This window comes from Peromyscus californicus, unplaced genomic scaffold (genome assembly GCF_007827085.1).
Source record: "Peromyscus californicus insignis strain IS unplaced genomic scaffold, ASM782708v3 Scaffold_8__1_contigs__length_139910024, whole genome shotgun sequence".
Lineage (NCBI taxonomy): Eukaryota > Metazoa > Chordata > Mammalia > Rodentia > Cricetidae > Peromyscus > Peromyscus californicus.
The window spans coordinates 71,692,695-71,821,636 of NW_026294606.1; the positions used below are offsets into that span (position 1 = coordinate 71,692,695).

A 128,942-nucleotide genomic window follows, 5' to 3' on the forward strand; every position below is an offset into this window, starting at 1 on the left:
CTGTTAAACACTGAAAGTCAACAGTATAAATGAAAAAAAAAAAGATTCAGAGCTGTAATTTAACATCAGCGGTTTAAGAAAGCTATCTCACTGTCCTCTGACATGAATATTATTGGCTACTAGAGGAAAGTAAGTTTGCTACTAAATAAAAGTTAAGGGAAAATTCCCTTTGAAAAAAAATATTTATAATTTATGTGGATGTGTTAGTACGTGCACCTGAGTCCAGTTGCCCAAGGAAGCCAGAAGAGTGCATTGGATCTTCTGGACCTAGAGTTACAGATGGTGGTAAGATACCATGTGAGGCCCAGCAACTGAACTAGGGTCCTCTGCAAGGGCAGTACGTGCTCTCAATCACTGAGCTGCCTCTCCAGCCCCTAAGAAAAAGTTGAGAAAACCTCAATCATCTCTCACTACTACCTTAGCCATCGTGAGGATTCCAGAAGCTCCATGTAGGCAGGACCTTGACAGACTCACGTGCCGTGGGAATGGTGGATGGAGCTCTTTCTTCGGCTTCTGAATCTCCACCAAGTGAAGATCTGTGAAGGCAAACAACAGGAAGCAGAAGAGGACAGTCAGCATGCCTCCGTTTATCTAGCACTCCATGACACAACTGAGGACCAATGTGTTTCCCTCCAAAGTCCGGCAAGAGCTTCACATCACTTCCTAATTTTCCTTTTCCCCAATTCTCCTTTCCACACCATTTTATATAAATTAACCTGGTGATTAATTTTATGTAAGCCCACAGATCCCTGAATATCGGAACGAGGAGGGTTAGAGCTGGAAGCACACCTGCCCTCCCCTGACCTCAGGAAGCCACTTGAACTCCTCTGCCCTGTCACAGCTTTGCCATTTCTAGAACGTCACACAAACGGAATCATACAGTCTGGGTCTGGTTTCTTTTCCCTCACATAACAATGTAGAGATCTGCCATTGTCCATATGTCAACAATTCCCTCTCCTTTCTACTGACCCACATACAGGATATACCATTTTGAGTCTCATTCACCACGGACTTTTTGACAATTATGAATAAAGCCTGTATAAAGATGTGTGGGCTGATTTTATATGGAGATATGGTTTGATTTTGCCAGAATAGATTTGAAGATGTGGAATTGCTGACATAGAATGCAAATAAGGAAATGTCAAGCTGTTAGCCATAGTAGCCACAACCACAGTGCCCTTCCATCAGGATTGTTTGGGAGGACATTAGAGTCTGTTTCTTAAAAACAGGAAGCGTGTTGCACACATTACTCCATTTGTAATGAGATAGATATCCTTTCAATAATACATTTAAAAAATCCCCGTGAGAAGCCTTAGTTCAGAAGAAGGAATGATTCTGCCTTTTTTCAGGAGGTAGGGTATATTAGTTACTTTTCTCACCACTGTGATAAAATACTTAACAAAAGCTATTTAAGGAAGAGAGGGTTTGCTCTAGCTCACAGTTTGAGGGTGTAGTCTATCATGGTGGGGAAATCACCGCGGAAAGAGTGGGCGGTAGTGTTCCCCCAAAGAAGGAATCGGGTCATAGGAAGGAATGACCAGACCAGGGAGAGACTGAAACACATCAGGGAAAAAAAACAAATCTTGCATCTATATGTTGAGCATTTGGGAATGGTGATGGAATCATCTGGGCTCCAGGGGGCTTGGGTACCTCCATCCCTTCAGCCCCGCTGCCAGTAGCACATGCAGCAGCCTCTTTCTTGAACCAACTCCAATCCATGCACGTAGCTTTTCCTGGGGAATGGCGCTGGCATCTACAACATCAGGGAGTCTCAACTGCAGCTCAGGCTTCACCTCCACAACGTCGCATGGCCCTGCCACACACTGCCTGTCCTCAGTAGCTCTCCGGAACCGAAATGCAAGATTCCATGACTCCTTCAGTCTTGCATCTTTCATGTCTGCAAAACCAGTACCATGTGACATGTGGACAAGGCTGCCAGCTTGAGATGGCACTGGACTGCCTGAGGTCACAAGCACAAGAAACACTTCCTGAGGGCCTTGCTTTCCAGGAATATTTCCTTCAGCATCCCCAATTCACACTCTCTCCTTTCAAATTAATTTTCATTTTCACAGGTTGGAACCTTTGGTGTGTAGGGTATTGTCTTCCAGGTGCTTTCCTATTGCCCCAGTACAGAACAGAAGGTTTCTCTTTAATGATCAGAGAGCAGGGTTGTGGGTTTTTTTTCCCCACATTCTCCAGAAGAAACCTTAAACTTGTTCCAGCTCTGTTCCTTGACAAACTGCATATTTTCAGTATCTTTTTACTCCACTTGTTGCTCTTTTTCACTGTTAACCTGGGTAAGAGTAGTGAGTAATAACCATGCCATGAACTAAGTGCTGTCTTGCCTTTAAATTTCTTCTTTTAAACATATTTGTCCATTACTTTAAAAAAAAAAGATTTATTTTTATTTTAAAATTATGTGCGCATGTGCACATAGTTGAAGGTGCTTGTGAAGAACAGAAGAAGGCATCAGATTTCCCTGGAGCTGGAGTTATAGGCTATTGTGAGCCACCCAGTGCAGGAGCTGGGAACTGCACACAGTCCCTCTGCAAGAGCCCATCCATCCCTTCAGCCCCGCTGTCTTAATTGATGAGCCATCTCTTTAGCCCCAAGTCTATTGCTCTTAAATTCAACCTCATCCAAGTTATCAAGACATGGGAAGAATATAGCACGATTATTTGCCAAGACACAACTTGAATGGCCTCTAGCCCAGGTCCCAATAAAGTCCTTGTTCACATCTGAAACGTCATGAACTGGGCCTCCACAGTCTGTGCTTTGTAGTCAGAAGGTTTCTCCAGTCCTGCCCAGCCCTGCGGTCCTGCAGCCACTTATAAAATAATCACTCAGAGGCTTAATATTATTTTCAAACTGTATGGCCTATGGCAGGCTTCTTGCTAGCTAGCTCTTTCACCTTAAATTCACCCATTTTTATTAATCTATGTTTTGCCATGTGTTCTGTGGCTTACCGGTCTGCTGGCATGTTGTTCCTTGGGCAGTAGGCTGGCATCTCCCCAGACTCCGTCTTTCTCTTTCCTGTCACTCTTCTTTCCCACCTGCCTCTAAGCTGCCTTGCCATAGGCCAAAACAACTTATTTATTAACCAATGGGAACAACATATACTCACAGCACACAGACAGACATCCCCCCAGCAGCATTTCTCTTATCATGTCTTCCAAGCTCCCAAAAGTCCATCAAGCTCTGCAAACAATATTCAAGGGCTATTCTTACCCAAAGTTCCAAACTTTTCCATATTCCTCCCACAAACCAACTCTAGAGGCCTAAGAACCACTTGGTCATGTTTATTATAGCCACAGGCCCGCTTCTCAGTATACCAACCTTCTGTATTAATTTTTTCATTGCTGTGATAAATACCTGATAAAAATCAACGTAAGGGTTGAGAATGTAGTTCATTATGGTGGCAGGGGCTGGAGGTAGCTGGGTCACATGGCAACCACAGCCAGGGAGCAGAGCACGAGTGCTCATGCTCAGATCGCTTTTTCCTTTTCTCTCCACCCAGTGTTCCAGCCCCCAGGTAAGGTGGATCCTCCCATCTCAATAAACCTATTCCAGATAATCTCTCACAAACATGCTAGAGGTTTGTTGTCTGGGTGGTTAGTCTAGAGCTGTGAAGTTGACAGTATTAATCATTACAGAACCATTTCAGGAACTCTGGAAAAGATCATTCTAGTTCGGCCAGTGTCCCCAATATAAAGCAAGCACACTGTTCCCTCAAGTAACAAATGAATACTCTCTTAATCTCAGCTTCTTTTTTCTTTTTCTTTTTCTTTTTTTTTTTGGCACTATCAAATCATGAATGTTTTTTATTAAGTAAATTTAAAATTTTATTTAATTAATTTATTTTACATCCCAACTGTAGTTTCCTCTCCCCACTTCCCCTCCATGCCCCCCCCCATCTACTCCTCTTCTGTTTCTGTTCAGAAAGGTGTCAACAAAACATGGTGTATCAAGTTGCCTTAGGACTAAGCACCATCCCTTGTATTAAGACTGGGCAAGACCAATGTGAGGAATAGGCTCCCAAGAGCCAGTCAAAGTGTTAGGGACAGCCAGCCCCTGCTCCCACTTTTGGGAGTCCCACAAATAGATCAAGCTACTCAACTGTTACATGGATGTATAGTATTGGTTTAAATATTAAGACCACTCCACATAGTTAAAAGGGAGGTTTGCCACATAGTTAAAAGGGAGGTTTATTTTGTGGGGTAACTTACAAGTGAAGGGATAGGTAACAGGGTCTGGGAAAGATGAAGCACAGTCCAGCGGTGTTCTCTGGAGAACTCTGCTTGGTCTACGTCCAGCGTCCAGGATCTAGGAACCAAGGGAGCTCCCCGCTCCGGATCTCGGGTCTTCAGTCCATGCTTGTTCCCTGGTTGTCGGTTCAGACTCTGTGAACCCCTATGAGCCAGGTTAGTTTGATTCTTGTGGTTTTCTTGTGATGTCCTTGATCACTCTGGCTCCTACAATCCTGTCTTCAGCAGGTTAATCTCCGTTTCTTATTTGTAAAAAAGAAGTAAATCAGCCTGAAAGAATTGCTGTAAGGATGCATGCCTCAAACATCAAGCACATGGTACCCAGTAGATACAGCTCCTCATAGTCATCTCCTGAAGCAAGCTTATTTAAAGTGATATTCAAGGGCTAGACTGAGTATATACGGGTACTTTTTTCTTTGAGACTGGTTGGTCTAAAACTCAGTATGTAAACCCAGACTGGCCTTGAACTCATGGTAATTCCCTCCTTCAGTCTCCTAAGGACTGGGATTGTAATACCCTCTAATGTTATTCATCAGAGTAAGCCAATCTCCTTACTTTATAAAAATAAAACATTTAGAACCAAACACAATATGGTTAGTATTTATATTTATGACCCTACACTTGAAAATGGACATATGATTGAAGCAACATGAACAAGTATGTCCACTTTGACTATTCCTACTCAGCATTCACACTGAAGATCCTTGCCAGTGTATTGAGGTATGAGCAGTAGATAAAAGACTTAGAAGTTGGAAAGAAAGGCATAAAACTACCTCTTTATAAAAGACAGAATTATCTACACAGAAAAATCTTAGGATCTATAAAAACTACTGGAAGTAGTGAATGGGTTCTCATGAAGTTATAAGGTCATACAAAGCCAGACAGTGAGGTTCATAGCTATAATTACATGAATCAGGAGACTCGAGCATGCTGCAAGTTCAAAACCAGCCTGGTCTACATATTGAGCTCCAGTCTAGCCTAGGCTATGAGATTCTGTTTTAAAACAAACCTATATGTAAGACAGAAATCTCTGTAGGCTTTTGTTGTTGTTTATATATTAACAAGGCTACTCAAAAATTAGTGTGGAAAAAGCAAACAAAAGAAGTTATCAAAACAACTTAAAAAAACAGGTTTAAAAGATTCACACTCCCTATTTTAAGACTTAAATTTTTTTTTTTTTTTGCGCCTTTCCTGGATCTCGCGCTGTAGATCAGGCTGGCCTCGAACTCACAGAGATCCGCCTGCCTCTGCCTCCTGAGTGCTGGGATTAAAGGCGTGCGCCACCACCGCCCGGCAAGACTTAAATTTTTAATAACCAATACTGAATAATATTAGCAAAAGGGTAGGTATAAAAATCAACAAAATAGAAGATCCAAAAATAGGCCCAATAGTTCAACTGACTTTTGAAAAAAGTGTAATAATAATTTAGTGTAGATCAGTCTTAAAAGGTGACAAAATTGGGGCCAGAAAAAAAATGGCTCAGTGGCTGTCTTAGTCAGCATTTCATTGCTGTGAAGGGACACCATGACCATAGCAACTCTTATAAAAGAAAGTATTTAGCTGGGACTTGCTTACAGTTTCAGAGGCTTAGTCTATTATTGTAGCGGTAGGGAGCATGGCAGCATGTAGACAGACAAGGTGCTGGAGAAGGAGATAGAGCTCTACATCTGGATCTGCAGGCAGAGAAAAACACTGGGCCTGGATTCGGCCTCAAAGCCCATCTCCAGTGACACACTTCCTCCATCAAGGTTACCTCTCTTAGTAGTGTTATTCCCTGGGGACCAAGCATTCAAACCGATGAGGCTAAGGGGACCATTCCTAATCAAACCACCACATTTCGTTAGAAGAGCACTGGAGGCTTTTGCAGAGGATACAGGTTTAGCTCCCACATGACAGCCCACAACCATCTATAACTCTAGTTCCCAGGGACCTGGCATCTTCTACTGGCCTCAAGGGGCAACAGACATGAGCGTGGTGCACATACATGCAGGCAAAATACTCACACGTATAAAAAATATAAATAAATCTTTTTAAAAAGATGAATAACTGAATATCCATGTGGAACAAATAATAATAACAAAACACAACAGCTTAATTCATTTTCTGCCACATATAAAAGTTGACTTAAAATTAATCACAAACATGAATATAAAATAAAGAAAAGCTAGATAACTTCAAGAATAAAACAAAGGAGAAATTCTTCATGACTTGTTTAGAAGATAATCTTCAGATACAATTTCAAAAATGTAAGCCATCATGATAACTGCATTTACACAATTAAAATATCTTTTATTTGGAAGACACAATAAAAAATGTGAAAATGCAAGCCATGAGATGTCCACAATAATATTTGCAAAACCTCTAATGAAAGGTATGCATGCAGAATCTATAAAAAGCACCCAAAACTCAATGATACAAATAACCTGATGGGAAGGTCAAAGATTTGAATATACTTTCACTAATAAACACTGCATTACAAATAACACAGAAAAGGAGCTCACTATTAGTCACTGGGGAAATGAACATTAAAAGCCTAGTATTAGAACATGGCTATTAAAACAGACAACATAGCATGGTTCTGTCTAGAAAAGAAGGGAAGAGGCAAGAAGTCTTAAAATCACACGTGAGGGGCTGGAGAGATGGCTCAGAGGTTAAAAGCACTGACTGCTCTTCCAGAGGTCCTGAGTTCAATTCCCAGCACCCACATGGTGGCTCACAGCCATCTGTAATAAGATCTGGTACCCTCTTCTGTATACATAATAAATAAATAAATCTTAAAAAAAAATCACACATGGAAGGGCGCGTGAAGCAGCTGAACTTCCCATTTACTATACCACACCATAATGGGGGAAATGCAGTGTGGCCTGGCTACTATGGGAAATAGTCTGACAATTCTTTTTTTTTTTTTTTTTTTTTTTTTTTTTTTTTTTTTTGGTTTTTTCGAGACAGGGTTTCTCTGTGTAGCTTTGCGCCTTTCCTGGAACTCACTTGGTAGCCCAGGCTGGCCTCGAACTCACAGAGATCCGCCTGCCTCTGCCTCCCAAGTGCTGGGATTAAAGGCGTGCGCCACCACCGCCCGGCTCTGACAATTCTTTATAAAGTTAGGTGTGCCCATATTATATACACGAGCAATTCCACACCTCGGCATTTATTCCAACACAATAAAAATATGCTTCCCCACAAAACAAAAACATACCTCTCAACAAACTAAAAATATCAAATAACAACAAACTCAGCCCACACATCGTTATATAGGTTTTACTCATACTTTCCAAAAAACCGGAAGCAATCCATGTGTTCATCAGTGGCAAATGGAAACTCGAGGTGGTATATCCTGTGTATGGGACAGCAGGAAGGAGAAGGAGGGAACCGTCAATGCGCCAATAGTGGTAAATCCGCAAGTTGCTAGGTGAGGTAAAAGGAACCAGACGCAAAGCCTCCCCTGTCGCATGATGGTCCAGAAATGGCAAAGCTACAACGGGGTAGAGTAGTTCATTGGTTCTCTGGGTTCAGGAGAGGGTCAGTTCTGATGCCTGCGAAAGGGGGCTTGAAAACATGTTCGATGTGGTAATACTTGATCCCGAGTGTGGTGTGGTGACACCGCTGCTCTCATTGGCCAGTGCTCGGTGAACCGTTCACACTGTGGGGTCATAGGGCTTGAGCCCAGTGCTCGGTGAACTGTTCACACTGTGGAGTCATGGAGCTTGAGCCCAGTGGTCGGTGAACCATTCACACTGTGGGGTCATGCATGGAGCTTGAGCCCAGTGCTCGGTGAACTGTTCACACTGTGGAGTCATGGAGCTTGAGCCCAGTGCTCGGTGAACCGTTCACACTGTGGGGTCATAGGGCTTGAGCCCAGTGCTCGGTGAACTGTTCACACTGTGGAGTCATAGGGCTTGAGCCCCTACATTCCAAATGCTGTGTCCTTCAGTCCACAGTGAATGAGAGTTCTCACTGCTGTTAGACATGGCTTCTTTTCTCAATGCCTTATGGAACGTGTGGGTCTTCGTAGAAGATATTTCAAACAGATTAGAAGGGATCACAAATGACAGATCACTCAGTAAAAGGGTGACAACCACTCTCTGAAATAAGACAAGAGACCATCCTAAGGAGAATATGTATGCATCTTGATTTTGCTTCCCCAGACTTAAAAAAAAAAAAGCGCATTTATTTGTGTCTTGTGTGTGCACGTGCACTCGCTTGCACACTCACTTGCACATGTGCAGGTAAGTCAACTTGTTCTTCCTATCATGTCGGTCCCAGGAACTGAACTCAAGCTGCCAGCCTTGGCAACAAACACCTTTACCCACTGATTCATCTCACCTGCTCTCCCCGAGACTTTCCCAGGGAACACTAACCAAAGCAATTGTTTCAAGAAAACCTAGAGGGCTGGAGAGATGGTTCTGTGGTCAAAAGCACATACTGCTCTTGCAGAGGCCCCAAGTTCAATTCTCAGAATCTATCATGGGACAGCTCATAACTACCTGTAACTTCAGGGAGATCCAATGCCTCTGGCCTTCACACACACACACACACACACACACACACACACACACACACACACTTACTTTAAAAATAATACTAACAGAAACAGCTTTCCTGTAGTAAAAGCTAGTTAGCCCTCCTTTAGAGGCAGGGATTTAAGGATGACTATGACAGGCACTGTGGACTCTAAGATTCCTGAGAGTTGGGGGAGGATGATACCAAGAGATGGGAGGGTAAGAAAATTATTGTTATTGAAACCTTGGAGGATATAATATGATTAGTGTTATTATAATACTTCTTAGCCAGGCATGGTGGCGCACACTTTTAATCCCAGCACTCAGGAGGCAGAGGCAGGTGGATCTCTATGAGTTCGAGGCCAGTCTGGTCTACAGAGTGAGTTCTGGGACAGCCAGAGCTGTTACAGAGAGAAACCCTGTCTTGAAAAACCAAACGAAACCAAACCAGAACAAAACTCTAAAAGATTCACTTTTGAGTCCCTGAGTGCAGTACCAGGCAGCCCCTAAGATTTTTATTTTAGTTGGATGCAGAGATCCATGACTAGGCCCCGGGTGGAGCTCTGGGAGTCCAATTAGCAAGAATGAGGAGGGTTTATATGAGTGAGAATTGTTGAGACCAAGGTTGGATAAAGCACAGGGACAAATAGCCAAATGAATGGAAACACATGAACTATGAACCAATGGCTGAGGGGTCCCCACTGGATCAGGCCCTCTGAATGGATGAGACAGTTGATTGGCTTGATCTGTTTGGGAGGCATCCAGGCAGTGGGACCAGATCTTGTGCTCATTGCATGAGTTGGCTGTTTGAAACCTGGGGCCTATGCAGGATTGTTTGGCTCGGCCTGGGAGGAGTGGACTAGACCTACCTGGACTGAGTCTACCAGGTTGACCTCAGTCTGTGGGGAAGGCTTTGCCCTGGAGGAGATGGGAATGGGGGGGGGGTTGGGGGGAAGGTGAGGGGGACGGGAGGGGGGAGAACAAGGGAATCCGTGACTGATATGTAGAACTGAATTGTATTGCAAAATAAATTAATAAAAAAAAAAAAAAACAAAAACAAAAACAAAAAAAAAAAAAAAAAAAAGATTTTTATTTTAGTTTCTAAGTAGGAACTTGGGGTCCACAAATGGTTAATCACATGTGCAACAGCTATAAACTTAACTGAGAAGCAATCTGTGTCAGTAAAATCAAAATTCACAATTACAAAATTCTTGCATTTGGTTGAAACGGCATGTATAAAACACACACATTTTCTCTGAATGCTTTTCAATGGCCTCTGGAAACGATGTCTTTGTCATTGCCATGGTACACTTGAGAAAACAAGACTTAAAGAGAATATCTGTAGCCCAAGGTCATAAAAGAGGAAGCAGGTGGGAGGGGGGCTTGACCCCGATTTCCTCCATTCCTCGTTCTCTCCCACCTCCATTCATTTAGCAAATTCTTAATGGCTATCTATTATATTCCAGGCACTTCCCTAATAAAAGGGCTCTTTATAAGAACAGCAAAGTGAAAAGTATCCACCTATGCCTTTTTTTATAATCCATTTTATAAATTCCCTGAACTTCAGTGGATGCTGAGAAGGCACTATAGCTTATCTGTGTAACTTTTTGGTGATCTTCACTATTATTAAGATAAAAATTAACTTTTAAAGAAAAGTTAGGGAAATCTTCTGTTAAAAAATGTGATTTTACCTTTGGATGAATGCTGTCTAAAAAGGTTCTAAATATTCCTTTTCAATCAATCTTGCTATAACTGATTATGCTATTAGAAAAAAAACGATGTTCTACTTAGAACTGAAAATAAACTCTAATAACTGAAAACTGTCACTTTATAGTTCCCTTAATAATATATCATGCAATTATTTGAGCATCTTTAACAAAAATGAGATAACTTTTCATTCGGAGAATGGTGAGCTATTATAATGCATACAGTTGTATTGGCTACCGTGACGGCTATTCCTGGTGGTCAACTTGACTCTATTTGGCATGAACTACAGTTCAGAAATGGAGGGCACACCTGTGAGAGTTTCTGCTTGGTTTGAAGTGGGTGGATCCACTTCTAGTCTGGACCTTTGAGGTGGAATGACACAGATTTTCGATCTGGATCTGGGGGCAGATGACACACCTTTAATCTGGGCTACACTTTCTGCTCGAAGTCTGTATCAGGATGTGGAAGAAGGAGGATTTTCTCTTTGCCTGCTTGTTCTCACCTTGCTAGCAAGTCCATTCCTTTACTGACATAAGAGCCTACTTCTTCAGGATTCCAGCATGTACAGAAGACCAGATGAGACTGATATCCTGCCTTGTGGGACTGAGCAACTACTAGATTCTTGGACTTTCTGTTCACAGCCTGCCATTGTTGGATTAATTGGCCTGAAGCTTATAAGTCATTCCAATAAATTCTATATATAGAATATCTACATTCTATATATAGACTTTATATAGGATATATTCTATATAGAGAGCCTTTGTATAGGATATATAGTCCATATATAGACTATCTATCTATCTATCTATCTATCTATCTATCTATCTATCTATCTATATATAAAGAGAGAGAGGGAGAGGGAGAGGGAGAGAGAGATTCATCTAAGTTCTGTGATGCTAGAGAATCCTAACACAGCTATTCTCTTGTTACCATGTTTCATATAGGTAGAATGAAGATTTGAAGATTTTTGCATATCTCAATCCCCAGGACCCATACGGTAGAAGGAGAGAACCCACACCCGTGAGTTGCATCTCCACATGACATGCTGGGCCCACATTCAAATAAATAAAGAAGCAAATGTGATTTCATAATGACGGCAGACACGGAGGCTCAGCAGTACACCCTTACAGCCTGGCTTCCAGGACCAGAACCAGACCAAAGTGGAGTGAGAGAACCACCTTTACCAAGCTGCTCCCAGACCTCCACATGGGCACGGAGCACACCAATGCCCATGCAGAGATCATCTTCGCTCTTATGCACTAAAAATAAATAAATATCTAATTAAAAATTGTCATAAGCAAAACTGTATGAAATTCTGATGCCGATTCTACAGAACAGCTTTCTCTTTCTTTCTTTCTTTCTTTCTTTCTTTCTTTCTTTCTTTCTTTCTTTCTTTCTTTCTTTCTTTCTTTCTTTTCTCTCTCTCTCTCTCTCTCTCTCTCTCTCTCTCTCTCTCTCTGTCTCTCTCTTATGAATTTTCTTTCTTTTATTTTTTCCTTTCATTAGAAATATATATTTTTTTCCTCGCCTGATTACAGTTTCCCCTCCCTCTACTCTTCCCAGTTCCTCCCCACCTCCCCTCCCTTCTAGATCCACTCCTTTTCTGTCTCTCGTTAGAAAACAAAGAGGCTTCAAAGGGATAATCATAAAATAAAATACAGTCAGATAAAACAAAAACTAACACATTGGAATCGAACAAAACAAATAAACAGAAGGAAGAGAGGTCAAGAGAAGGCACAAGAAACCAGAGACCTGCATGTTCGCACTCGGGAATCTCATAAAAACACTGAACTGGAAGCCGTTAGTATACACGCAGAGACTCGGTGCAGACCGGGGCAGGCCCTGTGCGTGCATGCTGCCGCAGTCTGTGACTTCATGTGAGCTTTGATCGTGTTGATTTAGGAGGCTTGTCTTCTTGGTGTCCTCCATCCCTTCCGGTTCTTACACTCTTTCTGCCTCTTCTTCCGCAGGGTTCCCTGATTCCTGAGAGGAAGGATTTGATGGAGACATCCCTTTTAGGGCTGAGTTGGAACAGCTTTCTTAAATTAAAAAAAAAATTAATTAATAAATAAAATTGTTTTTTTGAGACAGGGTTTCTCTGCATAGCCCTGGCTGTCCTAGAACTCGATCTGTAGACCAGGCTGGCCTTGAACTCAGAGATCCACCTGTCTGAGTGCTGGGATTAAATGCTTGTACCACCACCCCCGACTTAAAATATTTATTTAGTTAGATGGATCTCATGTAGCCCAGGCTAACTTCAAATTCTCCATGTAGTTGAGAATGACCTTGAGCACCTGGCCCTCCGGCGTCCATCTCGGCATGCTGAGCTTACAGGAGTGGATCACGGTGTCTGCTTTGGGAGGTGCCGGAGATGAAACCTGGAGCTTTGCACACGCGGAGCAAACACTCAGTCAGCTGCGCTACATACTTGGCTTTCTTTGCCGGTGCGGAGACTCCGCTCAGGGGGTTGCTATGCAAAGCACACACTCCATTGAGCTGTACTCATAGCCCTGGTGGCTTCTTTCTTTCTTTCTTTTTAAAGATTTATTTATTTTTAATTTTTTTTTTTTTAATGTGTATGGGTGTCTTGTGCGCTCCATGTGCATGCACTGCCCACACAGGCCAGAAGAGGGTATGGGATCCCCTGCAACTGGGGTTCAGAAGGTTGTGAGGCACCATGTTGGGGCTGGGAACCAAACCGCTGGTCCTTTGAGAGAAGCCACGGGTGCTCTTAAAACTACTGAGCCCTCTTTCCCACCCACAGAGACGTTTTCTAAAAACCACCTTAGGAATCATATTGATACTGTATGTTAAATCTGACCAAGACTGAATACTATTTTCTAGAATTCTAATAAAGGGAACTAAGAAAAGGCTTAAGCAAATACAATTAACTTGTCTTTAAACCGTTTACGTCAATGGACAGACACTTGTTGGCTGAGGTAAATATTTGAGTCTGTTACTTATGAGACATGCTGCCTGCCTCCACGTGGCAGGGTGTTTGCTTTCAAAATGACTACTTTCCTATAGTTGCTCTTGATTTTAATTTAACAGACTATTATTATGACTCAGCTTAAACATTAAATGCCACTGTCTCTATAAACAAATATTGATCATAGCAACTTAGAAATAAAGAAATAAAAAATGAATTGTAAATTAATTTAGAAGTATCAGTTTGAAGATTCTCTTTAATCATTGGTTAAAATATCTCACAAAAGATGTATCCTTATATTTTTATTTACATCCATTTTGTTACCAAAACCATCTAAGGTAATTTTCAAAAACTATAACAATATATGTAGAATATATTTTCCTATCGTTATTACTAATAAATAAAAAAATCAATATTTCCCAATATTTCTAGTGCATATTGCTAAAAGAAAGACTTAATTAAATTTTTTCTTAGATTTATCTATTTTATGTTATATTTGAGTATTCTGCCTGTATGTGTGTATGTGCACCCCATGCATGCCTGATGCCTAAAGTAGTCAGAAGAGGGCATTGGATCTTCTGGAATCGGAGTTATGGGTGGTTGTGATCCACCGTGTGAGTGCTGGGAACTGAACAGGTATTAACTGCTAAGCCAACCCTCCAGCCCAAGAACGACAGGTTTGCAAAGGAGAATGTATATTGTCTAAAGTAATTTATGGAACAAAACCTGTCACTTTCATTGGTGCCTGTGGTCTTAGGAAACTGTTCTTCATTTTTATCCACAAATACATGTATGACACTATTATTGTTTTAGAAAAACTAACAATTTTCTTCTGCTATTTAAGAAATATATATATTTATATATTATACTTGGGCCTGTATATGTCATATATTATACATCATTGGTATATATTTACCTGTTATACTCGGGCTTCATTTAAAATTCTCTGTCTTGAGTTAAGAAAAGTTTATGAGGGCCAGGCATGGTGGCGCACGCCTTTAATCCCAGTACTTGAGAGGCAGAGGCAGGCAGATCTCTGAGTTTGAGGCTAGCCTGTCTACAGAGTGAATTCCAGCATAGCTCGGGCTACCCAGAGAAATTCTGTCTCATAAATAAAAATAAATAAAAATTAAAAATTAAGAACATTTCACTGTTTTTTTAAAAAAGCAAAGAAAAGCTTATTTCATTTTCTGGCTGTTGAGAAAACAAGTACCACAAAAGCAGATACATCTTTCCTACTGTTTATTCCCGTGCATTCAGTTTTTTCTCTTTGTTTCATTAGTTTATTAAAGTTTAAAATATAATGTTGCAATTTCTTCAAATGTCACATTCTAAATTAGAATTGTTTTCTTTGTGTTTCTGGGGATTTACCCAGGGCCGTGTGCTTGCTAAGTAAGCATAGTCCCAAGCCCAGGATAGAGGCCTCTGTGCAAGCATTTTCAGTGCAAGCATTTTCTGTGCAAGCATTTTCTGTGTAAGCATTTTCAGTGCAAGCATTTTCAGTGCAAGCATTTTCAGTGCAAGCATTTTCTGTGCAAGCATTTTCTGTGCAGTTCAGAGTATCTGGGATCTCTCCACCGCCGCCCCATACATTTCCATCCATCCGTATTATTATTATTCTCTGAAATTTTTATTTCTTGACCTGGATTTTATAGAGAACTATAAATAAGATTTAAATTATTATTTTATGATGATTTTAAGGTACTCCAAATGATAAAGACCTATTTCTATACACACACACACACACACACACACACACACAGACACACACACAAGCCTGTGGAGTTGAGTAATTACGTAAATACTGGTAATAGAGGTCCAGGTTTCTAATTTCATGGACTAAATTGACTATATAATACAATTCCCCGTTTCACCCTGTTAACAGTTAACAATATTTTCTTGGTATTTTATTACATTAAAAAGATTTTATGGGCCCGGGGATGTAGCCCAGTGGCAGAGTACTTACCTAGCCTGCGTGTTCCTCAGTTTGAACCCCAGCCCCAGGCAGGAGAAGAAAAAAGAAAAGGAAAAGATTTTGTAAAATTTGCCTCAACCCAATCCCTTTCCTTAAAACGTGGATGAAAATGCTTGCACAGAAAATGCTTGCACTGAAAATGCTTGCACAGAAAATGCTTGCACTGAAAATGCTTGCACAGAAAATGCTTGCACTGAAAATGCTTGCACTGAAAATGCTTACACTGAAAATGCTTGCACAGAAAATGCTTGCACAGAAAATACTTGCACAGAAAATGCTTGCACAGAAAATGCTTGCACAGAAAATGCTTGCACTGAAAATGCTTGCACTGAAAATGCTTGCACTGAAAATGCTTGCACAGAAAATGCTTGCACTGAAAATGCTTGCACAGAGGCCTCTATCCTGGGCTTGGGACTATGCTTACTTAGCAAGCACACGGCCCTGGATAAATCCCCAGAAACACAAAGAAAACAATTCTAATTTAGAATGTGACATTTGAAGAAATTACAACATTATATTTTAAACCTTAATAAACTAATGAACAAAGAGAAAAAACTGAATGCACGGGAATAAACAGTAGGAAAGTTGTATCTGTTTTTGTGGTACTTGCTTTCTCAACAATAAAAAAAATTTTTTTTTTTGAAGTTAGTATAATGATGCAAAGGTTGTTCAGAAAAATTCTATCTATGCAAGAAATTTGAGAAAGTGGAACTACTAAGATTTCCTACAAATTACTTTTTTGGCTGAACTGCTTACAAAATTGTTTCAAGTCTATGTTTTATTTTGGAAGGAGAAATAGAATATGGATTTTGTTGAAAATAACATATTCATTAATAATCATAATTAAAATATTAAGTTCTAAGCCAGTATTATTTTAAATTGTATATGTATTTCAAAACATTCTAAAACTTTTATTGACTGTTAACAGCCGTCTCGTTGGTAATGTATATAACCTGTTGCTTCTACAGGTTGCTCTAAAGCACCTTGGAAACCTTGGTGAGGGAGGTCATGAGGTCATCAAGTCCATCTTCATCAAGCTGCAGAGTATGGACTTGTGATGGACTTTGTAGAGCCAAGTTCAAGTTCCCTGGCCACCAGAAGATCCCCATCTTGAAGAAGTGGGGCTTCAGCAAGCTTACTGTAGATGAATTTGAAGATATGGTCGCCAAACTCATCTCTGATGTGGGGGTCAAACACATCCCGGTTGTGATTCCCTGGAAAGGCAAGCTCTGCATGCCTGAGGGCTTCCACCGATGAATTCCTCTACACCCCACCAAAGCAGGCTCATTAATAAATCTCACATCTATTCTGAAAAAAAAAAAAAAAAAAACCCCTTTTTTTTTCCCTAGACCTTTCTTTGCTAAGCTCTTTAAAAGTCATTTGCATGTTTGTGGGTTTGTTTTTAGCTGTGTTAGGGATTGAATCCAGGGCCTTGCATGCGCTAAGCAAGTGTTCTGTTGCTGAGCTACACCCCCAGTCTCTTTTAAAATTTAATTTTCTTTTAAATGCTTATTTTAAGTGAGTTCAAAGTACGTTTAACATAGTCTTTTTAGTGTTTATAATGCAGTTATTCAAAACATCCTTTCTACATGTAATTTTCCTGCCAGAATGTATCGTTTGATAAGTGAGAATAGTCAACTCTTGCAGTTTATAAACAAGGACAGTCTCGTCATCTGCGTTTTAATCCATAAAACATTCCTTTCCCTTTTCTCGTTTTGTTTTGATTTACCTTTGAAAGTTAAATTCTCTTGATTAAAATAAAAGAGGTATTTACACTTTAAATTTTAATATGTGAAAAGCATGCTCTCAAAATACAAACTTTAAAAATTATTGCTATAGGCAACCATATTACCTGGCATAGGCCTGTTTGTTTGTGGTTTTGCTGGAATTCATGGATCTGACTAAAATTCCAATTTCTGAGGCCTGAGAATATTTCTAGAAGCAAAGAGGGAAAATACTGTCTGACAGTCCCTGCTGTGGTTGAGATATGGAACACCTGGAAACCAAAGGGTTTCTGAACACCATAGGTGATGACCCACCCAGTTCACCTGGAATGTTACCACGATGCTCTGTGGGAACCAGTGAACTCTGATCTTTCTTCTTCCTGCTTCCACCCACTTCCTTACTTTTTATTTCTCTCTCTTCCTTTCTCTCTTCTTAAAAATCTCCTAACAATGTAATGAACAGACTGTACTCACAAGGAATTTGATATATTGGCATGAACTTGTCTCCACAAGTCTGTGCTTCATTTTTTATTCTCTTTTAGCTCAACCATGGGTCATTCACAAATGACCGAATCAAAATGACGTTGGAAACTGAAGCTGTGATCTTTATACTTTAAGGAGAGAGAGAGAGAGAGAGAAACCCTGCTATCGAGGGCCTATTTTTTTTTTTTTTTTTTGTCTAAGTGTTCTATTTCATCTATTTTATAGAAATTGCTAGATGACTTACCAACTCCTAATTGTCACAGCTGTTCCCTGGTGATGGAAATAAAAACAATGTTGTTTCTGGAGTACACTTGCTTTTAATCGTTTTTTTTTTTTTAAGGAAATAGCAGTCACTTAGGCCACTGGATGAGTTTAAAGACAAATTAGTGTTTCCTATTTGTGCAGAAATTCCAAGACTTAAAATTCTGCCCTTTCTTTTCTCCTTGAATGATGCATGAATATTCTTTTTCTCATTTCTTCCTAGTTTCTTCACCTTGTAATTAAAATTTGCCTTCATCTTTTGACAAGCGGCATTTGCTCGTCCACTTCCTTCTCAGGAAGCATTTCCTTCTTTCTCTTTCACAGCGTTGGCATCTGTGGCTCATGTCTTCCCATGTAACTGAACCGCTTTGCTTCAGAGTAAGGACTTGGGCACCATTATTGTTATGTTACCCTGTCCCTAAAGAGAAGAAATTATTTATTAATATGTAGAAAGTCTGTCTGAAAGATCTTTCTTATTTCCTACACTGATTAGTTACAAAGACCTGATATTAGAAATATGTAACTTGATGTTCATGTGTGCCCCTTTCATTTTACAGTCGTCTTATTCTTCCCTTAGTAGCTAACAAAACTGTGCATGGCACCAGTGGCAGCAGTCCCCACATGTCGCTTCAGACATGCAAAAGATTTCCTGTCACTATCTTGACTATAGAATTCTCTATTTCCAAAGTTTTAACAAAATTAGTGTCCTTCTTTCAGGAAAGGCCTTCAGATGTTGCCTTAAAAAAAAAAAAAATTCTTATCAACGTAATGCTTTGGCCTTTTTGAATCTTAGATTTAATCTATTTAATTTTCCTTATTGTCCAATTTTGAAGTTATTATACTTTACATGTATTCATTTAATAATAACAAAACAGTTCAAAATGGTGAAAAATCTTATCAAAATGGAAATTAAGCAATTTAGTATTTAATTTCAATATCTTAAATTAAAATTTCAAGGAGAAAACCCAAAATACTTGTGCAAAATCATAATCATGGCTTTTTCTGAGTGTTTTAAGAGAAAGTTTTATCATGGATTTCTACTTCTGTGGTTCCAATTTTTTTAAAGTTACCTCACATCTCACTTTTCCTCCCATTTTTGACTCTGACTCCATTGAAGTGAACTTGCATTTTGTTCTTAAATCTACATATACAGACTAAGCTAGACCACTTTGAGGAAAACTGTTATATGCTTCTAAATTAATTATTGTAGCAATGGCCATTTTAAAAATTATTTGACATTTCATTTTATATATTAACTCAAAAATAAAAGCTTTAGTATCTCCTCTTATTACTCAGGTTACTTGAACTCTATGATCCTGAATGTGCAAAAACCTGACCATTCAAATCTCTAGGCCCAATTTGTGCCTGACCAAGTTAAGATACTTAATAAAATAAATGTGTGTGGATAGTCTTATAAACTGTACTGAAATGCTTTTGACCTAAACTCTTCAAAGGTCGTGTATATCAGTTAAATGTTTCTTTCAACTGTCCAGTTGTGATAAGGTTAGCAGAAAAAAAAAAAACAATAAATTCCATTTTTATTAGTGAATTTTTCAAGAGTTTATTATAATTAACCATCAAAGACAACGTATTGGGAATAATAAGCAAAATGGTTTCTTTTGTATGGGTAGCCTTTACATGCTTGTTGCCATCTCTCTCCATAGAAAACGAGCAGGTTGTTTGATGGGCCGGAATCAAACAGACCTTCTTTCTCATAGTCTGGCAAACTTTTGGATATCTTGTAGGTCTTCCCGAATGTTAGTTTTGATTTCTTACCCGCAGATGTCTAATGGCCTCTTTAATCTACAAGAATACTTTCTCTCAGCTTGCTTTGCACAAAAGCAAAAGTACTTGCTCACCTAAAAAAAAAATTTTTTTTTAATTCATAAAACTAACAAACATACAGCAATAAGGCCTTTGGAGAAGGCTGAACACAGAGATCACATTAAAGCCCTGGTCACTTGCCATTATAATGGCAGTGCAGTGACCAACATTCAGCTGTTAAAACAACAGCCTGTTGAAAGGATACACTGTGCTCTGAAACTCTAAAACATTGTTTAAAATGATGTTCTTTAGTTCTTGAAATAACTTCTAGGTTCCTAAATAGCAAAACAAATTTATCAGTACCTGATACTTCAATATTTGTAACAAAAGAGCAAGCCACATTGTTGACATGAAGATATTTAAATACTGTTATTTTTCAGCTCCCTAAAAGCATTCTTTTAAAATGCCCTTTGAGGTCAGATACAGTCTTTGAGTGAGTCTGCAAAAATTTGTAAAGTTTAATGGAAGTTTCAAAGCTGTTTTCAGCCATGGAAGCAAAAATTTTAAGTTCTTACTTGCTCACTTTCAGAATGTTACTCAGTTTTTCTAACAATATAAAATGCATTGATTTTATGACTGTGGTCGAGGAAGTCTACAGCATGAATTTGATGATCGTGTTTCTATACATTGCCACAGTTTATCAAAGGCACACGTTTATTAAATGAAATATTTAATCCTGTGCCTTCACCAAAGAGAATAAAAAGAAATTGACCTATAGTAAGAAAATCCAAATTTTAGCATGAGAAAACATTATGGTTTAACTTTTTTGTGAGAACTGGAAATGTACCCATTTTGGGGGCCTAACATATGAATATATTTAGACAGAAGAGACACATATCCTCCAACTACTGACACATGGGCAAGAGAGTAATGTGAGGGCTAGAGGGAAAAACAACCATTTCTTAGCTTTTATGAAGATAAACTCACTACCACGTGCTTACTATTCTTTTTTAAAACTGCATTTCAAAAGCCCATGCTCACACACTAATCTTTCCATTTTTGATACTAAAGTTTGATCAGAGTTATCAACTCAAATTCTATTTGAGTGGTAACACTCAGTGGTCATAAAATATATAATAAATACAGTGTTTGGGTGTTGTTAAAATTAACATATAGATGGTTCTGTCCTGTAAAATAAGTATCTTGAAATTTTTCAACTGTCATTTTATGGGGGTTCAGAATTTTAAAAGAAATGGAGAAATGGAAAGAAAAAAAGAGCATAATTAATGGGTATTTGTTCCCTAAAGCCCTAAGGAGACCTCTAAGCCTTTCCTGCTGCTGTGTTCTCACCTAGAGAAGGACTGCACGTGCTTTCAAAGCTGGCTGAGCAGCGCTATTCAACTTGTTGGAGGCGAAAACATTCCATTTGCGTCCTGTTACTGTGAAGAGGGGTACCGTCCACACGTCGGTGTAACGTGGCATATTGACTTTATTCATTAATAACAACCTTCCCCCCACAAACAGGCACCTAAATTAGGGCAAACAAGAGTATTTCGTGTTGAATCTGGCGTTACATATTATCGCTCCGGAAGAGTAAAACACATTTCTTGTTCCATGGCCCTTTCCCTCAGCCTTCAAGAACTGGAATTTTCTTCTTCTTCTTCTTCTTCTTCTTCTTCTTCTTCTTCTTCTTCTTCTTCTTCTTCTTCTTCTTCTTCTTCTTCTTCTTCTTCTTCTTCTTCTTCCTCCTCCTCCTCCTCCTCCTCCTCCTCCTCCTCCTCCTCCTCCTCCTCCTCCTTCTTCTGTTTTCAAACTCTCTTGATTTTAAAAAATGTCTAATGTATCTTACTTCGCGGTTTTCTTTACAAAGAACTATTCTTGTTTTCCTAAACCACCTTCGGAGTGAAAAAAAAGGGGAAGTTAAACTTTACACAGGATTTGTCTTTGAAGTTGTGGGTATCTGAAAAAGTAATTCATTTCTACTAAAGATCCTGCCATTCCTAACCGAAGTTTCCTAAGATAACTATCTCATATATATTTATGAAGACTGTTGATTGAGTAATTAAAGCCACGGACGTAATGAGTTTGGGAGCACAGAATGCATATCACAGAGCGCTTTTGAAAGGTATTTATTTGCAGTAGCATATAAAAAATTTTAATAATCCTGTCAAATATGTTCATGAATAATTTATTAATCTCCCAATTGTTAAGTCCGGCGCGCGCACCCCCCCGCTCTTTATGCCTGTGTCTCCGTGCACACAACGCAGGGATCTATTGCCTTATTCCCGAGGTGACAAAGACAAGGGGAAATCGGTACATTTCGCCGTCTACAGCTTCACAAAAGGGCAGCGCTGCGGGTTAGGCTGGCACGCACGCAGCCTCCCGCCGTCCCGAAGCCCAGCGTCCCGCCGCACGGGCGGCGGAGGGATTCCCGCGCCTCTCGGCACCGGGCCCGGTGGGGACAGAGCGGGTGCGGTCCCAGGTGAGCGCCAAGCGCATCCAATGGGCGACTGCGGCCGCCGAGGCCGAGGCCGAGGCCAGCGGCACCAACAGAGTAGGAAAGGCCGGGGCGCTCGGCGCAAGGCCCGCAGGGCGGCCGAGGCCGAGAGGCCCAGCCGCCGCCCGAGCTTTGCCCGAACCCTCCCGAACCTCCCCGAGCCGCGGCCCGAACCTCCCCGAACCGTCCCGAGCCGTCGCCGAACCTCCCCGAGCCGCCCGGGCCGCGGGCGCGCGCGGCCGATCAGCTGGGCGCGCGTCGGGGAGTCACGTGGTGCGCATGTCGAAGGTCACGGCGCGCTCACAATGGAGCTCTCGGAGTATGTGCAGAGAGGCATCCAGACGCTGGCGGATCCCGGCTCCTTTGACTCCAACGCCTTCGCGCTTCTCCTCCGGGCGGCTTTCCAGAGCCTGCTGGACGCCCGGACGGACGAGGCCGCGCTAGGTAAGCGGCTCGCTCGCCGCCGTGGCCTGGGCGGAGGGGCGCCCGGCAGAGCCGCCAGCCCGGCGCCGTGGGCACAGCCCCGGCCCGGGCAAGTCCCCGGGCTTCGCCCAGCGCTCGGCCCGAGTGTGGGGACCCGAGCGGGCCCCGAGCGCCGTTCAGCCCCTGCAGGGCACCTGCAGGCGGCCAGCTCCACGCTCCTGGCCTGGTTTGCCTGCCAGTCTCTTTGTTCCTTTGTAAAGCCGCGTTCAAGTCTTGTTTGTGGCCTAAATGTGTGGGGTTTTCAGCCTTCTCGGAGGCTGCGGCTGTTTTGACACTTGGACTTCAACTGGGGAGGTCCTGTGATTCATGCTCTCTCGGCTGGGCTAGAGGGGGTTGAAAAGGGTCTGTTTCAGCTGGGTCAAATAGCATTGACATTTTCCACCCTAGAGAACACCTCGGGATCCTGTGATCACTCCAACACCGTAGTTCTGTGCGTTAAATCCAGGTTCTTCTCCCAGAACCTTCGAGTAGGGCGCATAATGTTTTGTTCTGCAGCGGTTACCAGGAAGAGAGACAGTTTTAAATGTCTGGTCGCAGAATGCAGTTGGCATTATGGATTAAGAGCGTACTTCAAGACAGATCACGTCTAGGTTATTTCCTCAAATGTATCAACACAATTCAGATCTCTTTGGTTGTGTGCGTCCCCCGCCCCCAACCCCTCACCCCCGGTTTCATACTAGACACTGGGACAAAAAGTATGAAAGTGGAAGCTGGTCTTCAAGCAAAAAATAGTAACCACCACCTGGGTTAATCTCAGAGCGGGGTGTGTGTGTGTGTGTGTGTGTGTGTGTGTGTGTGTGTGTGTGTGTAAACTAGTGCGATTTTGAAACTTCTGTTGTATATTCTAGTGTATGCCCTCCCGTCAAGCTTCCTTGTGTATTTATGTCCACGGAACCAATTACTCTAAAATGTCATTTTTTCAAAGTTGTTCATTTTGAAATTTACACTGTGTAAGCCACCTTCAGTTTCTCCCTTGCTTCCAGTCGGCCCAGCAACCACTGCCCCCTTTTCTCTGAGGCCTGGTATTTTTAAAAATATTAAGACAAAATAAAAGAAGGTAATTGAAGAGAGATTGACAGCAGATTATTGATGTATTATTCTCTTTATTGTTTTGCAGTTGACCTTGTTCATCTCATTCATTGACACTTGAATTTTTGTTATCTTTTTGGAAAGGAAGTTTTACCCAAACCGAAATATCCCTCTTCGGAACAGGGGGTCTAGAGAATCTGTAATCATTAGCAATTAATTTATTTTAGATCACCCAGGCCTGAAACATATCGACCCAGTGGTCTTAAAGCATTGTCATGCGGCAGCTGCAACTTGCATTCTGGAGGCAGGGAAGCACGGACTTGACAAAGCCACTCTAAGGTACAGGCTCTAACTAAACGCCCAGGGATTGTTAAGTGGTATCTTTGTGATTGTAATTTCAGTCCTTAAAGACGGAGACTAAACCTCGGTTTGTTTTCCCACCCCTCCAGCACTTACCTCGAAGACTGTAAATTTGACCAAGATCGAATAGAAATATTTTGTACGGAGTATCAGGTTACTTACTTTAAACTTTTAAATTAACAATTAGTCCCCTTTCCCCGTTCTGTTTGCAAAAATGTGTTTTCTTCTTTTTTTTTTTCCCCTCCTCCCCAGAATAATAAGAATTCTCTTGAAATCCTACTGGGAAGGTAGGTACTGTATTAGGTGTCAAGCTGGGGCACTTCTCACTTGTGGGTAATGAATGGAGTGTGCTGGTGTGAAACAAAACACGGCCCAAAATCCTGGGATCCTGACCCAAAATAAAGGGGCCAAAGGGCATGGGGAACAATTGAAGTTAAGCTAATGTTTTTAAAGGTGGAGCCTGACTTCATCTTAGATGCTTTTACTCTTTTGAAGATGAAGTTCAACAGTACCTTAAGTTCAGAGTGGGATGAAGTGGGTGGAGGAGAGGAGGACATCATTTAGCAGATACTGAAAGTTTTTTGGTAGATACTACAAAATTATCCTTGTCTTTCAGTATAGGCAGGTCTCTCCCTCATATAACTGATGTTTCTTGGCGCTTGGAATATCAGATAAAGGTAAAGTTTAACAAACTCTCTATAGAGGGGTTTAGGGAACTTTTTAAATTAGGTTAAAGACTGGTGTTTTGTGTTGTTTTAGACCAATCAACTTCATAAGATGTACCGACCTGGATATTTGGTGACCTTAAATGTAGAGGTAGGTATAGATCCTTGTCTAAAAATGAAATGTGTAACAAAAATTTTCATTTCCTTGATTTAAATAAACAGCATTTTTTTCTTCCATAGAACAGTGATTCCAGGTCCTCCCCAGAGATTAGTTTTAGCTGCAGCATGGAAGAGTTACAGGTACAGTATGAGGCTCTTTGAGTATGCTCCTTTCTGTTTAGAGCTGCCATCTATCTGCCTGTCATCAGATAATGAAGGATGCTTCAGGACTTACTGGCAAAGGAGAATGGCAGAAATTTAACATAGACTTCACTTTTCAAAGTAAGCTAGGAATATTTTGAGTAGCCTATATTTGCTGTTCTAATTAAAACATACTTCTAAAATGTTGTGTTCAGTATACTTTCCTTCAATTTGTCTGATTCAGTAAAACTGGGCAAAAGTAAGAGCAAAGATTTAAAAATGCCTTTCACAAATTAAACTTCCGAAGTTGTATTTTTAAGCAGCAGTTTTTAAATTACTCTATAAAGGGAAAGTCACATAAGTTCTTAAAACTGTTTATATTGTCAATGTAAAGTTGAGGAATTGAAATTTTCGTTGATTGATGGGTATGGCAACGAATTTATTTCTTACCAATTAAATAAAATGAAGATCATCCCTGGAAATTTGGATGAAATTGAATGTTCCAGAGACATCTGCAGTCATTTCAGTGTAAATAATAATGACACTTTAAAAAGTTAGAAAATGTGTGTAAATAATAACCTTCCTTAGAGAAGTTGTGGACATAATTTAGATATTCTCCGCCTGCAAAAATTCTGTGAGAAATTCTCTTTTAATTAGAACTTGAATAGTTGATTCAAAGACAAGATCCTGTAAGGGAAGCGCTTCTTTTGATAGTCATTTGCCAACGGTTAAAACCACCTTTAATTTTAGACTCGTTAGGTGTTCTTCCGACTTTTTTCTTGCAGCTGCCTCCAAGTTGGGTGCTTCTTTACTTGTATCCTAAATTGTGACATGAGCTGTACATCTTTTAGGATTTGGTGGGGAAACTTAAGGATGCTTCAAAAAGCCTGGAAAGAGCAACTCAGTTGTAACTTGGGACCCCAGGAGCCTAGAGGAAAACCAGACGCGCCTTGCCTCCTGCAGGACCATGCGAGCTGGATGTCATTTTCAGGAGAAAAAGAGCGTCCTTTTGAAGTTACGCCACCCATCTATTTTTGACACGTTTTTACCCATGTGAAATGGCTAAGAGGGAAACTCTTAAGCATTTGAATTTTCAGTATGAAGCATGCATCCCCTCTTTTTGAGCGTTCTCAAGCCCTATCGAAGTCTCGTACCCTGAATAAATAAGGTGGTGTTCCCACAAGAAGGGCGGTATTCTCTTTGGAGTTTGTGTGTGAATGACGACTGTGTGTGCAAAGCAGATCCCACTGGCGCTGCCTCGGGACGCCCGCGGTGCCCGGGGGGTGAAGCGCCGCGGGAAAGGTGTGCGGGGAGCCGCGCTGGCAGCCGGGGCGGCCCGTTACCTGCGCCCGCCCGCCGGCCCGCCCGCCCGCCCGCCCCTGTGCACGGAGCCAGCCCGGCGGCTGCTGCCCGCGCGCGCCTCTTCCCGGCCACCAGCGGGCGGGGCGGCCGCTGTTGTTTCCGCGGGCCTGACTCGGCGCAGGTTCCGCGGGGCCGAGCGGGGGCAGCGGCCGGGCGCCCCCGGCGGCGGGCCCCGCGGACGTGTGCGCCGCGAGCGGGAGACATGGTGGGGGGCGGGGCGGCGTGCGGGGCCGAGCGGGCCGCGCCGAGTGGGCGGCGTGTGGCGCTGTGGAGAAATGCCGCCGCCGCCACCGCCGCCGCGGTCGCGGCGCGCAGCGAGGGGAGGGGGCTGGGCGCGCGGCGCGCAGGGGAGGGGGCGGCCACGGGCCCGACTACACCGACACTAATTCCCAGGCCGCCCTTAAGGAATGAGGGGAGCACGTGACCCGGCGGGGGGCGGGGGGAGGGGGCGGGCGGACTCCGAGCCATTTTGGAGCCGGTGTCAGTTTCCACTCTGCCTTCAGCGGTGCATTTTTTTCCACCCTCCCCTCCCCCTCCTCAGCCTTCCTCCCCTCCCCCGCCTCCCCGCCCGCACGCACACTCGGCGCCCCCCGCCCGCCCGCCCGCCCGCCTCCCCCACGCGAGTCTGAAATAATAATCGTACTATTAAAGGCAGAGACCGGGCGAGACAATGGGGAGGTTGGCGAGGGAGCCCCGCGCCGGCTTAGCAACACCTCCCAGCCCCGCAGAATAATACGGCTCGGCCCCTCCGCGCGCCCTCCCCCGAGCGCGGCCGGGAGGCGGCGGCTGCGCCGAGGAGGAGGAGAGGCCCTGAGGAGGCGGCGGCGGAGGCCGCGCGGAGGCGGAGGAGGAGGCCGCGCGGGAGGAGGAGGCCGCAGCGCGCGAGCAGGAGGCCGGCGGGGGAGCGGCATGAGCCGAGCGCGGCGGCCGCGGCTGCTCTCGGCCGCGCTCGGTGCCCATTGACAGCGGCGGCGGCAGCCCGCTCCAAGATGGCCGCTTGGCTCGCATTCATTTTCTGCTGAACGACTTTTAACTTTCATTGTCTTTTCCGCCCGCTCCGATCGCCTCGCGCCGGCCGCTCTTTCCGGGTACGTAGGAGGCGAGGCGCCGGCGGGCCGCGGCCGGGGACTGGTGGGGGTCGGGGCGGTGTGGGTGGGGGGGGGCGGCGGAGCTGACAGCGTGGGCAACCGGCCCGCGCCCCGCGCCCGCGCCCGCGCGCCCGCCACCTCCCGCGGCGCCGGACGCCCCGCAGCCCGTACCAGCGCCGCCCGGCCGCGCTCCAGCCGCTCCGGCCGCCGCCCGCGCCCGCTCGCGCCGCGCCGCCCCACGTTTTAGTTCCCCGCTCCCCCGAGCGCCCCCCGGCACCCTCGCGCCGCACATGGTCCCCGAGAGCGGCACTTGTGTCTTCAGCCTGCGCGGCTCCCGCGGCCGCTGCGCCCTTTGTTGAGAGGTAGACTTTGCTGAAATGGGGACGGGATCCCGAGATCGGGCGCTGCCTGGGTCCAGTGGCTTCCCTCCTCTCCCGAAGAAAGGGCTCTGGAGGTCTTTGAACCTCCAGGGAACGCCCCCATTTTATAGGGACGGGTACTGTGGGGGGCAGCGATCCCGACGAGGTGGGTGTTAGGCTGGGGGGAGCCAGGACAAAAATGTTATTAACTTAAGTTGGAGGGACACTTGTGTGAAATTGGATGGTTGGTAAGATGGCGGTTCCCAGTTGTTTCCAAGGTCTTGTGCGTTTGTGTGGGAAAGGGTAAAGTTTTCAAGGTGGTATTTGTTGGGAGTCTTGGGTAGGGGTTCCATGCGTACTTGGGGCGAGCTCTCCAGGAGGTGGGCATTTCAAATTTAGAGCTTTGTTTTGTCGTGAAGACGGTGACTGGTCGTTAGCCTTCCTGAAGGCTCCCTTTCTCTGTCCACTTCTTTCCCCCCCTTTTTCTTCTTTTCCTTCGAAGACACTACAACTTTCCCCCATTCTGTGTGATGCGCAGAGACTCGTGACTTAGGTCCACTACGTTTTATAGATTTCGCTAAATGTCAGCATAGGTCATGTAGTAAGGGGATGCTTTGGGGAAGGAGTACTAACGCATTGATTACTTATGTTTACGTAGTCATTTGGACTTGACAGCGCTGGAGCATGATCTTTTCCCCAGAGCTTTACAGTTAATAATTGGAAATAAACAAGGAGAGAGACTTTGATCATTCCCAATTGCAATAAAAGGATTTGGTGGGCTTAGTGGTCACGGTTCAATATCTGAAAGAGAATTGAGTGTTAACCCCTTCCCTTAAAGTAGGCAAAAATTCCGGGCATATTTACCCAAATGCAGATGTATGATGTTAGCTCAACCTATTTTTATAGGAGCCCCCCCCCCAACGTTTGGAAACACGTTGTAAAGAGTAGTAAAGACTTGATCCTAAAGGATGTAAATTGTTGACGGTATGTGTGTAACCAAGTTGTGAGACTATGTAGTAACATTTGGGTTTTAAATAGAATAGTGACAGATTAAGGAGGATTTTTCAGAGGTTGATTCTTTTTCTTAAGTAAAATTACAATTTTTTTTACCCAGTTCATTTCCATATATCTCCTACAAAAGTGCAGTATTTGAAATAACCTACCAGGGCAAGTTATACTCTTGTAATAATATCTTTAAAGCTATGTAAAAGATTGTGTATGCATGGGTAGACACTCAAATACAGTCACTTACACACTTCTGTAAGGCAAGCAAGCATTTAGATGTATTTGATAAGTCCATTAATACTCTATCACTGAGCTTTTGGATGTATGTTAAGTGTCCAAATAGGCAAAGTTCTCCCCATGAGTCAAGTCACCCCCAACTTTACCCATACTCGCGTTTGAGCAGTGAGCCCCCAAAGGGATTATGGAGTTCATTTGCATTTCTTAGGTTGCAGTCATCAAGCTGATTGTTAACATAAGAGCTTGCTTCTGTTTTCCGTCATTTGGACCTTACTGGTGTTAGGCCTCCAACTAAAAACTGACAGCTTCAACTGAGTAAGCTATAAAGGCATGTTTTAACTATTAAGTATTTTCAGCGTTATATGCTTGTGTTTTTACTAGCTTACTACAGGCAGTTTCTGTGGTGCAAGAGATTGTTTAAGTTTTACTAAGCATTCCAGAAAGTCTTTATTAGGTTGCCAGTACTATCCAATAGGACAAAATGATGAAGAATCGATGTTTGTATTAATAACAAAGTGATAATTGATTAGCATTATAGGTTATAATGGTTATAGGAAATGGGGCCAAATTATTTTCAACTGAGGTAGGAGAGTTGCATGAATTCCAATTTAAGGTGAATTTGAGAGGTTTAGTCAAGTGCATGCAACTGAAGTGTTCAAAGATATCTAGTGATCACCTTCTATTGAGGCTTGACTGTTGTTTTGAGTTAGTATTTGAACTTATGTGATAGAATGTGCCTTCTGTAATACAGAGGGAGAAGGCAGGGCCCTTTGGTGAACTTTATGATGGGTGGTATGAGTAGGATATGGTTTCTTTCATAGGCAGAGTATCAACTTTACTGACCATCTTTCTAGGAAAGAGCTTGTGGTCTCACCAGGAGAGCTCCTTGAACCAGCAGGCAGGGTGGTCTTTAATCACTAAGTAGAGTTGAATTTGGATCTTGCTCTTTGGAGACATGATTCCATCCACACCTCCTCTACTACTCTACTTAGGTTGGTGCTATTTGTTGACAGTATTCTAAACAAGTCATCACAGATGCTCTGATTGAAGTCACTGGCTGCCACTGAGCCACATCCACAGAGCAGCTTGTTTTGTGTTTGGGCCATCTTTTCGTACTCATTGCTGTAATTTCCAGCCATTTGGGGTATGCTAGTTGTTATTTCCCTCATCTGTATGAAATTTTCCTTAAAATTAAAGCCCCCGGTGCATTTTACTACAAATTATGCAAGTTCCTAGACTTCCATTGCAGACAGCTTTGAGGCTGTATTTCAGTCAGGTGTAGAGGGTCAGCCGCCCAGTTAGAAGTCTGTAGTGATGAAAGGGTAGTAATTGAAGCTACGTCCCACAGCAGTACTAGGTAATTGACCTCCCCATTACTTTCTGGTACGCTACTGCTGACAGTTCTCAACTGTGAGTTTTCTAAAATGTATCTGTTTGGATTATCATTTCATCTTGTGAGTATTGTATGGAAGTTAGATGAGAAAATGACATTTGTTTCTCCGTGCCCAAGCTTTACTCTCCATTTAGCTTTGGGAATGGGCTGGTCACATGGCTTTTTTACATGTTGTCACGATCCTGCCCACTAAGGTAGTTTTTCTTGCTTCCAGGGTAGTCTTTTCAAATGGAAGTTTGCCCCTCCTTCTGCCCTTGTAAAACAGATTTCAGTATTTAGCCCTTCTAAAAACTTTGCACGGCTCATCTAATCTACTGGAGGACTTATTAGAGTAGGGAGCCTTAGAGGTTCAGTTCAATAAACGTCTCTGCAACTCGAGCCTTGCCGGGCTGGGGCTAAGTGCACAGTTGGCAATTCTCAAAAGATCTCTAAGTGAAATTTCTGACGAAGCGATTGCTAACAGGACAGACAGAAAAGGGGCAAGATAAGAAAGTAGCTCTTCCCTCCCAATGGATGTGGAAGAGACCCGGAGAGTGTTTGGAATGGCCGGTGCACGCTCTTTGGGGCTGGGACTGCTGTGGCGGTCACCCGAAGATCCGCACCCTACCACCCCGCCCCGCCCCTCCCCCGCGCCCGCCACCCCGCACGCCCGCAGAGGCTCGGCTTGGCCAGCTCCTCGCAGAGTTGCAGCGGTGGCCGGATGCCAAGTGTAAGTGTAAGTTGCTATGGAAACCCCAACAGAGGCGAGTTCCGAATCCGGAGCAAGACCTAGCCTGGGGCACCTCGGGATCCGCCCCTCACATCCCGCCCGTGTCCTCGGCGCCCAGGCCTCAGAGGAGGCCCACGAGGTGCTTCTGTCCTGTGCACCCAGTCCGGAAATGCCAGGGATGCAGGAGGCAGCACCGAGCGCTTTCTCTTTGTGGGGCCTGAGCCCTGCCAGGTTCTAGTTGCTTGAGCTGTCTAAAATATCCCGAAGTTTTTGACTGGAGGACCTGCAGGAAATTCCACAGTAAATTTGGAGACTTAGATCAAGCCCTAGTGTCTGGTAAATATCTGCGGGGACTGCATGGTGTCCGAAGAGTTGCATGGTGTCTGAGGAGTTGGAGGACAGATGGAAGAAAGAGACCTGAATCCACTCAGCTCCCAGCCCCCACCCCAGACCTTTTCATCTCGCTCCTGAAATGACCTGAAAGGCCAGGAGTAAATTTAGTTGGATCCTTTTACACCATTTCATTGGAGGTTATTCTGATCTCATTAGTAAATTCCTTCTGTGGAAACGTTTGGAGAGTCCAGCTGTACAGTGTTAAATGAGTTTTATGAACTACCCAGTGTTTCAGGGTATACGGTTACTTAAGAGTTGTGGAGATAATCTTGATTCTCTTTCTTTGAATTACAGCCAATATTTTTGTGTCTTGCAGGATCTTTTATCAGGCAGAAATGCATCGAACAACCAGAATCAAGATCACTGAGCTAAATCCTCACCTAATGTGTGTACTCTGTGGAGGGTACTTCATTGATGCCACTACCATAATAGAATGTCTACATTCCTGTAAGTGTACCGTAGTCTTCTTGTGTCTGTGTAGTTCACAGCTCATCCTTAGATGTCAGTACACAGTTGTGGGATTTACTTTCTTTTACATATAGTGATTTGTTACTGATTTTGTTACAATTAGACAGTATGTAGTGTTCAGGGTATTGACTGGTTTCACTTTTTACTTTGAGAAATACCCTTGTCATTTCCCATCCTTGAATTTTAAGTTCTGATACTGTTAATACTTGAACCTCTACTTTGTAAACTTACAAAACCTTTTTATGTTCCTCTTTCTAGTCTGTAAAACATGTATTGTGCGTTACTTGGAGACCAGCAAGTATTGTCCTATCTGTGATGTCCAAGTTCACAAAACTAGACCACTACTGAATATAAGGTAGGAAAAATGCTGACATTTCTTGGTGGTAGTTGTTATTGGAATTGCATAATTCACAAGTGGTGAAGGCATCCCTGTTTTTGCTTTGAATGATATTTATTCTTGAGTCTTAATCTGACATGTGTGATTTATATATAGGGGATAGAACTTTAATTTCTTGCCATCTTAATGATGACTGTGTTTAGACAAAGCTCAGCAGTATCATCCAGTGTTATAAGGTGTCTTTTCTGTCCTTTAAAACTGAATTAGCCCTTTTTTGTGCGTTGCTTTATTGACGTAATGCCATCAAGAATAATTTCTCAATGCTACTCTATTCTTTTCTGTATCTTATTAGTGAAGGTAGTTACATGAAAGGCCCAGTTCCCTTGACTCAATGAATGTGAAGAACTAATTATTTAATATAAAGGACCAGCTGATTTGAAGAACTACTACAGAGACCTCACTGTTTTTCTTATCAGTGTACTTTTACACTGTATCACAATAGTAAAATAACCAAAACACCAAAAATACCTAAAACTTAAGAACATTTCTAGTTTTGCCATATTAATTGATTCTTCCATTTTCAGGTCAGATAAAACTCTTCAAGATATTGTATACAAACTAGTTCCAGGGCTTTTCAAAAGTGAGTAACTTAATTAAATGAATTTTAAAAAATGGTTGGCATTACCTGTTGGACCAAATTTCTGTTTTCCCCTTCTCATACCTTTCAGATGAAATGAAGAGAAGGAGGGATTTTTATGCAGCTCATCCTTCAGCTGATGGTAAACTTTTGTGGGACAAAAGATATTTTATTTGGGGAAGAAAATCTATTTAGTAATTTATTGTGTCTACTCAAAATTATCCCTTCTATCTTTTTATATGCAAAATATTCAGTTTTTTTAAATCAAATTTCTAAATGTCTTTATAGCTGCCAATGGCTCTAATGAAGACAGAGGAGAAGTTGCAGATGAAGATAAGCGAATTATAACTGATGATGAGATAATAAGCTTATCTATTGAATTCTTTGATCAGAGCAGGTAAGTTCTCCAGGAAATGTGTTTGATGGTAAAGTGGTTATTAGATGCTTGGTCTCACCAGTCCCTGTCTGTCTCTTAGATCTGATCGGAAGGTCAACAAAGAGAAGTCTAAGGAGGAGGTATGCCCACATTACAGAACACAAGGCGACTTGGGGTTCTTCATTCTATGTTGTCCTTTCCAATACTTGGGGCTCATACAATGCTGTTAAATGGCCAAGTTGTGTTGGGAATTTGTTGATTTAGTATTTTCAATAGTAAATTCAAAAATATAACTAGTTGAGAGTTTTGTTGCATTTTGGTGTGGATATTAGTACTTTTTTTTTTTTTATCATATTTAGGCAGTTCAAACTTTCTTTTTACCTGAAGGTTAGGAATTAGAAGAAAATTATGTTTGTAACTGTGCTTCTAGGTGAATGATAAAAGATACTTACGCTGCCCAGCAGCAATGACCGTGATGCACTTGAGGAAGTTTCTCAGGAGTAAGATGGACATACCGAATACTTTCCAGGTACCTACCTCATGAATTTATGTACATGTTTCCAGTTCTGATCCTGGACCTTAAAAAGCAATACAAAGAAACCTTACATTTGGTGGCAAAGTTTAAGCTCTCTCTTAAAATAGCTGGTGAAGATGCTTTTAAAAACATTTTGGATTATGTTTAGATGACAAAAACATAAGAGTGTATCTTTGTCTTTTTATCACTGAATACCTGAACTATACTTCAATAGATTGATGTCATGTATGAAGAGGAACCTCTAAAGGATTACTATACACTGATGGACATTGCCTACATTTATACCTGGAGAAGAGTAAGTGACTCTCTACCCTTAACCTGTGTTGGCCAGATTCATGTAAAGAATTGAGAGTGATTATTTCTTTTTCCTTTAAACTTTGTAGAATGGCCCACTTCCTTTGAAATACAGAGTTCGGCCAACTTGTAAAAGAATGAAGATCGGTCACCAGAGAGATGGACTGCCAAACACTGGAGAACTGGAAAGTGACTCTGGGAGTGACAAGGCCAGCAGCCCAGCAGGAGGTATTCCCTCCACCTCTTCTTGTTTGCCCAGCCCCAGTACTCCAGTGCAGTCTCCTCACCCACAGTTCCCTCACATTTCCAGTACTATGAATGGAACCAGCAACAGCCCCAGTGGTAACCACCAATCTTCCTTTGCCAGTAGACCTCGAAAATCATCAATAAATGGGTCATCAGCAACTTCATCTGGTTGAATCCTGAGACTGTTAAGGAAAAGATTTTTCAGCCCTGATTTAGATACCTTCAAATCCATTACAGCTTTATAGATGCTAATACATGTGACTATCGTCCAGTTTGCTTTCTTTTGTAGTGACATTAAATTTGGCCATAAAAGATGGACTATATGTGAGGATACATCATATGGATGTTAATTGAAAAGAAAGAGTCTTTCTGTAAAGAATTGGATTCTGAGAAGGCAGGCAAGATTGTTTCTGTGTTAGGAAAGATGTGAAATGGCTTCTGTGACCATTGTTTGGATTTGGAAACGTTCTGCAGTGGGTAGAAACATTGGGCCATAGTTTGTTAATCTCAACTGACATTGTCGACATTACATTCTCTTTGATTGTTCTTGTTCTTATGCTGTTTTGTGGACCTGTAGAAAACAAGTGCTTTTTATCTTGAACTTCAACAAATGGAAAGAATAAGCATAGAATAATGCATTCTATGTAGCCATGTCACTGTGAATAACAATTTCTTGCATATTTAGCCATTTTAATTCCTGTTTGATTTTTACTTCTCTGTTGCTCTGCAAAATGATCAAAGGAAACTTCAGTTTTACAATCTGTATGCCTAAAACGCGGGTACTACCGTTTATTTTACTGACTTGTTTAAATGATTCGCTTTTGTAAGAATCAGATGGCATTATGCTTATTGTACAATGCCATATTGGTATATGACATAACAGGAAACAGTATTGTATGATATATTTATAAATACTATAAAAATATTGTGTTTCATGCATTCAAAAACAGTTGTTAAAATTCTCCAAACTGGTTCGACCTTTGCAGATACCCATAGTGCACCCCATGTTGAGGCTTACTTACCACCAGCACAGAATTTGTTTTAATGTTGATGACTAGTTTCAAATTCTTTACCATTTAGAACCAAATGGCAGATCATCATAGTTCTGGCTTTTCTCCAATAATACTTTTGAAATTAATGTTTCAGTAAAGAAAAATTTTAACCAAGGCAAATGGAAATATTGTTTTAATTTTCCATTGGTTAAAAGAGAATTAATGTGTTTTTAAATACTGTTTATCACTGGAATTCTAAAGTAGATTTTTTAAGTCAACCAGCTGATTGCTGAAGGAAAGCATTTTATTTACAATTATTTTAGAGTATGTGGCATAATAATTTCAAATTTAAAAGTTGTTTTCATAGTTAAAGGAATCTGTCTTTTCTGTAATGTCTGGAAATAGAAGCAATTTATGATGAGTTTCTACAGGTATTTTGAAATAGAGTAAACATGTTGAATTTAAAATATGAGTGACCCCACCATTCTGTTTTGCTTGGTCGAACTTAGTGTGTGCTCATCATCTATCGGTTGTTTGTGAGGATGTTCATTCTATATGAATATTGTTTCATGTTTGTATGGGAAATTGTAGCTAAGCATTTCATTGTCTTCAGTCTGCAAAAGAAGCACAATTCTATTGCTTTGTCTTGCTTATAGCCATTAAATCATTACTTTTACATATATTGCTATTACTTCCGCTTTCTTTAAAGATTCAGTAAATGATGTTTTATGAAGCCACAAATACATATATTTTTATTTTGACCTAAATTTGTACAGTCCTATTGTGTGTGTTGTTTCTAATTATAGATGTAAAATTAAATTTCATTTTTAATTGGAAAAATTCAATAAAAGGATATTCATTTAGAAAATAGCTATGATCTTTAATTAAAAATTTGCTATGAAAAGCACAATGTGCATAAGTTTTGGGAACCCTGTAGTGGATTACAAGAGCTAAAACCTAAGGAGAATACATTGTTGTCTTCAAATGATGTTGCTAAGTAAATGCTTTGTTGTATATTGCTTGAAAGCCCAATGAAAGATGTATCTGTTTATTTACAATCTTTGAAGCAAAAGTTACCACTGTTTGCCAATTTTTGGTGAATTTAACTCATTTTTCTAGGTTTTTCTCAAGGTTTTCATGATGTTATCTAGGACAGAAGACATCTCACCCTCTATGATGGACTTCTTCTGAAAGTGCTTGTTAAAATGTCAGAGGCACTTAAAGGCTTATTCGGCAGTGTGTCATCATACTTGAAAACATTTCCATTTATTGGATCTGGGAAGAGGCTTTTTACCCTTACTCAATTTGAAAATTGCTTAAGCTTAAAAGATATTTCAGTCAAAAAACTGTCTTTTAATAAAACAAGAGAAAGATGAATCATGGTTTGCTTCTTAAATGACTAGTCATTATTGCTCTTAACACTGAGATTTAAAATCTTTCCAAGTTCCCACTTGAAAACCTTCACCTTAAGAAAGTGAAATCTATCAAGTCTCCTAAATTTGTAATTTACCAAATTAGGGTACATGAAAAACTGACTTTAAAGTTTGACTTTTACTCCTAAATGTATTCTAGAGTTCTAGAATACAAAGCTAAGCCAAGTGGTCTACAGAAAATGCCTAAATTGATCCCACAGATACTTAGCTTAAAGGTAGAAAGAGAAATGGGGCCCCTGCTGCTGTTGTGTAAATAGTGATCTATCTTGCTTTACACATGCATAACGCTTTACAAGTACTTTTACCTCCTAAATTGCCGGCCGTTAATTGCACTGAGGAGAAAAGGGTTGCCCTTCAGTTGACTTAACTAGTTAAGCACATTGCTTCATTTCCATATGCGTATGTTCAGATGGTAGGTTCTCAGGAAGTAAAATACAACGTGAGCAAACTGGTGGGACCTTTCCTTCATCTTTTCCTGTTTCTCCAAGGGTTGAAATTAAACTAGTGATGTCTTTCATTTCACTGTAATGTTTGGGCCTATCAAAAAGTTTTTTGTCTTTTTTTCTGAAGCCTTTAACAGGAACTTAAATACCCACATGAAATACTACTTGTACCGATCAGCAAGAAATGAAGATGTATGATTTTATTTTATTTTACGAAGTTTATAGCTTCAGACGGAATAAGATTCAGAAGCACACTGCACCAGGAACTCAGCATCCTGGGGTGAAGGAAGTTGTTTTGCTTTTTCTCTTTTGTATTCTAAAGGTTTGATAGACACCTTTCCTCCCATTGTACCAGGAATGACAGAAGTTCTGATGGTGCTTTCACGAGAGATTGAAGCAAACAAAAAGCTCTTAATTGCATTTAAAATAACTTGGCTTTCCATCATTTAGATCTGTGCATCTTCTAACACCACACAAAACCCTTCTCAAAAATTGCATATCCCTTTAAGACACCTAATGAAATGGAACACGGACCGCCGGCTCTAATTAAAAGCTCTTGAGTTAGATACGCATGTACCTCTTAAGGAAGTCTCTTCCTATATAAAATGAACAGTACAACAGGTGGTTATTTCCAAAACTAGCTTTAAAAAAAAAAATCCGACTCGTGAACCAATAACAGCCCTCCTCCGAAAAATATCCCCTGAACTCAAATGGGACCACAGGATCAGGTTCTATGTAAGGAAGGGAAACAAGTTATCACACATTCCAGCCTCCAGTAAACATGACTTGAGAAACAGTCCCGCGAAGTCCTTGAACCAGAGAATCGCCCTGCAAATCTCAAGATCACCCAGCTTTGATTATGAAAGTCTCAGAAAAAATGTTTACACAGTCTAGTGTTTCCTGTTTCCGCAGTTAATTTTTAAAACGTTTTTTTTTCTTTTGGTTCCTGAAACGGATTTCCTTTATTTGCATCAGTTTCTTTTTCTTAGTGTGTAATTTCTGGAGGTCTTTGTCACACGAAGAACTTCACTATAACTGCCTTCACCAAGACGACGACATCAGAAGTCATTTATCATTCCAGGGATCTTATAGGTTTTCTGAAAACGTTCAAGTGGAAAACTCATCCTGAAATCTCATTTAGCCCTCTGAATAAATAGTAAAGCACTCAATAAAAACTTGAATTAAATTACCTTTTCTCTGACCCTCGCCATAAAAATACTACTTCCAGAGATTATCAGAAGAACTTAAAAAAAAAAAAAAAAGCTGGTGTTCTCTTGGTCCTGCACGTCAATAAAAATATCCCTGCTTGGCATTAATTTGGGGCTGTCGGAAAACCCTGACTTCAAAATGGACGTGATTTCAAGGTTCAGGCAGGTTGGAAGATCTCCAAGTCTGTCCCACATCAGCTCGAGCCCAGGCTGAGAGGAGCAATGTGACTTAGAAAGCTGTGGACCAGGATAAGAAAGAAACGCTGCGTCGAAAACCGGGGGGGCGAGCAACGTTCAAGAGTGCTGCAGATCCAGAGGTTGAGAGTCTTCCCGTCCAAACGCCCCGGAAACCAAGGAAGGTAGTCCAGCCTAGGCAAAGAGTTGCAGACAATAAAGCCGGGGACCAGGGTGATTGTCCGGAGTGTCGCACCTGTTCAAAAAAAACCAAAGCTTCCAGCCAGCGCGGGGTGGGCAGGAGCGGGACGCCCGAGGTAACGACCTCGCGTGGACGGCCGGCCGAGCCGCCTTCCCCGTCAGGAGCAGGCTGGAGAGAAAGCGTCCCCGCTCCGCCCCTGCCCTCGGTTCCGTCTTGGAGCCGCACCCCGGGCTCCCCCAGACAGGTCCCGGCCGCGCCGCCGCGCCTCTCCCCCGCGCCAGCACAGGCCGCGGGGGCAGCGGGAGGCCATCTTGCGCGTGCGCCGCTCGCCTCGCGCCGCCCTCAGCCCCGCGGACGCCGCTCCCGCCAAATTTGAAAGTGAGCTGGTCAGGCCCCACCGGGCGCCGGCGGCCGCTCGCCCCGGCGGGCCGGCGGGCTGGCCGAACCGGAGCCCCGGGGGCCGAGAGGCGGCCGCTGCGGGGGCTGCGGCCTCGGGGCAGGGCTCCTTCTCAGGCGCCGTCCACTCCCCGGGACCCGTGTGTGCGCGCGCGCGCGCGGCCGCCGAGGCGCGAGGCTGAGGCGCCGGCCGCCGGCGTCCCGCGTGGGCCGGGTCTTCCACCCGGGGTGGCGTGACAACCGCCTCTTCGTCCCCTTCCCCTCGGCTCGCTTCAGCCCTTTCTCCCTCACCGACGCCGCCGCCGAGGTGTCCTCGGAGCTCGGAGTCTGTGGGGTTTGTGAAGTCTGAGGCCGAGCTGCAAACAAACGCGAAGTCCCCCCGAGGTCCCCGCGGGTGACGGGGAGGGAGGCGGCCAGGCGGCTGCCTGTGAGCGCGCCACTCTCCCGGGTGGGCGCCGGGATGGGAGGGCAGCGCAGGCTCCGGGACAAAGGGTCCCCGAGGGGACCCCGCTGCCCGCAATGGGTCGTGGGGCCGGGGAGCCCGGGGGGGGTGGGGGACGGGACGGCGGCGCAAGCGCCTCTCGGAACCGCAGAGAAGTGAAAGCGGCTTGCCACGGGCGACGCGGGCGGGCCAATCCCCCGTCGGGGCGGCCGGCTGCAGGGACCGCCATTTGGTGACTTGGCGGCTTTCGGGGTTTCTGCAGCACGCCGCGTGGAGCGTCACGACTGGCCGGCGCACGTGGCTCTGGTCCGACCAACGCCAGGCACACCCCGCTCCAGTTCGGCGAATGCAGTTCCCCGCGCCCGGCTTTTCCTCCTCCGGGGCCAGTGCAGCGCCCTGCCTGGCCCGGGGGACCTTCCCTCGGCCCCTCTGTACCCAGGGGCTGGTGCGGCAGCCAGGGGAGCCCTGCTGTCCTCTGCCGGGTCCGGAAGATCTTACGTCCCCGTCCCTGCCACTTCCCCTCCCGGGTCTCCCGCCTCACACCTCCGAGGTGTGAGAAGGGGACGTGGGAACCCAGGCCTGCGGGGACAGAGGCCACCCGACGAGTGTCGGCCCGGGGGAGAGGGGGGGTGGTGACGCGATCGGGGCCCCAGCCCTGCGTGCAGCAGCCGATCCCCCCCACCCCACCCCCGTGGCGGCGTCTCGGGGTCGCCACGCGGACCCCCTACCCACCCTCCAGCGAGAGTCGGCCACCGAGTGGAGAACAAAGGGCGACTCGCGCGCCGCCACCCGGGGCCTGGCGGGGCGCGGGCGGCCACCCACTGAAGGCGCGGCCACCCCGGGGCGGGCGCTCGGCCGAGCCCGCGATCCGCTGCCCTTCAGAGGCCGCGGGGCTTCGAGGCCGGGCTGCCATGTTGCTTTCACGGAGGGCGCCAGGATTTCGACGCTCGCTCGCAGGCAGGGCAGCGCCGCGGCCGAGCGCGGAGGCCTCCGGCTGGTCGCCGAGCCCAGCTGCAGTCCGGGGGTGCGGAGGGCCTCGGGGGGGGGGCTGGCGGGGGGGGGCGACCGTCCCGTGGGCGGCCAGGGCCGAGCACCCGGCGCGCCATAGCCGCTTCCCTTCCTCCCGCGGCTGCGGGCTGCGCGCTCGGCGGAGGCTCGGTTGCCAGTAGCAACCACACGACGGCGATTCGCAGCCCGGACCGTCGCCGCAGCCGCGGGGACCGCCGCCTCCTCGGACGCCTCGGGGCGGAGCATTAGAATCTGGGGGTGGCCTTCGGTGACAGCTCTCTCCCCCACCCGCGACCTCATCCCGCAGGATCCTCGGCTGGGCTCCAAAGCCCCCGTGCGGGGCTTCGCCCTGCCCCCACGGCAGACAATAGGGACAGCTCTCGGCGACGCTGCTGCGCAGAGCGGAACCCACACCTTCGAGATGCGGGCGGTTTCCTTAGCACAACCGTGGGTGCCCTCTTCTCTGACTTAAGTCAAAATCCCTCTTCAAGGGCCAGTTGATTGGAACAAGGATGGTGTCAAAGAAAGCGACACCAAGATGGTCACTACCTTTCTAGCAACAGGGACACAAAGCCGTGCTCACTGTGTTTGCTCTTGGTGAGGGGTGGCTTTCCCACACGCATAAACACACCTCTGGTTTTCCTTCTTTGTGCACCACGAATATTTAATCACCTGCCACGTTGACTCCAACACTGCAGGCAGGGTCTTGGTTCCTGTTATTTGTTAAGTGCATAGAGCCCCTCACCTCCACCCGATTTCATTTGATGACCCACAGCAGCTTTAGTCAGTGTAGACTGAGGAGTTGCATAAAGTGACTGACAAGAAGTGTCGCCCCCCCCCCCCGTGTGTGTGTGTGCGGGGTGGGTGTGAGTGGGGGCTATGTTTTTAGGACGCTAAATTTAGAAAACAAAATCTTAAGTGTTTCACATAGGTATTACTGAGGGAAGGTCTTTAAAGTATCTTGCAAAGTGTTTTACTTAACTACTATTATATAATCTACATTGCCAAATTTCTTTGGATCTTAATACTTGCTCTGGCCTTAAGTATCTGTTACATTTAGCTGAGTGGTTTTTGTGGATTGAAATTTTACCTAAGTCGCAAATGAGCTGGCATTTCTAAGTTCAGAGTTCCTCCGGGACAAGCACCTGTCTTATTTACCTTTGTATGCTCCGGAATCCTTTTTACAACTCAACAGACATTTGTCGGATTTGCAGAGGAAATCCACTACCCTTAGTAGAAAACAAAAACTTAGTATTAGAGCACAATCTTAACTATGTTTAATGGACTCAATGAAAAGTTCAGCATCTTTCCCAGTTAGTGGCATTAACCAGACACCCTCATCTACACATATTTTAACTTAATTATATTTCAAATGTGGTGGGTTGTGTTTTAAAACATCTGACAGATATTTCTGGATTCTAAAATACCCTGTACATAAGAATTTGTAATATTGTTCCTTTCTCATCCAAAATGTCTGAAATTTTGCTTAAGTGGCCATGGATAGGATTTTAAAATTGCTTTTCATACTTTCAACTAACGTAGATAGGACACTCACCAAAATGTCTACAGTTTATGAGAATGCTCAAAGGACTAGGAGGGATATTGTAGATCTGCTAAGACAGAGCACTTTGAAATGCCTATGCAATAAATGTTAAATTACACTAATAAATGCTTACAATGTCTTTATCATCTACGATGGTAAAATATATTAAAATGACTCATGGAAATGTTATTAAAAGTAGTTCACATTCAAGCCTTACAAAATGTCAAGTTCATTAAGATAGTTTACTTCAAAAAAGAAACATAGCCTCCTTGGTTCCTAGAGGCAACCTAACCCTGTATTTTACCAACCACTCCCACCATCCCCTTAAAACCATGAAGGCAAGGCTGTAGTGAAAAGCTCTTTTCTACCTTCTTTCCAAAAAGGAAAGTTCCAACAACTTGCTTTGGGCCAACTTCAAGAGATTATCTCCCTTTTTCATTACAACTGGGACTTTCAGTGAACTGAAGGGGAAGACCAAAGAGCATTCATATTCCTGTAAATTCTTGCTTTTGACTTGAATAATGATAGATTTTATTGTTATTTATACTGAAACATGGAACACTGTTGCTCTGGAGGCTACACTCTTAAGGCTGTAGAACTTGTATGAGGACTCAAAGACCAAGCAATGACGTCTGACAAACCATGCCATTTCCATAATGCACGTACAAACGATTCTCAAAAAAAAACAAAAACTGGAGCAGTTACATTTCTATAGACTCTTGCCATTCAAATTTTGACTTCTTTCCAGCTTTTTAAAACAAAACTCCTGTGTTCAGCAAGTACACTTCCCAAATGTCCAGGGATGGATCACAAAGATAAGGTACAGAGGTACACTTTTAACTGTTCAGGAACCAGACAAATTAGTGTTATCAGTAATTAGCTCATGGGAGTGACTTTTGCTTTGAACATGATTCATTACAGTTTGTTCCCTAGTGAAACTGAAGAACTCATTTGGGGCAAGCTTGAGAAAATGTGTTTACCAGCTGTTTCTATATACGCCTCATGACAATTTTCTTAAAGTATTTTCACTTGGGTTTTCTTCAAACTCATTTTTTTCTGAGGAGAAAGAGGCTACCAGATTCAATGAAACCTGCTTAGTTTTACCAAATGATCATTCTGATCAAAGAGTTCATTTATTAACATGCCTCCATCCCTTTGGAGAACACATTTTTAGGAAACCCATTACAACAAAGTAACCTTACACTGGATAATTTGAGCAACCTTTAATTTAGGCTTAGGAAAATGCATTTTCATGAACTTTAACATAGTACATGTAGTCTTTTTTAACTTAAAGGTGGACACTAGAGCAACCCAATTTTACTGTTATCTTGGTCTGCAATGGGTTCTGGGGATACCCTTTCCCAGAAAGATACAGGGTGCCGGTTACTTGGCACTCTTCTGGAGCTTCTGCCTAAATGTGCAACATTTCACCGGAGGAGCGCCACATTTCAAAAACAAAAACAAAAACAAAACCCAATGCTTTCTATCCTGTTGTGTTACAAGAAGTCTCTCCACTTTGGGTTCACACATCTTGGTATTACCAAGATTTCATCAGCTGTTTCTCTTTGGGATATGTCCATTTAAATGCTGAAATTATTTGGAAACTTTCAAGAACTTTATCCTTGCTTTGTAAAAAAAAAAAGATAAGCAATTCCATATTGTTTTACCAGGAGAACAAGGCTCCCAGAACAGAAAGCATTCCTTTGCAGTTAAGACTACATTTTTCTCATCAATGGGAAAGGCAATCATATTTCCTTCATGTGAACTATCTTTTGTGTTATTTGTATAAGAACGTTGCTCATCGGTACAAAATGAAATATGGGTTAATAGCGAGAAGTAAATTTAAATAATTCAATTTAGAATATTCACAATACTTCCAAAACAACAATTAATAATAGCGCGAGCATGTCCTCTGTAGGAATGATATGTAGTGCTATGGAGTCCTTGAATTCACTCTACATTTCAGCGGGGATCACTGACCTCTCTGACCATTTCTCTTAGAGGAACGGACCTGCAGCGTTGATAAACAAGTGACGCTATTTTTTACTTCAAAGGTTTCAGAAACCTCGCAAACCTTTTCTGTTCTTTTGCAGTGACTTTCAGGAGTCAGCGCACACGGCCAACTAGTTTCTGAAATAATCTCGGTCCAAGACATTTTGGCTTGAGACTATTCAGAACCGCAAAAGTTAAAAATTTTTTTTTTTTTTTTTTTTTTTGGGGAACCTCGCACATGCGCAGTGAGGTGCAGCTGCTCAGCCACCCCTCTCCTCCGCCTTCCCCTTAAATAAGCTAGTGTGTCCTGTCCCCGCCTCTGGGTCCCGCTGTGCGCCTGGGGTCTGCAGGAGCTAGCTGCCGGGGACCGTGCAAGGTTCTCACACAGCCCTGGCCCTGGTTCCGGAGCCCTTCCCCACTTTCCCCGCAGCTCGGGAGCGTCCGGGGAGGAGACGGGCCGGGCCAGCCCAGCCTAGCCGCCGCGGGGCCGTTTCTTGGCTGCGGCCTGGCCGCTCGGTTCCGGGCCGGGTCGGCGGAGGCCTGGCCCGCGTCGTGGCCGCGCTCTCCGCAGGCGCGCCGCGGGGAGTTGGAGTGGTGACTCCTGCCGAGACCCTTCGCGGCCTGCGTGGGAGGCCGCGCCGCGGAAGCCCAGCCGAAGGCCAGCGAGGCCTGGCTTAGCTCAGCCCCTCCGGCTCCGAGGCCTGAGCGCGGCCGGAGGGCAGAGTGGGGGAGCCGGGAGCGGAGGCCGCAGGGCGAGGCCGGCTGCGCGGCCAGGCGCTTCCGCACTCGGCTGGCGCGCGCCCTCCCCTCCCGGGGCCCCCGCGCGCTCACCGCCCTGCTGCCCGCGCGTCCCGGTGGCCTCAGGCTTGTCTCCCTGGTCCCCACCCCGCTGCTCTCTCCTGGGCCTGAGGTCCTGAGGATGCTCCTGGGAGCTGGAGAACTAGGGGCGAGTGATAAAGTAAAAGGAGGCCGGGGCCTTGCCCTCGACCCAGCGTCGCACGCAGTGGCCTGTCGCGGGCAGGCCCCTCGCTCTGGGGACCCGGTGGCATAGGGTAATCCACCGGTGCCACCCCGCCCTCGGGTCTGTACCTTGGGGACCTGCATTTGAGCGATGCGTGTGCTCGGTCCTTGATGCCGGGGTCGTCTCCAGCGAAGCACCTTCCAGCATTGTCTCTTGTGTTTTGTACAGTAATAATAATAGGAATTTTTAAGCACGGGAGAGCAAAACCCCACATGATTTCTAAGAAAAGTAAAAATTAAACAACAATAAAATTTGTGAGATACAGGGTTTCTTGAGATGGCGGTGGATAATCTCAAACGCAGAGTGCTCACTTTTCTTTGTATTCATGCTGGCTTTGGAGCAACTTTTAATTAAGAAAGCTTGTGTAAGAAGATGCATACATGCGTACACGACGCAGCAATAATTTGATTTTGCTCTGCATGTTACAGCATGAGACATATTACACTGTTTGACTTCTACTTTTAAAACGTAGTTTTTTTTTTTTAAGTAATCATCACTGTGCTCCTTGGTGTTTTGGGGGTGTGGTGGGGGGAAATGAAATCATCACCCTGATCATAGCTTTCTTTGGGAGTGGACCAGATGCCTTGAAGCTCTGCATCCACTGAGACACTTCAGGGAAGCCATGTCTAGCTGTATCTAGGTCGGTCGGACTAGTTAGTCACTGTCGCCTTGACGTGGTACTGGCCTGAAAAGCACCAGACCCTTAAGACTTATGAGGCCGACTGTAAAAGATTTGAGAAACAAAGGCAAATTTGACACAATAAGACACAACCACAACACTTGCATAGAAATGTCAGTCTTCCGATTCATAGGGAAGTGTCCACATCTCTTTTTTGCTCTGCTGGCAAATTTGCTGACACAATTGACTGCTCAGTTCAGACCTAAACACAAGATCCTGATGCTTATCCTTCAATCAGGGTCGTACCGTAATTCAGATAGTCTATGTTTGCTTTCTTCATTATAGATAACATTTGAGTCCACCAATTTGGCTCTGGCGCACACAGTACTTCTATCTTTAATTGAAGCATGGAAATGTGAAGCTACTTCAGTGATTTTTACACTTGATGTTGGCAAAAAGGATTATTGATGTCTCACAAGTTGACAAATGCCATTTAATTACCAATTGAATGCCTTTGAAAAATGCTAACATGTTTGAATTAAAGAGATTTCATGTCTCTATAAAACAGACAATGGTCTGTTAACAATAAGAAGTTTTTCCTTATTTCCATGTTTCAGATAGTTTACCATTCCCTACTTTACCCAAACTCTCTCTGTCTTTGCTCTTAAGACACAGTATTTGGAGTGATTTTAGACCTGAAATTAGTGTTAGGCGTACACATGCTGAATTAATAGAGATTGTATCTTATGAAGAAGGAATTAATTTCTCTTACTAGACTTGATACTCTGGAAGACAGGCACATTCTCTCAAGAGCAGAGTGTCGGACACACAGTGATGCTGTTGTGTGCTAGGCTCAGTAGAGGAACAGCTGTACACTTCAGAGACCTCAACAGGTTTCTAAAAATGTGGACGTCAGGCTCTGGTTAGAATATAGAGAACATTACCTTTAAAATTCAGCTAGGAACTGGAAAGCAGACGCGTGCTGAAATTAGCAAAGCTTTTAGGCGTGAGTAGCATACAGCCCCACAGTATTGGGATTTTTCTGGATTCTCAGAGGAGATTTGTAAAGAGAAACGGAACAAGATTCAAAAACTGGTTTTATACTTTTGGGTTTTCAGGCTCATTTTCATAAATAAGTGGATAATGATTTTGAAATTGTATAATTAGCCTTTTCCAAAAGGAGGCAAAGACTTTCACACTTTATTGAAACAGTTTTTCAGTTAATATTTCATTCCAGTCAAATGCATAGTTTTATTTGGCAAGTACATGATATACCTGTACATGCAGCTGGTACTTTAAGAACAATAATCTTAGTTTGATAACATTTTGAGTAGTTCTTCACTTAACCAATAGTCTAGAGACCTATATGTGATCTTGGAACATTCATTTAACTATGTAATTAGAGAAGCATTTTGTTTTAAAGTTAATAAATTGAAAATGGGTCAGAAAATATAGAGTAGCTTTCTTTTTAATTACAGTTATCTCTTCACTATATTTTATATTTAAATTACCAACAATTCCACTTATGGGTATAATATGATCATTAGGTTACATTTCTTCATTAAACTTTAATGACTTGGAAAAAATACTAGAAAAAAGATATAACTTCTTTTTTAATACATATAACTTCAGATATGAAATAGGCATCCTATAATGTGTTTCATTAGGGCAATAAATTCTATTCATGGGCATTGTTCATGACATACACAGACTTTCTAGTTTAAAATACTCTGTCTACTTAACTTTTCAAACTGTGTAGCATCCCATAAGCAGATTATTGAGCTCTTAACAATTTTAAAGTAGGAAATACATAGTAAAGCACCTACCAAAAATGGAAGATGTAGCAATTTAAGAGTTTGACTTGTTTAAAGACTGAAACTAAGCAATGGGACCCTTAAGATTTAAGAGATTTTTGTTCCTCAAAATGCAACAGGGAACTGAAAAAATAAAATTAGGACACTTCATTAGCAGTTTGAATTATTCACTCAGGGTTTTCCTCTACATCTCTACATGGGAACAGACACTTCTACTTTAAAGGCCCTGTTGGGAAGAATGTAAAGGACCACTGTGAAACTTATATTTCAGTTAAGTCAGAGAATTGTGTGGCTGGCTTCTGAGCTGCAAGAAGCAAAAGGCTTGTACCTGCCCTGATGTGTGAAGCAGAGAACTCCACACATATCTCCCTTTCTTGGATAAGTAGTCCTTTTCCCAACTTTCTGGGGATTCCACAGACTACCAAGACTCCTTCAGACAAGATTTTTAAAGTGACTGCAGAAGATTCCAAATGTGAAAGCTAGTGATGGGTGTGTGCTTCCTCCTGGGGAGGAAGAGAGACATCAAGGATTTCCGGTCTGCCACTATTAGGCAGCAGCTGTGGCTAGCTGCCCACTTGACACCTGGTGAAATGGTAGTTTCAGAGAGAGAAATATCTAAAGTTGACACTTGTCACTGAAACATTTGGTGCAGAATTTTCAAAGAGTAGCTAGAACTGATGGTGAGCTACAGTGCTTAAATCTGGTAAAAAAGAAACGCTGAGGAGCCCAACTTATGTAAGATAGTCTTTCCAGGTAAAAGCTCTTCTTTTGGAAATGTCACTCAGCAACAAAATGACGCCCGAATTTAAAAGAAATTCTTTTTAAAAAAAATCATATTGAAATAAGGAGACAGCAAACTTGGTAGTAATTAGGAAAACCTGCAAGACTGGATATTTATCATATCCTTTTCCTTCTCTGCTTTCACATGGACTCTCTAAGTGTCCTTAATTGCTGTTAATATATTGTAATTTAGTGTGTGAACACAGTTGCTGTGACCCTCCAGGAATTCGGAAGTCAGAAATGTCAGGTAGGTCAGAGAGCCATTAACACAGAGTAACCTGAGGTTGTGCTGCCAGAGTTGTATTGATCTGATGATGACTCGTATCTATCGGAACTGACTTCGGGTCCCCCAGCGCCCTTTCCCCAGCGCCCAGCCCGCGGCCGTCGGGGGACCCTGCCGCTCTGGGTGTGTGGGTGCCGAGCGAGTTCTCCAGGTGGACGCCTGCGCCCCGTTACCGGGTCAGCAGGGAAGTGACACCAGACGGGGCGCGACGTGAGTCCCCGTTCCCTCGGCCGCTCCTTCTAGCATGGTTGTGACGTCACGCCCGGGACCTACCGTTGCCACGAGACGGCTGCGTTCCGGTTCCGGTCGGTTGCCCCGGAGCCTGGGTACACAGTTCAGTCCCGCCGGAGGCCGAGGGGTCCCGGAGAGCGGACTCCACGCGCGAAGCCATGAGCCAGCGGCAGGTGCTGCAAGGTAAGGAGCTGGGGGCGGGCGCCCCGACGGGATGGCGCCGCGGGCCGGCTGCCCCACCTTGCCTCTCTCCCCAGTGTTCGAGTTGTACCAGAATGCCCGGACCCGATTCGTACAGATGGTGGCGGAGCAGGCGACCAGACCTCAGAACATCGAGACACTGCAGAATGCGGGTGAGCCTGCGCCACGCATGGCGTCTTGGCCCCACACCTCATCCCGCATCCATCCTGGGTCCTCCTACCACCCAGCGCGGACCTCACCAGGTCCCCGGTCCCCCTTCTCGCCCCAGCTGTCAGCCTCCCCGCCCCCTTACCAGCTTAACTTTTGGGAGCTTTGGGAATGGGCTTAAGTGCTTCCCAGTTCCTCCGGACCCTCTCCTCTCCGCGGGAACTTGTGGGTGAAGCGAGAGAAGAAGGAGGAGGCCTGGCACCGTTTCCATCTTCGTTGCAATCGGCCAGCCATATGAACTGCCTGGAAGTCATTTTCCTGGATGGGAATCTACCCTAACCAGACCCATTTATCCCGATGCCCTTTCTTGTCACTCTTTGATCACGTTCGCTTCCTAGAAGCGGAGAAATTTCAGGCTATTTTCGCAGTTCTCCTCTTGACATTAATGGAAGAGGAGTGGTAGTATGCTTGGATCTTTTCCGAGAGATTCGAAGTAGGTAAGGACCTGGCTTTGTGAATTCCACCAGGCATCCCCTTTTCACCCCTTAGTCTGAAAGGGAGGATGGGAGAGAGGGGAGTTCACTTTTGGCGATATCAGTCCTTATTTTATCTACCTCTGGAGAGAGAGAGGAGAGAGAGAGGGGGAGAGAGAGGGGGAGAGAGAGAGAGAGAGAGAGAGAGAGAGAGAGAGAGAGAGAGAGAGAGAGAGAGAGAGAGAGAGAGAGAGAGAGAGAGAGAGAGAGAGAGGAGAGAGAGAGAGATTAGAGAGAGGAGAGAGAGAGAGAGAGTGTGTGTGTGTGTGTGTTGGGAGAGTGCCTACTGGTAACCACAGCTGCTGAGAGTTCAAGAGGGCACACCAGCCTTGCTCAGAAGACGGCTTTCCACAAGAGTCATTGACTGAACTGTAAGCTAGATACGACTTATTAGGTCTTAAGAAATCCTTAGTTTATAGGATGCGATCTTCAAGACTAGTTTAAAGAAACACATCATTAAAAATAAATGAAGAACAGATTGTCATGGCCACAGTATTTAGACAGTGTTTATTCTGGGTTTCTTTGTGGAAACACCCTTCTACTTATCAGATACTTTCTTTCCTCACTGGGTTTGTGAGCTGTTTGTGGTTGTGATAGGGAGCCATTTGCAATGAAGAAAGTATTTTTTAAAAGTCTTTAAATATCTGAGAGATAACTATAGGTGTATGTGTAGTTGCAGGGAATAATCCAGTTCTTTTTATTTAGCTTCCTCCTGAGACATCTTTCAAAAGTTTAGGTCACGGTTACAGTGAGGATGCTGACGCAGATATTTCTTGATCCTAATTCACATCTTTCTAGTTTTGTTTCTCTTGTTTCATTCTATAAACTTTTGTCTCAAGAACCTCTCTCATAGTCAAGATACTTTGATTATTGCAAAGATCTTTTGTGTTTTCCTTTTAAATTCTAGAGGACTTCGTGTGTTTGCACATGCCATGGTGCATTGGTAGAAGTCAGAGGATGGTTTAGGAAGTCAGCTCTCTCCTTCCCTCTCATGGGTCCTGGGTATTGAGCCAGGTTGTCAGGCTTATCACTAAGTACTTTCACCCACAGGGGCATCATGCCAGCTCTTGTATTGTCCTTTTACAATCATGATCACTCCCTGATGTCACTAACCCCTGGGCAACCTCTGAACTAGTATCTATTTCAAAAATGTTGTCATTGTAGGACTCATTTTGTTCTGTAATTGTGTCATGTAGATTTATTTTCTTTATTCTGTGTACAAACATTACATTTATTAGGGCATTTTACATTTTAAAAACAGTTGCTTTATTTTTTATCAGTCCTACTCAATGTACTCTGTGAATGGATGCTTGCTATGTACAAGGATTTATTGCTTGGAAAATATGTACACAGGCAAATGAATACTTTTTAAATGAGAAAATACTTAGAAAATTCTGAAATATTGAAATGTATATAACACTGAAGATATAGAGTGTCTTTGGGGATTTTAATGGCAGGTTCCCTCTTCTCATAAGATTATAAGGTAGAATACATTGTATTTTGTTTGTTTTGTTTTGTTTTTCTTTCTAAGACAAGGTTTCAACTTTGGCACAGAGGTTGGCCTTGAACTCCCTGTCTCAAATGATCCTCCTGCTTCCATCTACCAAGTAGCCAGGGTTATGCTCCAAATGTATGAGGAATTTAATTTAAATTAGCTGACTAAGTGATCACCAAGCTACAGAGGCACGTGACTCAGACTTGACACTCTACACTTATGTTTGGCTTGTGAAGAAGTGGATACAAAAGAGAAATAGTAGTCTTTTTAAATTATCTGCTTTTTAAAATTATCATCTTAATGGCATGTTATGTTTTTTTTCCCCCTGGGGGAACATTTTAAACATACTTATTACTAGATCTGATAATCCTTTTAGTAATTTGAAATCATGAATATCCCTGTATATATATTCCTTTAGTTAAAAATAACCTACAAATTTTATTATGAAACCTTTTTTTCCTTACTAGTCAATAAGATTAACCATTCTAATAGTTTATTCTTGAAAAAAATCACTATTGATTTAAACATGCTTTGGAGTGTGTGCATTTCATATTACAGGCAAGCTTTCGTCAGACAAGTGCCTTCCCTTTGATATTGTAAAGTATGGATGCATTTTACTCTTAACTTTGACACATGGCCTATGTATCTGGCAAGATTTTGTTTTGCTCTTCCAATCCCAACATACTCTTTAATTAGACATGCAGCATGGATCCAGGATAATAGGAAAAACATTTTCCATATAGGCATAATGAGAAAGACATTCTCTTGCTAAAAATTGTAAATCATTGTACGTGAAAATAATATTAAAGGTAAAAATTACTAATGAACTTTGATGTTAACTGTTTAAAGAAGTTCTCTGTTTATATATTTAGGTACTAGTGGTTATTAAATAATAGTGGAACTTGTCAGCCGATGAGATCTCCTTGGGAACCACTATGGGAATGGGAATGAGCCAGCCTTGACAAACTTTAACAGATAAATCCCTGGAGGTGTGAGGGAGTGGGGCTGATAGTAAAAATAAGCTGGTCTCTTAGGGAGCTTTAGGCTCTCTGTCGTAAACAGTCTTATCAAACCAGAAGCTCTTTAAAAGTATACAGAGAAAAGTCTAGGATCCCCTAGGCACTGAGAACCAAGATAGTAGTTCAAAGAATTGGACTGATAATCTGCCTGCATCCAGGCAGGTCCACCGAGCATTGTTTCAAGCTCTGGGCAGTTAAGTGATCTATGATTTACTGACTGTGAGAAGTAGAAGGGAACAAGAGGTGAATTTGCTATTTGTTGGTTGACTTTAAGTCTGTGATGAACACTTTATTCTTTGTTTTTGGCTTAGATCATACTTTGTATGAAGTTCTTTTCAGTGGAGCAAAAACTGGGATTTCTGCTGAAGAGTTACGTTGATCCTAGGAGAACCCATAGCTATATTCTGGAAAGAATGTTGGCCTTGCCCAAGAACTAATGGGATGGCCTGCAAGGACACAAGCTAGGGTACCCTACTTTTCAAAGAGGATGTTGGATTTGCCATTTGCCTATGCTTCTTGCCATGATGCTCATTCAATATGACTTTTTGAAGATTTATTTAATTTTGTGTGTATGAGTGTTTTGCCTGCACTTATGTATGTATGCACACCATGTTTAAGACTGGTACCCATGGAGATCAAAAGAGAATCCCCTGGAACTGGAGTCATGGGCGGTTGGATGGTTGTAAGCAACAAGACCTCTTAACTGCTAAGCCATCTCTCCAGTCCCTCAATGTTAAATCCCTGGCTTGTTTGAGTTCTTTCAAAAGTCCAGATGAAAATAAGTGATATTTGTACATGTGTACATCTATCTCTAGGGAGAATAATCACTGTCTACTTTTCCAGATATTCTAAATTTTATGCCTGTCAAGTCAGTCATTGTCAATGTACATGTGGACTATATTGTTTTTCTATAGAAACGTTTTTATAGCAACATACATCTTGTTAAAGTCATCCAGGCTGGCCTTGAACTCTCTATGTATCTTAGGTTTCTCTGGAACTCACAATCCTTCTGCCTCAGCTCCCCGAGTGCTGGCACTGCAGGTGTGCACCACGACACAATGCACAGAACATGTGTTTTTTAGAAAACTTTAAAATGAAATAGATACCCGTCAATGAAGACATTGGCCATCTTGTCAAAAGAATTTATCAAAAGATACAGTTATTTATCTCAGAGTTACTTGTTAATTATTTATTATATGTCAAGTTAGCTACTCTATATGGTACTTCTGGTAAAAACAAAAACAAAAACAAAAAAAAACACGTTGTTCCTCTTTATTTTGTAAAATATTCTCCCTCTTGCTGCCAGGAAACTTGTGTTCAGTCCTCAACTTCAATAATAACCTTACTCTGTATCTTGGATACAGTTATCAATCCCCTCCCTGATACATAGCTATTAATTGTTGCCATTTTAAACACACCATTTTTGTGGGTGCTAACATGCTGAGCATATAGTGTGCCAGGTATGCACATCTTTTAAAGTAGAGCAAACTGTCTAAATAGTTTAGAAAAAGTATGTGAATAAGGAGCTAACTCCATGTGAGGATTGTGGCTGCGTGTGTGTTTTTGCTGCACATTAAACCCCAGTCTCATGTATGCTAGCCAGGTGCTCTCCTGTTGAATTATGTCTACCTTAAGCCTCAGACAGATTTTTTTAAATTATTTACTTTATTTTAACGTGCACTGGCGTTTTGCCTGCGTGCTTGTCTGGTCTTGGAGTTACAGACTGCTGTGAGCTGCCATGTGGGTGCTGGGAATTGAACCTAGGTCCTCTGAAAGAGCAGTTAGTGCTCTTAATTGCTGAGCCATCTCTCCAGCCCCTCAAACAGGTTTTTCTAATGAACTGCCTTACAAATATTTTCTCTGCAGATATTACCCAAGAAGTGTGTAGCGGCAGTTAGTCCTTTTGGTACAGCTCTCTTTACTTAGCATTTTGCCTTCTCCCTAGATATTTTAATCACCTGAAGTTAAATAATCATATATATCGAGTAAGGAACAACACATTAGTGAAAGAAAAGATAAAATCAATTTTCAGCTATCTACATGACTTTCAAAATATATGAAACTGTCTGTATGGTGTGATTTTTTTGGGGGGATGGTGTGATTTTTTTTTTTTTACTTAAGAAACTTTTTTTATTCATTTTACATACCAACCACAGATCTCCCTCTCATCCCTCTTCCCACTCTCCCCCAGCCTTCCCCCACCCCGTCCCTCCTCCAAAAGGGTCCCCTCCTCCAAAAGTGACGGGGTTCCCATGGGGAGTCAGCAAAGCCTGGTACATTCAGTTGAGGCAGGACCAAGCCCCTCCCCCTTTCATCAAGGCTGAGCAAGGCGTTGTACCACAATTAATGGACTCCAGAAAGGTATGGTGTAATTTTTAAGGGAGGGGACAGTTAAAATGGCCAATGAGAGTACCCTAAAGTTTTATGAATATATAATTGCATAATTGCTACATTTAACATTGTATGCCTAACATGAAAATAACTATCAGCAAAGAGAGAAAGTAGCACACTAGTTTGCACAGTTGGATCATTTGCCATTAGTGAATGTTTATTGCATGCACAGGTGCCAGATGGACACTGAATATATGTGCAAATGATGCAAACATTAAAAGGAACAGTTCTTGCTCTTCTGTGGCTTATTTGCTAATGGATATAGGTTATATATGTAATATATATTATAGTTATGTAACATATATTACTATTGTTATATATCTATATATTACTATTTATTTGAAGGACACCTAAATTAAGGATGCATCTTGGTATAGGTATTACCTCTGTTGAATTTCTAGAAGTTAGCCAGATTGAATCCAGGGCCCTGCACATGCCATCACTGAGCTATGCACTCTGACCTGAAATAACATATAGGTTCTCTCTTGAAATCTCATGGACAGATGGTAGTGGTGTTGATCAAGTCCAGAGTGAGGTAGATACAAAGGAAAATTAGGGGAGCTTTCATTTAATTAGTGACCATAGAAGATAATTATAGTAATGCTAACGGCGGAGTAATATGAATTAAAGAGATTGAGCCCTTCAGTGTCCTCTGTAAAGTTAGCACATGAGCCACATTTCATTGGCCAGTAGACTACGTGGTTGACAGTAGCAGAAACAGACCACATAGGCTGGTGCTATGGTCTCTACCTCAAGGTTTGAAAGCAGGATTTAGTGGGTTGGTATCTGCTTGTTTCTTAGGGATGTGCCTGATACATGACAAGACTGTGTTTGTTAAACAAGAAACACATTTGTAATAACTTCTGCCTTCTCAGAAGAGTCACTAGCTGGTCACCAAGTGTCCGTGGCTTCTGTCCCACCTTCCCAGGTCTCCTCCTTCAGCAGTGACACCAGGTGTGGCAGTCCCCCACTCAATGCTGATTAACAGTGAAGCACCAAGCAGATCTCAGAAGGTCTTACAGCTAATGAGAATAAATAGAAAAGATAAAAATGAGCAAGTTTTGCTCCCGACTGTTTCTTGAACCATTTGCCATTACAAATACTCTTTGTAAAAACAATAGACTTTTTGGAACTTGTTCTGACTTTAAAGTAAATGACAAAACTTTCTATGCTGGAAGAGCCATATAACATCTTAAATCACAATAACTATGACAATGAAACTAGTACTAAGTTATGTATAATAGTACTAAAACTATGACAAATATACTAAAATTTATGAGTAATCAAGTGCAGTTTTAGTGGTTGGAGGCAATAATCATAAAGTTCAGAAGAAACTGGATGAAGTCCTGAAGGCCACAATTTTTAAAATGCAAGAAAGACTTAAAACAAAAATAAGCAGTGTGTGGCCTTTGCTGCCACCGAAGGCTATGTGGTGGCATGAGGCCATGTTGATGTCCGTGGCCTCTGTTACCACCGAAGGCCATGTGGATGTCTGTGGTCCATGCTGGCCCATGCTGCAGCCAAGGGCTATGTTGGTGTCCTGGTCTGCCCTGCTGCTGGAGGCCATATTGAGATCTGTGGTCCATGTGGCAGCCGGGTGCAGTGTGGATGTCCATGGTCTGCTCCTGCAGGAGGCCATGTTGATGCCTGTCATCTGTGTTATCACCAAAGGTCATGTTGATGTCTGTGGTCTATATTGCAACTGGAGACCATGCTGAGGTCTGTGGTCTGTGCTGATCCTGGAGGCCATGTGGATGGATGTCTGTGGTCCATGCTGTCACCAGAAACCAAGTAGAAGTCCATGATCCGTGTTGCCATTGACTGTAAAGGGCAAGGACACTTCTTTTGCAGTGGTCTCGATGACTGCAGACTCACAGTTGAGAAGGAGACACATAGAAGACTTCTGTGTTGTGGGATATTTGTACACTGTGTGAAGCTTGGGAATGTGGGCATCGTGTTCTCTATAGACTGCTTCCTGCTACCTTGGGGGCAATGGCATCTCTAGGGGACTCTGAGAAAATTGGGATAATGATCAAGTCCTGGGAAAGCTAGCAATATTATTTTTTGTTTAGTCTCTGTGTAATGGGAAAATGCAGGGCTTATCTGAAGTCTTGGCTGGAGTAGTGTGTGAGGCTGGACCATTTCAGCTAGCAGCTTTGAAGTTGTTCTAGATGCAGAATTTTGAGGAAACTGCAACAGAGGCCTTCTGAGAAACTGGATCACCTGGGCTACTTTTTTTCTTTCTGAAAACACAAACTTGTAAGGGTAACATATATATCAGCATTGACACAAGTATGGAATGGGCAGCGTGCACAAGTCAGTTAAAGATGATTTTTTTTTTTTTGGTTCTATGTTTGAGCAGGTAAAAGGTATCTGTCAACGTTATAATTCTGTTTGAACTGTATAACCAAACTGTAATATAAATCTCCATCCATGTTATATGAAAGGATGGCATCATCATCATCATAAATCATGAGGGCTCTGTAGCCAACAAGACTTGTCATATCTCATCCAGTTGCAGAGCTGTTCCCATGTTAAGGGATCAGCATACAAGTCACCTGTCCTGTAGTCTTTCTTGGCTTTTTCCCTCATATCTGCACCCAAGATCCTCAGGAGTTCTCCCCCAATCAAAGTTGATCTTTATTAATTTTGAAGAGAACCATAACTTTTTGTTTTCTGTGGAAACAAAGGCATAACCTCTCCCCCAATGCAACACATTTTCTGACTTCCATTTTGCAGTTAAGACGTTCTTAAAATATATAGGTTGGTTTAATTTAGCAGTTCCCATAATCCAATGTCTCTCAGAAGCTATTTGTTTTTTTGTACATTAGCATTTAAAAAATTCAAAGTCAACAAAGCACCATACAGGATCCAGACACTCTATTATTTCCCCTCTTTATGTGGCTTATTTTTTTTATATTACTTTACTCTTTTTAAAGACTTTATTTTTTTAACTATTTTTTCTATTAAATACCCATACTGTCTATACCCATTTTTCTTTATTCAGCATTAAGCATATTTTCAAACATACTTTACCTTTTTAGAGGTTTTCTGTGTCCAGAGCTGGCTTTACTAAGCACCTGCAGCATTTTTTGACCACGTGAGACAAATCTTAAACTGCCATGTCATCTGCCATGAGGCTCAGCCTAGCACATGGCTCTGGTGCATGGTGCTGGTGGCTGGCTCAAGCCCTCAGGCAGAGGCCAGGAGCAGCATCTGTCTCTGTATGCCACTGAGCGCTGGGCTGCCTGAGAGACTGCAGGACTGGGAATCCACATCCGACTCCTTGTCCAGAACTTTTCTTAGCTTTCTCAGGCCCTGTGTTTGGATATTTGAGCCTCCATGTTGTATGCCATATGTAGTCAGATTTTTTTCTTTGGGCCACCAGTTCACAAATAATAACAGGGGACCAGGGGACTTCTTCTTTTTTTTTTTTTTTTTCGAGACAGGGTTTCTCTGTGTAGTTTTGGTGCCCGTCCTAGATCTCGCTCTGTAGACCATGCTGACCTCGAAATCACAGAGATCCACCTGGCTCTGCCTCCTGGGTGCTGGGATTAAAGGCATGCGCCACCAATGCCAGGCGAGAGACTTCTTATTATGAAATCTCAGCCTATAGCTTAGGCTTGTTTCTAACTAGCTCTTATAACTTAAATTAACCCATTTATATTAATCTACCTTCTATCACTTGGCGTTACCTCTCTTCCATCTTGCACCTCCTGTTTCCTCTCCGTGTCTCCTGGCATCTCATCTCCTTCATGCGTAGATTCCTCCTCCTCTTCTTTCTCTCCTTGGAACTCCCACCTGTCTCTCCTGCCTACCTATTGGCCAATCAGCTTTTTATTACACCAATCACAGCAATACATCTTCACACAGTGTACAAATATCCCACAACACTCCCCTCCCCCCCTTTTTTGGTTTTTGGAGTTTCACAGGGTTTCTCTGTGTAGTTTGGTGCCTGTCCTGGATCTCACTCTGTAGCCCAGGCTGGCCTCGAACTCACAGAGATCTGACTGGCTCTGCCTCCTGAGTGCTGGGATTAAATGGGCGTGAGCCAGCACCGCCCGACCATTTCCCCTTTTTTGTCTAAATAAAAAGGAAAGGTTTTAACTCTCACATAGTAAAACTATATACAATAAGAACAATCATCAGCTAAGAATTACATTTACAATGTTTAGTCCGTTTGAGACTAGTGGTTGTTCAAAGGTAAACTCAACAATCTACCCTTTTATCCCATCATTTCTATATTACATCCCCCTGTTCCCTTCAGAAAGAGATCCCCGAATCTAATCTCTTTGTTCAGCTTTTTTCCTGACCATGACCAATAACAACTTGTAACCAACCCCCTAAATGATCACAAACATCCATAACCCACCAAACAACCAAAATCCACCCTATGGGCTATATGCCAAGCTTTCATAGTTAATAAGAAGACTCCGTGTCATTATTTGGGAGCTGGCTGGGGGGACAGAAAAAGACTCATTATACTTCTGTGACATCCTCTCCCCAGCCTCAAAAAAGAAAAGAAACAGCCTAGACAGGAAGCCATTGAAGAGAACACTTAGAAATTACTATGGGGATGCTGAAGTGCAGCTCTCCTCAGCTGATGGCTTCTGGCAGGGGTGGGGTTTGCTTTGAGGGGCTGGCCACTGGGAGCTTGACCAAGCTCCAGTGAGGATATGGGCAACATAAATTGGATTCGTTTTTGTTTTCCTCTTCTTCTTTTATTGGGGGGTCATCACAGTGGTGGTAGTGGGGTCACTGGGAAGTGAGTGTGATCGGGTACATTACGAGAAATTCCCAAATAATAAAAACATGTAGAAAGAACAAACAAGCAAGCATCAGAAAGGCAAATTATTATAATGAAAGAAAAAACCGTGAAGGAAATGAGAGCATGTTGTATATTAATCAGTGCTGTGAAACTAGTTTCAGTAAAATATAGCCACTTAAATATAAGAGCTTAGAGGAATCCAAGTTACAAGCCTACTAGAGGGCTGGAGAGGTGGCTCAGCAGCCCAGAGCACTTGCTTCCCTGGTTGAGGACCTGGTTAGGTTCTCATTACCCACATGGTGACTCACAACCATCTGCAGCTCCAGTTCCAGCGAATCTGATGCCCTCTTCTGGCCTCCTTAGGCTGTTACATGTACGTGGTACACATACGTCCACCTAGGCACACATACACATAGAGTAAACTTGGAAAAATTAGAATAAGGTTTACTAACCAGTTATACTAGAACATGCTTACAATAGGAAAAAGTGGATGGGTGTCTGGGGCCAGCGTCAAGGGTCTGAGTGAGCCGCGTATTCAGAACTCTGCTAGGTAACTTGAAGAATGGAACATATCTCCTCACATAGACAAGAGACCGCAGAGCATGCCCGGTGGTGGGTCAGAGGTGGCTGCTGCGCTTTCCTGCACAGTCAAGCCCCTTTCAGTGGTGCCGTCCGCCTGCAGCACCGTTTGCAGCAGGATTTAAGGAAGTGGCGTCCCCAGCAGCACATGACCTGAATAGCCATCCCCATTGCATCTGGGCATTAGTAAAAATCATTTATTTATGTACTTCCCAGAGTAAGTGGTGCAAACATGAAATGACTTGCCACCACACTTCCAGTAAAGTCAACTGGAAGCTGGATTTGGCCTACAGCTAAATTTCATCTAGCACCAACCAACCTTTCTAGCTTTATCTCTTGCCTTATGGCCCTTCTCCAATCTTGTATTTCAGGGCAATAGGAATTTATCAGGACTCAGCAAACAGAGATCCATTGCTCTTCCTAGCCAGAGACACAGCAGTGTTGCTCATCCCTCCTGCCTCCTCAATTGTCTCCTTAGTTTTTTGTTTCCCTACTGGGTACCTTCCTTCCTCACATAGCTTCCCACTTGTTCTTCCAACCTCCCGTGTGGTCCTCTGCCATCCTTTCCCCTCACTGTAATCAGAGAGATTTAACATTTGATCCTGTTGCCACTTTACTGCTGGGATAAAGTTCAAAATACTCCAAACAGTCAGTGGGAAACTGGAAGACTTCATCTGTTCTCTCAGCCCTTTCCTCCCGCCTCTGTGTTCCCGGGCTGTAGTCACCATACATTCTTAGCTGTCCGTTGACTTCCACAAGTACATGTTGTGGCATATGTGTGTCCACATGTGCACTACACACACACACACACACACACACACACACACTAAAAATTAAAACAGTTAAAATTTATTTCATATTTTTCTCAATCAAAAGTAAATTTAAGATATTTAAACAAAGCTGGTAACAGAGAACCTGAGCAACAATGGATACCCGCTTTGTTCTTCCTTCTCTCCGTTCTTTTTAAAAGTTTTGAGAGAGAGAGAGAGAGAGAGAGAGAGAGAGAGAGAGAGAGAGTAGGGTAGTGCATGTGTGAGGTCAGAAGACGACTTTCAGAAGTCACTTTTCTCTTTCCACCATGTGGGGCCTGTAGATTCAGTTAAATCCTGAGGCAGGCACTTTTACCCACCCAGCTTGCTAGCCTTTTTATTTTTATTTTTATTTTTTTCTTTCTTTAGGAGACAGGGGCTTGCTATGTAGTCCAAGTTAGCTCCATTACAATTGGGGACCAAGTTTTCAAACATTTGAGCCTGTGGTGGTGATTTCAAACCCCAATGCTTCTACTTAGAGGCGGAAGCAGTACTACTGATCTGAGTATGAGCTGCCATGCCACGCTTTTATTTATTTTTAAAAGACATGATCTCACGGTGTTGCCCAAGCTGGCTCCAAGCTCTATGCTCACAGGAGACAATTCTTAGCCTCTTGAGTAGCTGGTTCTGTTTGTGGGCCCCACCTCACCTGGCTGAAAGACTTTACTATGACATAAGTAGACCAAAGGCCTATTAGCAGACCTTTTAAGAATAATATTAACTTTTTATTACAGTGATACTTTTAAATACTATTGTGATATAGCTTCGCAACTGGAAGAAAAAATGGCAATACTTAAAAAAAAAAGTAAGTATACACCTTTAATTCCAGCACTCAAGAAGTAGACGCTCTGTGAGTTGGATCTCTGTGAGTTCAAGGCCAGCCTGGTCTACATATCAAGTTCTAGGACAGCCAGGCTACCTAGAGAGACCCTGTCTCAAAAAAGAAATGAAAATAAATAGCAGATAGAGGTAGTATTTCTATATATATTATCTGTGTGTAAAATGAAAATAATTTTGTCATTGGAAATAGTTATTGTTTCCTAATGATTTCTATGCAACGTTGATATATAGCGTTCAAGTAATTTGTCCTACATTGCAGTATAGGGGTTGACTGACAGCGTTGTGACTATTAGAGGCTGTAACCCTCCCTTGACTATTCGAGTGTAATTACATTCTTTATCATGACAGAATGCCTGGCGGAGTGACTTAGCAGAGAAGAGGCTGGTTGTGGCTCACAGTCTCAGAGGTCTCCATCCTTTGTGCTGGTTTAGTGACAGGAGCAGCTCTGTCCTTGCCAGTGTCCTTGCAGGGTCTTACCGGTTTGGAGAACAGGACATTAGAGCCAGACTAGAAGCAAAGGTGTTTATAACCGTCAAACACCTGCTCTTAGTGTCCTTCATCTGACAGCTAGGCTCCATGTTAAAGGTTCCATAACCTCTCAGAACACCACCACAGCTGGGGACCAAGTTTTCAAACATTTGAGCTTGCGGATATATCAGACCCCAAATGAGAACAATTAGTTTCTTTAAAACTTAGTTTAAAATTATTTTTTATAGTCAGCTTGACAGAACCCAGAGTCACCTGGGAAGAGGGATTCTCAACTGAGGGACTGCCCAGATCAGACTGGCCTGTAGCCAAGTCTGTGAGAGATCGTCTTGATTGATGGTCAGTGTAAGGGGGCTCAGTCCACTGTGGGAGGCGCCATCCCTACGCAGGTGGGTCTGGACTGTATAAGAAAGCTAGCTGAGCATAAGCCAGTGAGCAAGGAATTAAGTATACTCCTCTGTGGCTTCTGCTTCAAGTCCTGCTTAAGCTCCTGCCCTGACATCCCTCAATGATGGATTGGGACCTTGCAGTGTAAGCCAAATAAACCCTCTTCTCTCCTAGGCTGCTTTTGGTTAGTGTTTCATTACAGCAACAGAAAGCAAAGTGGAGCATTTGGTCAGGGAAGCATCTGTTAGCAGTGAGCGGCAGCTAATGCAGACTCATAACTGATCAAAATGCTGAGAATAAGTGACTGCTGAGTGCTCGGTCCTAAACAGGACATCTATGTCATATGTTACACCCACCAAGGTTTAGGGACAATGTGGCAGAAGGGGGCAGAAAGAACGTAAGAGCCAGATGATGAGGAAAGAGTATTGTAAAACAAAACGAAACAAAACAAAACAACAAACAAACAAAAAGAACATTTTGGATATGACTTGGCCGTTGTTATACTCACGGGCTAACAGAAGTTGTAGTTACTGGTAAAAGACTGCACAATACTGAGCCCCGTGGACATTTCATCATGAATAGGGAGGGGCTTGTGAGGCCCCACCCCTTTCTGAGGGACTATTGGCAATTGATTTTGCTGGAGGGGATAGTGTCATCTTACTTTAGTGGTGTAGCCATTGATGTGGTACCCATGCGCCAATAAATAATGCCCAACCTTGCTCATGCAAATAGTCCTAATTTAACCTAGTGGGTCACACACATAAGACATCAAAACAGGGCAGAGACGTTCTGAGATGAAGGGGGACTTTAGTGGGAGAGAGAGGGCCACAGGAAAAGGTAATGGGGGTGGGGTGGGATGAAATGACCAAAATTCATTTTATATGTGTATTAATTATGGAAGAATAAAAACTGATTTTTAGAACTGTTCGTGCTTGCTGGGGCCTTCACAGGAAATGCTGGTAATAGCGTTAGAGCCCCTCATTAGAGGCTTGGTGACCAGAGGCTGTACCCCCCCAATGGGCTCTTACTTCCGTGCACTCATTGTGACTGCGGGGTCCTCAGGGACAGTCGGGAAGAAGAAAGCTGCTGTGGTTTGTTTTTTTCCCTTACTTTCCCTACTTCCTTCCTCACTGTCTCTGTCACTTTCCTTCTTCATTTAATGAGTGCTTGTTTTTATAGCATTCCTCTCATAGCTGTATGTTTGGGGAACACACCTACCTACCTACCTATCTCCCCTTCATATGTCTCCTCTGTCATATGTCTCTGTGGATTAAACCCAGGGTCATAGACATTGCTGCCATGAAACACTGTGGCCAAAAAGCAAGCTGGGGAGGAAAAGGTCTGTTTGGCTTACACTTCTACCTTGTAGTCCATCACTGAAGGAAGCCAGGGGTGCATCTCAAACAGGGCAGGAACTTGGAGGCAGGAGCTAATACTGAGGCCATGGAGGGGTGCTGCCTACTGGCTTGCTCCCTGTGGCCTGCCCAGCTTGCCCTCTTACAGAATCCAGGACCACCAGCCAAGAATGGCATACCCACCATGGGCTGGGCCCTCCCCCATCAATTGCTGATTAAGAAAATGCCCTGCAGCCAGATCTTATGGAGGCATTTCCTCAACTGAGGCTCCCTCCTCTCAGATAGTTCTAGCTTGTGTCAAGTTGACAGAAGACCAGGCAGCACAGTGAGTGCTCTACCACTGAGGTACATGTTCAACCCCAAACTTAGAATAGTGAAGTCTCCATGCCTGTGGAAAGGTAAGAACACATCCAGGTAAAGAGAAGTGCCTGAAGACTGCCTGAAGACGTATAAAGCATAAGCTGTAATTTAGAAGGTAGACATTTGGGGCAATATTTGAAAATTTATTTTCTTTAATAAAAAGTTACCCTTCTCAAGGTCATTTATTGAAAAAAGTTATTCAAAGTATTTCAAACTGACTGTCCTATTTTCTGTAATTTTGGAGGTTTAAAAAATTTGCATTGTGCTTCTGTCTAAAATAAAGAATTTAGAAATATTATGATATGGCAGATAAACTGACATAGAAAGTGAACTCTGATTTGAGGCAAAGGAACAGAAGAAAAAGAATTACCAACCATTTATTGGCTTTGCATTTTAAAAAAGGTGTGTGTGTGTGTGTGTGTGTGTGTGTTGCTTTGTGCACTTATGTGCAGGCGCCTGAGGAGGCAGAAGAGTGCCCCTAGGGTGGATTCTCAGAGTCCCCTGGAGATGCAGTTACACGTGTTGTAAGTTGTCTGATGTCACTGGGAACTGAATTTAGGTTCTTTGGAAGAACAGCAAATGCTCTTAACCTTTGAGCTCTCTCTCCAGCCCTGGCTTAATATTTTATGAGCCAGATGTATTTGAAAAATGAGGAAAACATAAAAGGAAGAAATTTCCTTTGACTGTGTGGACTGGTGAAATAAAAACTGAAAACTTCCAAAGTTGGGAGATTTATAGTTGGTTAGTTGTAACTAACAAACCGTTAATAATAAAGACTTATAATTAAATATTATAACCCTAGATAACAATTCACTGTAAGATTTTAAATTTTTATTTATTTATTAATTTTAAAGACAGGGAAGGGTCTCACTATGCTGCCCTGGCTGGATTGCAATGTGCTACGGAAACTAAGCTGGTTTCCAAATCACAGATTCTCCTGCCTCTGCCTCCTTAGTGCTGAGATTAAAGATGTGCACTACCATGCCTGGCTGTTTTTCACATCCCTAACAATTCAGAGTTTAATTTAAAATGCAATCCAATATGAATAACACAGTATTGACTGTTTTCTCAATTACATATTTCAAAAGACAACAAGCTGTTGCCTTCACATACATATATCAAAAAGAGAAAAGGAAAAAAAAAGAAATGCCAGATTCATCTGGAAAAAGGAAAAAAAAACATAAAACCACATTGTGGTTCTTAAAAAACTATTTTAAGCAACTTTCTGGTTGTGGTCTCAAAGGTGCATTCATTGTGATACTTTACTGTTTATGCTGTTGGCCTCTTTAATAAAACTGTCATATATTTATAAATATGGCAAATGACATTTGACAAGTCAACCCAATGAAGAGAGGGGCCAAACATTTAAATAGACATTTTTCTAGGAACGACATAGACATGACCAGTAAGCACGTGAGAAGATGCTCAACAGCCTTAGCTGGGGGAATGCAGACCAGCCACAGTGAAGTATCGATGCACCCCCATTAGGATAGCCACCATTTTCAAAAATGGAGATTAACTGTGATGGGGAGGGTGCAGAGATATTGAGCCCTTTGTGGCGTAGCTGCTATGGAAGACAGGTAGTTCTTAGCTGGTGATTGTTAAATAGCACTGTAATCAGACAACACATTCATCATATACTTAAAAACGAGAATGGTAAGTTTGTCATTTGTATTTTATCATAGCAAAACAAAACAAATAATGAAGTATTAAAAAGAAATATATATATTTTTAATATCTAGAATCTTTCCAGAAATAACCCATGTCAGCATTTGGTAATTATTTTAATCCTTTATTCTGTGCTTCAAACTTTTGTCTCAAGACTTCTGATGCTCTCTGTATTTGGAGGTCTAGATAAAAGAATAACCAGCATTCATGAACGTCGGGGCTTGGTTAACACAGATCCCGAAGCACATGTGAGCAGGCAGCCTCTTCCACACAGGCAGCTGTGGTCTTATAGCGCATGGGCCAATCCAGCCAATTTAAACACATAAATAATAACCAAATGAAACTGGGACACTAGGAAGACTCACAGGCTGCATAATTAAATCCATCCTGACAAGCATAGTTGTTTCTAGCTCATGCTATTTGGCAGTGCTATTTTTGGTCTGATTTCGTGTTACTGTAAATGCTATTTTTTTCTCTTTCAAATGTTTCTAAATATAAAATGACACAAGAATATTTGGCAATATTCGAGTTTGTCTATCACAAGACTATATATATATAAAACACATATGTAAATACATATATATTCTTTATAAAAATTATTATATTTTTATTTACTAATTTTGTGTAATGTGTATGTGTGTGTCTATGTGGGTGTCTATGTACCACAGGGTACATGTGGAGGTCAGAGGACAACTTGAAGAAGTTGGTTCTCTCCATGTGGGTCCTGGGGATGGAACTTAGGTAGTTAGGCTTGGTGGCAGGTGCCTTTACCTGCCGAGCTGCTGGCCCCCACCAGGATATATTTATAAAGAATAGATGTAGTGATAGGAAATTTAATAAATGTGTATGCTAAATAACATTTAGAAAGTCAAGGGGCACTTTGCTCCAGTTTGAATGCTGTCATTATCCTTTGTAACTTTAGACTTATGTAGTGACATTAAGGCAGAAGTAGCACTCGGCACTTTGCCAGCTTTAGATAGTAAGATAAAGTCAGTATGAAGAGTTGAAATGTCCTGTAAGGTAACCATAAGCATTTGTTATTGGGTTCCCCTCCCCAGCCTCCTCAGTTCCCAATATACCTTTGTTCACTAATTATCAATAGAGAATGTCTGAATTCTAGATTCATTCCATTAGTTCCTGATTGTGGACAATATACTTAGTCATGCCCAGCTTCAGTTCTCTATTGTTGAAATGGACATAAAGAGAGGACCAAGTCCTTAGGTGTGTCGTGAGAGTTGGGTGAGTATTAACCCAATAATATAGAAGGAGGCTCCCAGAACAATGCTTTTGCATGAAGCACCCGGTCCATATAAATGACTTCCTGTGGTGATGATGGCTACATGGCCATTGTGTAGTCAACCCTGGCACAAATACTATGGGAGAGCTAGTGACATATTATGCTTCCTTAGCACAAGGGTTTGCTTAAAGATCCACTTGTGCCTTTTGTGAGTATGAGTACTGGCCAGGCACAATGACTCTCCTGGCTCTCAGGTCTGAGATAGAGCCTGAAAACATTTTCTGTAATAAAATGTAGTTCAGTCAGAAAAGAAGACCGAATGGAACAAAGGACCTGGAATGATCCTTGAGAGAGAGGACTGGCAAAGGTGGTGGGCTGGGGCCTGGGCTTTGCCCCAGATGCTCTAACCTCTCTCCACATTCCTCCTGATGACATCATAGGTGTTTACCTGCTGAGTCAGAAATGTGAATTCTCATCCAGCTCCAGAGCCTGTATTTCCCACTGTGTTAGTAATTTTGGCGGCTAGCATGATTTGTGTCTTGACCAGTTAGATACCTCTATAAGTATCCAGTTAGTTTTCACTGAATACTCGTGTGTGTGTGTGTGTGTGTGTGTGTGTGTGTGTGTGTGTGTGTGTGTGTGTGAGAGAGAGAGAGAGAGAGAGAGAGACAGAGAGAGAGAGACAGAGAGACAGAGAGAGACAGAGAGAGAGAGCGAGCTTTGAACTCATGATTCCTCTGCCTCAGCGTTTTGAAAGCAGGGCATTACATACAGGTGTGTACTACTATGCCTAGCTCACTTTTATTTGTTTATTTTTTTTTTTTTACTGATTTTTGTTTTGTTTTTAAACCTTCATTTTCTCACTGTATATATGTTGAATCACATGGTTTGCTTTTTAAATTAAAATTTTGCTGAGTTCTGGTTTTCATACTTTAACTCAGGTATAATGTCGTTGCTGAGGCCTCTTCTTCTGGACGTGGTCCCAACGATTCAACAGACTGCTGCCTTGGCTCTGGGGAGGCTGGCCAATTATAATGATGACTTAGCAGAAGCAGTTGTGAAGGGCGACATTCTTCCACAGCTTGTCTATTCATTGGCAGAGCAGAATGTAAGCCTTTTTTTAAAAAACTTTTGTTTTTCCCCCTTAGATTTAAAAAATTGATAACCTTGGCACAGTTGTAAACTTGAAGGCATTAGAATTACTAGGATGTTAATACAACCTTGGATTCCTATGTGCGCATGAGAACATCTTTAGGGAATTTTGCTTTGGGACTGATAGGATTTTTTCCATTACTTTTAATTTAAGAGGACTATGCAAAAAGTCCAGGCGGTTAGACATATGCAGCGTTTCTCTATACTTCAGAGCTCTAGGATCCACCTCAGGGAAGAGGCTGGCACCCTGGGAAAGAGCATCACTGCTTTCAGCAACCCTTGCATGCAGGTGAAAAAGTGAGAGACAGCCCTGAGGGAGAGACTGTGTCACATGGAAAGATTGAGAAAGCGTTTTCCCGAGTAAACAAGCATTCTAACTCTCTTTAGAACACTCTCTGGGGGCTGGAGAGATAGCTCAGTCCATAAACTGCTTGCCCCATTAACACCAGTACCCGTGTTCAGTCTCCAGAATCCGTGTACAAATGGCAGGCACAGTGTCACATGCTTCTAATCTCAGCACTGGGGATGAAAGGCAGGGACATTAGGACCTCTGGGGTTCACTGACCAGCCAGTCTAGCACAATTGATGAGCTGGGCCAAAGAGGGACACTATCTCAAAGGAGCAGAAGACTTTCCCAAGGATGACCCCCAAAGTTGACCTCTGGTCTACACACACACACACACACACACACACACACACACACACACACACACTCATACATGCATGCACGCACATGCACACACAGAGCACTTTGGTGTTATTCTCTGACTATTTGGTATCTGTAAGTAGAGTTTTAGACTACTCATTCCACTCTTAGTTTATCATAATGCAGGTATACACCTTCTTTTGATGACCTTAAGACTAGATTCCTACTTATCTAACAAAAAATTAAAAAAGAACTGAAGAATGGTCAGAGAACTTGAATAGATACTTGCCCCAAAGAACATCTCCAAATGGTGAACAAACAAAGAGAAACTTGGCAGCATTGGTAAGAGGTACAAGTTAAAGGCATGGTGTGGTATCACTTATCATGGTGTGGCCCACTTATCAGGATGAGCATGACAAATATTTTCAAGGGAAATTAGCAGTGTGGTGATGATGTGGAGAAATGAACCCTCGGCTATTGCCGGAAGGAATGTGGAATGGCATGATCACTATGGAAAGTAATTCTGCAGGTATGTAGTGAGTACAGGGTTTATGATATGGACGAGCAATTCTTCTAGCTATGCATCAGAAAGAACTAAATGAAATGCTCACAAAAGTCATATACAAGTGTTCAGAGCAGCATGGCTCTCAGTGGTCTGGCGGGAGAGCAGTGCAGGTCCCTCAACAGATCAGTGAGAAAACAGAATGCCATCCACCCCATTCCCCACACAGTGACTGCAGCTGTGTCAGAACAAGGAACTGGGACTGATAAATATCACACCATGGATGACTCTTAAATCATTATCCAAGTGAAAGATGCCACACACAAAAGACTGCATAGTATAATTTATATGAATATACAGAATATGCAAATCCATAAGGCAGAAGCAGACTCCTGGGTGCTGAAGGCTGAGGGAAGGGAAGCGAAGGAGCGACTACTTACTTTTAAGGATTCTTTTTGGGGGTAGGTTTTGAGACAGTGTTTCTCTGTGTAGCTCTGGCTGTCCTGGATCTCGCTCTGTAGACCAGGCTGGCCTCGAACTCAGAGATCCGCCTGCCTCTGCCTCTGAGTGCTGAGATTAAAGGTGTGCACCTCCACTGCCTGGCCCTGTAAAGGATTCTTGGGTGGTGAAAATGTTCTCGAACCACACAGCAGGACATCTGCACACACTAGGAATGCATCACAATTAAGATGGGAATTTCATGATGTATTTATTTTACCAGACTAAAACATCTTAACTACAGAAATTTGTTTTATTTTGTAAGTTTATTTCTGATGCCTTTGAGAGGAATTATAGAAATCTCATTTTTCTGTGGGTGTTCCTGCTCCATATGGACTGCCAGGCTTTCTTCCTCTGGACCATTCAGTCTTTCCTTGGAGAGCAGGTTTCATGCTTTTGCCTCCCGTGTGTAAAGTCTTGACAGTTTGCCGAGTATGAATGACTGTGCACTGGTTGTAAACAGACGTCTGACAGTAGAGAAGTGAGGAGGGAGGGGGCTTGACTACAATAAAAACAAGAATGCGAGGCATTATTACCCATGAGGCTCTGCCACCTTGCAGTGGCTGCAAACCACGCCCTATTTGTCACTTAGGCCCTGTGATTTTTTTTTTTTTTTTTTTTTGGTTTTTCGAGACAGGGTTTCTCTGTGTAGCTTTGCGCCTTTCCTGGAACTCACTTGGTAGCCCATCCTGGCCTCAAACTCACAGAGATCTGCCTGGCTCTGCCTCCCGAGTGTTGGGATTAAAGGCGTGCGCCACCACCGCCCGGCGGCCCTGTGATTTTACTTTTTGTTTTCAATTCTTTTGGTTATAGGAATAAGAACGTGAAACATTAATAATGTACAGGAGAAAGTGATCAGAAAGTGTAATTAGGCACTGGTAGTTAGCAGGTAGCTATTGATAACTTTCCATTATAAATTGGTAATTCTACAGAATAAAAGTCAAATTAGTTTAAGATAATGACAAGAAATGTGCCAACATTATTTTTATGATTATAATAAAGTAGTAAATAAAGTATAATAAAGATGGGAATTTCATGATGTATTTATTAAGTCTTTAGAAAGTTATTTTAAGGGGCTAGAGAGATGGCTCAGAGGTTAAGAGCACTGGCTGCTCTTCCAGAGGTTCTGAATTCAATTCCCAGCAACCACATGGTGACTCTCAACCATCTGTAATGAGATCTGGTGCCCTCTTCCGGCCTGCAGGGATGTGTGTGGGCAGAACATTGTATACATAATAAATCAATAAATCAATAAATCAATAAATCAATAAATCAATCTTTAAAAAAAAAGAAGTTATTTTAAAAGTCTACCTTAATTTTGAATAAATTGGTAGAGCCTGGGTTTTTGACATAATTTTGGAAACAAAAGGAAATATGCCACATTAAAACATCAGTACTAGCATAGTATATTTTTTATATTAACATGTGCCACTGTTTAAGATATAACTTGTTAAAATACACTTGGTATGTTTTCTTTTCCTGATATTTTTATTGTTTATGTTTTTAGCCTAAGTGACTAGAAATCTTTCAGAGAAGGTAGTTGGCTGTTCCCTCTTTAGTAGTGTGGTGGTTTGAAGGACAATGGCCGTCTTAGGCTCAAGTATCTGAATGCTTGTTTCCCCAGTTGGTGGAACTGTTTGGGAAAGATTAGGAGGTGTGGCCTTGTTGGAGGAGGTGTGTCGCTAGGGGTGGGCTTTGAGGTTTCAAAAGCCAGTGCTAGCCATTTCCAGTTAGTTTTCTGTCTGCCTCCTGGCTGTGGATCAGATGTGAGCTCTCAGCTGCTGCTCCAGAGTCATGCCTGCCTGGCTGCTGCCCTGCTGCTGACCCTGATGATCATGGACTATAACCTTTGAGAATCGTGAGCCCTTGATGAAATTCTTTCTTCCATAAGTTACTTTGGTCATTGTGTCTTCACAGCAATAGAAAAGTAACCAAGACAATAGTTAATATAAAGAACTCAAAACTGGCAATGTCAAGTGGGAGATTGATTGTGTTTTATATTAATAAGGATAGTGAGATCAGCTGAACATGGTAGCGCACACCTTTAATGTCAGCACTCAGGAGGTAGAGGCAGGCAGATCTCTATGAGTTCAAGACCAGCGTCAGCTGTGTGGTTCATTCCAGGTCAGCCCAGTACACACAGTGAGACCTTATCTTAAAAAAAAACAAATAATCGATGAAACCAACAGAGAATTATGAGATCACCTCTCTATTATTTTAGTCACATAACAACTGTGTGGTAGCCAGATATTTCCTGCGTGTGTAACCTTTTAGCCAATGGAGGGAAACATGTTACTTCTATGTTTCACTTGCAGTTTTTTATTCCCTAGCCAAATGAAATTTATATACAGGGCATACTATACATATGAAGCAGCATTCACAATTCACACAATGGCTGGCTTGATTTTTATCTTTAAAAAAGCCTTTCTAGGATAGAAAAAATAAGATATCCTATTGTTTATCTTCTTCTTCTTCTTTTTTTTTTTTTAAGCAGGAGAAGTTTTAGAAGTGTGAATGTTTTACCTTATTGCCTGTGATTGCTAGGTGTATCTTGGAGCATAGCTGCTATTCAGGATGATTTGCTGAGGTCGGGAGAGCTTGCTGTGCTTAGAGGTTGAGAGGAAGTAAAGGAAAAGAGGTGGTTAGTGGACAGAGACATTCTAGAGTTCCCAGGAGCCAAGCAGAACCTTTCAGTATCAAGCAGATACAGAAATTCCATTATTTTATGAATTTGCAGAAAGTGCCATGTTTGTATTTGATTTTATGTAATTTCCAAATGCATGCTTCAGAGTAAAACATTTGCAGCATAATTTAAACCTTGCCTCTCCTCCAGGTTAGTTACTGAACGGAAGCAATGGGGGATATCAAAGAATCAGCTGTTTGCATTCAGAGGCACTGTGCTTTACGTTAATGCCATGTTCTGTGTTACTTTCAGGCTATTTTAGATTCTGGGTTTGTTCTCTTTTCCCTGTAGTGTGTCTACAAGAAAGCAGCTGCCTTTGTGCTGCGAGCAGTTGGTAAACACTCTCCTCAGCTGGCACAGGCCATAGTTGACTGTGGCGCCCTGGACTCTCTGGTGATATGCTTGGAAGATTTTGACCCTGGAGTCAAGGAAGCTGCAGCCTGGGCACTTGCATATATTGCAAGGCATAATGCAGGTACTGGGGTGTGTTTGAAAATTGGGTGGCTCAAGTTTAGATTTATTAGATAAAAAACAGCTTTGTTTAGTAAATCGATGGAGTTTTAAAGGTGTTGCTGGATATCATGAAAGAGCAGTCTCAAAGGCTTGCCATACTGTTTGGATTACATATTTACCAAACACTTCCACATTTGAGTCCCAACAGAAGAGAAATTTGAAGGAGATGGGTGGTAGGGCAGAGCAGGATTGGCAATGGTACATGCCTGTAATCCCAGCATTCAAGAATCAGAGGCAGGAAGATCCAAAGTAAGTTCAACAAACCTGGGTTACACAGCAAGACACTGTCTCGAAACCAAACCAAGCCAAGCCAGATAAAACAAAACAAAACAAAACAAAAAAGTTCAGCCAACCGACCAGATAAATATATTCTTGGTAACTGGTCAAATAATGATGTTTTTGTGGCTTGTCATCACCTGGGCTCATTGTCACTCATGACAGGACATTCCAAGCCAATCAAAGAGCCAAATCACATGCATGAATGATGTGAAAAGATGATATAAAGTTGTAGAAAACGTTTTATCCCTCATGTTATCAGGAAGGAGGAGGAAGAAAATAAGGCAACATTCTTCTATAAACTGACATCTCGGTGAAATCAACAAGATGGGATGGGGTCTCCTGGGAGAAGGCTGTGCAGATACATGATGGATAAATGATATGTGGGGGACAGACTCACTCCATCTCTCTGTAGAAGTTGCTAAAGAACAAATGACAAATGGCGTATGAGAACGATCAGCTTTGCTAGGAATCAACAAACCACACATTCAAACAGGATAGCCATCTGCTGATGGGGAGGAGGCACAGGGCAGGACAGCCACGGGTTAGGGTCTGAATTCCAGTCTAGTACACTTCGCTGCTGTGTGACCTCAGCCACAGCTTGGGAGCTTCTGAACTTTAACACCCTCATCTGAACAGAGGGGAGCTAACAGTTATTTCAGAGGTTTGTAATGAGGGCATGAAATTAGAAGCAAAGAACTCCAATCCGTGCGTGCATGTACCTGGTGAACACAAGATGCCCGACATCAGTGTGACATACTGGAAAGGACATTATAACACTGGTGGGTGTTAGCCAGGTGTGGAGGATGGAAGAATGAAAGTCTGAGGGCACCCTATACTACATAGTAAATCTTGAATATTTAAAAAAAAAGTAAAGTAAAACAGAATGACATTTATGAGGTTGGAGAGGAAGTACAAATTGGACAAACTAATGGAAAGTAGTTTGTCAAAATTAGTGGAAGTCATGGGAGAGCTCAGGCTCACCCCAAACACCTGCTTTGGAAATGAGTCCTGAAGCAAGACTGTCACAGAAGGGAAAAGCTGTATTTGTGGAAATGTTATTACAACATTATTTATAGTACCAAATACCTCAAATATTTGACAGAACTTGAGTGGTTAAATTATAGTAATCCATTTAATGAAATCTCATGCAACAAAGTAAAAGGTAATTAGAGTCCTTACATGTTAACGAGGAAAAGTAATTAAATACTAAAAAAGAGAAAGTCGTATATTATGGTTACAATACTGTAAAATGAACTTTCCTAGGGATGTAGATTATAAAATGTGTGTTGCATTACCAAGCTGGTAGATTAAAGATGCCTCTTTTCGCGTCTAGATTTTCCAGCGTGTGTAGAGCAGAGCAGCTGCTGGGTGGGGAGCTGTCATTCCGAGGCTGGCTCTCTACCTTGCAGTTCTGCTCCATTATCTCATGTTGCTTGCAGCTGCCCTGAGGTGTTTCTCTCCCTGTTTGATGAGAAAAGTGTGACTTACAGAAGAGGCCTGGGGTGATGTGAATGGTGGCATTAGAGTCGGGCTCTAAATCTGTCTATTCCAAGTTCATGTTAGCTGCACATACAGCTGGACTGACCACTTCCTGGCAGTACTGGAGGAAACCCGCAGAAGCAGGCAGAGGCTCCCTCAGATTGAATTTGGGTCTTAAAATGGGGACAGCACTAGCAACAGAATAGAAAAAGGGGGGCAGGAAACTAAGTTGAAGGAAAAGAAAACTCTTGTCATGTTTAGAAAGATTCATATTCAAGTTAATTTCCATCCCATAGTGTCTGGAGTTCGTAAGTTGTCGGCCTGTCATATACCATGTTGAGAGAACTCGGTGTTTTCAATCAGAAGTCAAAAGCTTCCCAATTGGATCTGGTGGGTTCTGATACGTCAGAGGAAGGGTCCACAATGTGATGAGCCAATCTGACCAGTACACAGAAGCTCTGCGGAACAGCCACACACTGGTGGGCATGTGCCATGGATGTCCTGCCTAGCTTCCCTTTTTGCCCCATCTGGGGGATATTACTGTAGTTCACAAGCAGGATCCCACTTAGGGATCACATTCCACTTTCTTTCAATGTCCTGGATCCCGTGTGGAACTCCCACTCTAACTTGATATTTCAGAGGAGTTAGGGGCCTAGGGCCCAGATACTCCTCAAAGAGATTACTGTGTCAGTTTCTCAGAAGGAAAAAGAACTACTGTCCAGTTCCACCGAAGTCACCAGGAACAGCCAAATCGAAGACAATGAATATTTACCCCCAAATAACTGGTTTATTTCCCAATGTCCCTAAAAATGGAACTTATCAAGATCACTTGGAATCATCCATTCATTGTCCTTTTCTTACTATCCAGGCTAAGGCACTCGATGGTTTAAAATGTTTTAGACTGTAGTGGGGTAGCTGTTCCAGCTTTGACCTGGAAGTACTACCCACAGTGAGGCTTCTGGTAACTGTCACACCTACCTATGGCCTGCCGCTGAGGTGGGGCTGAGACAGGAGCCCTTAACCTGAGATCCGGATGTGCCGGCTCTCTTGGTTTCTGGTAATCCTGCATGTTGGATGGTAGACTGAGCAGAGTTCTCTGGAGAACACTGCTGGACTGCACTTTACCTCTCCCAGACCCTGTAACCTAATCCTTTACTTGTTGTAAGTTACCCCCCAAAATAAACCTCCCTTTTAACTGCATGGAGTTGCTTTAATATTTCTATCAATACAATGAATATTTACCCCCAAATAACTGGTTTATTTCCCAACGTCCCTGAAAGTGGAACTTATCAAGATCACTTGGAAACATCCCTTCATTGTCCTTTTCTTGCTATCCAGGCTAAGGCACTCGATGGTTTAAAATGTTTTAGACCTTAAGTGAAATGCCAAAGGAGGTATATTTTACTTAAGGGCAAGAGGAGGAAAAGATTGGAGGTCTGAGGTTAGCCCTTTTTTTCAGAATGGTCTTTTTTCCTTATTAGTTTTTCCCACTTTGCTAACAGGTCAGTTAACAAGTCTGCCTCGATTTTCAGGGCCTGGTCTTGCTTTTGGAGATAAGTGTCTGACCAGAAGCATGAGGGATGAGGTAGAAAGGACTGTGGGATTGTAGCCCCTGGGCAATGGGCAGCAGGCACAGAGAGATGTCCCAGGAGCCCTGTCCCCAGCCTCCCAAGCTGAACCGCTCAGTGCCCTGGGCGGCCTAATTAAAAGCTCAAACTGAAGGAAAGTCGAGAAACGGCTTGGGGTTTTGAGGGAAACCTCTCTACACCTGGGCTCAAAAACAAGTTTCAGGTGTTGAGAGCTTTCGTTAAAAGTCGGGCTGTCTTTTGGTAGTAAGCTTTGGTTGAACTCAAGGCTAGTAGGAGTACATTTGATCAGCTAGTGTACAACGTAAGCCTGACTGTGCCAGGGTCAGGCCGAGGAAGCTGCCTCTGTCAGCAGCACTTTCTGATGGGACTCGGACAACCAGTAGCTTCTCAGCGCCTCCTCTGTGTGAGGAAAGACTGTCCCCAGGATGCCCTCCTCTTCAGGTCGAGCTCCTCATGAGGTCAGATGCGTCTGCCTCTGATTGCCAGGGGCTGGCTTCCACATGTGTGCTCTTCCTCTTCAGGCCTGATTTATGGGCAGCTCAGCCATGAGCTGGAGCTTCTGCAGCCTGGGGCCTTCCTCTCAGGCCTGGCCACTGTGGACACCACACAAACATTTGCTACATTACAGCCGCTTTTTAGAGTAGCATGTGGAAGGAATCTTAATTATGTAGAATAATGAAATGAGAAAGGAGAAGGCTTTAAAATTTAGAATTTTTATAAATATTCATCTCCCTCAATGTGCAAATATCAGTGGCACAAAGAGGGTAAAATGGCCTAGGAGGCGCTAATCAATTTTAAAACCACATACTTATTTATGAAGAAACTGCCTAAATCTACTTAACAATTTTCGAAGTAATTAACTTTTAAAAGTTAATTTTAATGATCAGTATTGAAGACAAGTTTTAGTGATGTACTAATAGCGTAAGAATAGATAAGCAGCCACTTCAACTGTCTCAGGTACTGAGGAGGTGAGGGGGGGATCATCCTGTGAGTTTGAGAGCAGCCCAAGCAACAGAGTGAATACTCCATCTCAACAACAAAAACAAAGCTCTGGAGACTGGTAACTGTAAACAATAATACCGATTTCTGTAACATTTTTGCTTTCTATTTTAATATATATATATATATATATATATATATATATATATATATATATAATCTTGGAGTGCTTGTAGTACACCAAGAAAAATGAGTCTTAGAGGGTCATGAGATTTTATATATATTTTATCAAATATATGACACTTATTTCCCCAAATTCCTTTCTGATGACCCAAGTGTTAGGGAAAGTGGAAAACAAACCTCTCTTGTGTGTTCTGGGGGGGCAGAGGCCAAGTGTGTTAAAATGTCGTTCTAGTTAGAACTGTGTTCCACTGGGCAGTTACTTTGCTAGTCATTAGTGTGCGTTCGGGTAACTGTGATTTTCTTGTATTTTTAAATTCTTGTAATTTTTGTTGTTTGTTTTTTATTTTTATTTTGTTGTTGTTGTTAAGAACTCAGACCTTTAATCCTAGCACTTGGGAGGCAAGCAGATCTCTGAGTTCGAAGCCAGCCTGGTCTACTGAGTGAGTTCCAAGACAGCCAAGGCTACACAGAGAAACCCTACACAGAGAAATTTTTTTTTTACACTTTAAGTATCAAATATATCTTAGCTCTTATCTACCACTTCAAACAAAAAATCTGTGATGGAATCAGAACTAGAAAAATGGTTAGCTTTATATCCTTTTTCATAACCCACGTTTAGTCCTTCCTCACCACTCACATTTAGCCTTTCTTCTCTCCTTTTCTATAAGTTATATTGTATCTACATGTACATTTATTTATATATCTACATATATTATTGCCTAGGTACCATGTATGAGAGAGAACACACCATTTCTCAGATTGTATGACCTCACTTGATATTATAAAAGTCCATTATTCCTGCATTTTTTAAAATTAATTTTTCCTTAGAGCCAAGTACTATTATACTGACTGAGGAAATAATGGCCATGTTTACCCAATGTGATTTCAGAAACATTAAAAATGCTAGGCAAGGAGCTGGAGAGATGGCTCAGTGGTTAAGAGAACATCCTGCTCTTCCAGAGGACCTGAGTTCAGCTCCTAATGCCAGTCTCAGGTGGCTCATACCCGCTGTAACTCCAGCTCCAGGGATGACACCCGCTGTAACTCCATGGACACCTGCACTTACCTGTTGTGGGAATTTGCTCCGCCCAAAACGTTGGGATATCTGGTCCAATAGAGGTGTGGTTTTTTTCTGGGTAGATGAATGCTTAAAACTGAGGAGGGGGTGGGTTCTCTCTCTCTCTCTCTCTCTCTCTCTCTCTCTCTCTCTCTCTCTCTCTCTCTCTCTCGGCGGTCGGAGACTGGACGGCTAGTTCCATTCACCCCCTGGACAGAACAGAGGAGAGCTATGGCTGTTTACTTTGTCTGTATCCGTGAGTGTATTTCTCCCCATTTTATATCTCAATAAACCCTTGATACCCTTTGACAAACTCTCATGGATTCACTTAACACTTACCCACATAGATACCTGCACACACACTTAAGAAGATAAGTCTTTTAAAAAATGTTAGGTTAGAACCACTTCCAGAATTAAAAATAGACGGTGAAGCCCGGGGGACTTCCAAGAGTCACTCAGGGGAGGCACAGCAGAAACTCATGAACAGAGACCTTTTCTAAGAGCCTGATGTGACTTTGTTGTTGTTTGTTCTAAGATAGGGTCTCTCTTTGTAGTCTTGGCACTAATTGCAGATAGTCAGACCTTGAACACACAAAGATCCCCCTGCCTCTGCCTCCTGCACGCTGAGATCAAAGGTGTGCACCATCACACCTGGCATCTGGTGTGACCTTTTAATCTCCAGGGTCTTATTTTTGTTTGCCTTTCAGGGGCCTCCCTCCTTGGCCTGTTTCCATAGAGAATTCCATCAGAACTTTGTGACCTTGGACTGGACAGCCTTCTCCATCCTACTGAGTTTCTAGAAGGCAGGGACCTTACCTAGCACTGGGCTGAAGTAAAAGGAATACCAGTGAAGTCTGAGTAACAAACGGTGGCTTTTCCCCTCGGGAGGATTCTTGTTTTTAACATTGCAGGCTAAGTGAAATCCCAGCTACGGGTGCAAAGCACTACCAAGCAAGTGGAAAACATAAGAAGCTTCTAGATACGAAACGCATCGTTTGTAAAGCTCTGGGTCCACTCACTTCACTCGGTTGGTTTCTTTTTTACTGGGGCACTGTAGACCTGCTCAGTATCTTGGCTTTGCTGAGTCACAGGCTAAGGTGGGAGCTGGGGTGGGCTCAGGATGCTTTCAAGGCTGAGGTGGGAGCTGGGGTGGGCTCAGGATGCTTTCAAGGCTAAGGTGGGAGCTGGGGTGGGCTCAGGATGCTTTCAAGCTCCTCCTACCCGCTGTCACTCAGGCTAGAGCCAGGTTTCATTGTCTTTGCTTTCTGCTCCTTGGCCTCCATTTCTTGACTTTCCCACATCATTGAGCCTCTTTTCATAGAAGCCCGTGGAAGCGCTGCCTGCTCTGTCCAACCAGCTGACTGTAATTTCTAACTAAAGCCCCATTATCTGCAGATCAGTGGCCTGTTTGACTCACTTGAGTTTTTAAAGGCGCCAGAATCATTTTGCCCTGGAAACAAATGTATGTATATGTTACCCCCTAAATCTACCATTCAATACATGTTAGGGCTAGATCAAGGACTATGAGCATCTAGTAGAGGGATGTGAGATGGGGATGAGGGAAAGACAATGACACTTGTATGTGGGAGGAGAAAGAAAAATCACATGAAGCATTTTCATAATACACGGAAAATTCCTCTCCATGCTTTCCTCATTTCTATCTGCAAATTGAAATGTCAAGCAATCAGCTCAAAATTATAGCCAAATGGAGGGATTTTTGGCTACGGATGTTGCATCTTTCAGCTGTGTTGGTGAAGAACAGGGTGCTGTGGGAGCCAGCCCAGTGATGTCTGCTTCCTACTGCGCACATCCGGTGTGGGCCCTTCCCCCAACAGAAGCGAGGTTTTGTAACTTCCAAGTTTGGTTCTGACAGACTGCAGGGTTTGTGCTGGAGCATGTGTTCTGGATCACTCATTTTAGACACACCCTCCGGGGCCTATCAGGAAGCCCATATACTGGAAAGGGCAGGTTTCTCCCAAGACTCCCGAGAACACTTGAAGTGCTTTTCAGGTGACTAGAGCAGCCACCCAGCCCAGAATGGCCCCTTGATTGTAGCCTAGTGAAAGACTTGAGCCCCTTGGCTAAGCCATTTCCTCGTTTCTGACTAACAGAGACCACTAGGAAGTAAAGATAACCAAACCAGTGGTAAGCAGCTGGGCTAGACCAAAACTAAATGAATCTTGCTTTGGAAGAGCTGTCGTTAAATCCATATTGAAGCTTTGGGACTGAAGCTTGTTTGTTTGTTTTTAATTGTAGTTTCACCTAATTATGAGCAACTGGTTGAATGGGATGTCAGGTTATTATTAATGTAAGATGATGTTCTCAATGTGTTTCTATATCTTTTTTTAAAGTTTTAATTGGGCTGGGGGTGTAGTTCAGTTAGTAGAATGCTTGCCTAACACATGCAGAGTGTGGATCTCTGTGTAAAATGACATGCAATCCTGACACTCCTGAGACCCAAGCAGGAGAATCCGAAATTGAAGGTCACCCTCAACAGCATAATGAGATTGAGGCCACTAGCCTGTCTCAGAATAAATAAACAAATAAGGGAAAGTTTAGAAGTGATACAGCTATGTAGTTATTTTTATGACTAACGCAAAAACCAGCCAGCCGATTTTTAAGCTGAAATAGGGCATAAGGAATTGGATTAATGACTTCTTGTATTTTTATAAGGAAACAGGTTGAAATATAACTTTGCAGGGCTTAGAAATAAAATAAAAATAAGTAAAGTTAAAGAAATTAGGTTTCCAGAGGAGTTGCTGAATTTGTATGCCAGAACACACACACACATATACTTTTTCTTCCTTTTTTTTCATTTTGGAAGGCCTCTTCATTTGGTGTACCGTGTATGAGTCCCCAGAGTCACTTCCTTTTGCTCAAATTCTCCTCTATGATTATGAGCAGAAGCAGCAGCCGCATCTGTGTTTAGAGGGGCCCTGCCCCTTTGTTGTGTTGGTCGTTTTCCCTTCAGCTCTGTAGAGGGCCTTCTCTATGAGAGCCCTGACCATGCCTGTAAGAATGGAAGGGAGAAAGAACACCATGTTTCCATATCAAGAGAGCCCCTGCACAGGTCGTTTAAGAAGCCATTAGAGTTAAGCCCGAGGCTGTAAAACGGTGGTTGGGTTGGAAGCCGGCTCCCAGGTGGATGTGTTTGATTTGGCCTGCATTATGTTGTCTCACACAGAGTTCTTTTCAAAAAGAAAGTTGCTAACCCTTAAAGGCCAGGGAACTTCACATTTGCGAAGGCTCTAACAACAGCATGCCTGTACTCCAGCATGGCCACACAGGGCTCCGGCTGGGAACTGCTGTTGTAGATAGAGGCCTTCCCCTTCTCCGCTGCTCCGAAGGGTCCTGTTTGCCTTGTTTCTCCAGGCTTTATTTAGTTTCTCTCCTGGGCCCCGTAGGCTTGAGTTCACTCACTTTGATCTTAACGGACAACTTCTTAATGCACAATTAAGAAGTAAGATTGAGGGTTTAGGGCACAGCCCAGTGTTTCACAGATGGGTAAGACAGACCTCTGATGCCCTTTCCCCCACAGCTGCCTTCAGAGCATCCTCTGGTTCATGAAAGCTGGCAGGGAAGAACAGTCTCTTTCTAAGTTAAACACACACAATTAGATTTGAAGTGAGGGTCCTGTGCTGACTGCTTTTATGTCACCTTGACACAACTAGGGTCATCTGAAAGGAGGGAACCTCAACTGAGAAAGTGTCTCCATAAGATCCTGCTGTAAGGCATTTTCTTAATTAGTGATTGATGGGGGAGGGCCCAGCCCATGGTGGGTGGTGCCATCCCTGGGCTGGTGGTCCTGGGTTCTATAAGACAGTGGGTTGAGCAAACCACGATGAGCAAACCATTAAGTACAAAACTCCTCCATGGCCTCTGCATCAGCTCCTGCCTCCAGGCTCCTGCCCTGCTTGGGTTCTGTCCTGACTTCCTTCAGTGATGGACAGTGATATGGAAGTGTGAGCCAAATAAACCCTTTCCTTTCCAAGTTGCTTTGATCATGGTGTTTCAACAGAGCAATAGTAACCTCAACTAACACAGTCCATATATGAAGGAGAACTTAAGGTGTTTGTTTTTTGTTTTGTTTTGTTTTGTTTTTGAGACAGGGTCTCTCTATGTAGTCCTGGCTGGCCTGGAACTCACTATGTAGACCAGGCTGGCTTCAAACTCACAGAGGTTCACTTGCTACTGCCTCCCAAGTGCTAGGATTAAAGGTATGTGCCACCAGGCCTGGTGGGAGGGGTCTGTTGTTATATGTCTGGGTTGCTTTACTGAATATATTTTTTCCAATTTCATACATTAACCTGAAAATTTAATAAAATTACATTTTATATGTCATATTTTCATTATCCATTCATCAGTTGATGGACTTCTAGGCTGCTTCTATTTCCTCGCTGTTATGTATAAAATGGCAATAAGCAGGATTTCATGTAGCCTAGGCTGGTCTTAAACTTGCTATGGAGCTGAGGAAGACTTTGGACTGTCATACCTACCCTTCCAAATTCTGCATTACACAACCATACCAAGGATTGCACAACCATACCAAGCCTCCGATGGACTTTTGAAACATAGTTATATACACTTTTAGTCTGTTGTTGAACAATGTAAGATTATGTCACGTTATTATATAATAAAAGATGTTTATAAATTGATTTTGAAGATTAGTTTAAAATGAGGCTAAGATATTTTCAGGTACTGAAGACAAGTTTCTTAGCTACACTTAAAAAATTAATTGATTTTTGAGATAAGGTCTTCCTATGTAGCCCTGATTGACCTGGAACTCACTGTGTAGACCAGGCTAGCATGGACTTCAGAGAACTTGCCTACATCTGCCTCCTGAGTGCTGGGGTTAAAGGTGTTTACTACCACACCTGACCTATTCTATTTATTTTGAAACAGCTTTCAGTGAGCATCTGTGTACATACCAATCATTGCTTTCATAAGCATGTTAATTGAACAAACAAAAGCTGGCTTCTAAAATAGTTTTAAAATGAGCTCCCTGCGGAGAGATGGCTCAGTGGTTAAGAGTACTGACTGTTCTTCTAGAGGACTTGGGTTTGAGTCCTAGCAACCACATGGTGGCTCACAACCATCGGTGACTCCAGTCTCAAGGGATCTGACACCCTCTCCTGGCCTCTGTGGGCACCAGGCATGGTTACCGTGCACTGACCTAAGTGCAGGCAAAACACACACACACACACACACACACACACACACACACACACACACACACACACAAAGAAACCAAAATAGCCAGCTCCCCGAGATTTTTCTTCAGAGAAGTTTTAGATGTGCAGAATTTTCTGGATGTTCGGTTCCTGTTACCCTTTGTGTAGAGTAGGAAAGCAAAGGAGAGGGGGAAGGGAGAGGGCAGCAGATGGGAAGCACTTCCTGGAATGAAGCCCCTGCACACATTTCCTGGAATGCACCACAGACCCAAGGCCTGGTTCTGCTCTGTGCGTGTGGGGTCTGTTCCTGCAGTCACCTGGATTCAGTTCTAGTCTAGAACAAGGTTTTACTCTGTTTACTTCCTCCAAGTCTAGCCAAGTTTCCAGCCAGCAGGAAGCACACTGAATCCTTAGCAAGTGAAGGAAGATGTGGACATATGGACATACAGCAAGCACAGGACAGAAAAGAATTGTATCTGGGTGTTTCTAGCTGTAGGTTACAGAATATCGACCATAGTGACTTAAGCAATAAGAACTTAAAAAAAAAAAATATGTCAGATGACATAAAGTTCGGAGTCAGGGCAGTTCCAAGCTGAACAGTGTCATGGAGGACCCAGGTGTTTTTCATTTTTGTACTCAGCCATCTTCAAAATATTGGTGATGTCTTCCACAAGATGGGGGTAAGCGTTTCAGATGTCATTTGCAGACATGCCCATACCCAGTGAAAAAATAGCGCTGTTTGTTATTGTGAATCTTAGTCTATTGCAGAAAAGCTCTTTATAAAGCTTCAAGTAGACTTCAACTTAGGTCCTTTTGGTCAAGATGGACTCCCAAGCCCATGCCCTCACTGACAAGTATGCTGGGTATACACCAGTGGTCACTGGCTTGACACACTAGGAAGCAGTAATTGAGAAAAGGAGAGGCACCATTGAAAAGAGAGTGGGGTTGAAGGCAGGATGTGTACCATATTCCCGGGCTAATGTGTCCTCACCTGGGGAAGAACAGCTAATAGAGACTGCATGTGTGAAGGTCATAGGTCAATATTATTTCTAAGGAACACCATGTGGCATTCAAGGGCAGATGCCAGCATCGTTGGACCATATACATTCACTGATGTAAAGGATGGGAGAATCTAAGTACAGAGTTGCTGGGCCTAGTGCAGGTCCTTGGAAATTTCATCACCTTATTGCAATCTTTTTCCAGGGACGTTCCCAGGATCTTGACATTTCACAACACTGCTCTGTTGCAGAGCAGCATAGGGTGGATCGAGGTAGCATTTCAGGACGTGTGTTTTATTATTAATGGTTCAGCATTTGGGTGGTGGAGCGTTTGTTACTCCAACAATCACTCAATGAGAAAATATATGCATATTATAAAATAGGTGTCTTATAGAAAGAACCTTAAGTTTTTGTTGTTAGTGACTTATTTATTTAGCTGGAGATGGTTTAATATTTCCTTTAAAGAGTTGAAGTTCACTGTGTGCTCTTTACTCCTGGAAATTGTATGAGAGTGAAAGCGCTGAAGTGAATTAATCTCTCTACTTTCTGTAGATAAATGTTTGGACAATTGTCTCAGTTTCTTTCCTGCAGCTGTGAAAAATACTGTGAGGGAGACCGGGTTTATCATGATTCCGGGTTTCAGCCCATCAGGGCAGGGACATCACAGTGGGAGGAACTTGAAAGAACTGGCCACATTGCATCCACAGTCAAGAGCAGAGAGGGATGAATGACGTCATCCATGGTAGTGCTCAGTTTGCAGTCTCAGTCTTACAGAGCCCGGGGCCCTGGCTCAGAGATTGGTATTGTCCACAATAGGTCTCCCCACATCAATTAACTTAGTGAGACAATCCTCCTCAGACACTCTTAGAGGCTAACCTTAATCCAAACAGTCCCTCACGAGTGTGCCTGGAGGTCTGCCTCCTGGGTGCCAAGTTGACAGTGTTTACCATCTTGTCCATTATATTGGACATATATAAAATTGGGCATATATAAATTGGGCATATATAAAATTGATATTACCATATAACACCTGTATAATTTCGGTTGGTTTGAATCTCTCAGGAACCTGTTAACTAACAGGAAATTTGAGTGTTGTATTTAGAAACGACACACACTGAACTTTATATTCTCTTCTCTTTCCCTTGAGTGGGTGTGTGTGAGAGAAGCAGGGATCGCCTTCTGTGACTGCTGTCCTGTCCATCTTCCAGTGGATGGAGCAGCAGATACTTCTGAGGGACCTGCTACATTGTTGTGTGGTACCCCAGTCTTTCTGATATTACGTTTGTGTAAAAAAAAACCCTCTTATTTCCCCAGGTTTTTGAGATGGCATCTAAACTTCACTTTTATATCATATTTCACACCAAATTTTTTTAAAAAAATTCAAACATTTGCTAATGAATGTAGTGTTAATTTGTAGAAGTGTGTCACAGGCTGCAGAACTTAATGACCCTGGTACATGATAACCTTCCATCAATACTTGTTTATTGAAGGAATGAATAAAATGTTTATACATTATTGAGACTTCAATTATGATAATTTGAGGAAAACAAATTATAGACACTAACCTGTATTTGCTAACAATAGAAAATGTAGTATTACCAATCTTTTGAAAAATTAAGTATTTTCTTCAAATTAAAGACTAAAGCGACATGGTAAATAGCTATTTTAACTTGACAATTAAGACATTTATTTATATCTAAGGCAGTAGAAATATGGGGAAATACAGATGTAATTTGGGAGGAAGAAATTAGAGAAATGGTGTATGTGATTCCATGAGACCACACATGCATCAGGAGTATAATGTGTTACTGGACAGAGCTTCCCGCTTCTCAAATGGCATTTATTGCATGTGTATTATAAGGGTCTGCTCCAACATCTCTCATTCTCTGAAATGTAAAATTATTACTTTATAGCTGTTATTTTTGGACATACAAGTAAATCAACATGTATATTCAAAAGATATTTGTTTGCTCTCTGTATAACATGGTAAATATAAATTTATTCCTGCTGTGGGATGGTCTGTATGGCAAATGTGTTGCTGATTAATCAATAAATAAAACACTGATTGGCCATTGGCTAGGCAGGAAATGTAGGCGGGACAAGGAGGAGAATAAAGCTGGGAAGTGGAAGGCTGAGTCAGAGAGACACTGCCAGCCGCCAAGATGACAAACCGCATGTGAAGATGCCGGTAAGCCATGAGCCATGTGGCAAGGTATAGATTAATGGAAATGGATTAATTTAAGCTGTAAGAACAGTTAGCAAGAAGCCTGCCACAGCCATACAGTTTGTAACCAATATAAGTCTCTGTGTTTACTTGGTTGGGTCTGAGCGACTGTGGGACCGGCAGGTGATAGAGATTTGTCCTGACTGTGGGCCAGGCAGGAAAACTCTAGCTACATATTCCCTTATCTAAATTATCTATATAATATAGATATATCTAAATTATCTATATTAATACTTATATATAAAAGTATATTGATAAGTTTTAAACCTCATTTTTAAAGTGTTTTAGCATACAATGAAAAGACAGTCTTTTACTTTGTATAAAATATTTTTTAAAATCTTTTTGAAGTATTAGAAAATGAAAGGAATTTAAAAATCGACATTATTGGTCCATGATTCATGCTAATGTTTACTCATGTAAATAGAACAAAATACTGCCTAATTAGTGTGGTTGGTAAATTTTTGGTACTTTAGTTTTCTCTGTTATTGTAAACCATGCATAAAACGCTTGCCTATTGAGAAGTGCAGAATTGCCAGAGCTTAAACAGCTGACATCTGCTTACTCTCTTAAAAAAAAAAAAAAAAAAAGGATAACAAGCCATTTCAGCCTAATCTACCTCAAATGTGTTCATGTAAATGGAGGTCCATCTATTGACCTGTGTTCTTTTCAGCTCGGGATTGGTCCACATGGTTTATGAAACCAGAAAGGCTGATTTGAAATGCAGATGTCGGGAGAGTGGAGTGCACCCTCCCCTCTTTTCTTTGCTCTATCTGTCAGGGTGAAAGATGGCTTGCACAAGGGTCAGTCACCCATACTCACTTAATTACTTTTCTTGGACCCACAGAACTGTCACAAGCTGTGGTGGATGCGGGAGCTGTTCCTCTTTTAGTGCTCTGTATCCAGGAGCCAGAAATTGCTTTGAAAAGGATTGCTGCCTCGGCCCTCAGTGACATTTCAAAGCATTCTCCAGAGTTAGCACAGACGGTGGTGGATGTCGGAGCTATTGCTCACTTAGCCCAGATGATCCTCAACCCTGATGAAAAATTGAAGGTATTTAAAATGGAGGTCAAGAGACAACAGACAAGCCAGGGTTCTTACAATCCAAGAACATGAAGATGTGTACAGACTAATGTTACAGAGGAAAACAATTAGAAATACCGTTGAAAGCAGATACAAATATATCGTGTCTTGGGTCTTTTAAGACGTGGAAATAATGCTTTGAGTGTCACATTTAAGAGGTTATTTGGAAATCTATGTGCAATACTGAAGACTCTGGGTAGCATTAGTATTAACATTAACAACTAAAATAAGGCATTGGCCTGACCAAAGTAGCTAGTTAGGAGAGCCTTTGACTAGATAAGGACCTAAAGATTTTCTAGCCCACCACTAGAATATTTGAATTTCTTATGAAATTTTCATGTTTATTAGTCCCCTGTTAGCTTTTTAAATTCACCAATTATACAACTAACACACACATACATTAATTGTTAACATTAGCTAAGTGATGGGAATTTCTTTGAGATGTTATCAATATCATGTGATAAAGACATTAATTCGGCTTGTTATTGTATTGCATACCACACATATCATAAATTATGTGTGCTGTGTAATTAAGAAGTGATGTTTTTACCTAAAGGTCCCACATTTTAATTACCTGTAAAAGGTCTTAAAGTACTCAATAGAGAATTACTGGGGAAATCTAAAAATTCGAGTTTGTGACTAATATGTGAAAGTCTCAATGCTCAGAAATCTCAGATTGTGCTAAATAGCTATGTAGCTCTTTATTTTCTCATGAAGAAACTTGAATATTATAAAGCAGTTTACGTTACATCTGAACACCGAGGTGGACTAGTGGACTCTATATAGTACTTTGTTTTACTTACCTATTTTTCTGCTTATCAGCACCAGGTCCTTTCAGCTCTCAGTCACATCGCAAAGCACTCTGTGGACCTGGCAGAGATGGTTGTTGAAGCGGAGATTTTCCCGGTTGTCCTTACCTGTCTGAAGGACAAAGATGAATATGTGAAGAAGAACGCGTGCACTTTAATTAGAGAGATCGCAAAGCACACACCCGAGGTAAAAACAAAACAGACAGACAAAGCAGTCTCTGCGGGGCAGTTACACTTAGTTCCAGTTTTTTAAATGAAACACCAGTTTGTTGATGAGGTCTGAGGCTGGCTCCAGGCCCTCTAACTAGGCCATTGCTCCTCGTCCTCAGCACTGCAGACATTCTGGATGATATGACTGTCTGTACATGGTAGAGTGGCTATTCACCAGGGTTCCTGGGCTCTGCCCACTTGATGGCGTCACTGCCCCTCCCCCACAAATAGTGGCAATAAAACCGACTCCACACATTGTCAGACGTTCTCTAGGGTACAAAATCACCTCCATTTGAGAACCACTGAATTGTATTAATGACATTCGAGTTTGAAATCCAGTTTCTAATCATTGCTAGCTTTCCATTTCTAGATTGTGGGGACTATGAACCTCTGTCATCCTTATCATTTTATGACAGCTGGGAGCAGTGAGAATGATATTGCATCTGTAGGTTGGGACAGGCCACAGAGGCTCCTGGCCTGCTGTGACACTCTGATAGATAGCTGCTGTAATATGATTTTCTGCTCTGAGTTTTTAGATGTAAAAGAAAGAGAGGCAAAGCACGCCTGTGTTGATTTTGAGGTTGAGACGACTTTTCCTGTGTGTATTTTGACTAATCTATTTTCATTTTATTACATGTTAAAATCCTCACTCTTATTTTACCCAATATCTATATGTAGCTGAGACTTTTCAAGAATGGAAGAACCCAGCTAGTAATCACCGTTAGTGTGTGGGGTAATTAGGTCAGACGTTAAGTCTGATGTCTTTGGACAGTGATTCATCTTTATACTAAGGCACTGTGATTGGGCACTTCTGTAGTAAGCCAGGTATGAATTAGCCCTCAGCTTAGTGTCTACGTGAGGAATTTTGAAATTCATTACAAGAGGGATAAAAGTTGTGTAATTTTTTTAAAATCACAGAATAAACTTTTCTACTATGAATAGCTGAGCTTTTGAAATAGTGGGATTATTATACTTGAACATTTCCTTAATAAATGCAAGGAATCTCTTTGAATGGTATTTCAATGTCACCAGGTATTTTGAAGTCCTATATAAAGTGGCCAAATCATATTTAAAGACCATTTTGTGCTATCTGGGGCCTTTTCCTTTTCTTTCAGCTCTCACAGCTGATTGTTAATGCGGGAGGTGTGGCCGCCGTGATCGACTGCATGGAAACCTGCCGAGGGAACATACGACTGCCCGGCATCATGATGCTCGGTTACGTGGCTGCTCATTCCGAGAACCTAGCCATGGCAGTGATCATTTCCAAGGTTGGTGCTTGCTTCGTTTCTCCTAGATACTGTGGTAGGATTCCAAGACAACCACGGACTGACGCCAAATAGGAAACACAGCTGCACACAGTGAAAGAATTGTCTAAATGCGTTCCCTTGTTTTACTGCTGATGTCAGTGTTGATTGGTTTGTTTTCCAGGGGGATCCCGGACAAAATGTGTGAGTTACAGAAAAAGCACAGCTTTCCACATCTAATATCAACTCTTTTTGAACATTACTGTAATCTGTCTTTAAATATTATGCATATATATATTATATATCGAAGGATTAATTGTGCATCCATGCAAAAGCACACTATAGTTAAAAAATATCATTTAAATGACTTGCCCATTTATCACTTCATGCACCTCAGAGGTCTGTGTATTCCTCCCGTTCCTGTTCCTGTCATTTGGATGAAGAGATGGTGCTGGCCATTTCTCTTTCAGATGTGGTCAATCAGGCAATCAGAGGGCACAGCAGACGGCAATATTTTTTTTTCTTCATGTTGTAGGGGTTTAGCCTTTTCTCAATTACAGCATTCTATGAGTCCACCCTATAGTTAGCCTTGGTCCATAGTAGGTGCTCACAAAATAGGTTGGTATATAGATATGGATTTCCCAAAGACCATTTCAAAGACTATGTGCTCACACTGTGTGTGGCAGCCCTCTAGGGGGTAGGGCTCTTATCAGCATAGAAAACCTGCTGCTGTTTGTTAAACAAAAATGGGGATCTTTTTTCCCTTGCTAATCCTCAGAATACAAAGGAGATCTTGATTTTCTACCTAGCCCACAGTGATGCTCTGCAGTACTGAGCTCCCTCATCCTGCCTTTCTTTTGTTCTGTCACTGCAGACCGCAGCAATGACTGGAGCAGGACTGTGTGTCTGGAGGGGTCGTTAGGGATGTGTCTGGGTTTTGATCCTTGCTTCCTTTGTCAGGAAGATAGCTCCTCAGAGGATGAAGAGAGCCGGGCAGTTGCTTGTGCATCCTACACATCCTTTTGAATCTGGCCAGGGCACTCTCCCCTTCTTTGGTGGAGGGCTGCTGCCAGTCTCTCCCAGCGTCGGAAGCAAACCACACAGCAGTGAGGCTTTTCTCCTTGTCCTCTGAGGTGCGTCAGGAACGGGAGATAACGTCTACCATTTACGGCACCCTCTTAGCTCTGAAGAACATACATGCTCCTGGTCTCATCGGAGTATTCACAGTTGGGGCCAGTAATGTGGGGCATGGGATGAGGTGTGAGAGCAATCTGCTTTTCCTCTCTTCACCCCCTCCTCCTCAGTCTTATGTCCTACAAACATGGGCTTTACAAAATTACTCCGTCCTCAGCAGGTCTGATCTTTTCTATTGTGGACAGACCATTTCAGTGCTTGGAAAAGGACAGATATGGAAACATGGTAAGTTTCACGAAACTGATTCCAGGTGTGGGTGAAAGAAAGAAGAAAAGAAAAAGCAGACTAAAAGGCCAGGGGGAAGGCACATGTGATGGTCTTGACTTTTGCCACAGCAGCATCAACATGTGATACTGGTTCTTACAGTACTAAATTTGAAATAATTACTATTGTCTCAAACTAGTTACAAAATTATGCCTATACAAAAGCTGGAATTAAAAATTGATATGTTTATTTGATTCTTCCTTAGGTCTATAAACTGATTTTTGAGGCCCTTTGATGATGTTTTTTTCTTATTTAAATAAAATTAGAGTCTAAAATGCAAAATGTCCATATGCCCCACCTGTATAACAAAAGCAACCTGGCTGGATTTAGCAGCTTGTGGCCGTAGCAGAACTGTCAGTATAAAGTCGACCAAAAGTACTGGGAAAGCATGTGGTATTTCAGGGAAGATGTTAGTGGAGTATATTCCATGTTAAAGGCTCTTAGGGTGGATTCTTGCTCGTATTCATTTGATTTTTAGTTTGTTGTAGTTATTTTTTTTTCGGATTACTGTACTTGGGGTGTGTATGTCGCTGAGGACTGAACTGAGGGCTGTCCTCAGTCTTTACTTCTTAAACAAAGAAAATAAATTTGGAGATCCTAAACATTTCAGTTTGTCACCATGGAATCTGTTTCTGCCTGGTCTGAGGCATCTCTGTTGTTTGCTTAAATGTCCTTCTATTTGGGGGGTAAAGCTAGTAGAGACATTCTTATTTAAGTTGGATTGTTACAGGTAATTAAGGCAATTTAGTCCTAGTCATTTTATTGACTTAAGAAATGACCGCCCTTGTGATGTGCACATTTATTGAACCATTTAGGAAAAGAAGAGATCAAGGCTGAAATGATTTCTTCTAACGCCCGAAAGACACGGTGGACTCTTTAATCCCGCTCCAGATTTAGAAGCCTTGCTCTTTTGATTCCCACTCCAGGGTGTGCCCCAGCTGTCGGCCTGCCTGTCAGAGGAACCGGAAGATCATATTAAAGCCGCGGCTGCCTGGGCTCTCGGACAGGTTGGGAGACACACTCCAGAGCACGCACGGGCCGTGGCTATCACAGAGGTGTTGCCAGTACTGCTGGCTCTGTACTTGTCCCCAGAGAGCTCCGAGGACCTGCAGGTGAAAGTGAGTCCTGCTTTGAACCGGCTCGGGGAGACTGGGCGGACACTGACTTAGCCTTTAAAATATGTGGTTTAAATATTTTGATTTTTCTGATGGACTGTGCTGCTTTTCTGAGTCAGGAAATACAAATCTGTCAGAAGATTGGGTAGTTTATCTTTGAAAACTGGTTACCCTTGTTCCTACAGTTAGTGATACATCTTCAAGGAAATTTTGCACAGATGAAAACTTGGTTGTAAAGTGAATGTCAGGTTTTTGCATTCTATATTGCTGTTGACATTTTCTATGAAATAGAAATGGGAGAATAATAGAATTTTTGAATTTGGAGTTGCTAGAGAGTACGCTGTCCCTTTTTACTTTAAAAAACAGAGTCCCAAAGAATTTAAGTTGCTTTTCAAAGATATAACTAGTAAGAGAATATTCCTGAAGCTATCATTTACTTCTCCTAACTTCAAGGATGTCTGATCTTTTAATTCTTTGTCTTATTTCTTTTAAGTGTGTATAAGATTCACTAACATTTTTGAATTGTGCATTTTTAAAAGGCAAGTTTTATAAGAAAATTATTACTGGCTGTCAAGGTAATTCATGAAACATGCACAGAAAGTAGGATGGACTATTTAATAATTCTACAATTAAAAAAAGAAATATTTTATAGCATACATATTAGGAAAATATGGAGGTCTTTGAACTGATGGATGTTTACCACAAAGACAGTAATTCCAAATAAACTGAACATGGCCAGCCGATGACTTAGTGAGTCCAGGTGGTCCAGGTGGTCACTGCCAACCCTCATGACCTGAGTTTAATCCCCAGGATGCACATGGGAGAAGAAGAGAATCTGACGCAGGCCGCGTCACCCACTGAGCCCCACGTACTTGCTGTAAGCACACACAAAATAAATAAATAAATGTAATTAAAACCCAAAATAAAATTAATAGTAAAGGACATAAACATTTAATTAGATGGTTAAATTAGTGAATAGTAAACATATTTACTGAATGTAACCTTGGATGATAAGGCAGGAAGTTCCCAAGTTTCATGAAAGTGAGTTTCTTTATCTGGTTATGTTTACATGATAAGTTTCTACAAATTGATTTCCAAGAGTAAGACTTTTCTTAGTAGTTGTAAGATTTTCCAGATCAAAACAATGGCTTACAGCTGGGCTTAGTGTCTCATGCCTTTTATCCCAGGACTCAAGAGGCATAGGTAGTTGGATCTCTGTGAGTTCAAGGCCAGCCAGGTCTACATAGTAAGTTCCAGGACAGCCAGGGCTACATAGAGAAACTGCCTTGAAAAACAAAACAAGCAAACAAACAAACAAACAGAAAACAAAAACCAAACCAAACCAAACCCTGTCTTAGTTAGGGTTTCTATTGCTGTGAAGAGACACCATGACCATGGCAACTCTTAGGAAGGAAAACATTTAATGGAGTGGCTTGCAGGACATGGTGTCATACAGGCAGACATGCTGCTGGAGAGGGAGTTAAGAGTTCTACATCTTGACCTTCAGGCAACAGGAAGTGAACCGAGATACTGGGCATGACTTGAGCAAGGGACACCCCAAAGCCCACCCCAACAGTGACACATTTCATCCAATAAGACCACACCAACTCCAACAAAGCCATACCTCCTAATAGTGACACTCCCTATGAGCTTTTGGGGGCACACCCCAAACCCAAACCAAAAAAAAAAAAAAAAAAAGCAACATCTTACATAGATTTAGGGCTCCCCTCATAAGACCATGGCATGGAGGTAATGTAACAAGTTAGCACTAACTGACTGACAGAAAGAGATGGATAGTGGGCCCTCCCAGGTCTTTTCCAGTTAAAGGGGTGTCTGATTCTTTGACTTTCTAGTCAGAAATCCCAGCTCCATTTGCAGTTTTGATCTGTCCAGCTATGGCTGATTAATGTAATCAACAGTAATTATAGCTTGAGAAACCCTGGCAATGTAGTCCTTGGAAGCCTTGGATACTTTTTATATACTTCTAGGTGGTACTAGACATTAACTCCAGAGCTTGGACATGTCAGGCATGTAAGCACTCAATCACTAAGCTATCTCCCCTGCCCTTAAATTTTTTTAAATGAACTACTGTGACATTATATTGTATAAATATCCATGGAGTAAAACCATTACTTTTTAAAATAAGATAATCTTTATTCTGATTTAATTCATCAAAGATGGTTTTGTTAAGTTAACTAATAGAAATGGTTTCTTTTGATACAGTATTTACTTTCAGGAAATATACTGGGCATTATATGTGAAAAGCAAACATTTAGTAATTTCCCTGGCAACAAAACCTTCCCCAAACTTGAAGTTCATCTGAATAGTTTCTTACTGTGGGATGTCATCTCTTTTGTTCTTCTGTAGGATCTCTTGGAGCATATAGCTGCTGCTTTAGAGATATAGCTGCTGCTTCTAGAGCGAAGTCCATCAAGTCTGTTCGATTTAACACTAGCTCTGTGAGAAAATGTGTATCCAAAAGCATTAGAAACTGTCTAGTGGCCTTTCTTATTTGTTACTCTGTGGCAGCTTTCAAAGAATAAAGCTACCTCAAGGTTCTTTCTGTCTCAAAGGCATGTCCGCTTCTGTAAGCACTGGCTAATTGGTTCAAATCTGGGAGAACCAGTGAGCAGCCTCTTGGAGTTTCTCCTGTGTGGTCACTGTTTGCCTGCCCCTACGTTATTCTAATATCTTAATAAAGAATGGAAATTCTGTTAGCTGATAAGATCATCTGTTATATTTTCTTTAGAGGCATCATGCTGAAATGCTTTAGCTCATGGTGGCATTTGAACCGTTATGAAACTTTCTAGGTTATTTATTTCACATAGCTTTCAAGTTCCGTGGTCATAGTTCTCATTGCATTTTTTTTTTTCTTTTTCGAGACAGGGTTTCTCTGTGTAGCTTTGCGCCTTTCCTGGAACTCGCTTTGGAGACCAGGCTGGCCTCTAACTCACAGAGATCCGCCTGGCTCTGCCTCCCGAGTGCTGGGATTAAAGGTGTGCGCCACCACCGCCCGGCTCTCATTGCATTTTTAAGTAGCTTTATTGAGATATAATGTATACAATTCACTCATCTAAAGTATAAGATTCAATAGTTTTTAGTGTATTTACAGAATTGTGAAATCATCACAAACTGATTTTAAAGTTTTTTTTCTCCTCTGTCAGACATCACTCCACATCTCTGTCTAAATCCGACAACTGTCAATTTTCTTCCCATCTCTGTGGCTTTGCCTCTTCTGGGCATTTCATTTAAAAGGGATCATGTAACAGATGTGTCCTTGTGCCTGGTCTTTATTACCTAGTCTGAGGGTGTTTCGTTAGTTTGTTTTTAATGTACACAGCTATTTTGCCTGCTTGTGTATCTGTGTACCATGTGTACCTTGTGCCTGTGGAGGCCAGAAGAGGGCATCAGCTTCCCTAACCCTGGAATTACCAGTCACTGTGAGCCACCATGTGGGTGTTGGCACTCAAACCTGGGTCCTCTGGAAGAGCAGTACTTTTAACCAGTGAGTCGTCTCTCCAGCCCCTAACCTGAGTTTTGAGATTCTTCCATGTAATATGTATCAGTCCCTTGTTCCTCTTTATGCTAGATAATTTCCCATTGTTTATCAATTCACCAGTTGATGGACACTGGGGTATTTAAACTCTTTGGAGTTGATTCTCTCCTTCCATCCAGGGGTCAAATTCATGCTGCTGGGCCAGGTTTGAGCAGCCGGCACCTTTACGTGCTGAGGCATGTCTCCAAGCTGGATGTATGCCTGCATTTCTTTTGGGTATATTTCCATAAGTAAAATTGCTGGGTCACTGGAAATTCAAGATTTTGAGGAACTACTGGACTGTTTTCTAACACAACTGTGCTGCTTTACATCCACCAGCAGTATAGGAGGTTCCAATTTTTGCATTCTTGTGAATGAATTTTATTCATTCATTCTATTTTTTACTGCAGCTATCCTAATGTGTACTTTTGATTTGCCTAACGGCCAGTAGCGTTGAAAATATTTTCATATATGTCTTGACTGTGTATGTGTATTCTTTGACCTTTTATCCCTTTTATTATTTAAACAATTTTTTGTAGTGGTGGGCATCGGTCTCAGGGCCCTGCACATGTTAGGCAAGCCTTTTGTCCCTGAGCTATATCTCCAGCCCTGTTCATTTCTAAACGGAGTCATTTGTCTGTCAATTATTACAGCTCAGAGGTAGGCAGGTAAGCAAACTCTTAACTAACGAATGTTTCTTTCACACTAGACAGTCAGTGCTATTACAGCTATTTGGCCTTGTTAGCAATGGCAGTTAAATTAAATTTCTTGGTCTGCTAAGGTCATCGTGGTCTTAAGATGGTTTATAAAGTTACAGTATAATCAGGTGTGTTGAAAGCTGGGGGTTTATTTTCAACCTACACTACTTGTGGGTTACAGTTCTGCATTCCTTATTTAACCTATGCAGCAATGGTTTTGGTCAAATGTGTCAGGAGATGAGGATGTGTAAGACTTCATAGTCTGGGTCTCTAAAGAAAACCTAAAATTCAAGAGATAATTTGCTGATCGCACAAATATGATAAAAGTTTTGCTGAATACAATGACCATTTATAAACTCCATGATGTAAAAATCAAAATGGTCCTTCATTTCAAGAGCATTGCCAGGCATACAGTAACAAAACCAGAAGACCGTATTGGCTGTGGCTTCAGGGGAAGAAAAGAGCAAAGTCCCTAAGGCAGCTCAGATGCACACCACATACAAGACGTGGAATTCTAGGGGAAACAGCTGTGGACAAACACAACAGTTGTAATGCTCTCCAATATGAAGGGGGCGCTGTGTCATATGAAGGAACAGAGTCACACCCAGCTATAGCTGTAGCAGTGTTCCGTGGTCACATTAGGGCCCCTCAGCCACATTTACAGGAGGGGCAGCAATGTGGCATTAATTTAAAAGATGGAAGAGTGCTGGCGGGAAGCAGAGGTGGGAAAGGTACATGTGGTGCCTATGTTTCGGAGAGTGATTCTCAGTTGACAGTTGATCCAACAGTTTAGATTCTGTTTTGATTCCACTTGAGAATGGGTCAATTTCTACCCATGAGCTATAGCAGTATCTACAAATGCACACTGAATAAGTCATACGCTAGCAGTTTATCAATGCATCTATATGAGCATGAAATCCTTTAGACACTATAGGATACCTATGCCATATAGGCAATATAGAATACTCTATCATAACTATTATCTCATAGTTGTTGATTAAAACAAATAGGATGCTTTAGTTATCTGTTTCATAGTTACACATGTATATTTATCCATATATTTATACTTAAACATGTTCATTTACAGTGCACAAGTACACTTTATAATTTTAATGACCTGATATGTATTTAAGAGCTCAGCAACTCACTGCACAGTTTTGAGTTTAACAGAATCCAACTGATAAAACTGACAATAAAGCCAGTCAAAATAGTTCTTCAGCTGTTGAGGACTTGTGAAACTGTACCCTGCATTTCTGACTTAAAACACAGGGTCGACAGGGGCTGCAGAGATAGCTCAGCTGCTGAATTCTTCAGAAAACTGTTTAAAAATGAAACAACTGCAAGAAACTAATTTCATTTTCAAAATCTGGGAACATGAAACATGAATTGCCAATCTTTGTATGCATCTGCTTTGTGTCTCAATAGAGTAAAAAGGCCATAAAGAACATCATACAGAGATGCACCTACCTCCCAGCCCTTGAACCCTTTCTCTACGATGCGCCTCCCAATATCCTGAAGTATGTGGCTGGGCAGTTCAGTAAGGTAAGAAACGCTACCATAGTCTGGGAAAGGGAAGAAAGGGAAAATGATTTGTGGACTTGTTTTTCTGATTTCTTCTGTAAAATTTGGTCTGGGTTTTACTATTTAAGTCTTAACCAATCTCAAATGATACAGGTAGCATAGGTTAGTAAAACTCTCAGATAAATGAAACACTTCATTCTTCTTCATATAGTTTTCATAGCTCTGTACTATCTTCTTAAACAGTATAAAAGGAAGTAATATGCCAACACATAAAAAACTTATAATATAGATAATTTATGCTGAAACTTATCTTTTAGTAATTTCCCATGTCCTTTAGTCTAAGAACATAGCAAACGTTTTTAGAAAAATGTCTTTAAGCCACTAAAATATTTTTTCAGAAACTCTAAACTTGCTGGAGGTGATCTCAGTCCTTTGGTACACAGTGACTTCTTAGGAACAATTTAAACAAACGTAACTGTCGTATTTCATCGATCATCGCAGATTGACAGTAGTGTAGAGGTCGATCTGCCGAAATGTACAGCCAATAACACAGGTTCAGACGGTAACGGGGACTGGGGGGTCCAGCCCCTCGGCAGTCCCCTCCAGGGTCCGGGAAGAATCTACAGCCAGCTGATAATTCAGCTTTGATGGAAAGAAGTGAATCTATGTACACGAAACTCCTTAGTCCATACACTTTATTCTTCTGAGTCAGCTCTCTCTCTACACAGCTCCTATTCTGTTCTCGTTCATAGCTCCTTTCTTGCCTGATTTCTCCCTAAATTAATCTGCTGTCCCCTCTAAGTTCTATCTTAATTTTCTCGTCTTAATTCTGCCTCACCTAGGTCCTTTTTATCTCGTTCTTACCCAGCTTGTACTTCCCCATCTGACTCTTCCTCATCTTCCATCTCATCCACACGTTCTCTCTGGTCAAAATCCTCCTTATCCCTCTCCGTTCTTGGTCTCTCAGTTCTCCACATTCCTCCTAAGTCTCCCAGGAATCCAGTATAAACCCAAGCAATAGCAATCCCCTGGTTGAGCAAGGTCACCAGGCTTGAATTCTACAGGGTTGTAAAGGCAGGTAAGAATTTTCCTCAGGCAGTGACTGTCAGGCTTTCTTTTACAACCCCAAATGGGTGTGGTAAAGGAGGAGGTCAACTGAGTGCTAATGCCCGGTTAGTATATCAAAAAGGGGATCTATGTGTCAGTCTACATTCCTAGAAGTGGTTAGGTAAGAAGTTAGGGGTCTATTAGTAAGGTTATATAAGAAAGGAGGGTCTCACCCTAAATTGCACAAGAAATAAAGCTATACGCCTGACGTAGGAGATAGGTGTAGTTTCGTTCAGCCTTGGATGTCTGATAGGCATTTTAAATAAATACACTGTTAGGAGTTCTTTGGAAGCACGAAAGAAAATCATTTTAGGAACCAGCTAATATATATATATATATATATATATATATATATATATATATATATATATGAAAGCTAAAATATCACCAAAACTTCTTAAGCCATGGCTTGACCTTTGGAGAAGTCCTTGACTTTTCCAAGTAGTAGCTTTTGTGATAGTAGCTGAATTCCATGACGTTTTCCTGCGGCTCGCAGCAAGACAGCAAGGGCTAAAGGTGAATGACTGCTGTCGTCACTGACGTCAGGGTGGTGCCCCTCAGCTGCTGGGGACTGGGGAACTGTGCTTTGCACATCTGAGTTAAAATACACAGTCTACAGGGGCTAGGGATGGCTCAGCTGTTAAGAATACTGGCTGTTCCTCCAGGGGACTTGGCTTTGATCCCCAGTACCCACAGAGCATTCTCTAACTCCATTCCCAGGAGATCCATGGCTTCTTCTGGTCTCCATGGTCACTAGGCATGCACATGGTACACAGAACTAAATACAGACCAAACACCATACACATTTTAAAAAAGAAATTATTACCATGTAGGTTGAAGCAGAGGCAGGTGGTTGTCTGGGAATTAGAGGTCAGTCTGATCCACACAGAGATTTCCAGGCCAGCCAGAGCTTTAAAGTGAGACCTATCTCAAAAAAAATAAGCAACAAACAAACAAAAAGCAAAAGAGAAAATGGGGTCTGCATAAGTCATGTGCCAGAGTGTTTATGGGTGTAGGCTCGGTTCTGTTTCCCTACATGTTTTGTTTTGATTTTGGTGCTGAGGATGGCACTTGAGGCCACACACATGGTAACTGCTCTACCACTGAACCATATTCCAAGTTATAGCTCTAACTCTTCAGAAAGTTTTGACCTCTCTAACCCTTAGTTTTACTCTACAGAAGACAGGAATAAAAGTACTTACTCCATATATTGTTGTAGAGGTTAAATGAGATGGCATATGGTAAGAGTTTAATTCAAGCTATGGTACATAAAAATACCAAAAATGAAAACAAAAACAAGCAAAATTTTGTTTTTAAAAAACAAGACATTTGGGCCCAGCGACATGGCTCAGCAGGTGTAGGTACTTCCGTCACACCTGACAATGAGTGCATGCCGAGCCAACAACTCTCCAAGTCATCTTCTGACTTCCACGCATGTGCTCTGGCATGTGCACCCCCACCACACAAATCAACAAACGTTAAAACAACACCGCACATTGGGGCTGGTGAGCTGTCTCAGCAAGCACAGGCATTTGCCAGCCAGGCTTGCCCTGAGTTCAATCCCTACAGCCTGTGGAAAGGTGGGAAGAGAGAACCGACTTTATGGAGTTTTTCTCTGATGGCCACACGCACGTTGTGGCCCACCCACAATAATAAGTAAGCAAACAAACATTCACGTGTTTAAAGCCAACTAAATTCTCTTTAGTTCATGGAAGGAGACAAACTCGGTTGAATAGTCAGTTTTAATGCTATTATAAACAAGGTCATTTCCTCCACCTCCTCCCAACCCCTGCCCTCCATTTCATCTCCCATCTTTATCTCCAGTGCTGGGATCTTGTACATGTGTGCCAAATGTTCTTATTTTAAAGACAGGGTATCATTGTATAGCCTAGGTTAACCTCCAGTTCATAATCTGCCTAGCTCATGACCCTCTGGCCTTTGCCTGCTAAGATATAGGTGTATGCCACCATACCCAACCTGTATTTTCTTAAAGGAGGTACTATGGGAGCTGAGTATTGAACAACAAGAAAGAGTTAACCAGGCCAGGGTATTGGTGAAATTATTAAGGCCACTCCACGTAGTTAAAAGGAAAGTTTATTAGTGGCGTAACTTACAAATGAAGGGATAGGTAGGTCGCAGGGTCTGGGGAAGGTGTATCGCAGTCCAGCGGTGTTCTCTGGAGCTCTGCTCGGTCAACCTCCACCATCCAGGGTCCCGGAACAGAGAGAGCTGGCCCATCTGGATCTCGGGTCTTCAGGGTCCTCCCTTGGCCCTACCTTGTAGGCAGACAGTTACTGAAGCCTCAATGGGGCTTGGAACTTCTAGGTCAAAGCTAGAATGGCTACCCACTACACCAGGGGACATTTCCTCAGTGGGAAATGCAACTGATGACATGGCATGCCTGCTCTGATGTTCTGGGGACAAGCTTAGGATGGGGACTCGAGAGTATTTAGATGACGGGAGAGGCCCTTCCTGCTGTATTAAGGAGCCCGCCTTCACTTGTCAAGCTAGTGGGGAGACCTCAGACTCACGCTTCAGGTAGGAGTGGACCCATCAGCTCTGCTCACTGAATTGCTCCCTTCTACCTCTGTAACATAAGGGTTAATGTAATTTGAGGAGAATGCATTTCACTTCCAGTCATCAGTTCTTTATTTTATAGGTGATGTATTGAACACAAATTCTCTTCTACATTATTGCTGATACAATACTGCTTTTAAAGAGAAACAATCTCACTTGGAAAAGCGAAGATGAAGTTTTTATCTGTTTCTCTTTTTAAGGTGCTGCCTCATGACAGCAAAGCTCGACGTCTTTTCGTTACGAGTGGCGGACTTAAAAAGATCCAAGAGATAAAAGCAGAACCCGGTTCTCTCCTCCAAGAATACATCAACAACATTAACAGCTGTTACCCAGAGGAAATAGTAAGGTGGGAGAAATGGACATTAAACTGCTCCATATTACAAAACACCTTTTTTAAAAAAATTCAAATTTAGCTTGTATATCTATGCCCAAATGTAGATTTGGGGGGCTGGAGAGATGGCTCGATAATAGGGGTGCTTGCCGTGCAAGCAAAGGCCTGAGTTAGGATTCCTACACCTGTGTGGAACCTGGGCTGCACGCGTCCTGGGACCGGGGGCAGACACAGGCGGGACCTGGGCTGCACATGTCCTGGGACCGGGGGCAGACACAGGCGGAACCTGGAAGCTCGCAGGCTAGCCAGCTAAGTTGATGTCAGTGACATTTAGGTTCACTGAGAGATGCTGTCCCCAGAACAAGGTGGTAAGTGATGCACTCATATCCACACACATGTGCATACATGCCACCCCCCCCCACACACACACAAGAAGAGGATTAGGAGGAGGAGGACGCAACTGTTTATTTGTAGTTTGAGATGATCTTGATGTATAGATTGGACTTTGCCCTGAATTCCTTCTTTCCCGCTTTGCCTCCCAAGTGCCGATGGTACAGGAGCACACCAGGCCAGGCTCAACTGGAACCTGCGCCACTCACTGAGCTACACTACACCTCCAACCCAGATTAAGATTTCTCAAAATGAAGTCCATTTTTAGAGCATTAAGCCCAAGTCTCAGGTCTTATAAACCTAGAGGAAAACTATATGGTTAAGCCCTAAATAAAAGAATAAAAGAAAATTTGCCAAGAAAAGAACAGAATAATATAAAGACTTGAGTCTTAAAAAACAATATGGAGTACAGGGTACAGATATAATTGTATTTTCTCCACAAATAAAAGAAAATACAAACTCCCCTCATAACAACTCACAGGCTGAAACATATAATTTATACCTTTCACCTATCTTCCTACTTAAAACTTAATGTTTTGTTTTTTCGAGACAGGGTTTCTCTGTGTAGCCCTGGCTGTCTTGGAAACTTGCTTTGTAGATCAGGCTGGCCTCAAACTCAAGATCCGCCTGCCTCTGCCTCCTGAGCATTGAGATTAAAGGTGTGCACCACCAGGCCCAGCTATACTAATAGTTTTAAAAACATAGTAACATTGAGTTTAAAAGCACAAGATAATTTTAAGATTAAATTGTTCTTTTACTCACAACTGTATGTGCTCTCCTTTTCTTTTCTTTTTTCTTTCTTTTTTTTTTTTTCTTGTTTTTGGTTTTGTTTGTTTGAGACAGAGTCTTACTGTGTAGCCCTGGCTGGCCTAGAACTCTCACAGATTTTGCCTTCCTCTGCCTCCCAAGTGCAAGAATTACAAGCATGTGCTACCATGTCTAGCTTGAACTCTTTTAAAAAACTTGTTGGATGGTGGTGGCACACACCTTTAATCCCAGCACTCGGGAGGCAGAGCCAGGTGGATCTCTGTGAGTTCGAGGCCAGCCTGGGCTACCAAGTGAGTTCCAGGAAAGGCGCAAAGCTACACAGAGAAACCCTGTCTCAGAAAAAAAAAAAAAAACACCCAAAAAAACAAAACTTTACAGTCACATTCCTGTGTGTGTGTACATCAGGGCAGGTGTCCCTAGATGGATCCTGTGGAGCACCTGAGATGGTGCTGGGAACAAAACTCAGGTCCCCACTTGGGTCCTCTGCAAGAGCAGTATGTACTCTTAACCACTGAGCCGGCTCTCCAGTCCAAGTTATGCACTCTTGAGAGGCTGAAGACAACTTGAAACAATTCCAATAAGCCAGCTTTGAAAATATTAATACACTAGTATATGATATCAAAGGAGTAGTATGCCAGAGCATATATAAAATACACAAATAAATAATAAAAAGCTATATAACAAAATACTCGTAAAACCATAAAATGAAGGAATTCTGAAAATATTTTATTAATAAAATTTGTTTTTGTACATGGAAGAATATTGTGTATTTTAATATAAGAATATTTTATGTAAGCTTAAGATAACTTTCAATTCAGTGTTTTAAGAAACAAAATAAAGTAAAAATGGAGAAAACAAAGGCAAACTAAAGGTCCCCAGAATGGAAACAATCTATTGATCAACCAATGATAAGGTGCTTTTTTGAATAAATTCATTTCTTTTTTTCCTTTTCTAGGTTTAAGAACCAGTGGAAATTAAAAAAAAAAAAACTATAATATTAGAATTTAATCTGGTACTTTGTCAAAATACTATTATAAAAATTGAAATCCTTAAATTCTATGCTTTGAGATTTCATTTTTATTATTGTTATTATTACTATTATTATTTTAGTTTTTTGAGACAGGATTTCTCTGTGTAGTCCTGGCTTTCCTGGAACTAGCTCTGTAGACCAGGCTGGCCTTAAACTCAGAGGTCCACCTGCCTCTGCCTCAGTGCTGGGATTAAAGGCATTCACTATCATGCCCAGCTGAGATTTCATTTTAAAAACTAATTTTCATGAGGATTTTGGCTAGCCAAACTTTTCAATTTTCTGATTTTTAAAAAAGCATTAGTGTTAGAAAATAACATTTTATGGAAATCCTTAAAACACTGTGAAAATAGATAAATACAATTTCAAAATGGTTTTATTTTTAATTATCTATTTCTCAAAAATAAGCTGGTGACAACTGTTTTAGGACTAATTATTTATTTATTTATTTATTTTTTTGGTTTTTCAAGACAGGGTTTCTCTGTGTAGCTTTGCGCCTGTCCTGGAACTCACTCGGTAGCCCAGGCTGGCCTCGAACTCACAGAGATCTGCCTGGCTCTGCCTCCCGAGTGCTGGGATTAAAGGCGTGCGCCACCACCGCCCGGCAGGACTAATTATTTTTTATAAGACAGTATCAGCTCGATAGTCATCTCATATTTCCTTCCAATTTTCATTGTATTCCATCATTTCTGCACAGGTGGGTGTTATGAGAGGGAAGGGATCTGGACTAGGCTTTCGACGGACCTATGCTGTAGGTCTGGCCCACTCCCCAACCACAAGGAGTGCTCTGAACTTGCCTTCTGGATCTCTGCCCACTGCCAGGAGGAAAGGAGCCTTTGGGACAGACACATCTGTGTGGGGACGGTGCGTGTATACAGCCTGCTACACAGCACAGTTCTACTCACTTAACAGTGTAGCCCACTAGATCCAAGCCCAAAGGCCAAGGCAAGAATAACCCAAATTCCTCATAGTCTGAGGTAAGGTTAATTTGCTAACCCTCTGATTAGAGGCCATTTGAGCTAGGTTAGAGTAGCAATGATTGATAGCTTGAGGGAAGGAAGGAATTTCTCACTTTTCTTTATGGCTCTTTGATGAAAGCGTAGGTCATGTGTCTGGACAGACAGACCTAGGTCACTATCTCAGTTCTAATAATTTCCTGTGTGACCTTACAGGCAATTATTTAAATTCTTTAAGATAGTATTTGTAAATATTATTACCTATCTCATAACATTAGGATTAAATGACATAATAGTCAAGGGGCTTGTATTAGTAAGAATTCAATTCAGTCAGTATTTCTTATTGTCCCTTTTGGAGTATGTTTATTCTCATTTTTTTCTCTTGAGGTTAAATAGCATTATTAGGTAAATAAAATTTAATTTTATAATCATAATACTGTATAGTAATATTAGGTTCCTGATTTTTTTTTTGCTATTTGTTTTGATGATAAATGCATAGCAAACAAATATAAACTAAAATTATTCTGGTACATTTCAAATGCCTTTCATTGCTGAGCTGGAATTACATGGTTTTCCCTAAAGGAAATTACTTTTGAATTCTTAGCACCATAGTAGTTGGAACGAGGCTTTCTCACAGGAAAGAAGTAACTTGGTATGTTTATTTATGGGTCTATATTTTGAGATCCAGGCGAGGTTAGAATGCAGTTATGAGAAGCTGGGCAATGGTGAGTACCTGCTCTGCTGATGAAGATGTAAGGGTATATTTGAGCGTGGTTTCTCGGCGGGGAGTCCTAGAAACTGTGAAGTCTCTGGGGTCTTTGGGAAGGGAATATGGCAATGGCAATGAATTCCAAGCTTGGAAATGAATCTAGGAAAGCCTCGAGAATTATCGGCACATCCTAACTGATAGAATGGGACGCTTAAAATAACAATGTCCGGAATATGGCAATGGCAATGAATTCCAAGCTTGGAAATGAATCTAGGAAAGCCTCGAGAATTATCGGCACATCCTAACTGATAGAATGGGACGCTTAAAATAACAATGTCCAAGCCGGGCGGTGGTGGCGCACGCCTTTAATCCCAGCACTCGGGAGGCAGAGGCAGGCGGATCTCTGTGAGTTCGAGGCCAGCCTGGTCTCCAAAGCGAGTTCCAGGAAAGGCGCAAAGCTACACAGAGAAACCCTGTCTCGAAAAACAAAAAAAACAAAACAACAACAACAAAAAAATAACAATGTCCAGTAAAAATATAACATGAGCCACATGTATAATTTCTAGTTTTCTGGTAGTCACATTTAAGAAAGTAAAATGAAATGGTAAACAGATTTTTTTTTTTTTGGTTTTTCGAGACAGGGTTTCTCTGTGCAGCTTTGCGCCTTTCCTGGGACTCACTTGGTAGCCCAGGCTGGCCTCGAACTCACAGAGATCCGCCTGGCTCTGCCTCCCGAGTGCTGGGATTAAAGGCGTGCGCCACCACCGCCCGGCGGTAAACAGATTTTAATGATTTTTTTAACAATCCGAATATCCAAACCATATAATTTCAACTTGTAATCAATATAAAATTTGTGAGTTATTTTACATTTGTATATTTTGTTACTTTTAACATATCTTAATTCAAGTGGTAAATCTCATTGGAAATATTTGGGTTAAATTTAGACCACATAAAACTTACATTGGAAAAGGAAGACTCCCCAATGATTCCAAACATGTCTTTGTGGTTTTCTGTGTTGATCTGTCAGTTTGGAAGTTAAAATGTAGAAGTTTAGTTTCTTAAGCTATAGTAGCTTAAGAAATAGAAATATAGTAGCTATATTTCTAGTTCTTTAGCCCTATGTGACTCATGGATACCACTTTAAGTAGCACATCTGAAAAGATTTTTAAAATCCTGCCTCCTCACATTTTTATAAAAACTACCTGTCTTGTGCCTGACATATTTATGAGGCACCAGTGAAAGCAAGACCAGCTTTAACTAAAAAACCCGTTTTTGAAATGGATTTTTCTAGATTAGGTGGCCTTTTTGACCTTCTAATGAAAACTTTTGTTTGAGACAGGGTCAGGGTCTTACTAAGTAGCCTTGGCTGATCTGGAACTTGCTATGTAGACGAGGCTGGTCTCAAACTCAGAGACCCACCTGTATCTACCTCCTGAGAGCTAGGAGTAAAGGTGTGTGCTACCACACTCAACTAAAATTTTGTCTTCTTTTTAGTTTTTAATTATGTGTATATGTTTGTGTCTGTGTACAAGAGTGCATGGGGGAAGAACATTCCTTAAATAATGTCTTAGGTAGTGTGTGTTCTGTTTAATTATAAACAAAGACACTACTAAAGAAAATATATCTCTATTTTGCCCACCTTAACTTGTACATTGTGGAAGAAATTATGACTTTTAAAAGGATGTTTTTATTTTTATTTTATGTGTATTGGTATTTTGCCTGTATGTGTGACTGTGTACCATTTGTGTGCCTGGTACACTCAGAAGCCTGGAACAGGTGCTATAACTGGGAATTGAACCCAGGTAGTCTGGAAAAGCAACAAGTGTTTTAAACCATTGAGCCGTCTCTCCAGCTCTGAAATTATGACTTTCTAAGTAGACATAAAGACAACTAACAAGGGACAAGGCCCCAACACTAATTTTTATTTGTAGAAAACATTTTATGAGGCTTAATCACTTTTAGTAAATGTTTTGGAAATTTTTAAATAATTTCCTAGGTTTTTAAATCCATTTCTACATTAGAGTAACTACTAGATTTTATATGGTACTATATATGCCAAAGAACCAATGAAGATGGTTAATTTTCTATTTTATATACAATGAGTACTTACAAACCATTTTTCAACTGTTTTCAACATGAATTATAACTGGTTCTGACCAAGCTATATTTTAAGACATGATTTCTAAGGCAACTGGAATTCAGAAATTGATTAGCAATAATAGGTTATGTGGTGTACATACAAAAGACATTTATCAGCTATGTTCCTTAAGTACCATCACTCACTTGATGTGATAAAAAGGAAGTCTCTGAAATATTCCACTGGACTGAAGGCATGTACTTGGAACATGTCTCCTCTGTCATCACACTTACATTCTTGAAGTGTCTAGTACAACACTGTGAGTCTGGTCTTCCTTATTCACATGCTCTAACCCTATGCATAAGCATTACCTGTACATATGTGAAGTTTCACCCATGATTATCTGTATTAAGACATTTTACATATGTTCATGTGTGCACACACATGTGCACACATACATATATGTATGTGCACATGTACCACAGCATGCATGTGAAGGTCAGACCTGAAGGTCTGGTTCTCACTTGTACTGTGTGGGCTCCAGGGGTGAACTCAGCAAGTGTTCACACTGGTTGGGCTGTCTCACCAGCCCCATAAGTTGTCTCAGTAAGTTCTGTACATAGACTCTTTCGTGCCTACTGTGTGAGACATGTCCATATATCTGATAGCAGGCTTCCTTTTCCAGGTACTATTCCCCTGGATACTCAGATACGCTTCTGCAGAGGGTGGACAGCTACCAGCCGCCTACTAACTGAACAAAGTCTACTTTATACTCGGAGTCACAGGAGAGTGTGCACAGCAGTTGTTAAAGTGCTTCCTGAAACGCTGAACTAAGTATATCTCAGTTTTTGTTCAATGTGAAATACCTTAATGTTTTCTATATCTATGTAATTCGTTATAAATTATTAGCTGCAATGTATGAAAGACTAGTCATAATCATTTGCACGCATAGAGATACGCCTAAAGGAAGATTTAAAAGGCAATAAAGGGTTTTAAGGTACTTATTTTTCTACAAAACACATAAACACAACACAACACACATATCCTTATGACTAGATATAAATGAGACATGCTGTTTGAAAACCCTTAGTTAATCTGTGGTTGATATGTAAAACGAATAGAAAATCTCTTAATAAAAAAAGAAGAAATAAATTAAAAATTTATGATGCATTATTTGGATTTAAAAAAAAAAAAAGAAAACCCTTAGTTATTTCCTCATGGGGGTGGGTAAGGAAAACTGACCTGTCAGTTACACAGAAAATAGGGAGTATGGAAAGAGGAAAATGTGACAGAAATGCAGGGCCCTTAAAACCCCATGGCTACTTAAGTGCATTGATTAACACAAGAGATCTACAGACAGCCTGTCTGGTTTCCTAAGGATTTAGGAAAGCCCTCTTTTATTGCAAGTTTTAAAACTCTTCTTCTCACCCCATATGAAGTGTTCCTTACCTTCCATGTACTCTGACGCTCAAACTCTCCATTCTCACTGAGAGGTCTTATCGTGATTCCCATTCAAGGTTGCAGACATGGAAAATGGGTCTTCAGGATTCCCTTGTCCCAGGTTCACCTTCCCAACATATTTTCAGAATTCACATACTCAGGGATTTAAGATATAATTTGAGCAGAATAGCAGCACTCAGGCTTAACGCATTTCACTTAAGAAGCTGTAATGGGATCAAAGCAGATTCCAACAAAACATTAAAAATAGCATTGCAATTTTTAAAAAAAAATTTTTCTACTTAGCCAATGCACTTCTGGCCTTAGGAACTTGTGCTTGGATTCAGGAATCTTGGTTGTTATGCCTATGTCTTTGGGTCTAATGGGATATTTCTCTTTTTAATTAATTTTATTTATGCGTATGAGTGTTTTGTTTACATGTATATCTGTGTACCATGTGCATGCCTGGTGCCCACAGAGGCCAGAAGAAGGCTTCAGATCTCCTGGGACTGGAGTTACAGATAATTGTAAGCCATCATGTGGGTGCGGGGAATTGAACTAGGGTCCTCTGGAAGAGCAAGCAGCCAGGGCTCTTAACCACTAAGCCATCTTTCTATATCTCCTAAAGATATATTTCTTGAGTGCCCTTTCCTGGAGACTTGAAGAACAGAGAGGGACAGGATAACTCAGAAAATTTCCAGACTACAGTGGGCCCAGTCCTGAAAACCTGGTTTCAACTTTCCTTCTTAGACCCCTACCCGTTTACATGGAGCACTCTCCTGGGTTTACCTCTGTCTTCCTTACCTTCTCCCAGCAAACAGCTTTCTTGCAGCTTTAAAAGCTTCTTCATAACCAGCACCAAACTCCCATCTCTTTTCCTTGTGTCAAACTAGAGTATCTAGTGGTTTCCTTCTTGTGAGCATGCTGAGGACTGAACTCATGGTCATGTGTGTCCAATGCATAACCCCCACTCCTGATTTCCTTTCTTAACACTTTCATAGCCCATTTTATTTCCTTACAGCAATTTCTTAGACTCATTGCATAGGAAAATAACGCTTTATTTTATTCCCAATTTTTTAGCTTCCCTTTCTCTTTCCTGTCTATCCAGTTTGTCTTATGAGCCATTTAATGATTTGAGGAGATAAAAGTAGCTTTCCCCAGTCCTTTTCGTGTTTGGTTGGTTGGTTGGTTTTTGGTTCTTCAAGACAGGGTCTCTGTGTAGCCCTGGCTGTCCTGGAATGAACTCTGTAGACCAGGCTGGCCTTGAACTCATAGAGATCCGTCAGTCTCTGCCTCCTGAGTGCTGGAATTGAAGGCATGTGCCACCACCGCCCGGCTTCATCATTAATTAGACTTTTTCAATCATGTGTGATAGCTCAGCACTGGGGAAGCCATGGTGTCAGGAGTTCAAGTCTGAGACTAGTCTGTGTGACAGAATACGCCCCTGTCTGAAACAAAAACAACCAACAAAACCACGACAGCAGTTTTTCTTAGATGACCACGATGGTGGTAACAAAAATTAATTTACCTCGGTTAAAATATCCTTAGATATTAGAATGGTGATTTCCCTCTTGCTTCTTCCTATTACCATTACACTTTGTAGTTGACATTGTTCACTTTCTATATCATTTTATCTTTATCAAAGAATACTACACTAAGAATAAAATAATACTGTCCTGCTAGATGTTTCTAATTTGATCAGATGGGATTAGGAAATTTTAAGTTATGTTTCTTTTTTTGTTTGTTTTGTTTGAGGCAGGTCTATCTTTTATGTACCACTGGCTGTCCTGGAACTCACAATGTAGGCCAGGCTGGCCTCCAACTCTGAGAGGTCTGCTTGCCTCTGCTTTTGAAATACTGGCTTTAAGGGGCATGCCTCCACACCCACCTGTATAAAATGTTTCTTTATAAGACATTTTAAGCAACATTAAACTTTTTAAATATGGCATTAAAAATCCTTTTATGTGTGTTAAAGCAAACATAATGTCTGTCATTGACGATATTCTCTGGTATCTTCACTACTGGTTTGAGTTTTGTTGGTGCCAATTGTCTCTGCAGACTGACCTCTCTCTCAGTCCCCTGGCAGTTTATTCAAATTTTAACTTTTTTTTTTTTTTTTGGTTTTTTCGAGACAGGGTTTCCCTGTGTAGCTTTGTGCCTTTCCTGGAACTCACTTGGTAGCCCAGGCTGGCCTCGAACTCACAGAGATCCGCCTGGCTCTGCCTCCCGAGTGCTGGGATTAAAGGCGTGCACCACCACCGCCCGGCTCAAATTTTAACTTTTTATACGGATTCCTCACATATGAGGGATAACTGCTGTTAGGGCTTTGGGAGTAGAGTTGGCCAGACCTTCTTTTTCGTAGATGAAGCTACTTCACCTGTGTGGGAAGAGATAAAATGAGCAGTACCTTTCTGAAAGGGATAGTGAAGCCTGGGCTCTGGTCACTCGCCTCGTAGGGAGGGTGATGATACACATTCAGCTTTCTCAGAAGATGCTCATGGAAACAGCCTATATGAAGCAGGTGCTGTAACACCTCCATTCTACATAAACTTGATGTGATCTGTGGGAGATCTGATGGGCAAAGTTAGACATGTTGGCCAGCAGTTACGCAGTGTCTCCCAGTCCTCATTCTTAAGTGGGGGTTAAGCCCAATGATTTGTACTAAAGCAAAGCTACACTTCCTGCCCTCATGGAGTTTTCTAACACACACACACACACACTCTCTCTCTCTCTCTCTCTCTCTCTCTCTCTCTCTCTCCCAGATGGAGCAAAACAGCCACAAGCCACACTGAGCACAAAGCAGTCATATTTAATTCAGCATGCGAAACAAATGACAACTTCATATTCATAGGACATTGGCCTGTTTTTCTAACCTTTCTTCTCAATGAAAACCCCTTCTCTTAAAGAATGAAAGCTTTACTTGCTGCTAGAGATAAAACTCTGCTCAACAGTCACCCTGGCCTTAAATCCCAAAGGCCATCCCCAAGAAGTTAGGTTCAGAAACTGACCCTGAAAGGACGAAGACATTTCTGTAACATCCCTTAAGATAGGTGCTAGCAAACGGTGGGGCTTATTTGGCCATCAAATTTGACATTTAGAAAACTTAATTTGTAGTTACTTTTAGAGACTGACAGGATCAAGTGACAAGTCTGTATCTATAACTGTTGTATTTACCAATTGCTTCAAAGCCTCTCAAGTTCTAAAATTAGATTTTGGTAAAATATGAACATCATTTTGTTTTTCATTAGTCCTGGAGGCTCTACAGTCATATCCTAATCAGAGGAACTGCTTTAAAGAACGCAGAGCTTCGTCTGTAAATGTCAGTTATAGTGTGAAATGGGGGAGGGAAGCAAAAACATTCCAGATCGCAGAACCCGGGAAAGACGCCATTAAGAAGTTAGCCCAACTTCAGATGGCTTCCTAAGCCTTGTACAGTTAGGGAAAAAATTGGGGAAAATGTATCCATGTTATTCAAGAATTTTAAAATAAAATTCCCAGAGACACAGCAGTTTCTTTGTTTTACAGAGCAAAGTTTTCACTATTTACCTAAAATGGGTTTAGGGGAAAGTATTTCCTCAGTAATTAATTTAGTGATCAGTATAAAAATATGTATTTCTGAGGTCCTTTCATTCATGATTGGTATTTTTTCTATAGTAATTTTAACTGAATGCTGGACCAAGAATATTAATATATCACCATCACAAGATGGTCTGGTATAGATAGTTACACATTAACCAAAGCCTGTTAGTTTGTGCATGCACAGAATTTATTGGCAACACATTCTTAGTAAAAAATTTATACTAAAATATAAAATGTATACATTACTGATGGTATATGTTCAAAGTATGCTGGATATAAAGATGTTCAGCTGTGTGGGAATGATTTCAAACCTACTTTGAGTTCTCCATTTTACATATTTCTGTGGCATGTACAGTGTAAACCATACAAGCATTGGTGCTCCCAGTATCTCCAGCACCGCAGAAAGCCCGCAGTGGGCAGAAGGAACGCAGGCTGGGCTGGGCTGGGCTGAGCCAGGGTTGCTGGCCCCTGGCTGATTTAGGCTGAGACAACTCTCTTGCTACAGTCAGTCAAGTCTCTTCAAGTTCTGAGGCTTTAGTTTTCTGAAATAGTGTAGTGTAGAAGGGACTATAGAGTTTTAAGGAGACCAAGATCCACGAGAATCCCCAAACTACTATGAGCTGAGTGAGGCCATGGGCTGGTTACCAACAGCACTCCCTGGATACAATTCTGAGGGTTAAACAAGGCTGAAAACACATAGGACTCGGCAGGAGAGTAAGCAGTACCACCATTCCTCCACATATCTTTGTGTGAGTTGAAAAGGGTGGCCAATTCTCAAGACATTATTTCCATTGGCAGAAATTGGTGGAATAATCTTATTTTGTTAAAACAGACACTTGACTGCCATCTGCTGGAAAATTCTCCTTGTAAATACGCAAATCTATGATGTCCAGTGCGCAGACCATGACACCCAGAAGTACCGGCGCTGCTGTACAGAACATGCTCTGCACTGTTGTGCACGCAAGCACTCAATGACAGTCAGTTTGCTACTCTTCAAACTTTTTGGGAAATGCTGTTTAGAAAAGCACTCCAGGTAACACTGCTGTATAAATAAATTTGAAAAATTCAAAGTTAATCTCTGGATTCAAAGTTCAAAGCACTAAACACTACACCATGGAGCCAGCAGCAAAGTTAATCTCGTAAAAGGAATCAGCATTTTTCTTTTACAAAGCCTAGAAACATCTGTGCTTACTACCATCATTTCCCACTTCTTTACCAAAAAGAACATTCCACAGTAAAACCTAAAGTTAAAGTTAGCAGAAATACTAACTGAGGGCTGGGGAGAGGAGGCAGCAGTTAAAGAGTGCTTGTAACTTTTGCAGAGGACCAGAGTTAGGTTCCCAGCACCCACTTCTGGGACTCAAAACCATCTGTAACTCCAGATCCAGGAGATCTGATGTCAAATTCTGGCCTCCATAGGTACCCATGTGCACACTCTTACATGCACACGTGCTTACACACACACATAATAATAATAATAATAATAATAATAATAATAATAATAATTCTTAAAAAAAACTGAGCCATTAATCTTACACTTATAAACATTGGATATAAGATCAAATTAAGAGATTTTTTTATGTATTGAAAGCAAAGCATATTGTAAAAGAACATTTTTATTTTAAAATGCACTTTTATTTTAAAAATTGGACCAAAATTAATATACTGATAATATATCCTTATTACAAGATGGCAGGTCTCTCCCAGGAAGGCAAGTCTGCTGTGCTTCATTTAGCCAAGAACCTGGGCTGGGATATAACAGGTCTCTGTTCTAGCAGGAAATCCTTATTGTGGTGACGACACTTTCCTTTTGCATACGAAAGGAAAACTTTGGCTCATTTTCATACCTAACACTATAGTCACAGAGAATACTGGCTAGCATTACATAAGGAGAGTTTATCCATAGTGGGAACTCTGTCGGGATAAGGAATTTATTATCCTGGCAGGGGACACAGGTGCTAGGGTGGCTCATAGAAACTTGGAGAAAATATCAGCTGTTCGTAAAGATGTGAAATGTTACAACTGTCACAGCAGAGTGATGAAAGGTACCAACAGTTCCAAGTGTCACACTATGTAAGGATGGAACTGACCAGCCAGAGCCCACAGGACAGACCATGTGATAAAGTACATTAACAGGGTAATGATTGCTAAGGACGTCAGTGGAGGCTGTCTTCTGCATGGAGGGCTGACCGAAGAGACACAGTTATAGAGTGGGGCTCTTTGACAGAAACAAGGATAGGATCCCAGAATAACAGAAGCCAGATAAGCCAATTATTGCAACAAAAAGACAAGGTGATGTGTCATCCAGTGGTCCTATCCAAGTGTCTATGAAGACAGTGAATAGAACTTAATGTTCTAGAGGCAAGATGAGGGTGGTCTACGAGGGTAACAGCTTAAAACAATGATAAACCAAGAATGGATGGGTTAGGAGACTTCAGTAGCTGCCTGTGCTGGGGAATCTCAATTAAGAAATGGCCTCCAGCTGAGCGTGGTAGTGCATGTCTGCAATCCCACCACTCAGGAGGCGGAGGCAGGTGGATTCATGTGAGTTCAAGGCCAGTCTGGTCTACAGAGCAAGTTCTAGGACAGCCAAGGCTGGTAACACAGAGAAATCCTGTCACTAAAAAACAAAACAAAAAAAAAAAAAGAAGAAGAAAAGAAAAAAAAGTCTCCATCAGGTTGGCCTGTGGGCATGTCTGTGAGGGCATTTTCTTAATTACTGATTAAGAAGTAGCCCGCCCACTGTGGGTGGTGCCATCCCTAAGCAGGTGGGTCCGGGCTATCGAAGAAAAGGATTTTAACAAGCTGGAGGAAGCAAACCAGTAGGTCTGTGGCCTCTGCTTCAGTTCCTGACTCTGGGTCCTGCCTTAGGTTTCCTCGATGATGGACTGTAACCTGTAAGTCAAATCAACCATTTCCTTCCCAAGTTGCTTTTGCTCGGTGTTCTATCACAGAAATGGAAACCACACTAGATACTGCTGCTGTCACTAGCTCAGTTTCCAGAGCGGCATGACTCTCAAATCTCCATCCCACTGTCTAAGGAGAGAGTCGTCACCTCAGAAATGTACTTAGTGGTGTGTTCTCATCACCAGGATGTTGTTCGATCCCTTTACCAAGTAAAAGAACTGTACAGCAGGAAGCTCTGACATGCCACTCAGAACACCCTATGGTATTAGTGGGGTTTGTTGGGAAAATTAGGCCAGGAAGTTACTAGGAATCATTAAAGGAGAATCACAGCATAGACTTCTAGGGTCCTGGAGCAAGATTCACACCACCCATAGAAAACAACATTCCAAAAGTTCTTGTAGACTACCATGGCCTGACTTAGATGGATCATCTGATCATGGGACATCATGCAGCTGTGTAGCCAGAGGTCTGGTTATACACAAGTCATAAACCTGGGTGGGCGTAGAAGTAATCTGTCATTAAAAGGAAGTAGCAGACATGGGGTTGGGCATGAACATAGAGGGAAGACACCAGTTCAGGGACTAGACCCAAATGTCATCCACTGCCATTGTACTGGTCTTCACAACTATGGCTGCATGGGGTTGCCCTTTGAGCAGACTGATGGGTGAGGGGGACAGCGACCTATTTTCTCACAGATGGCTTAGTCAAAAGTGCAAACTAAGGGTGGGTGCTGTTGTGCTACATAATCTTGAGATGACCTTGAAAGGGGTGGTGAAGGGAAATCCTTAAAATGGGGAAAGTTCCTGATGATCCACTGGTTACCCACTTTGCATGGGAAGAAGTGTGGCTCAGGGTAAGATGCATGGCAGTCGTTTGATCAGGGACACAGGAGAAACCCTAGTATGAATATGAAGGTTGAACTTTCCCATTTCATGTCAACTATCCTCAAAGCACCTGCTACCAAAGTGACACTGAAAGACATTCCCCACTGAGCCACGCATGTAAGTCAGCTCAGAGCAATGTAGTGCTGGCACAGGGTACAGGGGTAGGTCAAGTGTGCGGGGACAATGGTTAGGTAGAATTTCAGTAGTGTGGTCTTCCATTCACCAAGGCTCTTCCAGCTACGGCTACTATCGGATGCCCATGTAACAGTGCCTTGGACCAGAGTCCACTAGTTCTCTCCAGTTTGGAGATTCCAGCCTAGAGATGACACTTCATAGACTGAGATGCCCCCCTAAATCAATGAACATTTTATGGGTGCTATGTCCAAAATATATGGAAACATAGGCCTGAGGGAAGTAGGCATGACCCTGCTTCATGTCATTCTCAGTGGTACATTTGGGCAATTGTGCTTCCTGTTACCCAAACCTTACATTCTCTGGGTCAGGAAACCTTGTTTCCCAGAGGGGTGAGATGTCATTAAAGGATCCAGGATCTGATTATACTTTACAATGCAGCTGCCACTCAGTGCAGTACTCAATACTGTAGCAGTAGCGATTATTGAACCTGGTCTCCCGGAGGAGGTGAGGCTGCATTACAGAAAGAAGGCAGGAAGGAAAGAATATTTGACACATGATACAATAGGGGTATCTCTTGATGTCCATTCTTAGTTTTAACAGAAAACTGACAAGAACAGAAATTATGTCGGGGTAGGCATGGCAACCAGGGACTATGAGTGGTTGGGTTTTTGTACGCACTAGGTTATGCACCAGCACGGGATGGGCTAGGGTGCGGAAAAGGGAGAGGTACTCATTCCACACTGGAGATCCACTGAAGCCTCAGCAGCTGTACGCCCAGCTTCCTCAGGAGTAAAGGCCAGCAATGATCCTGCACTTGCTCGTCTCAAGTGGAGAATCTAAGAGTCATGCTTTTTTTTTTTTTTCCTTTTCCATTTTTCTGAAACAGGGTCTTGCTTGAAGCCTAAGCTGGCTTTGAACTTAAGATCCTCTTGCCTCAGCCTCCATAGTGTTGTGATTATAGATGTGTACTACTCCATATGGCTAGTCATGTTTTATGTTCTAACCCCAGAAATGAACTGAATTAAATCTACTCACAGCCAGAATGAATCTTAATAATTTGTCAAATTTTAAAATTAACACCTTCATTTGATTAAAAGTAATTAAAGAGCATTAAAGCAACTGGGTCACATTGGAATCCAGCCAGATCAAAATAATCCAAATTCTTCAGATTTCCTGAGAATTTTAGAATTTACATGGTGAGCACAGAGGCAATCCGTGTGTCTCTGGAGTAGGCTTTGGAATTGTTAGTGGCAGAAAGTATTTTTTTATACGAAGTCTTGTGTGTCAAGGGCATGTGTGGGCTTACATGCCATAGCAGGAGTATAAAGGCCAGAAGACAGCTTTGTGGAGCCAGCTCTCTCCTAACAACTTTACGTGCGTTCTGGGATCAAACCCGTGGGTCTTACACACAGCAAACACTTTTTTTCCCTGCTGAGCTATCTCACTGGCCGGCCCACCATCAACTTCTCAAAAAGCAACTCCATAATCAAACCATATCCTCTGAATTATAGCATGAAAAGAAATAACACCAGGCTAGGCTTCCTCATGGAGTCAACTCAGTTCTCATTCCAGGTAGCGTAATGAAGGCCCTGAATAGTTGACATCTTACCTTCCGTACCAATGACTGCCTCACACCAGGCAAAATCCTCAGGTTTCTCGTACAAGGGAAGCGGTTTTGGAACCCAGTGTTCATATGCAGTTATTCTGAGGCAGCCTTAGATTGTTGCTTATTCTATACCCACATCTAGGTTTACTCACAAGGGCAAGCAAGGAGCCATACTTGGTCGGCTTTGTGTTCAGCCTGGTGCTAGGAAGTGATCAAGAAGAGATTACGGAATGAATGAACCTGCAGAGTCCCATGAACCATCGTGGCCGTTGGTGATCCTTAAAGGAACTCTGCTCTGGCTGTGTCTTCTTTTTTCAGGGCTGTTGATGAACCCCAGAGTCTACAGCATGATAGTCAAATGTTCTGTCCCTGAACTACATCCCTGGCCCAGGTGAAGACGCTATGAAAGGACAGCTTGCCAAGCAGGAACAGGCTCTTTTCAAGTTCTGCTAGGGCAAGACTGCTGCTCTAGCTAGCTGTGCGGGCCCCATGGACTCGGTGGAGGTCAGCAGTGCCTGAAGCAATTCTTAGGATTTTAAAATAGCAAAAACAAACAAACAAACAAAAACCACTACTAGGAGGAATGAACCACCCCCCCACACACACCCCCCTTCACACACACACACACACACACACACACACACACACACACACACACACACACACACTGTAAGGAGACCTTCAGCATGAATCCCACAGCTGCCGCTTGAATATTTACTGTGTGAACTCACCAATCAAAGTCTCCTGGGAATTTTAGAATTGACTCCTGAAACAGTGATAACTGAGTCTTTTGGAGTGACTCTGAGGCACTGGGAACTAAGCACACTGGTTGTGCTTGTTTTATAGGGCAGTGGCTTGGTTGTTCCTTGCTAGTAGGAACTAAGCGCACAGTACTTGTTTTATAGGGCAGTGGCTTGGTTGTTCCCTGCTAGTAGGAACTAAGCGCACAGTACTTGTTTTACGGGGCAGTGGCTTGGTTGCTCCCTGCTGGCACCACATTTGTAAATGTGCAGTTTCACTCAGGTTCTCTCCTGTTGGATTCTGCTGTCTACAAACACTGCTGCTTGCAGTTCTAGAACGGCATCTGGAGGAAGCCAGATGAATCCGGGTTGGGCTGTGGAAGAACTTTGGTGTTGCCGAGGGAAGTAGTTGAGGAAGGGGAAGGAGACCAGAGTCCGGAGCTAGTCCTGAGACAATGAAAGACCCAGAAGAGGGCTCTACGTGGCCATACCCATCTCAAAAGCAACCATGTACTCTTCTCTTCTCGGTCTCTTCCATGCTTAGGGAAGTTTCCTACAGTTCTTGCTCTGACCACTTGAACTTTTAAGTTTTGTGTCTTTTGCCTTATCCATCCAAGGTGCCAAATAAGGATCAGTAAGAGTGTCACAGGGGTTTTATTTCAAGATATCCCTGTGAATTTATTAGCGTTTGTACTGAACCCAAGGAAGGAACTCAAATGGCGGCTCAATCCTTGCATCTTTTTTTTTTCTTCCATTTTTCAAATTACTCCTTTGCAACGATGTCCATGCTACATTCTGCTTCTCTGGTTTAAACCATCTATACCAACGAGTTCACTGGAGGCCTTTGGGAAGAAAAGACTAAGTTAGGCAAAGGAAGGAAAATTATGACAGACCTATGGTGGGGGAGGGGGGGAGGCATTTGGATCATTTATATGCTGCATGTTTTACTGACAGTTAAATACGGTGTTTTGTTCTGTTTTCCGCCACTCGAGGCTTATTTAATTAAATTCATGACCGAGGATGCTAACCAGCCCCACATCTAAAATAATTGCTTCTCTGTTGGTGAGACGTAAGGCCAGGATTGATTTTCCCCTGGCTGATAGCTCTCGTTTCTGACTCATGAATGTCATCTCTACTCTCCTCCCCACGTAATCTGACCTCTGTATTTGATCCCTATTTAGTAGTACACTTCGCTAAACAGATGTCCGAGTAATTAAAATCCCACATGGGCACACTAGTCAGTGAGTTACATCTACGTAATAGTCAGCTTAGAAACTTTTCACCCCGGGCTCCCCGCGCGGCCGCGCCCCCCCCACCCCCCCCCCATCCTGGTGTTTGTTGTCTGCACTGGCCTTGATCGGGCTTAAAGAGTACAGCTCAAGCTGGCTGTGTAGGTTTTCCTGCATGTGTTCAGTCTTCTTCTCTCCTCCCAACACCATTTCCCCCACAAGTTCCAGGCCTTTCTTTCAACTCACCTGGATTTCCACCAGCATCCAAATTCTCACTGAATGAATCATCTTGTATTCATTCGTGTCAGCTCTAGCAATTAAAAGAAAATCATAAAAAGGTTGTTATAATCATGGATTAAAAGTATCTTTTATTTTTCTCCCCTGAGGCATAGCCAAAATATTTCAGACTAAAAAATCTTTTAAAAACAAAAAACCTATTAGTTCAAACACTAGAAACCTGTTTGGTAGCTCTAAGTCACCGAGGGACTCGGATAACAGAGATTAGAGAGGAAAGAATGTATGTGGAGAGGTGCAGGGGAGTCTGGGAAGGGCTTAGGACTTGGAATTTGCTACTTTGGTAGAGGATTTAGAACTTACAGTTATTTATGTGTTAACACTAAAGAGACAATATTTGTAATGGTAACTCTGATAGGGACATACCTTTATGCAAACTTGGACAACATTGAAACATAAAGGAGGTAAACGAATTCCCCTTGCAGCTGGCAGATAAGCATCAATTTTAAATAAAAAAAAAAATACTTTTAACAATTCATCAGTTTCGATATCTACCAAATTAGCCAGACAAAAATCAGGTAAGTGACAATCTTAATGGAAAAGAATCACATTTAGCAAATCATTTTATAAAAGTTTTTCATCATATGTATGTTGCTTGTGAGGCTACTTATAGAACATTTCAGAATTAAAAAAAAAAAAGTGTGATTAAGCCGAACGGTGGTGATGGTGGTGCTGGTGCTGGTGCACACCTTTAATCCCAGCATTCGGGAGGCAGAGCCAGGCAGATCTCTGTGAGTTCGAGGCCAGCCTGGTCTACAGAGCAAGATCCAGGACAGGCACCAAAACTATACAGAGAAACCCTGTCTTGAAAAATCAAAAAAAAAAGTGTGATTAAAAAAGTCAAGCAGCAAGTTCAGAGGCTAACGGATACTGTTTTAGTTCTAAAACTCTAAAAATAGTTACCTAAACTTCATTGCCACGCTTATACTCAGAAAGTAAGCAAAAATCCTTCTGCTTAATCGAAACTTCATTTTGGTGGTTTACATTCAGCTTACACTCTTGTTATCTAAACTAACAAAAGCTATGTAAATAAGCAGAGATCTAAATTAACAAGCGTCTTAGATAAACAGTTGCACACAATGAATAAGCGTCTTACATAAACAGCGATACCAAACGGGAGCTAGTATTTCAGGAAGGTAGATTCCAAAACCACAGGAGGGAGCAGCATGGGTGTGATTTCTGTTCCTGTCTACTACCCAGACTGCTGTGGATCTCGACAGTTCTAAGGCTGGCATGTCTGCATTCTCTCTGTGCTCAGGACCGCCACCACACTACCACCGCGGGCTTCTTCTCAAGTCCTCGTCCTCTTTATGCAGCTCATGTTTCATCTAAAAAAGTTCAGGGCACTTTTTTTTCTGACCCAGGTTTTTTAAGCCATTTTCCCTCCATTCATTCCTTATCACATATCTATCCCTGCTCAGCTGTTTCTTTCTGATCACTGAACAAAAATGTATTAATTCCAGTAACCCATTTGCGCTTCCCACTGCCTTAGTATAAACTAGGAAGGATATTTCTTGACCTCCTCACAAAGTTGTGAAGATCGTAAGAGCCTCCCACAAAGAGCTCAAACCACAGCCACACCAGTTTCCATTTGAGTGGATGATAGCAAGGTTCTTTACTTCTCTGTACTTCAGTTCCATAATATAGAAAATAGAAAGAATGAAACTACCTATATTCTAGGGTTGTTTGGTAATGGTTACATGAGGTAATTCCTGCAGATCACAAGGTCAGAACACGCTTATAGCCATCTCTGTTCCCTGTAAATGCCAACACAAAGGCAGGTAGCTGCAGGGTCCCACTGAAGTCAGGGCACTTCCTCTAAGTCTCCCATCTCTGTAGCCCAAGGCCTCTGGGATGGGTTCTTATTTGGGGACTGCCACAGTTAAGCTGTAGCCCCTGAGTGTGGCCTGTGGCAGTTAAGGATGGAAGCAGCAAGATGTGAGGATGCTGGTTGAGAAGCATCCTCTGAGGATTTGAAGGTACCTTTGCCTCTCACCAAATCCAGCTCACCCCCATGGCTTCATTAATACATTTACTTCAAGTGGTTTGTTTGTGTTGACTTTTCACTTTGATGTCAATGTGTCCTTAAAAGGTGTGTGTGTGTGTGTGTGTGTGTGTGTTTACATGCAGATACACAAAGAAATCATCCTTTCCAGTCTGGAAAATGAGGATTGTAAAGAGGTCAATTGGTTCTCTAGGTACTTTACTTCTCTGTTTTTGTAGGCCAAAGTATTGTGTAAATAAATACAAAAGCATCCTTTCCACTGTCATGCAACAGTCTCCCTATCATTTACATTATTGTTGTTTTATAGATCTCAGCATAATTTTAAATCATCCTCTTCCGGAGAATATAGGAAAGTGCCATGTTTCAGGCACACTTTTGAAAAAGAAACTGGAGAAAAAAGCATTTACAACCTAAATGTTACCCCGTGGGAGAGAAATGAGGTGAGAACACACAAAATATACAAACAACAAAACCTGAGCATTCCAAAAGAAACGGGATGAGTCTTTCAAAGAGCTCTCTTCTGAGGGTTTCCTCGCACTGACATGCACATATATTGATGCAACTGTACAAAGTCCCAGAACACCGTGAAGGACCGATGCTAGCATGCAAATGCCAACTCTCCTACGTGATAGCCATCACAAACAGCTACGCTCCAACTTATTATTTGTAACTTTTGTCTTGCACTACACTTTCAGTTTCCCATTGCTCCCTTTACCCTCTTCACACCTCCCTCTTTAACCGGGGATGGATTTCAGCATGTAGAAGCATGTGTTCAGTCAGATGTCTCCACAGCCACTGGCCAGGATTCCTAGTGCTGCTTGTTGATAATCCATGTCCTCCCCATTAGTGATGCTTCATTTACTGACATATTGAATTCAGAGCTATCTATTCAAAACTATTAATCTATTTGTCAATCTTTTTTTTCAGTAATTCAATATCACTGTAATTATTAAGTCTTTCTAATATGTATGAACATCTGGTGAAGTGACCATCTCTGTTCTTACTCTTCATCTTAGATCTATGCTGGTTACTCTGTTTTTTCCATCAGACAGAAATTGTTTCATATCAAACCTCCAAAAAAATTGGAGATTTTTTTTAGTTAAAATTATATTTACCGGCCGGGCGGTGGTGGCGCACGCCTTTAATCCCAGCACTCGGGAGGCAGAGTCAGGCGGATCTCTGTGAGTTCGAGGCCAGCCTGGGCTACCAAGAGAGTCCCAGGAGAGGCGCAAAGCTACACAGAGAAACCCTGTCTCGAAAAACCAAAAAAAAAAAAAAAAAAAATTATATTTACCAAGTAGCATATATATCTTGATTCAAGTCTTTGCCCCCCCTTTTCCTTTGGGATATAGATCTCACGCAGTTCTTGCCAACATTATGTATGTGTGTAGGGTCATTTAGTTACTTTGAATAGGGTCTTTTCAACAGTTGTATTACCCAGCAGGTAATTGGTAGATCACTAGGAAACCTTTTTATATATAACATACATGTATGTACGTATATATGTATACAGTGTATGTTTGCATTCTATGTGGGTGGGCATGTGTATAGATGCACACACCTGTGTATACACCTACAGAGGCCAGAGGAGAACATCAGGTGTCCCATTCTCTCTCTCTACCTTATTTCCTTCCAGGAGTCTTTCACTGGCTGACTAAAATGCTCCCAGGATATGCCTGTCTCTGCCTCCAGTGCTGGGGATGGACGGACACACACACACACACACACACACACACACACACACACACACACAGAGGTTTTTTTACATGGGTGCTGGAGATTCAAACTTAGGTACACACACACACACACACACACACACACATACACACACACACACACACACACACACATTGGTTTTTCAAGACAAAGTTTCTCTGTGTAGCCCTGGTTGTCCTGGAATTCACTATGTCATCCAGGCTGGCCTTGAATTGAACTCAGAGATCCGACTGCCTTTGCCTCCTGAGTGCTGGGATTAAAGACGTGAGCCACCATGGCCTGGCTAGGTTCCCATATTTACACAGCAAGCACTTTTACCCATTGAACCATCTCCCAAGCCCCGATTTTCATTATTTTACAGTAGCTTTTCAATTAGGTCTCTAAAGTTTTGTAGGTAAAAGTATTACCTGCAAATAAAAGCATTTTTCCCACTTTTTACAATAGTCTCCCTATTATTTACATTTTTGTCTTTTGGGTACTTCAACATAACTTTAAATCACAACAGTGATAATAAGCATCTTTATATATGATTTTAATGATAATGGTTCTATGGTTATATGATTAAGTATAGAAATTTTAAAATATGAAAAGTAGAGTGAATAATAATATAACATTTGCCTATCACTTCCCTTCAACAACCTCAACATTTTTGCATACTTTCAAAGGGATACAAATTCTCCCCTTCTGGATACAGGCTTAGAAATACCTATTCATGTCTACAGCCATACCACCCTGAACACTCCTGATTTGTCTGATCTCAGAAGCTAAGTAGGGACAGGCCTGTTCAGTACTTGGATGGGAGAAATACCTATTCATACAGTGCTCTTCATTTCCATTATGAGGTATTAGTCCTAACTAATAGTCAAAGAAATTCATTGATGGTTTTTCCTAACTAATAGGCAAAGACATTCCACTGCTAAGTGATTGCAGAAAACTAGACAGCAATTGAAGTGGTTCCCAATTAATGAGTGAAAATTGTGATTCATTCATGTAATTATACTCGACAATTATAAAAAATGCTGACACGAAAAGACAGTCAAGTTTATGAAATTAAAATGCAAGCACAGGACGATATACAGGTGTGATTTTATTTTTCAAATTTTTCATGGGCTGGGAGACCGCTCAGTTGGTAAAGGGCCATCAGTGTAAGAACGACAACCTGACTTAGTTTCCAGCACTCACATGAAAGCCAGGGACGTGTATCTGTAACCCCAGCCTGGGGTGGGGTGGGAATGGGGGCTCATTCTTCAGCCAGCCTCACTAACTGGTGAGCTCCAGGTTCAGTAACAGATTGTTGTCTCAAAAAGGGGGGCAGGGAGCTACTGAAGAATACATACACACACACACACACACACACACACACACACACACACACACACACCACACAATTTGTTCCAAGGAAAAAAGAACACATGTATGAAAGTTTCTGGAAGAGTTTGCAAGAAACTGTCAATAGAAGTTATTTCTGGGCAGGAAGAACGAGCTGTGGTGATAGAAGAATTAACTTCCTTATAAATTATTTTATAAACCATTATTGAAAGAACATTGGTTAATGATTTTCTTTTTGCTGAGTTTTTAAAAATTATCTGTGGGTGGGAGAGATAGCTCAGTGATTAAAAGCACTTGTTGCTCTTGCACAAGACCCAGGTTCAGTTCCCAGCACTCAGATGGCATGTAACAACCATGTAAGTCCAGTTCCAGAGGAGTCAACACACGCGTCTGGCTTCTGTGGGCACTGCACATACATGGTACCCATACATAGAAGATAAAAACAAATATGTTTTTAAAGTAGTTGTTTTAATCAAGAATAGATATTAGAGTTTTATCACTTATTAAGACTTTTTCTTTTATGGCCTAACTGTATTAGCTATATTTTTATAATGTTAAAATATCTTATTTCACTGGGCGGTGGTGGCTCAAGCCTTTAATCCCAGGCAGAGGTAGGCAGATCTCTGAGTTCTGAGTTCGAGGCTAGCCTGGTCTACAGAGCGAGGTTCATGACAGTCAGGGCTACACAGAGAAACCCTGTCTTAAAAAAAAAACCAATAGCTGAGGAGCCCCCATGGAACTGGACTAGGCCCTTTGGATAAGTCAGACGGTCGATTAGCCTGAACAGTTTGGGAGGCCCCCAGGCAGTGGGACTGGGGACCTGTCCTTGGTGCATGAGCTGGCTTTGTGGAACCTAGTGCCTATGCTGAGACACTTTGCTCAGCCTTGGTACAGGGAGGAGGGGACTAGACCTGCCTCAACTGAATGTTCCAGGCTAAGGTGACTCCCCAGGGGAGACCTTGCCTTGGAGGAGGTGGGAATGGGGGGTGGATTGGGGGGGGGAGGCTGGGGGGTGGGAGGAGGGAGGACAGGGGAATCCGTGGCTCATATGTAAAATGACTAGAAAATCTCTTATATAAAATAAATTTTAAAAAAAGAAAACCCAAAATAAATAAATGAATAAATAAATAAATAAATAAATAAATAAATAAATAAATAAATAAATAAAATCTTATTTCTAGAAAAAAGTACCATGCTAAAAGTGATTTACTGTATTTCAACTTAATTTGCTGACACTGGGTTTGTTGTGTGAAGTTACATTTAAAAATTTTTTTGTAACATTTTGGAAAAGTTTTATGATACATTTCAATTCATAAAAAACAATCTTTAAAATATTTATATACTCTAAAAGGGAATTATATGTCCTGTGAAGTTTGTTGGGATATGTCTATAGCATTTCTAAGCCTAAAGCCTTTAAAAAGCCCTTCCTTGGCTTTGATTCACACTTCACTTTCCTCCTCCTCCTCCTCCTCGTCTAATTTTTAGTGATTCTTGTCTTTCCAGGAAAAATAAAAACAAAAATATAATCATGGTAGTAGCATGTAATTAAAAACAAACTCCTTATCAGTGCTATCTCCTTTGTGTTTTACAGTTTGATTTATGTTCTGTATAATTTGTTAAATAGATTTTTCAGGGATTTCTCCAGAGATTTTTCTTGATCTCTTTCCTTTTGAATTGATCTGTTTTATCAGTCTCTAATTCATCCATTTCTCTTGCAGTAGTCATTCTTCAATCCTCCTTCTTTGGATGATGATGATGATGATGATGATGATAATGATTTGGTTATTGTGCTTTTGTTTTAAGTGCTGCCCATTTTACTTAGTTTTACTATTCTTATTAAAATTTCACCTGTCTAACAATGCTGGTAAGCTAGCTGAGGTTGCAAGTGACTTTCCGGTATTTCTAACAGTTTGATCTGCTCTAAGTGGGCAAAGATTTGAACACTGAATATATCATTTAGAATGTGACTCAGACACTAGTGGCATAAAGAATTGTAAAAATGTTTGAGTACTAGCACACAACCACAGCAAGCTTATGACCTACTGAAGAGGCCAGGACCTATTTGTAGGCACAAACCTGCATGGTTGCTGAACATTGTCTGTCCTCAGAAATTTGGGGAGAACTAGCAGCCAGGATTTAAGGAGATGTTCTCCTGTTCCTTTAAGATTCCTTCTGCTATTTCATAGACATGAATAACCTAAGACATTCCTAAATGCCTTTTACTTTCTTTGAAAATATACACATTATCTACACAGCCTTGCTTCATTTTTTTTGGTCATAATTAAATTCAGATGAAATGTTTTTCAAGTACAAATGTTAA

At 42.1% G+C, this 128,942-nt stretch overlaps 3 protein-coding genes, 2 long non-coding RNA genes and 1 pseudogene across 7 annotated transcripts; 4 read left to right on the forward strand and 2 right to left on the reverse strand.

Moving 5' to 3' along the window:
* The first annotated feature begins 16,277 nt into the window (after nucleotides 1-16,277).
* On the forward strand, nucleotides 16,278-16,371 carry LOC128104837 (uncharacterized; annotated as a pseudogene).
* Nucleotides 16,372-22,343: 5,972 nt separating this feature from the next.
* Commd3 (COMM domain containing 3) lies at nucleotides 22,344-26,135 on the forward strand. The gene is made up of 8 exons (XM_052728117.1): nucleotides 22,344-22,548; nucleotides 23,844-23,955; nucleotides 24,066-24,129; nucleotides 24,229-24,263; nucleotides 24,593-24,653; nucleotides 24,736-24,792; nucleotides 24,882-24,941; nucleotides 25,793-26,135. Exons 1-8 carry the CDS (start codon nucleotides 22,410-22,412, stop codon nucleotides 25,850-25,852), a joined length of 588 nt encoding a protein of 195 aa, XP_052584077.1. The 5' UTR covers nucleotides 22,344-22,409; the 3' UTR covers nucleotides 25,853-26,135.
* An 855-nt stretch (nucleotides 26,136-26,990) lies between these two features.
* Bmi1 (BMI1 proto-oncogene, polycomb ring finger) lies at nucleotides 26,991-36,749 on the forward strand. Of its 2 annotated transcripts, none has more exons than XM_052728118.1 (10): nucleotides 26,991-27,391; nucleotides 31,804-31,934; nucleotides 32,214-32,310; nucleotides 32,877-32,932; nucleotides 33,021-33,071; nucleotides 33,218-33,326; nucleotides 33,406-33,445; nucleotides 33,736-33,834; nucleotides 34,055-34,135; nucleotides 34,224-36,749. In XM_052728118.1, exons 2-10 carry the CDS (start codon nucleotides 31,823-31,825, stop codon nucleotides 34,551-34,553), a joined length of 975 nt encoding a protein of 324 aa, XP_052584078.1. In that variant the 5' UTR covers nucleotides 26,991-27,391; nucleotides 31,804-31,822; the 3' UTR covers nucleotides 34,554-36,749. The 2 variants fall into 2 exon arrangements, with proteins under 2 accessions (XP_052584078.1, XP_052584079.1); XM_052728119.1 differs by lacking the exon at nucleotides 26,991-27,391 and adding an exon at nucleotides 27,629-27,753.
* A 12,249-nt stretch (nucleotides 36,750-48,998) lies between these two features.
* Spag6 (sperm associated antigen 6) lies at nucleotides 48,999-110,204 on the forward strand. 2 transcript variants are annotated; one of them, XM_052727682.1, is made up of 11 exons: nucleotides 48,999-49,144; nucleotides 49,219-49,314; nucleotides 68,178-68,344; nucleotides 73,009-73,192; nucleotides 87,994-88,199; nucleotides 89,052-89,225; nucleotides 90,364-90,516; nucleotides 92,877-93,068; nucleotides 98,724-98,840; nucleotides 102,704-102,849; nucleotides 109,447-110,204. In XM_052727682.1, the coding sequence occupies exons 1-11, from the start codon at nucleotides 49,120-49,122 to the stop codon at nucleotides 109,514-109,516; spliced, it is 1,530 nt and encodes a 509-aa protein (XP_052583642.1). In that variant the 5' UTR covers nucleotides 48,999-49,119; the 3' UTR covers nucleotides 109,517-110,204. The 2 variants fall into 2 exon arrangements, with proteins under 2 accessions (XP_052583642.1, XP_052583643.1); XM_052727683.1 differs by lacking the exons at nucleotides 68,178-68,344; nucleotides 73,009-73,192.
* On the reverse strand, nucleotides 70,274-72,980 carry LOC128103378 (uncharacterized). The gene is made up of 2 exons (XR_008215682.1): nucleotides 72,558-72,980; nucleotides 70,274-70,536 (listed from the first exon to the last, which is right to left on the reverse strand). It is a non-coding gene; the product is annotated as an uncharacterized LOC128103378 (long non-coding RNA).
* LOC128103377 (uncharacterized) lies at nucleotides 86,386-119,941 on the reverse strand. The gene is made up of 3 exons (XR_008215681.1): nucleotides 110,211-119,941; nucleotides 89,033-89,150; nucleotides 86,386-88,182 (listed from the first exon to the last, which is right to left on the reverse strand). It is a non-coding gene; the product is annotated as an uncharacterized LOC128103377 (long non-coding RNA).
* Between the last annotated feature and the right edge of the window lie 9,001 nt (nucleotides 119,942-128,942).

Excerpts from the sequence above, each read along its gene's own strand:
- Bmi1 (XM_052728118.1), top strand. The coding sequence starts at position 31,823 with ATGCATCGAACAACCAGAATCAAGATCACTGAGCTAAATCCTCACCTA. Across the intron at positions 32,933-33,020 it reads AGTTCCAGGGCTTTTCAAAA|ATGAAATGAAGAGAAGGAGG; the intron begins GTGAGTAACTTA and ends CATACCTTTCAG. Across the intron at positions 33,835-34,054 it reads ACATACCGAATACTTTCCAG|ATTGATGTCATGTATGAAGA; the intron begins GTACCTACCTCA and ends ATACTTCAATAG.
- Spag6 (XM_052727682.1), top strand. The coding sequence starts at position 49,120 with ATGAGCCAGCGGCAGGTGCTGCAAG. Across the intron at positions 89,226-90,363 it reads TCGCAAAGCACACACCCGAG|CTCTCACAGCTGATTGTTAA; the intron begins GTAAAAACAAAA and ends CTTTTCTTTCAG. Across the intron at positions 98,841-102,703 it reads TGGCTGGGCAGTTCAGTAAG|GTGCTGCCTCATGACAGCAA; the intron begins GTAAGAAACGCT and ends TCTCTTTTTAAG.
- Commd3 (XM_052728117.1), top strand. The coding sequence starts at position 22,410 with ATGGAGCTCTCGGAGTATGTGCAGAGAGGCATCCAGACGCTGGCGGAT. Across the intron at positions 23,956-24,065 it reads CTTGACAAAGCCACTCTAAG|CACTTACCTCGAAGACTGTA; the intron begins GTACAGGCTCTA and ends CCACCCCTCCAG. Across the intron at positions 24,793-24,881 it reads TGGTGACCTTAAATGTAGAG|AACAGTGATTCCAGGTCCTC; the intron begins GTAGGTATAGAT and ends TTTCTTCCATAG.